Source organism: Gavia stellata, chromosome 1 (assembly GCF_030936135.1).
Source record: "Gavia stellata isolate bGavSte3 chromosome 1, bGavSte3.hap2, whole genome shotgun sequence".
Classification (NCBI taxonomy): Eukaryota; Metazoa; Chordata; class Aves; order Gaviiformes; family Gaviidae; genus Gavia; species Gavia stellata.
Genome location: NC_082594.1, coordinates 74,857,485 through 75,001,663, shown reverse-complemented (window position 1 = coordinate 75,001,663; position 144,179 = coordinate 74,857,485). Strand labels below are relative to the sequence as shown.

Genomic DNA, 144,179 nt, shown 5'->3' with positions numbered 1-144,179 from the left:
CAAAGGCTACCACAACATCAGGAGCTTTTAGCAGGTATGACAGACCCTCAGAAAACATTCAAGCAAGGTTTTGGGGGTTTTTTTTTGGGGGTGGGGGGTGTGGAGAGAAAAGAAAGGGGAAAAAAAAAAAAAGAGCCATGGACAGCAGATTAGCCAAATAGTACACAATTCCCTCAAGACTGTGTGACAAGCATATTCATTTTAGCAACCAGTCAGGCATGTGCATAAACCTGTTTTTTAACACCTCCCTACAGGTCTCATTAAAACACAAGGAGGCATTAACGACACGATATGTTATGTTCAGCATTCAATTCAATAAGCAAGAAACACAGCTCTGTAATCTAATGCTGTAACAGGTGTACTTAAAGAAGAAAAGCACTCCAAAGTTTTTAAACAAAGTTTAACAAGCTAAGGCAAGCATCCCAGTATTTAATCCAGGAGAAAGCTGTAACAAATAGCACCAGCGGTCACGAGCTTATCCTCCCACCTTCTTCTGCTCCTCTGAACAGGGCAACTTAACAACTGCCAGTGGAGCATCTGCAGCCGTCCTCACAGCTCAGGATCTCTTCCATTTCTTTAAATTCAAATAAAGCTTGTATTATAGCTCTACAAATGCAAGAGCTTTCATTAGGCCCTAGATCACACGTCCCAGACTGCTCTAATCCCCACATTCTTGGTATCCTGCACACTGAAATAAACTTTCAAATGCTGGAAGAGTTTGGATGCCATCTAGAGAAGGGTGACTTGGAAGTAAATAAATATGAACGAGCGAACAGCCCAGGGAAACAAGGAGGTGGTTAGTAATTACACAGATGTGGAAAGGCAGAGCCAGCAATGTGTGGGTCTGACATCTCTCCACAGAAGTCACATTACACTTCTAAAACATCTTTGCCAGATACCACCTTATAGCTGAAATAAGTATCAATAAAAATAGCATCTAAACACACTTTTTAGGGGTTCTGAACATCAGATGTGCAGTTGTAGCTAGAAGATAGTATAAAGAAAAGTAATTTTAAACTGACAATGTAATTGATCATTTAACGAGGATAAATATAAAAGAAATTACCTCTCCCCCTCTTTTTATTTTAATTAGCAGCATTAAGTTAAAATCAGCTGTGTGCTAAAAAGCGGAATTTCATCTAGTTATCTCGCTTTTCAGACATGCCATCAAGCCCTACAGCTCTCCAGCATCTCCCATTCCCACCTGACCCAGCCTCCGCCAGCACAAAACCTGCCAGGGCCCTGACATAACATTTTATACATCAGCTCTTCAAGATGCAAATAGCATTTGCTGGCTTCCATTACATAAATATCCCAAATAAAAGCTATTATTAACTTGTTGGTTTCCATTTTAAGTAAAGTATGTCAAAATTGCATTTATGCCTCCAGTTACATGACGCCTCAAGTGTTATAAGCACTTCAAATCTTCAGAAGAGAGAAATGCCACACGATTCCAGAGGAAGGGTTCCCCTCTCCAGAAATTCAAAAGCCCCTGAGTCCTCTTAGCTGTGGGAGTGGGGAAGAAATTAAGCTGGCACAATCAAACGGCAAATTTTGGCTAAGTCCATTTCTGTCTATAATGCAAGAAATCACCAACCAAAAAGCAACAACACCACTGATCTAGACAAAACAGCAAGTTTTTGGTTATAAAATGCATTGAGAGAATGATATCCACACTTCACAAAATATTAAGTTTTACATTTCAGTTGAATACAACATTCTTTGTTATTAAATTGCCCTGTATTTTCTGAAGAGTGGGCATAATGTTACACTATCAAACCTATTCAGGTAAGAGCCCCCAAAATGACATACTAAGTTCTAAAGGAGACTTCTAGGGACTAACAGAGAAAGACACACCACAGAAACAAAGGTTTATATAACATTTTCATCCATGGGTCATAAAAGAGACACTACAAAAATGGGTACACATTCTTAATCTGGATATATCCCAGGTCTCACCGAGCTAACCGAAAATGTACAGACACCATGCCGTGCTCCTCACCCTCTGGGGCATGATGGTCAGAAATTAATTTCAAAGATTGAAATAAGCTACCTAAATAGACTACAGGAAATGTCGTAGGCGTATCAATTTTGAACTCAAACTCAAGGCAGCTCATACAGGGTTTAACTTCACTTCTCACCAGCAGGTCTTACAATCCAACCATTTTCACTATGGCCTCAGACACCTGCTGTCACGCCAGCCACGAGTTCAGGTCACCAGTCAAGAGACCCCGCAGGCCAGCTGCAGCAAGCTCTTTGGGATAAACGCCCTACAGCACTCACCACGTGGTAGCTACTTCAGCGACCATACGCGTGCGTGCCTGCTTATGTGTACGTACATAAACCTGTACAGGTAAGAATGATGCTCAATTGTAGCCAAGGAGCCTTTGTAAATTCTCCTCTGTAAGCGAACCACCCATCTCTATGAAAATTGTGTGTATTTTAAAAATCAAACCAGAAAGCCCACAACAATCTCAGGTATCCCAATAAATCCCAGATGCAAACTTCCTGATTTTCTGCTACGGAGAGGAAGTCCACAGAACCGCAGAGAATGAACAAGCCGGGTTTATTCTAACACTACATTGATATGCCCTAGCCCAGACTTTTACATTCATAGCAGATTTTCATGGTCTTAACAAGATCCCAAATGAACACGCATCCTTGCCAATAAATGCCACTGCATATGTTCCTTCATCAGCTCTCTATCTAGCAAATCTTTGCGCTTACCTGCTACACGTACATAACACAAATAAAACAAACCCCCCCCCACAGTTGCTCTGACTGACCCAACTTGGAAATTTTTCCTGCTAGGGGAGGGAGGGAGGCCTGTTCTGTAAAAGGAACCTAGAAAGAGGAAACATCAAATGAAGGACAAGTAATAGAAATGGCTCTCATTATTTTGATGACTTTTATTGCATACAAAGCCCAACTTTTGCAGAAGAGAGCTTTCTTCTGCTCCTCTTTGGCATTAAAAACAGTGCATGTCAGGTCTAGTCTGGAAAGAGGTCAGAAGTTCAGTTTAAAAAAACCACAAAACTTTGGATCCTAAAAGCACTAACTTGCTTTCAATTTGAAAAGGCACTTTCTTAACTAAAGCATTTGCATTTTCTCCCTCAGTAAGGGCAGGTGAAGGCTTTTCTGATGGCCTGCTAAGGAACTCTGCTGGCAGGCTTGATAGTTATGCTAACATGCCTTCATCCAGGTCACCCTTTCCTCTCTAAACCCATGCGGCTCTCACATTTTCAGGTTAGCTCTAACCATCGCTAAGATACGGTCTCGCTTTGTAGAGATTAGCAGGTGTGCTCGAGATGCTCTACAGGACAGCCCGCAACAAGCACCAACATGACGTAAAAAGTTGGCTGCAGATAAAACATTCCGCACGCACCAAGACAAAATACACTTCTCTTAATCTTTCAGTTTTAGTGCAAAGGCTTCTACGTTAAGAGAGGCACGATAGCTTTCAAGTTTCTAGTGTATTTTTAATCACAGGATTTCTAATCACAACTGGATGCCGTCTCCAGCATTCCCTTCTCCTGAAGGTGGAAAAAAATACGGCTTTAAAGCACAACGCTAATTTAGTGATATTTTAATTAAAGTACATAGCCCCTCATTAAAACAATTTGTGAACAATAGCTGAACTCTTCAAATAACTATAAATGCTTTTCATAGAATAACTGTAGTTAAAAACCAGAAAAAAGCAGCATTTAGCCTTCCCATTAGGATGCATTTTAAGACACCCGGTACCCAACTCTCCCGTTAATCATCACAGAATTATTTGCAAGTGCTACTTTCGCTACATCCCCAGCCGCTAACCGTACCGGTCGGCGTACGTCCGCAAAACGAAGCCATGCCTTTGCAGAAAGACGAGCAACGTTAAAGCCAACACCGCGCGGGGGAGGAAGGTCTGATTTGGAGAAGCCGAGCCAGGACCTTCCCGCTCCCACCCCTACGAGCCCGGGGGCACTGGTGCACTATCGGCGCCCGCTGCCCGGGTTAAAACTTACCTTGGCGGCGGGCCGGGCCGGGCCGGGCCGGCGGGAGGGCTGCGCTAGCGCCTCGTTGTCAAACTCAGTTCTAGCAAGTTCCTCGACATACTGGCGGAGCGGTGCTCGGCAGCGGACAAGCGCCCGGCTGTCTGGCTGTCTGTCCGCCCGCCCGCCCAGCCGCCACGCCCAGCCGCGCTCCGCAGGGCCCCGCCGGCTCGGGGACCGGTGGGTCGCCGCCTCTCCGAGCTGCGGCGAACAAAAGGGCGCTCCGCCGGGGGCCGCCGCCGCCGCCCAGCCCCTGCCGCCCCCCGCGGGCACAGCCCGGCGAGCGCGGGGGCGGAGCAGCGGCCCGACTCCGGCGGGGCGGGGGAACCGCCGCAACTTTTCCCTCCGGACGCGGCCGGGGCCGCAGCGCCCACGCCGGGCGGGCGGCCCGCCGGGGCGCCTGGGGGACGCGGCCCGCCCGGCCCGGCCCGGCCCGGCTGCCACCCGCGGCCCGGCTCCGCGCCCCCCCCCAGCGCCCCACGTACCCGCAGGACCCGCCGCCTCCCCCCGCTTGCCGCTGCTTCCTCCTCCTCCTCCTCCTGCCCGGCCTTGGCGCCAAACGCCGCCGCCACCGCCTCCCGCCCGCCGCAGGCCCGGCGCCTCCCCCGCGCACAGGCCCGGCGCAGCGGCCCCGGCGGCCCGGCGCCCGCCCCCCGCCCCGCCTCCATGCGGGCAGCCCGGGCCGCGCTCACCTCCCGCCGCCGGCGCGGCACGGCCCGGCCCGGCCCGGGGCGCCGCCGCCTCCTCCTCCCCTGCTCGCCGGCGTGGACGGCCGCGGCCGTCAGGGCTGGCGCTCCCGCCGCGGCGGCGGCGGCTGCTGCTGCTCCTGCTGCTGGTGCCGTCCCGCGCCGGCGCGCATCGCCTCCGCCCGCCCGCCCGGGCCCGTGGCTGGCGACGGCTCCCGCCCTGCGTGCCGGCTACTCGGCGCGCCCGCAGCCAGGCCCCGGCCCCCCGCCCGCCCCACTCCTCCTCCTCCGGCGGCGGCGGCCGCACAAGAGCCCTATTGTATTATTGACACTGCTGGGCTCCAGGCCCCGCCTCTTCCCCTTCCCTTCCCTTCCCTCCCTGCCCGCGCCGCGCCGGGCCTTCCTGCCAGCTGCGCCGGCAGAGCCGGCCCGTCCGGGGCAGCGGGCGGCAAGAGGCCTGAGGGAAGGCGTCAGGGCGGAGGAGACCGAACCGTGCCCGCAACCGGGTGAGAGGCGGGAGGTGGCTTCTCCCTTCGACGTGCCCAGAGCAGGTAAAAAGCAAGTGGCGGCGCCCAGACCGCCTGCCCGAAGCCACTGGCTACCGAGACCCAACTTCGGGCTGGGCCCCTGGCAGCGGGGGCAGAGGTGGCTGGGCGCCTCGCCAGATCCTGCCTGCCTTCCAGCAGCTGCCGAGGGCGCCGTGCGCCCATTCCCCCCCTGTCCCGCACTACGTTGAGAACATTTTACGCAAGTGGCACAACTTGTAAAATGAGGAGCATAAAGTCTACCTTAGGGCAGCTTTTAGCCAGCTATCAGTGTTAAACACAGAATCACTAAGGTTGGAAAGGACCTGTAAGATCATCAAGTCCAACCATCAGCCCAACACCACCATGCACACTAAACCATGTCCCACAACGCCTCGTCCACACGTTCCTTGAACACCTCCAGTGATGGTGACTCCACCACCTCCCTGGGCAGCCCAGTCCAGTGTTTCACCACTCTCTCAGTAAAGAAATTTTACCTAATATCCAGTCTAAACCTCTCCTGGCGCAACTTGAGGCCATTTCCTCGTCCTGTCACTAGTCACTTGGGAGAAGAGACCAACACCCACCTCTCTGCAGCCCCCTTTCAGGTAATTGTAATCCTTCGGCGCGTGACAGCTCCCCATCGAAACAACATCCAATAGAAAGCACAGTAGGCAGCATCAGTTAGAATAAAGGAAACAATGGCAAAAATTTAGCAAACTTCCTCCATTATTAGGCCCCACACCCACACACATTTCCCATACTGCCACTACCAAGTATCACTTGCATCAAACACACTGCAAACCTCTTTTGCCTTCCTTACCAGAAGGACTGCTGCAAAAAGATTTATCTGGAGAACACCTTTCGGCTGCTGCAGCCCTGTTGTCCATGCACACAGTAACCGAGGCACAGAAAGGCTACAGAAACTCAGCAGAGAAGGAAATCGAACCTGGGGTCTCAAATCTGGGATACAGCAGGGTCTCAAATCTGGGATACAGCCCTTCTCTCTAGTCCAGGCACAGAGAAGAAACAGCAAGAACATAATAACGAGGAGTACAAACGAAAAGGAATGAAGAGATGAGCAGCAAGTATGTCAGGGATAGTTTGGCATACCTGAGCTGCACTTATACAGTGTTTCCAGACAGCAGCCAGAAGATGAGGGGAAACAAATGGTAAGAAAGAAGGCATGGTTTCAGGTCAAATGTTCCATCTAGCTCAACAGCCTCCCACCCACTCTACCAAGTCACGGGCCCCCCACATCGACTTCTTCCTGGCCCAAGTGGGCATCCACAGTAAGATACTTCCCCGAAGTACTCTGCAAGCCTCCAACTACTTCTTACTCAGATTTCCCAAGCAGGATGTGGCACGTCTGTGTAGTAACCCTCAACAGATCACTTCTCCAAGTACTTGTCCAAGTCAGTTTTCACTGAATCCACGTAGGCTTCTGACTGTAAATCACTGCTGGCAAGGACCTCCATTGATCTACTACTAGCTGCAAAAAAAAATACAATCTTTTTTCTTTTGAATAGCTAGTTAATATTCCTGTGTGTAATATGAAGTGTAGCTTTCTACAAATGCAGTTAGTTAGACCGCAACCAAACAGCGATGCTGACACATATGACTTCCTTCATGCACCAGTGATCACCTCATTTGCCTTCTGTTCATTAATATATACTTGCCAGGAAAACACTCTCAGCAGCTTCAGAAAACCACAACATCAAGTAAAATACCAAGACCGCTCCCCCCACCCCCCTCAACTTGTGGAATCCTCTATATCAAACCAGGTGGTCCAGGCAGCAGGGCAGGCAATACTGATTTTTAGACAAGAGATTTGAAGTCCAAAATGAAGAGAACTCAGAGCAATAAAACCAAGTCCATGCGCTATAGAAAAAGACTTGTTTTCTAATCATAAAAGGAATTTAAAGTTCGATTGAGTTAAACTAAACAGAAACCATTTTCAAGTACCAATATCTTCATTCAGATTTTAAAACAATTTCTATTTTTTGTGTATCCATGAAACCTGCTTAGTAGAGGTTTCTCACACACACACAGAGTGTTTAAAGTATCTGTCATTCTGAAGGCCAACAAAGAACGTATATTCCCATCAGCGAAGGAAACATTCCTATGAGACGTTTCCTGCCAGATTACTTTATATATGAATGACTTCATCAGGAGCAGATGCAGCCCACCCCGGGAAAGCTGTTGCGCAGCTATCTTCATTTGCCATGCCTGGGATCACACACACCCCCCTGCACTGGCTGTCACATGTCAGAAGCAGACAACATCCAAACCTCTAGTTCTACAGTAAATCCACAGCTGTACATGGTGGGCTCAGGGCCAAAAGATAGGTGACAGGGGAAAACCCATGGCAGAAAGTCCGTGGGGCTACTAATTTCAATAAATGCTTTTATGTGCAAATAAATTTTTCGTTATCTCATCCTGTGTAACTTCCAGCAAACTATTTACTGTTCGATAAGAATTTACACAGAATTGCATTTACGTTCACTATGCATTTATATAGCAACACCAAGTAAGATGAATAAATAGGAAGTACACAGTTGTTCTTTTTAAAGACATATGCAACACAGTTTCCACATTTTCTCGAGAAAGGATGAACTACGGATGCTCTTATGCACCTAGAGAATATAAGGAATTTACAAAGCCAGATGTTAACATGCTGATACAATACAGCACAAACATGAAGTCTTCCCAAGAGAGGAATGCTCTGGAAACCAGAAGTATGAGAGATATGGTCAGGATAAAATAACGTATACACGTATACCATACTCAAGTTGAACCAAGTCATTATTCAGCTGTGCAAAGGCTGCCCATAGTATATTAGGGTATTAAGAAAGTTACACTGAAGTAATGTTTAACATCTGAGAAGTAGGGTCACGCAGAGTTCAACATGGGACTGGAGCCACAAAAGGAGCATCTCTAATTGAAATACCTAGAAGTATTTCAGCAAATTTCAACAGAAAAGTATTTTTTCTACAAAATCTGCTCTCTCTGATCAGATGCCAGAGAAGTAAAAGACAGCAAACATGGCATAGTATCATGGAGGACTAGTGGGGGGAAGTAAGAACTGGAAAGCCCTGGTAGATTAATTCACACCCCTGACCTCCAAGACTTTGCATCATTTCCAGCCTGCACATAGAACCCTCCGTGGGCAGCGATTCTAGTTGATTCTGACAAGAAAAGAAACACACAGATACCAAAGCCAGGTATACCACCTTTCTTTGAAAGGTGTAGACGCTGCATAAAACTCACTTCTTCTGTAGATCAGGTACCATTGATGAAACCTTGATACAATGTCCTTGAAACCAGAGCAAGCATTGGCAGCTACTGGTGAGAGACAGAAAAACTTTTCACAATGAGCAAAATTATTGAAGTGTTACCATAAAGCACAAACACCCACCTGCAAATGAGCTAATTATCACCATGGAGTAACACTCATTCTTCTGCAGAAAAAAATGCAAAGCAGAATCTCATCCAAGGATGGCTAGCTGTCTTTAAACCCTCTCATGACTAAAAGTGTTTCTGATACTCGCTATTAGAAATAGAAGCAAAGAGCACTCAGAGCTTCAAAAGATTGTCTTTACCTCTAACACTGAATCCAATCCTTTAGCACCTGTTGGGGCAGCTATCAAAAGATGCCCTCAGGTCATAGCACAGCCCTTCCATTTAATCTCCAGGACCCTTTAAAAAAAGCCACCAAAGTGGTTTTTATGGAGGAACTTCAGAAATGGGGGGAAGGTCTCCCCTCATACAAAGATCAGCACATTCAGACAAAAAAAAAAAAAAGTACTTCCACAATCATGAAACATTACTCTCTTTAGAGCAAAATGTGCCAGCTTCACTTCCCAGGATCTGCCAAGTTCAAAGTTTTGTGCTTAGGGAGATCTTCGATTTATCCTTCTCCTTCTAAGAGAGTAACACAGAATGGAGGGGACTGCCAGCAGCTTTCAAACCTATCAGTATTATATCTCTGTACCTTAAATGCATGCAAGTAAGTACCTAACAAAAAAGAATCAAAGACTACATCTTATGCTTGTATTAGTGAGGAAACAAATTGTGTTATCTTGCCTAAAAGAGTTGGAAAGTTAGCTGCTTCTATGGTGCCATATGTGCACTTTGGGGGAAATCTCCCTATAGCAGTCAGCATCCATGTAAGCAGGGGGAAGAAAGGGTGCTGCTCCCTTCACAGTGCTCAGAAATCACAAGTTAACAGCCACTGCACCCTTCCCCCCCCCCCCCCAAGTTTGTTTCAATTTTTTTATTTTTGAGACACACAAGTTTAATGTCTCAAACAGAAAAAAAAAAATTTCAAGTTTTCTTCACTATGACAAGGTCAAAGATACCTAAAAATGAAAATGGAGATTCTCACATGACACTATGAACTGGGACTTTACCTACTTGTGATAAAATGAAGTTAGAAAAGCAGAGAGATATATACTAGTGTCATCCAGGCACCGAGTCCTCTGAGCTCCTAGTATTGCATTGACACCTAGCCTTAAATTTAGTCTCATCATTTGGGTAGAATTTGTAATAGCACATTGCTTTTAGCCTTTGCAGTTAAACACTGTTCAGGAGTCTCTTAACCTCACCATAATTTCCTATCCATCAACTTTACCTGATGCTTTTAAGGACAAACTTTCAATAGTGGTTTTAACAGAAGGCTATGAGGGAAATCCACATGTATTTGGGAGATCTCATTAGACCCTTGACAACACTGGCACTTTTAAAGCCTTGTGCAACTGGAAAGAGGATGACTCGTACTTGACAAATGCTGGTCATATTGCTTAATACATTCTGGGAAAGTACTCAGATGCTCTAGCCATGGAATTGTACATAGCTGGGGATTATCACTAGATGCATTAAAAAGTAAAGGAATGTGCAATTACGCATTTTTCTCTGTGTATTCAGAAAACTTCAGAGCTTTTTTAAAAGCTTCTCTCACTTCCCCCTCCTTTTCTTCTCTCTTACTCAGACCACATGCAGCAGGAAGGCTGCATGACCACAAACATTACAAGCAACAGTCTTATGGCAACCGGGCATTCTGAAGCGATGAAAGCAGTAAAAAGCATTCTTCTATCAAACTGGACACCAAGATATCAATGCCTGGCCCATTAACACACCCTGACTCCTAACTGTTCAGTGAAGTCTCCTGTACATCCTGCTTTCACCAGGTTTGCTGCTTGTGAAGTCTTCCCATACGTAGATGGTTGTGTTGAAAGACAGAGCTCAGACTAGATGGCTTTAAAGAAAAACTTCAGGCTGGCAATACAGCAAGTTATTATTTTTCAGAAATTGTTATCCTCAGCAAATTGCTATAGCTTGCACTGCAAGCTCTGCAATGTCCAGGGAATAGGGTGGACCACCACAGAGCTGCCTTCCAACATATACTGCAGCAAGAATGCAGTACTACAGCACACAACTTGATGAAGTGCTACAGCCTGCCTGCACCATCCCACTCAAATCTATGCATAGTAGAGACAATACTTGTGATCAGTGCTTATTCATTAATACTGTTGGACTAGAATTTAGATTGTTTAGATCAGGTTTAAACATGCCTTGGAAGAGCTGTTCCTGCAGACCTCCAAAGACCTATGTCACTCTTATGGATTCAGAAGGCTTACTCATTAATTAAGAAAAGAAGTGACACAAAGGTCCAAAGAAGTCAACAAGGAACTTGACAGCAAAAATCCTAGAGTTCAGGAACTACTCTGGCAGGCACCTGGGCTGCTTAACTAGGTCTTAAAAGATTCATTTCACAGCAGATTTTATTAAATCTTTAGGAAAAATGCCTGGGGAATGGACACCTTCTAGAAGATATTATCAGCAACACTAATTTAAATATGCACAGAAAGCTGAACACTGTATGAATAAAGCCTAAACACTTAAAACCCAGCATTTAAGAGAAGATGATATTCAGCTAGAGTTCTCACTCACGCTTAAGTCAGTAAAACTCGTTTTTGCCCCTAGTAGTCAGAACGACTGCAGCACGTATTTTGTAATAAAAAGTTTCAGGCTGCTTTTTGGAATTGAAAAAAAAAAAAATCTGTCCCAGTTATCTAAGTGCAGCCTGGTATGTGGCTTACTTTTAAATCCATGCATTTTATGCATGACTATTAGATAGGACAAAATAAAGTGGGTGACTTCCTAGCAACTGGGGCACAGATAGAAAGCTTCTGTATGTTAGTATTTGAGGATGTGATTGGTAAAAATTGTGAAAATACTTAAGGACAGCTTTGCTATGACTTAGATACTACGGAAAAAGACTACTAGGCAACTCAGATCCAATTGGGATACAAGATTTCTTTTTTAAAACTGTGTAATTTGTACAATAATAGCTAAGTGTAAACCAAAAGCTTTGACTCCTTAAAACTTCACAATTTAACTCAATATATTCAACAGAAAATTATATTGATACAGTACTTCATGTTCTTAGAAAGCATTTACACCCCATTAAAGTTACCCTAGACCATCTCTAGTTGGAAGATTCTCATTTCTGACCAGTTTAAAGCTGAGTTTGGAAATTTATTAAATGTTTACCTGTTTTCAGGAGTCCTTGGATATTAAATGGGATATACAAAGGAATCACTTTCCAAATGGACAATTCTACTAGTATAACCACCACAGTCTGTTTTTGCTGTGAGCGCATCACTAGCATGCATCTAGTACCCAAAGAGATAAGCACAGTCAAAAAGCACAAAACTCTTACAAGTTCAAAAACAAAATAAAAAGAAAAAACACATGCACACACAGATGAGGGAGAAGTGATTTAACAGTCTCCATCCAGGAATCTCTGTACTTGCATCTCTACCGTTTGATATAATACTGCTTTGTTCCATATTTTACTAGGAAAACTGCAGTGTAAAGGTAATCATATCCTCAGTGACTCCGGGAAAAAATCCTTGGTGTCAAAAATTCATCTTTTTTGGAGGATGGATGACTGCAGAGTTAATGCTTATTTTCAATTAGCTGTGAGTATCTGTTCAAAGTCCCTGTTTAAACATGGAATTCAGTTTTTATACGTAATATAATGTAATTGTGTTTTGCAGTATTTTATAATTTTAAAAAGTATTCCATAATCCAGAGTTTCTATTCTCAATATTTATTATGAATCACATTCACAGTGCAATACAAATTACATAAAAAGCTATACAACAAACATACAAAGACTACATGAAGCTCGTACCGTTCTGTAATGAATACAATACCCAACGCTTAGGCTAGCAGTGTTCTTAACACCTGTTAGCAAGAAATTGAAGTCAAAAGATAAATAATTGGATTGCAAAACTCCTTCATTTTTTTTTTTCTATTAAAACCCCTTTATGTTGGTAAGCAGGCTATCAATGTAAAAAAAAAAAAAAAGCAACACACTGCACCTCCCAGCACGTAGAGAAGTTTTTCCACTGTTTCAAGCCCAGATTAATTTTCAATTAATCATCCTGTCCTCCAGCAAAAGTAGTCACAAAAGTCAATTTAGCACTTTGTTTCCAGAGCAGGTTGATGATACAAAAATTAAGCTACAAACATACATATAATCACGTATCAGCATATAAATTTGGAAATATTATATGTAAAAGTTTAGAGACCGAGATGGTCCAATATATGCACTGCTTAGATAAATTACACAGTGATGGTTCTGAAGTACATGTCACAGTTTTAATGTACTGTCCATACCAGAAAAACACATTATTGTATGTGTCTAGAATAATTCCTGCAAACGTTCATCAATAATTTGCACTAGTACTTTAGAGATTGATCTAAGGTTTTTAGCTGTTTTCACAGCCTGTCCTCACACATTATATAAGGAAAAATCCTGGCTCGCTAAGTGCAAATAAGCGGTAATTTCCACTACCAGTCAGATTCTGGTGGCAGTTTGATTTTATTTCACTTTGTCAAATTAAAAAAAAAAATTCACAGAAGTCACATTTTACCTACCTTCAGTACACCAACAGTTTAGTGAATTCAGGAGATATTCTTCCTTATTTAATCTATCCATAACTTTTAATAAGAGGTCCTAAGGACGTATACTTGATACATAGTTTAAACTCAGGGCAAGCATTTGCCTAGTGCCAACAAAGTGACAGCTCAGAACATCTCTTGGGCATGACAGAATTATGAATTTCAGGAGAACAGATTCTTTCATGTGCTAATTCTAAAAAACAAGAGATGTGTTTTTAGCCACCCACTTTTGGAGCGCCAGAGCTGTGAAACTGGTGAATCGAGACTCATTTTCAGTTAAGATGCACAAGACCTTCCCTTTTGACAGATGACCATAATGAGGAAATTATTGCTTTAGCACCTCAACACAGCCCCAGTGTAGTCAATGGATTGTAAAGGCTACATAAACTGGCAAGCCACAATTTTAATTAAGAAATTTGGTTTTGTGCATCTGCACGCACAATCTGTTCAAGTATTACAGAGGGCTTGTAAACCTGGACATAAGCTTTAAGTTCATGTAGTTCAGTATGGGTGTAATATGCAAAAATAAATCCAGCATGTATTTAATATCCATATAGATTTGCATTCTAATAGGCACTATATAGCAATAAGCATCCTTACTGATCACTATTCAAATGCACCTCCCAAAATGCTAGTAGCACTTCTTCAGTCTGTTTTTATGGTTAATCCAAAATAAAGTCTACAGCAGTGTGTAGTACTTTACAGCCAAATTTTCATTACTACTACTGAGTGTAAAATCCTTCTCCTGAGGTCTAGCAAGGAAGAGCTTTTTTAATGCCATCAGAGCCCTTCTCTGACTCCTGGTTGCTGTATGTCCTTTCTAGCAAAGAAAAACGGTGCCAGGGACTCATTGCTCTGAGTCCAAGCGAACCTCCTGTATATACCATACATGACATGGGAATACCAGAGGCAGCTTTATTACCAGAGACCCCGAGTGGACCTTGGAGCATCTTCCGCAGAGCACTTGTGCTCAGAATTCACCTCAGAGCAGAAGACCCTGGTGAGTGCTCACTTACCAGAATGCTGTTACGACAACTCTCAGCGTAAATGCTGCTGCAAACAACTTTATTCAAGAAAAGAAGCTGAAGCAGAATAAGCCAGATGTACATTTTATAAGTCACACACTGCTTCTGAAAGCATGCTATAAAGAGAATTCATTTCAGACTAGGCTTTCAGAAAGTCAATGACTACAGCTTCCTCTCTGGCCCCCAATGAAGACAAATTTGCATATGGTTATGGTTTGAACAGCGAGTTTCACATAAATGCACTTTCTAAACAATGTGTCTTGAGTTAAAGGTAACAATTACTACTGCATCAAATCTGGATCAGCATTGCACTTTTCAAATATGTCTTACCATTAGATGTTGACAAGAAACATTCAAGTGTCAATAGAAATTTAGAAATCACTGTAAAAAGTTAGTAGAAAACCTCCATTGTTTCTGGAGTTGAAATATAAGTTTCAAACACAACACACGTGGGGAGCTATGCTATTTACTTCAGTTCAGGTAATATGGTATTAAAGCCACCAATAGCTTTATAAAAGGGATATATGAGAAATACAAAACCAAATGACAAAAATTCTCAGATACTACTGCAATATTCAAGCCAAGTGACATCCAAGTGCCGAGACAAACCGTACGTGAACACCTTCATGTTAAACTTCACATTCCCATCTGCATGTCAGCAAAGTTGTAGAAATTGTCTACATCTTGAGACGCTGATGCCTTGCTCTCCGATACAAAAACCTGTTTTAATAAACAAGGGAATAGTTACGCATCATTAATACAGAAGTTCAAGTAGTCTTTGCTCATTCGGAGCTAGTAATGGTTATTTTTATTTTTGCACTTCATGAAAGGCACAACTCTGTTGGTTTCCACTGTGTGTTAGAATAGCCCTAAAATTTTCTCAGCCCTGATGCACGCTTTGTTAGCATCACCTATTCCTAGCAGACATGCTAGTTGCAGCAACCCTAGCCTTCCACTGATGGGAATTAAAAGTTTTGGGCTCAGTTATTCAGGGGTCACAGCTTCAGCTAGTGTCCATTGAGATGTCTTTTGCTCGGTAAAGTCAAACTCTGTCCAGGAGAGGAGGGGAAAACAAACACACAAAAACCTTAGGCTACCATTAAGCTTTCCTTTAACAGAAAGGCAGAGTTTGTAAGAAAGACTCCCTTGCACTATATTCCCTTCAAAAAAACTTAGTTGCTTCTTCATCAGATTTTTTTTTAAAATAACTTCAATTACATTTGCATTTTGCAAAATTGATCAATGCCTGTGGAAGTTCAAGCTCTAGGACAATCACCTATGAAAGCTTTCAACAAATCAACTGCAAATGCCTTAGGCAATGCCCAAATAGTTCAGTGTAACAGACAAAGTGTTGTGGCTGTTCATCAATCTCAACATGCAAGTGATAGCCTCAATCAAAAACTTAAACTGAGTTCTTACTATCTTATATTTTTCTATACTTCAAGAGGAAACCCATCACTGTCTTAGCACATCAGTGTTGGCACAGCCAACTGAGCTATTCTGAAGCGCACTGGGACTGTAGGAATGGGTTATTCCAGATGATGATAGTCCTACAGTCACCACTTGTCTGTTTCAGCTCAGAATACCACATGAATGTTAACTATGACAGTTCCTTGAACTGGTTTACTTAAACTATGTTTTAAGATTAATATCCTGTTGTCCAGTAAATTATATGATCACAAAGCAAGTAGTTTCCTAGACTGTTGCTTGGATGCATGGTAGACTTCCATTTGAAGGGACTTGAGAACATCTACTAATTATTTGGCAGTTGTTTGGTGCAACAGCGATTGGTACCACAGTCACAACAGTTGAATACCTTCTTTCAGCATCCTTAGCTACCAGGATATTACCATTTACATTTTGCAGAGTATTTTATGAATAAGTGATGAGATAGAGGAACAAGACCAGAAAGAACGCCAAAAAAGTGCAGGTCACATCAGAAAGAATGTCAGAGGTAAAGAGTGTAGACGTACCTAGTCCACACAAATAGTAAGTCCACTTAAGTGCACTGCACAGAGCTCTCCTTGTAGCATGTTGTTTCTACCAAACAGCTCAAAAAACTCTGGTGGTGCTACTGCTGAAGAACTTTTCTACCCTTACCTGAGTATCTACAGTTGTTTATCAGATTTATTTCAGAAACAAAAACCTGGTGAAATCAACATTATTAACAGGTGAATTTAATACTTTTTAACTGTGGTTTTCAAATGCAGATATAGCCACCTGCTTAAAAGCAGATTAATCTCCTGCAAAGTCTTACAGGATACCTATCTTCTTAAGACCTTTTATCATTGTTTTTTGATCAAGGATACCTACAATTCTTTGAGCACTATAACAAATCTCAAACACAATAAGGGCAGCCAACAATGACGTGAAACAATTTTATAGAGCATTCCTGAACCTTCTGGTAGTAATAAATCTGAAGTTTGTTACTCCCTAAATTACTTCCAAATTATGTCCCAAGAAAGAAATACATTTTCTAAAAAAATATATACTCATGATACTCAATTATCTAGGGATCCATGCACAAATTCAGTGTTTATCAAAAGTTTTGGAGTTCCAGTTTATTTAGATAAAGATATACACTTCTCAGGAAGCCCAAAATTCTGCTGCTTAATTCAGTGCAGCAAGTATTTAGTAAGTGAGGAAGATTTTTACTATGGAACCAGGCTGTAAACAGAAGTTTTAAATCCAGATGTAGTAATTTCACATTTGGAACTGAACCCAAACACTACAGATCACCTTCAAGAACAATGCTTACTTCACAGCATGAAGTGCACAGTCTGCTGTTTCTGGAAGCATCTCAGATCAGGGCATTCATAATGTTATAACAACACACACCAGTCATTTTAGTGGGGAAAAAAATAAAATTTTATTTATTCTAATAATTACTATTACTTCAGTCTTTGAATAGAGAAAAAGATCTAGAAGAACCAGTGAATTACCTACCCAGTATCAGCTTTGTTGTATATGAAAAAAAACCAAAACACGCTAACCACACTAAAAAAAGCCACTGTAAGCTCCTGCTTAAAGAGGCCATTTTTATGGTAAAATTTGCAGTGATGACTTTTGGGTCAAAAGAAAGAATCAGTAATATCACAACACTGCCCAGACTGTAGTTCTAGTATTCTCCAGACTCAGAGAGCCAAATTAAGGCCCACTACACATCAGGCAAACACAAAAAAAGCAAACATTAGCTGCATTTGAGATGACATTAGAAGACAACTGTTTTCCAGAAACTGGGCAGTCTAGTTCCAAGTAACTCTTTTGAAAGGAACTGAAAGACAGCAAGGAGCTGTATGGACACTATGTCTCAGAGACATTCTAGTCGTCTTTGAACAACTGCTTTAAAGTGAAGGGTTTGTCACTTTCTCATTATCAGGAGTGCTCTAATTGTTTCCAAAACTTTCTCAAAACCATTACCATTCAGAGAAATGGGGACAGCAAGCAAAGAGGAGGTGTGGTGTAGAGAAGCTACAGCAAAACAAGCTGACAGAAGAAAAAAAATGCCTTTGAAGGAAGGCATTCTGCAATATCCTACAAAGCAAAAGTAAACCTTAAAAAAAGTTGAAATCCTGTATTATCATCTTTGTCAGGGTTTAATAGACTAGGACATCACAAAGACTTCAGTATAAGACTTCTGGAGTAGAGCTTTTCCCTACTATACTTATAGAACTTGTTTTTACTATTACGTGAAATAACAGTTTTAAGGGGAAATCTTCTATTCTTCAACAGATATGGGGGTTTAGTACTCTCTTTCCTAGGGCAATTTCTCTTGTCGCCGACAAGCAATACACCAGCTTACCTTAGTCCCACTAAAAACATCATTTATAGTGCTTTGACATCCTTCCACAGCACCGTCTCCACTGAACTCCAAAGCAACCACTGGACCTAGAAGATAGTGTAATCTAGAATCAATACTACTTTTTAAGCTTGGCAATGAAACTGTAGATTTCTCAACCCATAAGGGATTGTGAAGCTTGCAAGAAGCATTTTATGGTTTTTGCTTGAGCAGCCATAATGCAGATAAAGAATTAAAAACACTTAACCATAGCTTCAAAGTACAGTGTTATCTGAGAAGAAAGTATCTGCAATTCCATGCTCATTTTTGCAGAGACTCTGGCAGGATTCCAGCTTTACTTCTTGAAAGGCAGCAATGGCACAAAAAATGCTAAGGAGTGCAGGGCATCATGGAAGTGAGTCAGACTATACCACTCAAATAGTGAGCCATTTCACAGACATCTGGAGTAGGACTGAGTCATTCAGGCATTTTTGCCTCAGTCCCAAGATAGCAAACTGCCTGATTTTTAGACTTGTTCTCACTCACTATTTGCAGATCCCCCTTCTCTGGTTTCATTCTGAACATGTTATTTCTTCCCACACGGGTGCAAAATAGCCCTTAAACTAGACTGTCATCTGAGAAGTACAATAACTTTTGTCCTATTCTTGCAATGAGCATCACAGACCTCTTATGTTACTATGAAAAAAACTGCATGTTGCTACTAAGTTTGGGAGTGTGTATTGAGCTTTAGCATATAACAGATGGCAAGATGTCTGTAATTCTGCAGGAAGAGACAAAAACCAATTACAGTCAGATCAATAAAAAGGCTTTTGAAATACTCTGACAGTACACCAGTTATAAAAAGAAATTTAACACTTGCCTGCTTTATACACATCTATACTGATTTGCTTAAATATGTATACAGAAATACTGAACATCTAGGTGGTTGAGCAGTCACGGTGGTAATAGTCTAAAAGCATGAGCTTCTTTTGACCACCTCAGACAGATCTGCGTGGGCCACTGCTCCTGAGCTATGTGGTTGGACCACTAGAGGGGGGGGCAGAGCCACAAAATATATGTGGAATAGCTCATTTCTGATGCCTTCAGGAGTTTTGGCTTTTTAGGGCCTGATTGAGGCTCCCAAAACTCATTTAAAATGGCTTTACACTATGCTCTTGAAACACAAATTTCTCCTTCATTCCTCTTCTCCAGAACTCTCTAGAGACAGCTAGATTTCTATATCAAGAAGAGAAAGAAAACAGCACAAACTCACCTTTTTCAAGCAGTGGAATGAATTCTGATGCACACTGCTGGAAAACTCTGTGAGCATCCTCTGCCTTCATTAAGACTTCTTTAGTCTGTACCAGCTGAAAGCCTTTGGCAGTCATCTGTTAACAGAGAAAGAATTCCTGTTAAAAATGCTTCTAATGCAGAGAGTTCAGCTTGAGTATCCAGATTACACTGGAATAGACCCATTTTCCCCATACATGTTAAGCCACAGAGAAAAGGGACCCTTTTTGCTCTTTTCAAAGACCATTTGCTTTTTCTACCTTTCTGTTTATTTTCATTCCATTCATTCAGATTTTCTCCTCTGCCCTAGTGTACCTAGAGGAGTAAATGTGAACATTTTTGTTTTATGTTATGGCCCAGGGTTGTAGTTTTTTCCCCCACAATTCCTCACAAGCTGAAACTAACGGGAGTTAAAAGCATTCAGCATCTGGAGTCAAGCAGTTAGTTCTCTTTAGTCTGCAACAGTTCAGTCAAGCAGTAGCTCAAACTCTTATCTATTCACTTTGGAAAAAAAAAGATACAAACTTTTGAACACACATGCACACACACAGTTTTTTTTATTTCAAATCTAATATGGAACTAAAAGCATGTGGAGAAGGAGCAACTGTATCTGTACTTCCAAAGCATCCATTAATCTACAGAGCAGTAAGGTTTCCACATCATCTCACTAACTAGTCTTTTAGCATCTTCTTAATTCTAATTTCTAAAGAACTACTAACACAGGAGAACACATCTATTATACTGTTTACTGTAGGTATTCCTTCTGCAGAAAAAAAACAACCCATAAGTATTATTATCTCCCTTCACTCAAGTAGCTGTTAGTAACTCAGTTCCACAAAAATTCAACTGGGCAGTGGGGAAGCACGGGAACACTCTACAGCTTTCTTTCCCTGCAGTTAAAAACCCAAGGGAAGGAGCTCCATCAGTTGTTTTCTTGATCATACAGCACTGGCATCAGCAGCTTTTGCAGATACGTCTCTCAGAAGCTGTAGCTCATGGTTACTGGCTTTGCTCTGCTATCCCTGGCACTCCAGGGTGCTAAAAGCAGCCACCCACTCCCAGATTTTAGCCCCAGGAAAGCCCAAACTCAGCTGAGCTTGGGAGCTGCTCCCTCACAGGGCAGGAAAAAAAGATAAAGAGAGCACCAGCTATTTAAGTAATCAAAGACAGCTGACCAATCATGACAAACACTAACTGCCTCTTCCAGAAAAAAAATTCCAATACTGGGTGGCAGGGGGGATACAATTTAACATGTTTTTTTTTTTTTTTTTTTTAAGTCTCTGTTAGTACCGGAAAAACTTTCAGGACAGACTGTTTTGTTAGCTGTGACTTTCAGAGCAATAAGCTAACAAGTTAATTGGCTATATCCCTTTCACAAGCATTGCCAATCACTTACTCTACGTTTGGTCAAGTTCATCAAATCAACTACGCATTTTCTTCAGAACGTAGCTTTGGTGTGCCGTGGTGGAAAAGTACACTGGAAATATTAGAGGATAGATGTGCCAGTCACAGGATGTCAGCTGTAAAACAACTGTCTGATCAGATGACCTCCAGTCTCTTACCTCGCTTTAAGGTTTTAAACAGTGCAGTTGCTTGGTATGGTTAATAGACAAGCAGAGTCTCTGCATTGCCCCTCAGGGAGCATCGGAGGCTATCCAGAGGAAAGTCCAATTAGGAATTCAAAAAGCTGAACACAGATGAAGGTTACTTACCTCATCAATTAACTTCCTGGCATTTGCAGTTGTGTAGTCACCAGCAAAAAACACAGCCAAACACGATTCATCACTGGTTTTCTGTCTCCGCCCTCGAGTTACTGGTATTATGCTCCTCGCAGCATCGGTAGAAATTCTGACAGCTTTCAGCTCCTCAGAGCTGGGCAGAGGAACATAATCTTGGACTACAGCATTCTCAGGCAAAAGGCCCCAGTTATTTTCTCCTGACACAGGGGTAAAGTCATGGATGTTGCTCCATGTGTTATTGAAGATACTCAGTCCAGCATCTTTAAATTGTAAAGCAAGCTCAGGATAATAGTACTGGAAACATCCAAATTTCATACCTGTGGAGGACTCAATAATAGGCTGCGTGGCACAGCACAAGAATACCTCCAGCTTTCTGCAGTCCCGAGTGCGAAACTGTTGGCAGGCCACTACACATTTACAATCTTTGCACTCACGGAAAAAGACGCTGCCTTTTATTGGTCCTAAAAAGATTTGGCAGTTTACACAGTCATCAATAGTGATTGTAGCAGAATGGTCAAATATGTAGATACTACAGTTCTCACAGTCCTGAATGATGAATTGTTGCCCTGATACTTTTCCAGGCAGTCGACCCACAGTTTTGTCTTTAAGTCCAGAAAAAGTGTAATCTTTGGGGTCAACCTGAAGGAGGAAGAAAAAAAAGAACGTGGAAGTCTTCACATACAGAGAATATTACAATACTAAATGTCAATTGACTTGTATTAATTGAGGTAGAACTGAATTGTACAGGATAACCTGACAGAAAACTCTTCTAAGACAGATGAAAAATCAGAAAAAGCTCTTTTAGCTAAACTACTGGAATGCACAGTAGTGAGGTACAACAAAGAATTGAAACTACACTTCTGAGATGTTCCAGGTAAAAAACCATAACTCAGTTTGTCCTCTAATAAAGAAAGGAGGCAGGGGGAACTAGTTTTCTCTGTAGACTCTAAACAGTTTCAACAAGGATGATGGTCCTGGGTATTATTACAATAACTGTAATAAATTAATTTGCTAACATACTTAAAGATTCATAAAGCTAGAGATACCCAGTATTTCCTTTTCAAGTAGCTTTCGTGGTCATATTTTACCACACCTCAACATGTTGCAAGGAAACCTTGCTGCTTTCAATCAGTATCTTCTTTATTACATTTGCAAACTACAAAGAACTTGCTTATCTGCACCACAGCATTATCTTGTGCTAACAGTTACAAGATTTTTGTGCTAACGACAGCTACGTGATTGTTTTAGTTATGACCAACAAGGAAACACTGGCAGTGCTGATGTAGGGGGCACGTTTACAGACCTCTTCTCCACGCTGTAGCGTCGCCCCACTGGGGAGGGACACTTGAGATAGACTGTGGTTTTCCCTGGGACTCTCCGTTGGGGAACAGAGACTGAAGAGCCACAGGATAATATGCGATACAGGTGGACAGCATGAGTAATACAGCCAGAGCTGTCGTAACACCGAAGGAGTCTGAGCTGGGTCATTTCTAGATATATACGAGTCAAGACAATTACGCTTCCCGGAGCAAATTCTACTCTGCCCTCTTGTGAAAGCTTATTAAAATAGCACTCAGAAGTATACAAGTACCTGAACTAATCTAACACAAGACCACTTCACAAACCCTCTATTTGATTATCAGCCTGAGGGGCCCTAAAGCTTGCTGCACCATAATCAGTGTTAATGCATTATAACAGTTCCTGGATATCCCAATTTGTAAGAAACTCCTCCTCCTCCTCTCAGCATTTCAAACATTTGCATGAGATTTAGAGACCAGAAAAAGGCATAAAGCAGGATGGGCTAGTGCCAGACATTCGCTAAACCAACTCAGCCTGGGTAGCTTTTGTCCAGAACAGCTAATGGAAGCTAAAAGTCTCTACCAACCCATAAAATGTACTCCTTTATAGACAACATATTTGACCTCCGGACAGGAAAGGAGGTTTGCAGCTTATGAATATTCCAAATAAAAATGCAAGTTGAGACAATGAAGATGGCTTCCTAGAAATCTCCCCTCAATCATATTTAATACCACTCATACACATCCAGGAAAATTAGTTGGAAGAGTTACAAATAAAATTGGGAGGCTCAAATCATAAGGGACACAGCAAGGAGACTCAGCCACACAGTATGATTAGGATTAAAACCCTCTAAAGATCTTAAGTCTCATGTAATGTTGCACATTTGATCCATATATAAGATATTTATAGTCATATTCTCTCATAGTTGAGAATATAACTATCAAAATTGCTTTTGGGCACGTCCTTCTCAGGCATCTTGTAGAACATTTATGTATATACATGTTGGGTATTTTTTTAATAACCTTGGGAGACAGGCTTACTGCCTTCAAAACAGGGTACAGAGGAACAGTTACTTCTCCTAGGAAGGAGAAGTTCAAAGTTTCCAGAACTTACAGCTTGTTTGAAAGTTGGCACCTAAGCATGTCCTTCCAAATTGCTCTGCTCTAAAAAGCCTCTGAAGCAGCACTAGCTCATCCTACACGGCAGCCTTTACAGGGAGGCGTGAAACTTCAACTTCATCTTGCAATTCTATTTAGGCCTAGGTGAAAAACACTGGTTAGTCAGCTAACCCACAGCTTACAGACAGTTTCAAATGAGAGCGCTTGAGAAAGAGTAGTAGTTGAGTTTAATGATAAAAAAAGTCAGCTTATTACCGGATTCAGGAGCTCAATTTTATTTTCCTGATGTGAATTAAGAGTTCTGCACTGACACAACTCTTACTTCTCAGTTTGTTCACCACACTATGGAGCTTGCCAATTTCATTTAATTTTGCTTTGCAGTTTTCCTGTTAGAGACCAAGAGTATTTATTGACTAACACTGCTGTACAGACTGGAGGGACTGAAATAGATTTAACACCCTCCTCACTGGGGCAATAACCCAGTGTGGGGAGAGAAAGTAACCCAAGAGACTGTAGCAGATCTGAATGTTTCACTTCCCTTGGGTAAAAGAAACATGCCAGAGAAAGGAGTGTGAAGGCAGAACTATGATTTTGAGGATGCATCCAACAGCTGCTAATATGCTCATTGCAGAGTTTCATGCTTGCCAGCTCTGAAGTCTGCAGCTATCATCAACAGGTTAATATTAAATCACTGCATCCACCTTCCTTCCCCTGACAGTCAGCACTAACTGCTTCTTAAGCTCTGTCTCAGCAACATAGCAAAGAAGCAGGCTAGGAAAATCAAAAGCAACCGAAGAAGGTAACATCTGCAGCCTCATACAATCATAATCGGGGCTATGTAGATTTCTCTGCCTGTTCATCTCGTGCAACTTTTGCTGTAAAATCTTAAGTATGTGGCAGGCCAGAAAAAATCAACTGTTTGATAACTCATCTATTTATCCTTTGTATTTGGATAAAGCTTCAAAGAACTTTGTCCAAATCCACCCATCTCACCCAGACAATGCTTTACTCTCCATCCCTTAATACATTTTTAAACATCTTTTTTTCCCCAGGCTGGTGTAAGTCCAAATGATGACAGTATTTATAGAGGCAATTTTTAATGCTTTCAGCTGAATTTAAAGAGTTTTTGGAGTAGATACGAGTCGTGTATTAATAGATACAAGCACAGCTCAAGAGTTGAAACCTATTAGAAGTGCTATGCGCAGGTTCAGAAATTACTCCATAGAGTGACCTAAAATAACCAGATATAATGATGAAAAAGTAATCCCTGCTTACACAATGTTCTTCCCCCTCCACAGAGGTACACAAGTCTCATCTTTGGTTATCAGCGATGACATTGGTGATAAGTCTGTTACAAAGGACTGGAAGACAAATTGTAAGGAGCAGGGATTTTAAAGAACAAAGAAAGGAGAGAAATCAAGACAAAATTTTGTTGTGGTTGCTTTGAACTCTAGGAAGTTCTGCTGCAACAAGTGCAAGGTGTATTAAGCAGCCTTCCTTTGTGCAAACACTTGTCTTGCAAGAAGGTCAGAGGCCAGACATGAAGGCTGCAGATGACATACATCTCTTCAGCCACCATTATCCAGTTTACTGGCACCAAGACTAGGCAGCTCCCATTTGGAAGAAGACTTAGAAGTACTAGACCCTCACGGTTTTTAGCGGTAACTGCGTCTAGAATCACCAAGGATCCCAACAGCTTCTTGAACTCTTTCTGGCATGAGTTCATGTCTTAACAAGACTTTTTAATTTTTAACTGGGTCCATCAGGAAAGGAGTTTTAGACAGGAATGACATGCCACCACAAATATGAGAAAGTACTGCTGTTCTTAATGGATTACAGTTCTCCCCTAGTTACCTGGGTCTAGCCTGCTGAGCAAACAATAATGTGTAAACCACTTACACTAAGGTCTTCTCTCTTAAATACTATTCTCAAAAAAACCATTCCCTATCTCTCTAAATCACAACAGATGGTGGTTCAGCTATGGATTTATATACAGTCGATGACATGCAAGAGTTGGCTGCTGACCCAGTGACATTAAAAGCTGCAGCTATAGGGTAGGCACACAAACTTAAGAGGCTTTACATGCTATTTTTGTCAGTAGGGGAATTAACAGAAAGGAAATAAGCAAGAGAAGTGCATTCCCAGGCCTAGACACTTCTGCACATTCATACTTGCATGGGATTGGTGCCCTTAAGCACCGAGTTGCAACATCCTCTGGAGACTGTTTGTTGAAGTTACTTACCTCTGGCAGATTTCTAGATTCTTAGGCAACAAGAAAAGCTGGAAAGAGGAACACCATGTACAGGTTCCAGTCATCAGCACACAATTTTTCATCTTGTAGCATCTCCTGTGCACCTTGGCTTTAAATGTGGCCAATACAACAGTCTGAATGCACGTTTCATTCTATTCTTTGTAATCTTCCCCCTCTTCCAGAGAGCCCATAATAGCATAAAAGGGTCATTCTTCTACTTTTCTAAACAACAAACCGTTACCAAATACTGCAGGTAGAAGAGGAAGAAGAAAGCAAGCTACTATACGCCCATATCTGACTTAACTGGAAATACTGTTTATATGAACCTGCTGACTGTTTCTCAGTTGATAGACTATGTTTTGAGAAATACAGCAGTAGTTCTTCTGGTGCAGAGGGAAGCATAAGGGAGATGCACTGGATTTAAGGACAAAATATTTTACTGTCTAGTTAGAAAAAAGAAAAAATATGAAAGTGATTTTATTTATATTCCAAAATAAAATACAAAGTGGCTACCTAAACAAGATCTAGATAGTTCAAGACGTCCATGTCAACTCAGACCATTCTAGCAGAATCCTCAAATGTAAGGTAACTAACAAAAGACTATATATGATTTATATAGAAAGTTACACCTCTGAGGTTTTTTTAAACTGTTTGAATACAGCCATCACAGTCTGATATAGCAATGACAGCTGCATGTTTCCTATCAACTACAGCAGTTAAGTTGCAAGTCAACTGACATAAACCAAAACTTTACTTGTTCCTTCTAAAAGGAAAAATCATCTGGGAAGGAAAGTCCCTCTAAGCTTTAAATGCCATTGCGATCATAATTAATTTAATCCTGCTTCTTTAAACATGAGACAATACCAAAAAGACGATGCAGACTTTTGTGTTTCTTCTCCTGCAGAGAAGGTGACAGCACATGGGTATATCCACCATCACAAGACACAAACCCCCAGTTCCTGTCTGTATATACCCATATTCAGTTACTGCTGTAGTTATCACTCTGGTCACACGTGTAAACAACATTAGTCACACAGGAGGTAGTAAGGAAAGGAAAAGGGAGACCAGGAGCAGAAATACAATCTTACATTCCAGGTGGAAACCTAGCTGAAGCAGGCTGAGGAGGGCCAAGCGCTACCAAGTTCCTCTCCCACACTTAGTCAGAAGGGGACTCTCATGACAGCCCAATGACACCAACACATGACAAGCCCCCAGGATGCAGTGCAGCAATAACAGACTCTAATAAACTGTGCTCTACTTATTCTCCTGGACTAAGAATCCCAGAGCAGCAAGAAACTGAACACTCATCCTTTCCCCTTCTGTTTTCAAGATAAGCTGATCCTTTGATTCTTCTATTGCATCATAAGTAATCTTCACACAGTTCTCTGAACCCAAGGATCAGCAAGCACTACAGAGATCCCAGACTTATGACACAACCTAAATTCCATTAATTTTTGCATACCTTAAAAACATAGACTTCTGTCCTCACTTAAATGAGGTCACGCCGAAATCTGAAAAGGCCCCTCAGATTCATACACTTCCCTTAATTTCAGTTCAACTATCAGCATCTTATAATATTTTATATTTGGAGTTCTCTACTACACAGTCCACTTTCAGGACTATTCTACAAGAGTTACATGGTCACTAGGATATTGTTGTATTAGTCTTCGGCTAGGCCTGCACTAGCAGACAGTACCTATACTGATCATCTTTTGCCACCAGAACACAATTAAAATAGACTACACTAACGATGCTGTCCTTCAGAAGCAGAAGGAATAGTTTCACCGGAGGAACTCCTCAGGTTCAGAGCTTCTTCCAGCACAGCTGTCAGCTAGCAGTCACCTCTTTTCACATCCCTAATAAGACAAGCATGCACATGAGCATGCCTACATTTGTCTGCCTACAGTAAGAGTGTCAGTATGGCATCAGTTTGTAGGAAGACAGCTGGAATCTCTAAGCAGCAAGACTTACCCACCTGTAAGAATGTACAGAGGATAGCTTACAAGAACTGTAGACAATTGCCAAACCTGCTTGCAGAACTGAACTACATAACTAAAACTGCATCACTGAGTAGGAGAACCTAAAATTAGAAATACACCCCCAACCCAAGTGGTGCGTCGACACATTATTAAAAGCAACAGGAAATTAACATCAAAAGACCACTAGCGCATCTGTTGACAGAGCTGAGGTTTTCTGGGTTCAGAATACAAGTCAATGCACTTGAACAAAAAAGAGTCTTGATGCCACAAGTTTTCTGACTGACTTCCATCTAACTTTGTGTACAAACACAAATGGTGAGATGAATAAGTATAACATATGATGCATCAGAAATAAGAAAGCAATAGACAGCAGGATAATGTATCAGAGGCAATACTTAAAGCTACTACATTAACACTGACTTAGTATCACTTAATGCAAACTGGGATCAACAAGTTTCGCACACTAAGGGCTCAGTATTCCTTTACCTAAGACCTGGTGTCTCAGTACTGCTTTCCTGGTTTAATGTACTAAGCATACATCCAAAAGCCCAATGAAAGATAGGCTACAAAGAGCAAGAGAAATGGGCTTAAACAGTAAATTGCTGTTCTTGAGCTGTACAGTACAAAATTAAACAGCTAATTTGATGGCTTCCACAGTTCAGTAGCACAGCCCAACCTCACTGATTCTTCTGGTTTCTAAAAGTCTTTTATAGAAAAGGAGGAAGTTGTTGTACATGCAATATATTACATGCTTTTTTTTCCTCCACAGAGATAGATTGTTGGTGCTGTAATAACCTCATCTGTTAGCTTGAGCCTACTTCCAGCACGTTAACAATAGTCATCTCCTTAGCAACAAGGCTGGCTGTTCTCTGAATCAAGTGTTTCTACATCCTGACTTTCCTCCTGTTAGTTTTAGACCTTAGCACCATATAAGCAGATGGAATAAAACGTCTCATTTAAATTGAGCTGTAGCTGATGAATTTGCTCTAAGATTAAACCATATGATTTCAAGTGCTCATTTAGTAACGTACTTTTGCACAGAGCTAAGATTTGTTCTGCTACTCTAAAATACAGTTTCGGTATAGCCCTCTCCCTGTGAGAACAGTCTCCGCACAAGTAACAGGCTGCCATCCTGCCCTTCTCCCCCCAATGCTGCACTGCAAATATCCACCAGCAAGTCAAAGCAACAAACCCGACACAGATCAAACGCCTTTATCCTCAAGGAACCGATTCCTCTGGGCCATGTGCACGCTCTCTAGCTCATTTCCATCTGAGCTTGTCTTAATCTACTTGGAAGACTTAAGGGACACCCTAGGGCACCTGGCCAGGTTCAAAAAACAAACCAGCTAAGCATTCAAATAAGTTCACGCATTTTATTTTCCATTCTTGTAAAATATGGCCTAAAGGTTTGGGGATTGTGTTTGTTAAAACCACACCAATTAAGTTTATGGCCTGCCCCATTTTCTCCTTCCCCCACCCAAAGGCAGCTGGAGAGGAGGGGAGACCTAGCAGGGCTATGATGTCATGACGTATTTAGGAAGTGAAACTTGAAACGAGGGTGGGAAGAAACTTATTTAATCCAGCACTTAAGTGCTCTCCTGCTTGAGGCTTGGTGATTGCCTTCAACGGGTCAGGAAACGGCACTGGGAAGGATCTGTCTTCATCTGTCACTTCAGGGACCGATAGGCTAGCTCTAGTTCCTCTAGCTTTAAAACAAAACAACCACCCAAAACCACAACCTAAACAAAAAAGCCCAACAACCCAAACAGCCAAGCAGGAAGCATAAATACTACTGACAGTCAGGACACACGACACGCGTTTTATGCCCCCTCTGAAACACCAGGCCTGGGGACTTCAGCTCACCCGGGCACAAACAGCTCTCCAGCTACCCGCTGACTGCCATCGCGGTGGTCTGCTCAGCTGAAGCACGCACCCGCGGGACCCCGAGCTAGATGGGAAACCCCGGCGGCGGACAGACGCAAACCCTCCACCCGCCGTGGCCGCCGCAGCCCAGCCGAGGGCCACCGCCCGCCTGGAGGCGCGGGGCGAGCTGCCCACCGCCACGCTACCGCAGGGTGAAGCGGCAGCGGACACCGGCGGGGTACAGCCTGACCGGCGACCGATGCCCGCACCGGCGGCAGCCACAGGATCCAGCCTGCCGCCCTCTCCGCTTGCACCACTTGAGACTGCCTGGTAAAATCCTTAGGCTAGAGACTCTTTTATTTCTTAAATAAACGCTCTGAACTGCGCCGACCGAGCCGTAACAGCGGCACCGGGCGCGGCGAGCTCCCTGCCGAGGCGCCCCTCCGCCCCCGTGGCGAGCGGCCGCCGCCCGGCGCAGGGGCCCTACCACGGCTACAGCCCCGCGAAGCCCGGGCGGCAGAAGAGGGCGAGGCGCTGCCCGCCGAGACAGCCGATGCCCGCGCCCAGCCCCCGCGGCGGCTGCCCGCGGCCGGGGGGCAACGGCCGGGGCGGTACCTTGGCTCGCTGGTCCCAGCTGTACTGCGGCGCCTTCTCCTCGCCGGCCGCCGCGTCCTGGCCGGCTGCCGCTGCCCCCACCGCCGCCACCTCCTGCTGCTGCTGCTGCTGCTGGCCGCCCTGGGCCGGCTTCCTGCGGCGCGAGAAGAGGCAGCCCATGGCGCCGCCGCCGCCCGGCCGGCCCGCGGGGAGAAGCTGGGAGCGCGCGCCAGCGCAGCGCCTCGCCTCGCCGCCCCGCCCCGCCCCGCCCGCTTCCGGTTTCCCCCCGTCTCCCGTAGCGACCGCGACACTTCCTCCCTCCTCCCCCCCGCCCCGTCCCGCTCCAACCGTCACCGGGCGGCCCGGGGAGGCGCCTGCCGCCGGCGGGCGGGACGGGGCCGTGCCTGACAGGGGGAGGGGCCCCGCCGGAGGCGGGAGGCGGAGGCAGCACACCCCCAGAGGGGGCTGAGGGGAGCGGGGAGAAGCGGGAAAATGCGGTTTTTCAGTGACTGCCGTCGCCCCCCCGGCCCCCTCCGTGAGGGTGCCCCCACACCCGTCCCCCAGGAGCAGGCCCCGGGCTGCCGTGGTACCGGGCGCGACCCCTCCGCAGCGGGTCGGAGGACACGGGAACTGCTCGTGAACCAACAGCCCTACCGGGGTGAAAGGGCTGCCGCCTGTGGGAACCCCCGTCCCGCCTGAAGCCGTGTGCGGGTTCAGCTCTGGGAGTCGGAGGGAAAATGTCAGGTGCGGCGTCCAAACACAAACCGGCTAATCCTGCATCAAGTCATGTTCTTTCGATGCAACCTGCATTGCAGGCAAGCGCCTTGCCCTCTGGATGTATGACACCGCAGGTATTGTCGCCTTGCTCACGCTTCTGAGAGGACTGCACCAGAAGACCCAGCTTCCTTGGCTTCTTGCAGGTGTTTCAGAGCACAGAATCGTAGAAGCATAGAATCGTTTAGATTGGAAAAGACCTTTAAGATCACCGAGTCCAACCGTTAACCTAGCACTGCCAAGTCCACCACTAAACCATGTCCCTAAGCACCACATCTAAAAGCAACAGCAACAAGTGGCAGCATGAGAACCCACAGTGTCCTACTGCTTTGTGCCTTCCTTTGCAAATAGTCTGGCTTTCTGTGTGGGTTGTGGTTTGTTGTTTGTTTTTTTTTTTTTCTCCCAGAGAAAAAAAATCACAATTTTTATCAGACTGTCCAACCATTCAAAGACATTTTCCCCAAGATTTTAGAGATTTGACTCCTGGCAGTAGAGGGGAAAGACTTCAGAAATGTCTCTGATGCTTTGTTACCCAGTGGTGGGTTGACCTTGGCCAGCTGCCCACCCAGTTGCTCGCTCACTGCCCTTCCTCAACAGGACAGGGGAAGAAAAGATGGAAAAGCTTGTGCGTCGAGATAAAGACAGGGATATCATTTACCAATTACTGTCATGGGCAAAACAGACTCAACTTGGGGAAAATTAATTTAATTTTTTGCCAATTAAAAACAGAGTTGGATGGTGAGAAAAAAAGACTAAATGAAAACACCACCTTCCCCCCACCCTACCGCTTTCCCTGGATTCCTTCACCCCTCTGTTTCCAACTACTGTATCTCCCCACCACCATCCCCCAAGCAGTGCAGAGGAGTTGGGGAATGGGGGCTGCGGTCAGTCCATAAGAGTTCCTCTTTGCTGCTCCTTCCTCCACACACTTTGCTCCAGTGTGGGTCCTTCCATGGGCTGCAGTCCTTCAAGAACTACTCCAGCATGGGCTCCATGGGCCACAGTTCTTTCAAGGCATGTCCACCTGCTCCATCATGGGGTCCTCCATGGGCTGCAGTGTAGCTATCTGCTCCGGCATGGTCCCCTCCACAGGCTACAAGAAAATCCCTGCTCTAGTGCCTGTAGCACCTCCATCCCCTTTTTTCTTCTCTCACCTTGGTGTTCACACTGCTGTTTCTCTTTCCTCACTCCTCTCTCTTACACTGCTATGCAGCGTTCTTGCCCTTTCTTAATTATGTTTTCCCAGAGGTGCCACTGGTGTTGGTGGCACCTCACTACAAGAAGGACATTGAGGTGCTGGAGCGTGTCCAGAGAAGGGCGACGAAGCTGGTGAGGGGTCTGGAGCACAAGTCTTATGAGGAGCGGCTGAGGGAAGTGGGGTTGTTCAGTCTGGAGAAGAGGAGGCTGAGGGGAGACCTCATCGCTCTCTACAATTACCTGAAAGGGGGTTGCAGAGAGGTGGGTGTTGGTCTCTTCTCCCAAGTGACTAGCGACAGGACAAGAGGAAATGGCCTCAAGTTGTGCCAGGGGAGGTTATTAGGAAAAATTTCTTTACTGAGAGAGTGGTGAGACACTGCAATAAGCTGCCCAGGGAAGTGGTGGAGTCACCCTCACCGGAGGTGTTCAAGGAAGGTGTGGACGTGGCATTGTGGGACATGGTTTAGTGGGCATGGTGGTGTTAGTTGATGGTTGGACTTGATGATCTTACAGGTCTTTTCCAACCTTAGTGATTCTGTGATTCTGTCATTCTATGATTCTGGTGAGGGCTTAGCTGTGCCGTGCGGTGGATCCGTTGGAGATGTCTAGAAGTGGCTGTGTCCGGCACAGGGCAGCCCCTGGCCTCTCCTCACAGAGGCCACCCCTGCAGCCCCCTGCTGCCAGCACTTGGCCACCTGCACCCAATACATACCCACTTACAAAACTTCAGAGCCATTTTATGTAAAATAAAGGATGGCATTCTTGCTGTAGGAGCTGAAGAGGAAGGAGAGGAGAAGCCCCCGACAAGTAACAGAGAAGTGCTCTGCCAGTTGAGCAGGCTGAAAGGCTTGCCTGGCTCAGGGCCCTGGGGACAGCAGAAAGGAGTAAGAAAGATCAATTGGCCAGAAATGGTTGCTAAGGAAGGGGGTGACTGACACCCTTTTTGGTGTCAGCTGTACTGCGAAACCTTACGCCTGGGCAGGTGTGATGCCTGCTCTGAACTTTTAGTGCTACGGTTCAAGTCAACAGCTCAGCCGGCGCTACCAACAACAACAGCACAAAGTAGTTTTACATCTCAGGTACAAGGAGGATTTACACTATGAGCCACTAATCCGGGTTTCTTGGCCGCTGACTGGCTGGATCCTGGTCTTCCACCGAGTCCTCTGTGCACCAGCTCTTTCCACGGCATGTCCAGCTAGGCTAGTTGGAGACAATTTGCAACTGCAGAGAGTCTGATACTCCCTCATTTCTTCTAGATCACTTTCTTGAAGTCGAACAGTCCTCACTGACCACTGTGTAATTTATACAGATTAGCAAAGGTCTGCAGTCTTTTGGCAACCAGGCTCCTCTTTCTGTACACCCATTAAAAAAAAAAATCATTTTTGACAGAAGGAATAAAAACAACATTTGATACATTTTTGTTAAAAGCTAAAATACCATTTAATTAATCTATGCAAAACCTAGAACTACATTACCAGAACACTGTTACTTCACATTAATGGATTTTCTGTCATAACAGAGGACTTCATAGTCCATGTGTGTAAAGAGACTTATTGCCCTACTGAGATGCAGCTGGCTCTACGATGGAAATACCATCATCACCAATGTCAGTCATGCTTCACAAAGGTATTTAAATGCAAGGGAAGAAAGTAACTTTTACATTTCTAACGAGCAGATGCAAGGAAAATGCAAGTTTCTGAGTTGGGATTTTTCCATGCTTCCATGACCAATATACTTGTCTTGCAAAATTATCAGTCCCATAAAAATAAAGGATTTTTATATGGCTACGGCTGATCAGGACCAGCCGTAGGTTTTATCTCTCTGTCACAACACAGCCTCTCAAACTCCAGGGTGTTTCCCCAACACCGAAGCACCAGAATATTTATTCCAGACCAAATTAATATGACTTGTGATTTATAAGCACATGACTCCTTAAGAAATTGCAAATGCCTAGTTCAATTCTTCATTGTCTATTCATATGCCAGCCACACCCAACCCTCTTGGCTTCTGAGATTTGATACAATCATAGCCCTAAGTGTAGTAATACAAGATCAAAATAACATCATAGTCACTACCAAGCACTGCTATACTTACTTTAATTTCAACAAACTGCTGTAATTAGTGATTTCGCTCATGGGGATGTTGTGAAATACAACTAATTACAGTCTAATACAGAGATTTGTGATCCCCAGACAGTAGTTTCTAGGTAACTGAGAAATGAAATTGTAATTGAGATGAATAAAATGAAATTGAGAAATTTTCATTGTAAAGGTTATATTCTAAAGGATTTGGTGAAAGAGCCTTACCATACCCATACCTTCTGGGCACATGCAGCTTGCAAGGAGCCTTTCAGACCTCCGCTGTCCTTCCCAGGAGGGCAGTGATTTTGTTTCAGCAAGAGAGAAGTCCCTCTCAGGCAGATGGACAAAGCATGTGCATGGGTGGTGTCTCTTTATGGGCTGGCTTTTATCCTCACATAGCTTTGTACTGCCTGCTTACCCGCAGGTAAGAAGATCCTAACTCCCTTTCCTCCTTCTCTTGTTTGACACTCTTGTGCATCACCCCAAAGGCTCAGGGAGGGAGCTGTTCTTGGTAAACACCGGGACCTGGAAGTCTGCCCAGGTTGTGAACAGGTAGTGTAAGGAAGCCAGAGCTCACTGTGTGTACATCTGCACTTCTAACACTGGGCAGATTCAGGTTTGCTCTGTGCTGTTGGAAACCTGTCCAAACGCACAAAGCCAAACTTTCATAATCTTGTCCTTAATGACATTCATTGTATTCTGTGTGTGTGTCTCTTAAAGCTCTTGAAATCATATCTTTGTGACAAAATCTGAAGGGTGTCTTGTTTAAAGCAAGTTTTTAATCCTGTTGGAGAAGGCCTTGAAAATATCACCTCTAAGACATGAAAATCAAGAAGACAAAACAAAAAAACTTAAATACTACTACTTTCTAAAAGCTCATTTCATGTTTTCTATCAGGGAAGGTTATAAATCCTGTACTTGAGATCCTGGCAACTTATCTAGAATAGGTGTAAAGCTTTGAAAAAGTGTTCCTAGTTTAGATTAGATTCACCTATACTCATATGAAATTGTGAATTACAGATGAGACAAATTACACCTGACAGTGTCAAGTCCTTAGGTAGTATTCAACAGAAAGGAAGGGAAGGATACTTTACTGATGAGTTCACTCTCTGAGGCTATGTTCTGGTACACATTTAAGACAGAACTGTTACAGAAAGCATCCTGTGCCACCAGCTGCTTACTTAAATCCCCAACCACCCATGCAGTGGGACAGCATAAATGTTTGTACAGACGTACTAAACTGTGTTGGGGAACTGATGAATATGAAAAACAACAATTTCAATTAGACATCTGTGCATTTGAGTCTCATACAGACACTTTTTTTTGCAGAAGCGGATGACATATACTGAATAGTATTTTCACACAGCAGTCATCACATACTCTGAGATCACATTGGCCTTTCTTTGGTCTTTCTAGCAGATTCTCTACCGCCGGAGACCCTTGCCAAACTGAACACCAACAGAAGCTAGTCTGGACATTGAGACCAGGCAGAACAAATAATACGGCTAATTTTGTGACAAAATGTACTAGAATCTATTTTGCATTGCTATTGGTGATTTTGGACTATCATTCTCCTGTTTTTCAAGTGATATATGGCTTTCCAGCATCTCCTTGCATATAGAACTTAGCCCTGGTCACCAGTACCTTTGCTGAACCACACTACCGCTGGTCAACAAGGGAATGCGTTTTTTTGCAGCTGTCCCCAGCATACAGTCTGTTAACTGTGATACACAGCTTTAATGCTGGGGTTATTTAAATGGGAACAATGGACAGGTGTGCCTGTGTCCCAGGTTACTATGAACTTACATACTATGACAAGGAAAAGCACAAACAGCAAAACTGAATAGTTCACATTTGCTGACTTATTTGTTCAGAAATGACCTTCCACATATTCCCAATGTAAATTACCTTCCCTGTAAGAAATTACATCACGTCCACACATCTTTTTCTATAGCTGGTGTTTGGGACAAAGATGAGCAGAGTTCTATGCAGTACATGAGATGCAAACAGAGACCATACTATTTAAAATCATTCTTAAAAGGCACTACACAGAACTACAAGTAATTTCAGAAGTTTTTTTACTGAAGATCTAAAAAGTCAATAATTTTAAAAAGGCATAAATTAAATATTGTTGGCCAAATGAATGAAAGAATCATTTGAAAGTAGACCATAATATATTTTATCCTATATAGTTGAAGTATTATAGTATTATATATCCTAATATTAGCACAATGTATGATTCAAACCCCACATTAATTCTGAACTTTGCCGCAAGCCATCTCTGTGGCAGAAATTCTGTAGCTGAGAGGGTGACAATCTGCTTAAGGGCTGCTAATGTAGTGAGTGCACTTACTCAAACAGAGCACAATTAAGTTTTCAGCTATAAAGCATATTCTTGTCTACCAATTACAGGTTCATAGATCTTACACAAGAGTCTAGATCCCAGATCCTTTTTTACGATATGAAGAGAGCTGCCATAACCAGGGTATTGCCCAACATTCAGTTTGCCAGAAAAGCTTCTGCTCCACCTGAGCCTCTAGCTGAGGTAGACAGACTCTTCAGTTTAATGTTAAATGAAAATGAGATGTAATGGCAATAAAATTTACGGAGTGTATCTTTTGCAGTTTATGTTTAATAGGGCAGCAATTCAGATAACAAGCTACAGTGCTGATTCAGCAAGGCATGTATGCACATGTTAAAACCTACAGATTTCAGTGGGATTTAAGCAAGAGCAAAGACTTAGGCACATAGTTAAAATTAAGATGAGCTTTAACAGCTTGCTGCATCGTAGCCCAGCAGCCCTTACTTTCTTCCCTAAGCTTACAGGACTTTTTTTGTTCTACAGAGGCACTCTGGTTCCCTTTGTATCCTAGCTAAAATTGACAAGATCATTTGCCAGCATCTGCCTCCACTCAGGTCTCTTTATCCTTTATCCAGGTTTCTAGCACCTAACATTGGGGTGCTCGGTGTAGCACTGTTCCAAAGGTGGGTTCTTAGGAAGTTTCACGCTGTTACAGTCCTAATGTGGAAAAGAAAAGCCAAGAATGCAGTGAGTAAAGGTTGCTTGCTCTTATCACTTAATACCTTGTCATTTTTAGAGCCTAGATAACTTTTCGACTCTATAAAGATTGAGATTCTGTTTGGGTTTTTTTCTTGCTTAGTGTCTGATATAGTATCAGCCCTCTTTAACTGTTGTTCTGAGCTGCTGCTGTGGCACAGGAGAGGGATTGCTGAGGCTTGGGGTAGACACTGTCCTCCTAATTCTGGTGCAAGCAGACCATCAAAGACGTGTAGTTGGAGGTAGCAACATGTTAATTTCCTATTGCACAATTCATCAGAATTTGTCTATCTGAAGTCTTATTGTACATTGTTGCACAGTCTATTGATGCTTTTCCAATTTCACGCTCTTAACATTAATTTTGTGGGGTGGCTTTATCTATGGTGCCGACCTGCCATGCACATTGTCCTTGTGGGTGAGAAAAGTGGCTGCCTGATGCTCCCAGGGAGACTGCAAAAAGCTCAAAAAGTGGGATCTCCAACAAAAATGTAGGAGACATCACTTATCTGGACCTTGGTGGAATCCTGGCAAAATATACTTAAGGGCTGCAGCACTGCTGGACTCTGCCTACATTAAATTTAGGAAATTACACAGGAATCTGTAACCCTGAACAATCCCCACACAGGTCAAGATTTTTATCAAACTTCATCAGCATCGTAATGAGCCAGTGAATGAGATCTAAACTACACATTTAAATATTCAGTGTTAACTGTAAAAAAGTCCTGCTGTTAGAGTAAACAAACACAGGATTCCATTTGTTTTGCCTTTTCTTCCCTTTCTGTCTTTCAGCAGAATGTGTAATAAGCATTCTAGACACTGTTTTTGGAAATACTGCTATGATGCACTGTAAGACTCTGAGGAATAAATTAGTTAAACTGTTGACAACACAAAATAGCAAGGGATCTGCAGAGACAGTAGATGGAAAGAAAATACTGAAGTAATTATTAATTGGAAGAGTTTAAACTCTAAAGCTTGCTTGCATATTAGGAAGACTCGTTGCACTAAGACTAGTTGTCAAATAATGTAATCTGCACTAAAGGAGCAAAAGTGTTCAGTACAGAAATAAATAAATTAAAATGGTCAGACGGAGAGAAACTGGAGTGGAATTAAAGATATGTTCCCTTGCAAAATAGACCCGTTACTAGAGAGAGGTACAAATCAGACAAATCTGACATGTGGAAAGACCTTCCTCTCAGTCCAGATAAGTAGAAATACAGATTTTAATACTATAAGGTGAAATTCCAAAGGAATTCTGTGATCGTATACAGGGGTAAGTACACTCCATGTAACCTACATATAGTTGAGGCAGATTGATCTTGACTTCAAGGTCAAAAGAAGGGAAGCACAGCCTTGTCATGAGAACCTGGTGCAAAGCTGGTCGATGAGCAATGGAAAAATGGGAAATGTCTTTGAGTTAAGGCAAATGAAGTCTCTTCTCATTCAACCTGTGCTGTTTTGATGAATTTTAGTCCCTCCTTCCAGAAGCTCAAGAGTTATTCAAACTGTGGTAACCTCTCTGAAAATTTTTCAGTGAGGAAGGTATCAGGACAAGGCCAAATAAAAAAAAAAAATTGAAGTCCAATAAGATGGCTCATTTTGGGACTCATCCTTTACTCTGTTTCAGACCTATTCAGCAGGATCTATGTCCCCAACAAATCAGTCTATTAATTGTCTCTGATTTAATCAGATGAGGAAAAATCTGTCTCTGGTCTACTTCTGTAAGTGACTGCGTATCTTCAGTACAGGTGAACTATCGAAAAGTGCCTTTCTTTTGGTGATTGCAGTACTCACTGGGATCCACTGCTGCCAAAAAGACTAGGTCCAAGGGTAGGTTTCCTTAGCCCTAGCATAGGAGGTCTACTAGTTAGATCTGTAACTCTGAGTTTGTCACCCAAAGCAATCTCTTTGTACCCAGTGGAGAAAAACTTTGGGATGGCAACTGATTTCCCATAAGCACTTTTGGATGGTAGCTAACCTGACCTCTCTCAGCTGTCTGTTTTTCTTTGTTAACTATAAAGACAGCCAAGGGTGATGAACACAGACCTAGAGTTCAAAACTTCAGCTGTCTAGAGCTGAGCTTCCAAAGCTGGCTTAGGTAAATCACACTTTCAATGTGGAACTGTTTATCGCTGATTATTTCTAGCAGTTGTCTGTATGTTATAGATGCTACGCATAAATGAAACTACACTCCACGCCAGAAAGGGCTTACATTTGGAAAGCAGCTGGGCCACAACAGCTCTCACACACATTAAAGAGATGCCTGCTATAACAACTCAGCTTCAAACAACTGGCTAAATTATACTCACTTGTTCATTATGAAGGTGATGTATCTGTCTAGATAAATACGCTGACTAAATAACCCTGGTTCATACCCTGAAACAAATCCATTAAAAATCTTATTTAGGCATATGAAAAGAGGTTTCAATTTAAATACTTCTGTAAGATAAGGCAAACACAATGTTAATTTTCTGGATTAAACTGGTTTGTGGTCAGTTTTTTATATTGCCTATTTAAAATTATTTCCTTTTAAAATAATTTGCTTTGAAGTTCCTCTCTCTATTTTGCAGCTATTTACACACCAAAGGACTAAAGAGCAAATAATAGAAAACAACAAGCAAATAATTAGAGAACATCAAAAATACAGCCAGGTGCCAAGACTGTAAAAGAAGTGCACTAGAGAAAGGCCCCAAACACCAGAATGTGAGTGAAACTGAACTTAAGTGTAAATAAAACAAATTATGTCTTCCATAACGAGCAATTGCACTTTGTCAAAATGCCTATGCATCTCTCCCAGTTGCGGCAGATCATTGAAATACTTCCCACTGATGGGCTGTTGGGGACTGACTCATTGCACACTCAGCATGGCTCAGAGGCTGCAGAATATGATGGATGAGAAGGGAAACCATGGGAACAGGCCCCGTAATCTAAAGAACGTAACTTGTCTGTCTCAGGGTGTCCTGCAACCAGCTGGCTGTCCTGCTGAGAGGCTGCGCCAGCATCTCCCTGTGAGAACGTTGGTCTCCTCCTACCAGTCCTGTGGGAAAGCCTGGTTTCCTGATCACACAGTCATGTTCAGTGTTTTCTGTTGCCATGTTTGTTGCCATTTCCACCTCATCTTTGTGCCAGTAGCTTCTTTCTAGCAGCCCTGGTCCTACCTCTCCCTGCTGCCAAAGTCAATATCCCAGGCAGTGGGTCATTCCTAGACTCCTTCTCTTGCTGTGGGGACTCCAGACCCTCTAAGGGGATGTCAGCAATGACGGCTTCACTTCTTCAAGGAAATAGGACCCACAAAACCAAGGAAACATGAAATTATTCTTCTGCTGATGTTAAAAGAAAATGTTACTCCTCTTTGACTTTCTGAGTCACTGCAGAGAAGACATTGCTGATTTTACCTCCCAGCTCTCATTGCCATTCCTTCTTGCACTGGTGTTGCCCAGTTGCTTATTTGTCTACATGAAGACAATAGCAGGAAAGATTAATGACCATGTGTGATTAGTTGACAGTGGAGGCATCGCTGCAAGACTTTTGCTCTGCCGAGTGTTCAGAATTTCTGCTGAATTAAAAACTTTTCTCGATCTTATCCTGGCAGTGGGACAAAATTTGGGCCAGCATAAAGCTGGCAGTAAGGCGGAGTACAGCAGCATAGAACTAGCATGTATGTGATAGTTCCTCTGTAACCTTGGCTTTTCCCCAGCCATATCAGACTGCTACGAATTACTTTGATAGTGCCTTGGGCTTAATACCACTAGAGGTCATGCAATGTACTTATTATCTAAGCTGCTTTTGAAAAACACTCTAATACTCCACATCTAGTAGATGTATGTGTACTGACTGTATTTGCAGACACTGCTTTGGCCTCTAGATGTCCCTGCTTTGTATGCGTGTAATAACCATGCCACAATAAATCACCCCATCTATTCTATTGCCCAAACTTGGAATTTATCTCAAATAGCACACAAGTGGGGAAGGATGAGGAATGGGGAATATACAAATAATATTAGCATGAAAAGCCTTCTTCATAGAATGAAATGTCATATCCACTAAAATAAGGAATAAACAGAGATAGACAGTGCAGTATAACATCAAATTCTTCATTACAATAGCTTGTGGTGGCTTGTGTCTGACCTGACTACTGTGATAGTGATTCTGCTAACGTATCTGCCTTGGACTTTTCCTATCTTGGGGGTACAGCTTGAGATAAAATTGATTGCATCTTGAAGCAGCTGACAACTGCTCTCTGTCTTTTGATTTCAAGCCTTTTGGTGTCTTTCTCCTCTTCGCCTTTGACCAGCAGCCTAGCAGTCAACCAAATAACAAACACGCCTATCCATATTATCCACGTCCAGCTCCACCTCAAATAGGCATGCTTTTAGGGAGCTGTCAGACCTCACATTCTGTTACAACTTGGCCCAGCCCTACTGTCATAATTTTTCCAGTAGATGCAGATCTGTTGTGAGAGGGCTCAACTGTGGGAGCTAGCATGTTTTCCCTTAGAGCTTGCCATTGGTATTAGCCAGGGCCTGTCAGGAGCTAAAACTTGCCCAATGGCACAGCCCTCACCAGCCTGAGTTTGCTTATTCTTGGAAAAGAACAACCAGCTCCCACTACTGGCATCAGCTGATCTTATTCTGCACTTATACCTGGTCCTCATCTTTCAGCTAGGCAGCCCCTTCTGCCTCTCTGACTCAGGGTTCTCTCGAGTTGTGGGAAACTGGCTGCCTGCGTAGCCTTTTGAAAAACATGTCTCCAAATTTCCTACATGATTTGGCAGACGCTGTAAAATAAGATCAGTAATAGTCAATCAGTTGTTTAGTTTCCACAGTAATAAACATTTACAATTAAACTGTTGTCATCCTTTTGAAGTACCATTCTCTTAAGACTTTTGCAGTCTGGAAAACTCTGGAGATAAGTGTTGTTACTAAACTAGATATTGCATTCATAATCTCGTCATTGATAATCTAATCTCATTTTATCATACGTTGATAATCTCATCAATGTATTTAAGTACCTGAAGGGAGGGTCTAAAGTGGATGGAGCCAGGCTCTGCTCAGTGGTGCTCAGGACCAGAGGCAACAGGCACAAACTGAAAGACAGGAGGTTCTCTCTGACCATCAGGAAACACTTTTTTACTGTGAGGGTGACTGAGCACTGGCACAGGCTGCCCAGAGAGGTTGTGGAGTCTCCATCCTTGAAGAAATTCAAAAGCCATTTAGACATGGCCCTGGGCAACTGGCTTTAGGTCGCCCTGCTTTGAGCTGGGGAGTTGGACCAGATGACCTCCAGAGGTGCCTTCCAACGTCAGCCATCCTGTGATTACTGGCCAGTTAACTGACATTCTGTCACTCTCTCAGTAAGTTATTTATTATCTATGTAGGGGATTGCTTAGATTATACAAATTGACTGTATTAGTATATTGTTAATAATTCAGCCCTTTCAGCAGAAAAAGAGCCTATGGAAATATGGCAGGCAAGTTATACCTTCTTACCAAACCACTAGGCTTCTTTCAAAACTGCAGAGCACAGTGTCCAGCGTGACGGGAGCCATTTATCACTCAAGCCCGCTTCTCTGTGGATGTTTTAGGATCTAATATTTAGAGGAGAACTTGTTTTCCTGTAGAAGAAACTAGAAGTTTCCTGATTTTTTTCCAGAACAAGAGCAAAAATAAGTACCTTCAGACATAACTTCCCAAGATAGATCTAACTTTTTTCTTTCGTATGTCTAGCCATGCCTCTGGGCTGCCTAATTCAGATGAAGCCAAGATACTTAGCATAACTTTACTTACAAAGATTCACTTTCTAGCCTATGCAATGCCTACAGGCATAGCATATTGAGCATAAGCAAGATTTAATCAAACATAATTTTGACTTTCTGTTTCTCTATGAAGAACAGAACAGCGGGCTTTTCCAGGAGAGCTTTGTCAAAAGATTTGGTATAACTGTACAAATATAGAATAGAAATATTTTATAACAAATTTGAATGCCACGACACTGTACCCACATTTTTCCCAATCTTTTCTCCTTTGCGCTTGAGAACTGCGTTCGAGGAACTCTTCCGTAGGCACTGTTTCTGGTAGTGGCCAACTGACAGCTGACAATAACAGAGCATCCATGTGCATGCTTGCAGTTTCAAATGATGTTCAAATAACTCCTCATAGGGCTAGACAAGTTTAATTTAGTGCAGGAGGTCAAATTATAATTCATGTGCCTCAACCAAGGCTCACTTGCTCTTTTCCAGAACTTTTTCAGGCTCTTCTGGCACAAGTTGAACTGTGGCACTAGGATATTCACTTATTTAAATATTTATGGGGAATGTGGTGGGGAGTGATGAGAACAGTGATCACTTAGCTGCTTCTTCGAGCAATTATAACATTGAAAGTCATAACCATGATTTGCACCTGCAAAGGGTAATGAACTGCTGCCTTCTAAGGAGTAAGAGAAAGCCTGTTTTGTCCCTAGTAGAATGGCACTTCCTGATATCACATACAGCTAGAAGGGGAAAGCAATCTGTTTGGGTTTGAGGGAGATGGCAGAGCACCTGTCTGTAGATAAAATTTCCAGTCATATCCCTCTCAAACACTTTGAAAGGTTACTATGACGTAAAAGCTGTGAGATGTGGCTGCATAGTGAGTGACTTTTGCACCTTGCAAATAGCACAGAACAGCTTCTACTCTAAAAGTAGACTTTTGTCTACTGCAAAGGCTAATGTTGATTTCTGCATTTGCACTGATGGAAAATGGCAATTCTGACCTTTTCTCAGCTATATGACACCTCTGCAGAACTGGTACTAACAGAGAAATGTGTCACAATTGTTAGCAGAATCACAGAATCACATAATCACTAAGGTTGGAAAAGACCTGTAAGATCATCAAGTCCAACCATAAAAAAAAAAACAAAAAACAAACAAACAAAAAAACCACAAAAAAACCCCACCCACACACAAAAACCACCATGCAAAAAACCACCCACACCACACAGCACCATGCCCATCAAGCCACGTCCCCCAATGCCACATCCACACGCTCCTTGAATACCTCCAGGGAGGGTGACTCCACTACTTCCCTGGGCAGTCTATTCCACTGTGTTAGCACTCTCTCAGTAAAGAACTTTTTCCTAATATCCAGTCTGAATCTCCCCTGGCGCAACTTGAGGCCATTTCCTCTTGTCCTGTCGCTAGTCACTTGGGAGAAGAGACCAACACCCCCCTCTCTGCAACCTCCTTTCAGGTAATTGGAGAGAGCGATAAGGTCTCCCCTCAGCCTCCTCTTAAGACTTGTGCTCCAGACCCCTCACCAGCTTCGTCGCCCTTCTCTGGACACGGTCCAGCACCTCAGTGTCCTTCTTGTAGTGAGGGGCCCAAAACTGAACACAGGATTCGAGGTGCGGCCTCACCAGAGCCGAGTACAGGGGCATGATCACCTCCCTACTCCTGCTGGCCACACTATTTCTGATACAGGCCAGGATGCTGTTGGCCTTCTTGGCCACCTGGGCACACTGCTGGCTCATATTCAGCCGGCTGTCAATCAACACCCCCAGGTCCTTTTCTGCGGGGCAGCTTTCCAGCCACTTGTCCCCAAGCCTGTAGCATTGCATGGGGTTGTTGTGGCACTTTCGACAAACTGGAGATCTGAACAAATTTGTTTTTCAGTAAAAACATGGCATGTTCTTCAGAATTTAATTGCAGAACACTTAGTTGTCTTTAAACTCATGTCTGCAATAGGGCATGTTTTACAGGATCCTGGGTGTGGGGATATCTTACACGGACACAGGAGGGTAGCCCACAAGACAACCCCACTATCGCCAGAAGTTGGTGTAGGTTCAAAATGGGTTGCCATTTTAAAGTACTGTGATGGGAGGTTTTGCCTTAAAGGTGCAGAAAGGAGAAAGAAAGGGAGGCGGTAAGGAGAGTGGCTGACATTCTAGCTGCTCTGCAAGGTTGACCTGCCTGCTAATCAACTTGCTACTGCATTCTGGATTAATGTGCTAGAAAATTTGAGCGTGTAAGGGAAATTGCATAAACATTCCACATATTAAGATAAGGACTTGTTTGATTTTCCAGTTTGTCATGAGCACAAGCAACTGTGAGGCCTTTCTCTATCGTAACCAGTCCTATGATAGCACGTTAGATCAGTAAAAATCTCAGAACTGCAGCTTTCATCAGGACAAAGGGCCAGCCTGGACAGACTTGCGTAATACAGAAAAGGTCTCGATAGAGTGCAAGCTCTTCGGTGTTACTGACAAGGAGGGGACAGTGTTACTGCCAATAGCTCAGAGAGAGAGCAGGGCTTGAAAACAGGACCTCGCATTTGCCTCACATGATGCTATTCAACTCCAGGAATAAGAATAATCCTGAAGTGCGTATCAGTTCATGTGATAACAATGACTTTCATAACAAAGGAAACTGCAAAAATGCTGAATGGACTATTTGATTGTGCCTCTGGCAGGATGAACATTTTAGTAAGAGGAGACTGGTAGGCAAAAGGAATGGGGTGGGCTGATCCATATCTATCTCTATGGTGTTTTGGTCAGACTCACGTGAATCAACCTGTGAGTCAATCATGAACTAAGTGCAAATGCACGTATTTATTACCATTTAATGCCAAAATCCTCCTGCACCCTTCCAGATATGGCTGAACTCTGTTGAATGGCTAGATTTTGTCCTTTGCTCTATTCCACTACCATCTCATAGCTTTAGTTTTCAGCCTTTGATACCTCTGTTGTGATCCCACTTGGCCATTGCTTTCCATCTCCCGAAGCACACATCATTGTTTCTGTCTCTAGCGTGGCCTCTCGAACAGCAAACAGATCAAAGACCTCTGCCTGGGACCAGATGAAAAATAACAAGTGGGAAGAAAGCAGGAATAAAACAAAATGATAGTTTTGCTAAGCAGGCACGCTGACTTCTGCAACATACGTGGTGGCAGCCAGACAGAGGTAACATCCAGGTCCCATCTGTAGAGAACATGAAGGAGGTTTATTGCAGAACAGCTCGGGAAGGCAGGTGGAGGCCTGCCAGAAAAGTTTGGAGCACAAACTGTAACTGCAGGGCTATTACAGTGATGGAGCTACGCCTTGAGGTGGAATTACTGATGTTCCTAATGGACTGAAAACACCATAGCAATCTGCTAGCTACACCGCTGTAAGGAATTGATCTGTGTGAACACAGCTCTCTTACAAGGATGCAGCCTGCTTTACAGTGATATATAGACAAGCTAGACTTCACATAGAATCACTACGGTTGGAAAAGACCTGTAAGATCATCAAGTCCAACCATCAACCCAACACCACCATGCCCACTAAACCATGTCCCACAATGCCACGTCCACATGTTCCTTGAACACCTCCAGTGATGGTGACTCCATCGCCTCCCTGGGCAGCCTGGTCCAGTGTTTCACCACTCTCTCAGTAAAGAAGTTTTTCCTAATATCCAGCCTAAACCTCCCCTGGCGCAGCTTGATACCTTTTTTCTTATTTGGTATTGTATGCTCCAGATGATCCTGTTTAAATCGGTTAAACTAGTCATGCACCATGATACCAATCCATGAGTGTAAAGAAGCAGCAAACTTTGACCTGTAGGAACCAAATATACTGTGTATATCAAATTTCCTGGCAACAACATATTAGACAGAACACTGAGCTGAGGAGAACTTAATTACATTACTATTAAACTTTGACCTCCGGAACAGGGAGAAACAATCACATTCCTATCAGCAATTTGTGCATGGGATTTAGTTACATCCACATAGTCCAGGGTAAGGATGAGATGTGCTTGATTTTGTGCACAACAGTGGCGAATATATTTTTTTTAATTCAATAAAAATATTTTGGGACAGTACCTACTGATGTATTGACTTCAGTGGAGGTGTTCCTAGGATAAGGCGATACCTGTGCAGAGGCTACAGGGGCAAGGGCAGCAGTGAAAACACCCCTAAACATGAATGTGGAGGTTTAAAGCTTGTGTTGATGGTAGCACTGACACACCAAACTATGCATGAATACTTTCCTCCACATAGAACATAGTTTAGCCGAAAAAAAGGAAAGTGAAACTGGGCTATTACACCTAGCTATTAAAACAACTGCCTGAATATCTCTCATTGTTGCCTGGAGAGCAAGAGGCATAGCGCATAGTGACCTGTGCAAATGTTGAAGGATAAAACACAGGTTACTGGTGGAAGACTTTGCAGAAACTGACTGAAGACCCTGACTGCAGCTCAGCTGAGAGGTAGATGAAATTACAGTATACATGGAAATTGCCTTCTTAAAAAGAGCCACCATACACTTAGCGACAGACATTACCCAGCACTATGCAGCACATCATTAAAAAAAAAACCAAACAACAGAAGAGAGCCTGTTATTGCCATTCAGCTTTTTATTTTGCAACTTTATCAGCATTACACATACTTACAACTGTATTGCATACCTGTACTCTGCTGTGAGGCCTGTGGGTTGTTATACCCTAAAGATATACATTATATTGTATGTAGGTTGTATATCCTAAAGATACACAATAAAGATTTAGCGGTATAACGCTCTCATTATACCAGAAATGTTAAATTTGAATGTGAGATTTAACATAAGGCAGTCCTGAGGCAGTAATTTTTAATGGTTCACGTAGGTTTAAAAGCTAGGTTTTCAGGGCAAATTAATGTTTTTCATCTCTAAGAGGTTTACAAATGACGGCACTATCAATGTAAACTTTCAGCCCTGCACAATCAAATATTTAAAGGTAATTGCACATAATTATACTGGATTTTGAAGGTTGTTGAGGAGTTTGCATAACACCATATTTAAAAGGAGTGCATATACATAAAAACGTGGATTTACATAGCTGTCATCTTGAAATGTTTCTAAAAAGGAGTCTCCTAAACAAAAGTGTATGTGACAAGAGACAATCCCAGATCCACTAGCAGGAGGAGAGAAAGTTTGGAAGAGACACTCTTGTAACTAGAGCACCCCAATAAATACCCTCAGAAATTGCCAGGCAGCAACATTAAGAAAGAGAACAGCATGAAAGGAGATAGGATCTGCTGTATAACTAATTAAACGTGTGGCCAAAGATATTCTACTTTCTTTTTATGCAAAATAATGGCTAAAATACACATTAGAAGTTGTGATTGAAAATAACAATTGTAGGAGAAACGGCACGGGAGCAGAAATGTCAGCACTGCTCACACCACCGCTGGAAACTGGGAGGGAATTCCTCTGGTAGCCAAAGGCAAAGAACACTCCTGCTGAAGCTGATAAAAACAACAACAACAAAAAAATCACCAACCCGAGTTTTACAGCATTTCGTATTTCTTTAAAACGAAACATTTTCATTACTCGGAATTACCTGTTTTTTCTTTTTTTAAAAAGATTTGCAATTCATTAAAGAAAAAAGCTAAAGGAGAAAGTTCTGATTTTAGCTTGTTTGCGAAAAGCGGCTTTTCTTTCCCTCCCCCAACTCGAGACGATTTTAAAACAGTAGGCATATAGTTGGGTTTTTTCAGCAAAGAAATTGAAAATGAAAAATACTGACTAGCTCTATTGATTTCCTACAATTGTCTTGCTTCCTAGAAGCAAATCTCCAGTAGGATGTATTTGGATGGAAACCCCCAAGTTAGCAATTTGCATTTAGTAAGTTTTCCTGTATCTGAAAAAAAGAAAAGAAAAAACCCCACGTGGAAGAACGCTCGAGTGAGTATATTCTCACTCTTTTGGGAGAACTTTTATAAATTCATAGAGACCCAGAGCGACCAGTGCCCACGTTTTTTCCCTTCCAGGTCTGAGGGAAACCACCAGCTCCCGGCCAGCTCGGTCCCGGACAAGGGCAGAGCGGGCTCCAGGGTGATGGTTTTCAACAACGCACCGGTGTAACAGCTGCCCACCGGCTTGCTGTGCGGCGCGGGGAGAGCGGGACCGGGGCTGAGGCCGAGACAGACCCCGCAGCGCTGCCCGCGCCCCCAGGGCGGCACCGGGGGCTCCCGAAGCAAAACCGGCCCCGCGGCGGGGTGGGCCGGTGCTCACCCACCCCGGCGCCTCCCGCCGCTTCACCTCCCGCCGGGCGGGGCGGCCGGGCCGGGCACGGAGGACTCGGCGTCCTCACGGCAGACGAGCCTACGCTCCCCGGACGAGGCCGCCACCGGCGGGGCTGCGCCTTTAAGGGGCCGGGGGAGGCGGCGGCGGGCGGGTTCCTGCGCGCCGGGGCCGCTCCCTCCCGCCGGCCCTCGTTACCTCCCCTGCCGGCCGGCGGGCAGTGCCGGCGGGCCGCCGCCGCGGGTGTAGGACGGGGAGCCGCGGCAACTTGCCTGCAGCCATGGCTCTGCCCCTGCGCCGCCGGCTGCCGGTGCTCCCGCTTCTCCTGCTGGCAGCCGGCGGGCTGCGGGCGGCGGAGCGGAGCAGCAGCAGCGCCATGGAGGAGCTCGCCACCGAGAAGGAGGCGGAGGAGAGCCACCGGCAGGACAGCGTGAGCCTCCTCACCTTCATCCTGCTCCTCACCCTCACCATCCTCACCATCTGGCTTTTCAAGCACCGCCGCGTCCGCTTCCTCCACGAGACCGGCCTGGCCATGATCTACGGTGAGTCCCGCCGGGGCCCCGTCACCGCGTCTCGGCCAGCGCCTCCCGCCCGCGCCTCAGCCCCGCTCCCCACCTCCTCCCCGGGCAGGCGGCTCTCTGAGGGCCGGTGTCACCCCCGGCAGGTGCCGGGAGGGGCGGGGGGCGGCCCGGAGGCGGCGGCAGGCCCCGGTGCTCGGCCGCGCCCCGCCGTGTCGCCGCGCCCCCGCTGCCTGAGGAGAGGCGAGGTGCGGGCGTGCGGCGGCGGTGGCGCTGCGGCCTCGCGCCCCCCTCACGGCTGGCGGGCGGCAGCGCAGGGGTAGGCCGCACCCCGGGGGGAGAGGGAACCCCGCCGCGGCAAAGCCCGTCAGCGTCGGTGCTCCTGCATCCCCTCCCCTCGCCGCCGCCTTTCCTCGGGCCGGGGGCAGAAGGAGGGGGGAATACCGCCCGCTGCCTCCCGTGCGGCGGCAGAGCGGTTTCCTGCGCAAAGCTGCGCCCCGCCACCGTCCCCTGGCGTTGGAGTGGCTGTGCTGGCACGGCGCAGCCTTTTAGTAACCCTCCCCGCTGCAGAAAGCGAGCTTGCCGGGCGTACTTCTGGCAGTTCGGAGCACCGGGCCACGCGGGTCGTCGCAGAATGATTTTGGAAGGCGTTACCCACATGCCCTCACCGTGCTGCGGCACGCGCTGTGTGGAGAGGAGCGTGTTCCAACTTTCACCCTCTGGGGTTTGCCCACTGGCTATTGGTGTGCCGCTGTCACGGGTGGCCTGAGTTTGCTGGTTACCCACTGACTGCAGTGACACCAGACGCCCTAGACTGCGGCCACACCTCATCCTAAGCCCACCTGGTGGAATAAGGACTGCGCAGAGTTGAGTTTGTCCTCTCCAGCCCCCCCCTCTCCCCCAGGGGATATGAGCAAAAGGAAAGTAAATCTCTCCGTGGAAGCTGTGCTCTCCCCTGCGTTTGTGGGGCTGATGATTCGGGGGAGCTGGGCTCTGCACTGGCACTGTTAATGGCTGGTGCAGAGGACCGCAGGTAAGACTGAACTGGCAACGCGGAGTACTTGCTCTGCTGCGAACTCACACGATTGTATTTTGTGTGCAGTTTGCTACACAGAGCATAAACAGTTGCGATGAGGAGCAGCCATCCATTTAAAAAATGATTTGTCTGCCGGTGATTGGCTACTGTTGTGATGCCAGGGGCACTTGTTCTCCTTCGTGAGCTGAATCAGTTCCTGCTGAACAGTGTGAAACACCTGCCCAATGTTGGTTGGGATAAGCATATTGAGGGTAACCACAGATGAGAAATTTGGCACTCAAGGGGAGGGGGAAAGTGAACCATTTCTTCCCCAATGAGTACTACTGCTATTGAGAGCTACGTGATTGCTTGCAAAGCAGTGGAATTTTCCTCTGCTGATGCTTCTCTTAAACCATCCCAGTTTGCTCTTAGTCACCGATCTCTTTGCTGCATTGCTGTGTATGTCACATATGCTCGTTGTGGAAAACTGTCAAATTAACAATTGGGCATATAAGTAAGTTAGGCACTAGCATGATAATGCTTAGCAACTGAATAGTGCTCAGGCGATGGTAGATTAACTGTGTATGTGCTATAGAGACAGGGTAAGGTTGTATTGAAGATGTTGCTTAGATATTACCCTGGCGTTATCACCTTCAGAAAGTTAATTTATGTTTTAAGATCATTTTAGTGATTTAGGTGTTTTACTTTATGGTGGAAATCTTGCGTACGTGGGAGCGGTAGTGTATGCAATATAAGTACCAGGGCATCAAGGGCATTTGGGTATGCATTTTGGTGAGCTGTGGGGGAAGTAAGAAATTGTTCAGCTGGAGAACTTCTGCCTCTCATTAAGCTCAAACTAGTTTACTCTAACATCCAGCTCCTGATCTATGAAATGGATGCTAGATTCCCAATTTGATGTACAAGTGCTGAAATTGTGTATTAGGAAAGTCACTATGCTATTGCCCTTTCTGCACGGCAGGCAGCACTGCTGGAAGAATGATTGGCTCAAACCATTGCATGTTCTTGGTGTGCCCTTGTCGAAATAATTTTTGTTTTCGTAGATCCTTCCTCAATACATGCACTGTCTAGATGAGCCCCTTTAGTATACCAAAATACATGCTCTTCTCCCTCCCAAGCAAAATGACTCTTGCCATGTTGTGACAAACATCTGAGGAAATACATTTAGTGAGTTCAGTTCCTTTCTAACACTGTTTGCCTTCATGCCAGTAAAGCTCTGCTGGGGCCTGGCTTCACTTAAGCATTTTGTAGACTTCCTTTAGAACAAAGAAAAAAAACATAGCGAGTGTCATAGTAACTGTCTGTTACACTTCTGATAACCAGGCTTTATTCTTCAAGTAGGAGTTTCTCCTCTTCCTCCTTTGTCACTTAAAGAATAGCGGTTACACTGAGATACGGGTTTCTGTTTTGCTGATAACTTGGTATCTGAGAAATGCATGTTTTTTCAAACTATGTATGTATTTAAAATGCATATATTTGATCAGTCTGACTTATAAACAAAATTATGTGGCAGTATTTCAACCGAAGAGTTTGTAGTCCTAAAACCACAAGCATCTAAAATGAAACATTTCTGGGTGTCTAGGTGTTCTCACAAGGATGTATTTCGTAATGTTATTGGTGTAGGCTCCAAACTCTGCACACTAGGTAACTTTCACATGGTTTTATGGTCAAGTCTACAGCACTTGTACCATTTGTGTTCAATTTTTCTAACAGAAACATTTTGATTTTTCTATCACAGCAGTTTTCAGTGCTACTGAGTAAGTGGCTTTCATTTACAGGAGAAGTAAGCTAGCGCTTCAGTGCCAATTAATTTTTATTGTGGAGACAGTGACCTAGGCAAAACTGTCTTATTACACCTAAAAACCCTCCAAAACTGTTGGTTTCAAAGTGATGAGTCTTTGGATGATTGTGTTAGATCAAATACACATTTGACCTGAGCTAGTTAGAACTACAGGTCTTGATGGTTGCTTGCTCCTTTTGCTCTTTAAGAAGAGGTGATGGAGCTGGATTTCTTTTTCTTTCTTATCTAGCCATGATAATTTACAGTAATGTGCAATGAGACCTTTTTCCTTGAGCGCAGTGGGAATCAGGTGGCACGATACTGGCTTGAAATGGTGAGCAGAGAAGCTGCCTCCTGCCAGAGCGTTAACTAACATTTCTCACTTACCTTTTCTGAGAATCCAGATACGAGCACATCCTGTTCTACTTTCATGATGTCTCTGCTGTTGATTTGATCATGTTTCTGTTAGAGACAGCATGTGTTTTACCCAGCTAAAAAGACCTGTGGCCCAAGCTGGTGCTGCCAAAGTCTGCATTTCTTCCAGACTTTGAGTAGCAGGTTTTCTGCTGCCCATTGAATGAGAGGCATCTCTCAAGCCTGACGGTTTCAGTGTGGTGGTCTAGTTACCCAGTCCTCAACAGAACAAAGGCTACTGCTGTGTCCAGATTTGCTGCGTTTTATATAACTTTGTTGTGCTAGCTGCTTCGATTGAAGATTAAAAAGTCATTAAAATCGTTATGTAGTCTTTCCATATTTCTTATTTCCTGTGTTGTTACTGACTTTTCAAGAGACAGTTGCTGCTTGTCTGTCTGTATTTAATGCATCAGAATAATATCTTTTTCTGGAAATGTCTGTTAAGATATGAAATAACATGAAGTTTACATGAGTGTTTAATGACTTGCACATCACGGAAAAAAAAGTGGCACTGCATCTTAGAATCTTATTTTTAATTAAGCAGTATAGAAGTTACAGACCTCAGCTGCACATGCTAGATCTGACAGTTGTGTACGTGAAAGAGGAAGGGACTTAACTTTTTTTTTTAATGTCTTAAAATACATCCTACCTAAAGCTGCAGGTTCAGGTGCAATGCTGATGTGAAGTGATTATGCACCATGTCATTGCACTGTGATTATGCACAGGTCATTCCACAAGGTGCATTTGGCTTATAAAGTACTAAATATAATTGAATTCTGGTCTTGAAACCGTAACAAGGGTGTTGCTCTGGGGAAGTTAAATACTTGCATGGGGCAAATGTTCTGCAGCTGCTCCAGCAATAGTATTACTAATGCAAATCATCATGGAGCAATTAAAAAAACAAACACCAACAAAACCCCAAACAACCAACCCACAACAGAGCAGTTAAGGAACTGAGACTTTGCAGACACACCTATGCGGACTTTCGATAGTGATCGTGATGCTCAACTCTTTGTGCTGGTCTGACTCCCAGTGTTCTGAGCTGTGTTTTTTCTGAAGAGGTTTAACTCTGTGTTTGGCAGGTTTCTTCACGCTCTGCCGAGGAGCATCCCCATGTGGTAGGGAGCCACAGGACTGTCGCATCTTGAGAGCCCAGGGAAGAGTTTAAGGATGGGAAGTGACAGTGGCTCCCCAGCACTCTGCTCTTTAGGAAGCAGCTGTCTGGATATGTAGGCGTGTCCCAGCAGATCCAGTGGTATCATTCCCATTAGGCAATTCGTTTGTCCCTTTCATAAGTGATAATTTGGGTAACTGGCAACCCACACATCAGCACAGGTGTCAGTCCTACCAGGTACCTTCTCAACTGCAGGGTTGTTCTGGAACTGCCTGGGGGCCATTCTGCAGGTAAAAGTAAAAGCAAAACTGGACTCAAGTACAAAGAAATAAAAACAATATATGAAGAGGCATATAAAATATCTGTTACCTTTTGTGGATCAGAAATGAGAGGTAAATGTTCGGGATAAAAATAGCGGATTTGTTCTGAAATACTCTGTATCAGACAAAGTTTCTGTATCCACAAAGTAGCTACAGAAAAGGCCTATTTTTATCTTGTCTGGCTGCAGTGCTCTCTGTTACAGTTCTAGTCTCTACGCATGCTAGAGATGACCTAATGCATCTCCATGGCCGACAAAATAATGCAATGTTGGTGTTTAATAAGCCACTTTTACATAAGTGTTCTAATATTAGATTTAGGACCATAAGTCTGAGCACCCAGTTTTGAGAACATTATCCTTTCTCTGGCAACCTGCATGTTCCTCCTGGATATTCTTTTTAAATCACTTGGTTACAGGCTTTCAAAGTGAGTCTTGCTCAATTTTTTGTCTGCTCGGGAAATTTTGATTGTATTGCAAATCTTGTCTCTAAGCTTGCTTTGTGGCCTGTGGCTGGGTGGAACTTAAAACTCTATCTTGTGAGAGATTTTTGGAAGAAATGCTGTATCTGTTATTAGCCTACCTGTATTTCAGATTTGCTGTCCAGGTGGGGTAGTTGGATAGCTTATAAATTGCTACTATTTCTGAAATGTTTTTGGAGTACAATTCAGCTGTAGTCCTTGGAGTAGTGATTTGGGATGGGGGGTGGTTGCATTTTTTTTTTTTCCCAGGAGGGCAGCAGTTTTAATAGCAGTTAAGATAAATCATTTATTTCTATGTTTGTTAACTTCAGCTTCATGAGTTGTTCTATCAAAGCAGCACTAGATTACCCTTCTCATCACGGGCATGAGCCAAAGAAGGCAGAAATGACAACCCTGGATTTCCTCTATGTGAGGAAACCTTTGGTGACATAACTGGCTGTTAAAGCTGGTACTGCCCAACAGCACTACACAGTTGTAGGAACCAAGCAGAGGCTGAGGGGGAAGCTATTCTTTTGCATATACTGTAATGCTCATCTGAATTAGAAAGTTATCACAAACAGATGCCAGTTCTGTAATATTGCAGAGCTCACACGCGTGCCTGCCTTCTGCTCCTGTGTGCCTGCTCAATGACTGGTTGTGCTGGTAGGTGGGTAACCTGATGTCTGGTGCACAAGCTTGTTGTCAGTGAGGTGGTTATGGAGCACGTGACGGTTAGTGTTGCTCTTGTCTGGGCCCTGTAGGAGCCTGAGGCTTTCCTTAAAGTCCACTTAAGAAGATTTTGTTGCAACCATTTCCAATTTTTCTTTGCTACCTTGCAACAGAAATACGACTCCAAACAGGTCCTACAAGCAATCTCCCTAAAACAACACAAGGACTGAGGTCCTCTGTAGATGCAGGGCATCTGCAGCTGCTCGGGTAGCTTCTGCTCTTGGTTCAGGTGAGAAGACTGAAAAGGGGATGGTGAGGGAGTGTATAAAAGCTGTCAAATCCTACAAGATGTCCAAAGCTGCTTCTCAGGTGTTGGTGGTGTCCCCATCTCAGTGCTGCTCTGCTCAGTAATTTGGGCTCTGTATGCTTTGGGGACAAGGTGGATGGGACAGATCAGGACTGGGTTTTTAGATGTCTTCTTTCCCTGTGGTAAGTTAGGCCTTTGTTTTATGGATGATCCATAGAAGGGTAATAGGGAGCGTTTCCTTGGCTATGTTAACAAAAGTCTACGTAGCAACTGGCGCGTAACCTTATCTCTGTGTTTCACAATGTTGCGTTTACTTACACCTTAAGCAAAACAGAATGAACAATTCAGACATTGTTCTTTCTGATATTTAATTAAAAAAAAAAGTTGTGCTGGACTGAAGTGGACTGAAGTGATTCTAGCTGTGCCTTCTCTTGCAGTGTCTTTCACACACCTTTCTCATTTTCTGTGCTATAGAAAGACTAGAGCATCTTAACACTGAAGTCACCTTCACCCCAAGCAATTAGCCACATAGCAGGGTGCTTTCAGGAGTGCCTCTGGCTCATCTGTACAACCAGTCCTGGGCAGCATTTAGGTGCAGCAGTGCAACCTGTGAAACACCCTTCTAAACTACTGCGTGTTTTGGGCTTGCTAGCAGAGGTGGGAACTCTAAAGTCGTCTGCTGTGTGTGCTTCCAGCTCCTACCGTCAGCAAAGTTGGTACAACTGCGAACAGGCGTAAGCCTTTCCGCTGACTTGCTGGGGCCCAAACTCTCCCTTCTCAGGGAACTGGCCTTGCCTCCAAGCTGGGATGGTTTTCCGCAGCACACAGAGATAGCTCTGGAAGCAGTGATGGGAAGGCTCAATTCCCTGTGGCAGAAAAGTGTCATCTTTCAGCTAGTTATGCTCCCCCTTGTGTCCTCTGTCTCCACAAACCTCACTTTATGGGTGCATAGTAGCCCTTTTTCCCCATGCTTCCTTCTGAAAGTTGGCCTCCCCTTACCAACCTACTCTGTAGAGTAGTTTAAGACAACATCTTAGAGTTGGATGAAACCTTTCCTTTGCTTCTGGCAGGGAGATATTTCCACCCCCATCCCCTGATCTCTGAACAACCATTCTCTCCGTTTGGTAGAGGTGGCAGTATTCACCCACTACTGATCTAGAAAACAGACATCTGAAGCAGGAACCACAAAAAAAAAATGTTAAGCATCAAAGCTATGGTGTGTTATGAGTCCAGTCCTGCAGTCCAGAACTATGTATTTTGGCCTGTTAGGGGCCAGAAGTAAAAATGTTTTACAGTTCCTACCTAGCCCTTTAACAGGTGCTGTGTACTGTGGATGCTTCTCATGCTGACTGCTGTGAGTCTGGCACTGAGCTGCTGAACTGTCCCTGTGTATTCAGGAGACAGCCTCAGTATTTAACTCAAGGCTGTTGTTTCCACTCTGACAGCCAGAAATACCAGCTTGTAGACTTTTTTTTTTAACACGGTCCTTATGTGTGACTCAGGATTAGTGCTTTATCCCCATTTATATCTGAATATAGCTGTTCTACCCCTGCTTTAGGCTAAGTAGTGTCTATGTTGAAATTATGTGATACAAGCAATCATATTTTAGAAGGGTATTTATCTTGAAGGGGTTTTTACTAGTGTGGTAGAAAATACACAGTTGTTCTCAGCAGATAAGAATCTTTTCTGTGTCTATCAAAGATGGCTAATTTAGCTCAAACGCACTGCTTCTCCTCCCCCCCATTAAAAAGCACTTCAGCCTGCAATTAACTGAATGTGAAGGGAGAAAAGAGAAATGGTACAAACCTGCTCTTTTTTTGGTGCCCTGAAATCAGACAATTCACTTTACTTTAGAAGTGCCTAAAGGCCCTTGAAAGCTATGGTGGAAGAAGCTGAGTTGTTTTTGTCAGGGAGAAATAGTTGAAGGCTCCCCCTCAATTAGAATAGAGGAGATGAACTGTGCTCTTAGCCAGGGGAGGTGCGTGATTTCTGTGCTTTCTTCTGGCTTCAGTATTTCATGTTCAGCTTCAAAGGCTGGGTTTAAGCTCTGCATTTCTCCTGATACAGCTGTATGTGTGAGCCATGCATGGAAAAAGATCACAGTCCTACCCAGTAGGTTTGTCCTGGCAAAGCTCTTGTAGGTGCAGCACTGCTGCCAGGAGCTGTCTGTGGGCTTTCCTGTGCTGCTACCCCAGATGGCCCAGCAGTGGGGTAACCCTGCCACTGCTGGAGGGTCCTGCCTGTAAAGCTGTGCTGACAGGGCTTGCAGGTCTGCTGTAGTCTGGGCTATTACTCCATAGCTGCCATTTCTGCTGTTTGCAGGGTTTTCAAAATACCCCCACCCTGTTGAAATAGGTTTTAGATGCAGCTGGGGACCACTGAAATACCTGGTGTGAACTTTAAGTACATGTAATGAGTGCATTACTAGTTCCTCCTCTGTTACCTTGTAAGCCCCTTGGAGGGGACAGTCTGAACAGCAGGGCTGTGGGTCTGATGGACACCTTGGTGTGCTGGCTTTGTGGAAATGTTTAAATAAAGTGGTATGCTTATTCCGAATGCCATGCCTCTCCATAGTTGTCTTCATTTCTGACTTATGCTTAAAAAAATAATTAGTATTGACATTATTTTTTAAGTAGGTGCTCTTTGACTTGTTTTCTTCTTCTTTTGTTATGAATTTGGGGGACTTTTCTTAATTAAAAAAAAGGGTGGAAACAAAGGAGCACGGTATAAATGTATCATAAAATGTAATTAACTTGTCTTTGCATAAGATGACGGTCTTCAGTGTGCTGGCTGTGTGTGGATGTGCGGTGTATGCACCTGCAACTCTCACATCAGCAGCTAGCTGGAGAGAAAGCTGCTCGTGTGGCTTGGTGTCCCCTATGTGTGAAATTCTTCCTCTGAAGCAGGGCATGCTTGATGCCAACATACTGGAAGTATAGTCATTGCTACTGAGGCTCAGATGCTGTCCCACTAATTCAAGAATTGGATTAAATATGAAAACCACTGTTAACCTTTGCCATTGCTTTGAATGTGAGATACTAATAAAAGATGTTATAACTGATGATAGCTTGAAAATATCAGGCATCCCCCAAGGATATGACTAGCTTTTGATTTGTACTCTTTGAATCCATTAGAATGGATACTATCTGTTTCCACACTAATTTTGAGAAATTATTATTTTTTCTCCTGCTTCTTAGCACTTGATATCAAGTCCTTCAGTAGTGAAAGGGGACCTGTCATATACCTCTCTGCTGCTGTTTTACTGCTGCACAATCCTTCCTATTTGCTCTTTCCTTCATGTCAGTCTTCATTGTGCTTACTGATTGTGTAATGGCCTTTCTCCTGGGAATAGTTTCCTTAACCATGAGACAGCTTGACTGTTCTTCCTTAAATTGCTGCCTTAGTAAGTGAATTGTTAGTGTTTAGCCCCAGAATCCACTCTCTCCTGCAGCTAGAGAACTTGCTTTACAGCCTTTGCTGAACATACAAGTCACCTGCTATGGAGCTGGACACTTACCCATCCCAAACTCTGCTGAGGCTGGAGATCGTGTATGTACATTCCCTGTATAACCAGCACTGTTATTTACAGTCTTAGGATCTGGCTGGTTTTGTAGGTGAATTACAAACTCTGCTTTTATACGCTGTGAAGTTGTGCTGGTTTTTGCTGGGATAGAGTTTATTTTCTTCATAGTAGCTAGTATGGGGCTATGTTTTGGATTTGTGCTGAAAACAGTGTTGATAATACAGGGATGTTTTTGTTGTTGCTGAGCAGTGCTTACACAGAGTCAAGGTCTTTTCTGCTGCTCACACTACCCCACCCCACCAGCGAGTAGGCTGGGGGTGCACAAGAAGTTGGGAGGGGACACAGCCGGGACAGCTGACCCCAACTGACCAAAGGGATATTCCATACCATATGATGTCATGCTCAGCATAAAAATCTGGGGGAAGAAGAAGGAAGGGGGGGGTTGGAGTTATGGCGGTTATCTTCCCAAGTAACTGTTATGCGTGATGGAGCCCTGCTTTCCTGGAGATGGCTGAACACCTGCCTGCCGATGGGAAGTAGGGAATGAATTCCTTGTTTTGCTTTGCTTGTGTGCATGGCTTTTGCTTTCCTTATTAAACTGTCTTTATCTCAACCCATGAGTTTTCTCACTTTTACTCTTCTGATTCTCTCCCCTATCCTGCCGTGGGGGGAGTGAGCAAGCAACTGTGTGGTGCTTAGTTGCCAGCTGGGGTTAAACCAGGACAGAAGTATTTAAACAAAAATAAATTACATTTGGAGAAGTAGAGGCTTCATCTGGGCATGTTTGAAAGTGATCTGTGTTGGCTCTTTCATATAATGGCAATCATCAAAGACCTGGCTAGCTTCTATCTAATTGATACCATATTTGCTTGTCTGTGTATGAGCAATGAAGTTGATGATAACCTAAAGTGGTTGACAGATAGAGAATACAATTCATGCTTTATTTGTGTTTGCTAGTAGATACCGTATTTAAACTTCTTATTCTTGGCCTGAATACCAACTTATTCCAGCTGGCTTTTAGCTTTGCTACGTAATTGACTCTTTCTAAGTAGCCTTTAGAAGTTGGACTCAATAGAGGAGTTTGAACTGGCACATGTAGGGATCTCCTTGGCTAGTCAGGAGGGATATGCCACCTGAGATGGAAGGGGCATTCACAGGATATGTGAAGCAGTGCGAGGAGTTGGCATCGCTGGCTACGCTGCAGTTCTGCAAAGGCTGGAAAATACAGGAATAAGCATGGAGGAAGAAAACTCATGTAAAGGCTTATTGCTGTTGTGGAAGTGCCACCTGATCGTTCCTCCTGGGTTATCTTTGATATTCTAGTTGAATATTATGTAATGCTGTATATTAAGAGCAGAGGAGGGTGACTCTACGTGACCTTCCACAGACATGTCTGGCAAGGTTGGCTGTAGCATCCTTTCCTGGCTCACAGAATTGAAGTGGGCACTTCTGCTTGTTTAGCTTGTCTTGAAGCTTTATACTTTGGCAGTCATGATTGCTGCACAGCATAAAAGGTACGGTTTTGTCATGCTGATCTGCAATACTAGTGTCTTGCAGGAAGCATATTCCCACCAGACACTGTTTACACTGAATAGTTCTTTGAAGGAGGTGAGTATTTTGAGGACATGATGGTGTGAGTGAAGTAACCTTAACTCTGGAATAGGCTTTCATACGGGCAACTGAGTGCCAGTACAATGTTTCGGCCTAACCATTCATGCTTTTCATCTCTGCATGACAATATATCTAACTAGGCAAATATTCTGTTTATTAAGTTGATTTTTATCTCTAGAAACTTTTAACCTTTTTTCAACTGTGTTCACATGTGTTAGAGCAATGTGTTTATCTGCTCAGCCCCAGACATGTTCTTCAGACTTCAGGAGCTTAAATGGAAAGGTTGTGCTTCTGTATCAGGTTTAAATTTTCTCTGAAGTTCTGACTTGCCCAGTTCTCAGGGAGTTTGCTGCTCTCAAATCTCGCTCTCTGAGAGAAGGAGCCTCCTCAGAACACAGAGATTTCTTGAGCTTCCAAAAAATCCAATGGGTGACCATCCTCCCAATGTTGTTTTTTTTTTTTAGAGGTTGGTGGACATAAAACTAATCTTTTCCTCAGCACTGCATGACTGAAGAGCTAGTGAGTGATTTCATACTGGTGACCTGCTTGTTAAGCTGCAGTAACTAAATATAATTGCAGCATACTCAGTTTTTATGTGTGCGTGCATGAAACAGAAATGTCAACAGAGATATCTTGGTGATACCTAGTCCTCTGATTATGTCTCCCTTCTCCATATATTAGCCTCAGAGAACTGTAAAAAGAGTTTATTGCTCTTTCTGGCAAATGCTTGAGTATTTATTTCAACATTTTCAGGTTTTGACCCTAACGGTTTTGGGATCTCTTCCAAAATGTAAAGCACAGGACAGTTACATTTCTTGTTCTTTGTACTTCAGATACAAATACCTAATCTTCTCATTGCATCAGGCACTTATGATGTCAGATACATAAGTGTTTTGTCAACCCTAATTAGAGATAGAGGAAACTTTGCATTATATGTTGTGTGTACATATGACAGAGCCCCTCTCATAAAGATTGGAAGGTCGGGGCAGGAGGTGTAAGCACAATCTACATGTTTATGAATACTTTTTTCTTAGCCTGTTGAAGCTAAGGCCCCCCCATCGGGGCCTTGATCTTTTAGGTACTGCTTAAACTTATAGTTACGGTCTTAAAACCAAAACCAGAAAAACAAAACCGAAAACCACCTCTGAAGCATTTAGTTTGCTGCACTCACTGGCCAAAGTCATAGGTTCTTTGTTACCAGACCACAAGCTGTTTTTCTGCATTAGGTGCTACCTCTACCACAGCTCCAAGAGAAACTAGGGACTCCCAAAAATTTGGAGGATGATGTCTATATGAATTTTGGTAGCCTTCTTTCCCTCTTCTTTCTTCATATGCGAAGTACTGAGAGAGATACAGGTAAATCTTGCCCTCCGATGGTTCCTGTGGGTTTGACTATTCTTTTCTGGTCTGGTCTTTTAGCTCTCCTGAAAGAAGTACTACACTTAATCTGCCTGCTTTTTTGTGGGAATCACCTAAAACTCCTTCCTTGTCACTTCTCCCCAAGGCGCATCCAATAGCTTATCTTAATGCTGGCAACCTGGATTCCTCTCTGTATATCAGACCTACTTTTTTTCCTAATCTAAACTAAAAGTCTTTGCTCAGTTCCCTGCCTTTTGGGAATGTGTGGTAATTGGCTTAAGCTCAGAATGGCTGAAATAACTTCTTGGTGTTTGGGTTTTGTTTTTTTTTCTTCCTCCTGCTATTGCAGTCTTGTCCATCTCTCAGGCTGGTTCCACAAGCACTGCTGAAATTATCTAGATCTTGTCTTCACCTGCGAGCTGTTTAAGCTGTGCAGGTTCTTTCTAGGTAACATCTATGTAAGATATTAATTTCTATCTCTCTCTACACAGCTGCAGTCCAGGCTTTCATTGCAACATTGCCTCCTTCGATGTTCTGCTTCTCAAGGCGCGTTCAGATTCAAGTTCAGATTAAACTTTTGCTGTTTGTGTTATAAGTAACTTTTTTTTCCTTGACCCTGTCTTGCTTTGTTGCTGTGTTCTCAGCAGTCCCCCTAGTTCTGTGGGTATTGTTTTAGATTTTTTTTTTAATTAATGCTATATGAATCAGTGCTTCTGCAAAGTGAAAGGCAATGATACCATTGTCTCTACGAATAATTAATTATAACAAGAATTAAACTAACATTATTTAACTTGCTAATAGGCTGTGTCAAAAGCAAGACCTACTTTTCAGTCCTTGGACTTCCAGAGAAGGCTTAAAGTTTCACTTGCGGGCAAAGTACAGATTGCTCAGCTATAAGAAGAAAACTTGGGTCACTGATGACTGTTTATGACCAGGGTTATGTTATAGAATTTTCTTGGAATTGCAAGTGAGGAAATTAACTCAATTTGTAACACTAGTTTATAATGAATTTGTAAAAAATAGTCTTTTAGTGAATCTAATCTTCTGAGATCTTCAGAACCCTTAATTGCAGAAAAGGGCAATGCTTAAGAACAAAAGTTGGCAGCTTTTGCAATGATGGCAAAGTACCAGAATCTAAATGATGCAATATCTGCATGGTGTTTTCTGGACCACTTGATCCTTGAACTGGTCACATTTCTGACCCACGTGTGTGCACCCACATAAAACATGCATGCTTCTGAGTTGAATTACTTGCTTTCCAGAATAGCCTGTTCTTGTGTAATACTCTCTGTATGAACACGGAGACAATTTTCTGATGCTTCACTTGATTGGAAACAGTATTTCTTTCCATTTGATTTAGTATAGAAAATACACGATTTTACGTGTGGAGGTGGTATTTTTTTCTGATGACACCAGAAAAACTTGTCAACTAAAGAAATTTAGGTGCTCTCTTCCTATTGTCCTGAAACATAAGCTGAGTGTGTATTGTATGGAGAACATAAAACATCTATGAATCATACATTGAAATAAATATATGATCAATGGCAATCTGTTGCACCTTAAGTAATCATTAGGTATACTCCTAAATTTGACAATTCTTACTATAGATGATTTACTTGTTACACTGTGTTTGCCTTACTGGTTGAGAAACTTGAAACAGCAGCTTGTTGTCAAATGTGGATTTATGGGAAGTTCCTGAGCAGACAGGGGTTTTACATCGTTCAGAGGTGGTGGGCTGATGTGACCAGGAGGGTGTTCTGGGGCTGGCAAAAAGGATTGGGAAGATCTTACTGATTCCTGTTAGCACCTGTTTGCCAGAGGTCCATTCCAAAATGCTGGGCTTCAAAGTTAAGGAACATTAAATTGAAAACAAAATCCTATTTTTAAAATGTCTGAAAAAACCTCACTTTTGTACTGTAACTTAAACTAATCAAGTTCCATGGACTTGGGGTTACTACTGGGATGTCACATCTGTAGGACATGTTCTGCTAGACAAGTGGCTGTATTGACCAGGAAAATTTATCTATGACTTACGGTTTGATGTGCTTGAGGATTGAGCAGTTTCGTTCTAAGCTTCAGGGAGCAGGAGATCAGCCGGTACTGAAGAAGTCACCTACCCTGTCTGGAAGAAGTTGCAGAACAAATTGCCGGGGCAACAGGTACCCCAAGGAGAAATGCTTGGCTGAACTTTATCTGCAGAGGGAGATTTAACCAAGGAGAAAGCATCAGATTCAGTTAGGCTTATTGATATGGGCTGAGAGACTGACTATCGGAAGACAGAAGAATCCTGCGGGGATATAGTTTTTTCTAGGAGTGACAAATAAATGGCTGGAAAAAACAAAGCTTTTCTGCAAGGAAGAAAAATATTCTGATTACTGGTCTAGGCTTTTCATTGCTGTATTCCTGTGCTATTTGGCAGATCTTTCTGTGTAGGCTGTGGGTCACAGTCCAGTAACCTCAAGTCTTTGAGGTCATAAATAGGAAATCCTGAAAAAGAACACTTTCCCTCAAGAACTTAACTGGGGAGGGAGTTTCTGGCTGCGGCCGGGATTAGGCTGTTGAGCTATGTGGTATACATTCTCAGAAGTCAATGCGAGTTCCACCATCTCTGAACCACCACAACTATATTGCTCAGCCTGTAAAATGTTTTTAGTCACCTGTTTACACTGCTGCATTTTTCTTGATACTCCTACTTGCTTGGCACACCTAGCACACCTGAAGAGATCGTGTGATAGCAGGGAGCAGGGGAATGGTTGGGCCACTGCTGCTCATCCGCCTAAAGTTAGGATCCAATTCTCCTCGCTATGCTTCACTGTTTATGTGGGATGAAAAAAAAAGCGTGTGTATGTATTTACAGCTCCATGAAATGCCATATTAGCATCCAAGCATGGTAAAGCCTTCATTTTTGCCTCCTAAGAATGGAAAATAGTACTGGATCTGAAGTACGCAACAGGAAATGTTTGTTCAAGGCTGCTTGGGAAACTCGCTGCTGAATTCGGATCATGAGTTGTGATTCTGTCCTTACTTAGTGATTTCCGCTAGCGTCGTCTTTTCTGTTCAGGGAAAAGCAGAACCCTCCACTCTTTGTAATGATCGTACAGTGTGACGATTAAACACAACCCACCTTTGCATACCCTAACTGTGCCTGTAATTTGCCCATGATTTTTGCTTTACAGCAGCCGTGCAAAGCAGGCAGGCAGCTGTGTCCCTTACAGAAGTGCGAGCATAGATAGAGAGCGTGCGGGTGCTGGAGTGCCTCTTCCCTACTGCTGAGTCTTAAACTGGCACAGAGGTGTGTGAGTGACTTCTTGTGCTTTTTTTCTAGCCAACAGTTATAAGGAGAGCTGATTTTTTTTTTTTTTTTTTTGGATGGGTGTCTGAGTATTGGTGAAATAGTTAACAGGGGGGTTTCCTGGGCTTTTTATGGGGTTTTTGGTGTTTGCCATGAGTATCTTGGTATTGGGCACTTGTGTGCATTATTTGTCTCATAAGAGCCGCCCAGCCCTTTATTTGTATTTGATTCAATGCAAGATTTTTAGTTACCGTTGTGACAGGAGAATTGTGGCACACCTTGTTAACTTTCAGTTGAATTTAATGATAAATCTTCCACTTAAACTGCTGGAAAAGATGATCTTTTGCTCAGAGAGTAACCAAAGCTGAACCCAGGGCTCAAAGCAAATCTTTTAGTAGTGCCCAGTCATTATGATGGTTTCTGAATATGTAGATTTTATACATCTAATGATACTATCTGCCAAACTTTTTTGTTGTTAGGTTTCTGGTCTAAAACTTGGCTGATTGCAGTATGATGAGCGTTTTCCCAATGATCTGTAGTTCAGTCTGTCAGCATTTAGCATGAGTAACTAGGCACGCCTTTTGTCTATGTTTTGCTATTATAACAATCCAGAACGCAACACTTCATTCTGCACCCATCTGTATCTCATAACCTGAAACGTTATGGTAGCAATGATAATGCTGTACTCACCCTCAAAGTTCTGCTGTTCCTTCTGAAATCTTGGAATCATAGAATAGTTTGGGTTATAAGGGACCTTAGAGACCATCTGGTACCAACCCCCCTGCCATGGGCAGGGACATGTTACAGTTATTTATGCCAGAAGAAAATGATAAGCTAAATAGTCTACTTGCTTCCTTATGATAATTAGTTCTGGTCTCAAAACTGATCCTGTACACCTGGGTCTAATAGTTAGGTAGCACTTTACTGTAAGGAGCAGTTATCCAATTTGATCTTCTATTTATTGTTGCTTAACCGGCTAATATTTCATAACAAGTCCTCTTGCTTAAATTGATACCGCTTGTTAAAAGCTTTGCAGAAAAATAAATGCAATGAATGTGTATTTACTGGGTTGCATTATCCATTGTGTAATCTATTTTTAGAATTTGGGAGGCAATTTTTTATTCACATTGGGTTATAGCAAAAGCACTGTGCACCTGGTTTGCCTGCTACTGAGGGAAGGATCACTGAAGTGGTAATTCTCTTGAGGTCCTTGGCATGAATAGGCATTGCAGCAGTAATTTTTCTTTTCTCAAGAACTACTTTAATTGCTACAGCTTCAGAATGTATCATTGTCAGGAGCTGACATGAACATACTTTCTGTACGGAAGCAGCAGAGAGCTCCATAGTGCCTGCACTAGCATTCCAGCATATCCGTAACCTCGTTTTATTTTTGTTGTTCCTTCTTTCTGCGAGTTATTGATCCCTAGACAAAGGAGTGGGGAAAGGTAGTCTTTCTATGTATTTGGGAGGGAGGGTGCTACGAAACAACTTTATTTATACAGAAGCACTTTGCAGCTTTTGAAATACAGCATCTGAACTATGTAGTGCTTCATAAACCCTTTTGGACTCAATTTCCACCATTTTCCTGTTTTGTTTTGAAGAGTGTGTACATTTTCTAGCTGACCATTGTACAGATCAGCAAGTCTTCAGTGCATGCTCTGAAAGCTTGGATTTTCTTTGGATGGGTTTTCATTATGGTCCTATTGCCGTTCTTTACAATCTAAAGAAAGCCTGCATTCATAAGGATTACTGCATCTGTGAAGGATGAAGAATAAGTAGGAGTGATGAACTCCAGTGGTCATGAATGGAAGGATTGTCCTGGGCATTTGTTCAGTTGTCAGTATATTGTGAAGTATTTGGGCTGGCAAAAAATGTTAGTTTTGGGTAACATATTCGTTTTCTTAAAAGCACAGTAGACTACTCGGAGAGAGTGTATTCCAAGACAGCATGTGATGTACTAGCGTACCTCTTAAGAGTGATTGATTTATTTATTTCTCACTGCAAGCTTGTAACTTTGGATTTTAATTCTACTTTCCATCGCTAGCTGTGCTTGTCTTATCAGACAAGTGTTATCAAAAAAGTACTTGTAATTCCGAGTAGGATGCTGCGCTGTGTTATGCCAGGAGCACTGAAGAAGGAAGACCTTGCTGTACTGGCTGAGGACGAGACTTGATTCTGGAGTCTGAAATGTTCCCTGTGTTTGCAAATATAAATAGTACTGTGACCAAGAGTTGTGTGCCTTCAGATTCCACTTTGCCCCTGTTGTGGTGGGTGGTGGTAAATAGGAGTTTTTTCCATGGTATTCTGATAAAGCACTTCAGTGGTTCTACCCTCAGTGATACTAGTCTCTTCTAAATACAGTGTTATATCAGGAGTAAATGGTCACTGGGCAGTTGCTGTACTCTTACGTAGCATGCAGCACTTTGCAGTGCTCCAGTACCAGAGCAATGAAATAACATCTCATGTTACCAGTTCGCTCTTGCTAGAACAATCTGGTTCAACTACAACCAACATTTAAATAGATAAAACATTAGCAAGCTAGTACAATGTCATTTAAAATAAAGAATTAGAATGAAATTCTATGGCAAAGTGTTTTGCAGGGTATGGGTATCTAGCATGCCTGTGCAGATCAGAATGGACATGTCTCTTCTGACTGACTGAGGCTTCTGATTCCATTGGTACTAGCTGGTTTATCAACTGCACAAACCAAATATAACACCTGTTATAAGTGTTATATTTTTTTATACAATATTGTGAGTGTTATGTATTGCACACAGTATTAATATTCTGGTCTGAAGAAGGTTTTCTTGCCTTTGAGTTTTCACTACGAGCAAACCTGGGGACTTTCATACAGCCACTGAAGTGGCAAATGTTAATGGTGCTTTTTGAAGATATATATATAGTTAAAGAGAGAACCTTTCCTGAACAGTGTTTTGCTAGCGATGGTTCATTACTAATGACAAGTCTTGCATAAAGAGCCTCTGAATAGCAAACTAAGAGCTTGAAAATAGTAGCTGTTTGAGATATATATTTAGAGGGAGAGAAGCAAGGGGGAAGAGATTTTCCCTTGATGAAGACATGCACCTAGATGGCTTATATAGGACTATATTCTGAATATTGTTTTCTTCAGATTTTCAATGAAATAATTTTGCATGCAGTTGCCATCTTTAGGATCTTTGCTGGTAGTAGTCTTGAGCATACAGTGATGCGCTTTTTTTGCAGATCTCTGCTAATGTATGTGTGTTTCCTGGTTTGATGGGAATTGGTGTGACTGCATTCCCTGCTATCAGGACATCTGTGATTATTGCTGATAGAAGTTGTTAATTGAATATTTGCATTTCTGTAGGCATCAGTTGCCCAGCTGTTATCTGTCAGGCTGGATTTGCATTGCTATAGTCATGTCACAAATTTTTGTTTTCCTTCATGTTCCTATTTGATAATTTTGATAGGTCACGCTGAAGGAATGGGCCTGTATAGTACCTCTGTACGAATCAGCTTCCACACTACTTCTGGCACAGAAAATCGAATAACGATGTCCAATATTACTATATCCCATGGTCATGTGGACTCCTAGGATATCTCACCAGGTCTTTTAGAAACTGCAAAAGCAATGACTGTCACACTCCGAAAGTGTACTAGACCAACCTGTGCTTTGCTTGTGTCCACTCTAAGAAAAATGCATCATCATCTCTGTGTCAGTGTACCTCACCCATGCTTCAGTTTTAGCTGTGCTAGCCCAACTTGTGCTTTACCTTGGGCTCAAGGATACTGTGTTTCTAGCAGCCATGAAGGTCAATTCCTAAATGTTATTGGAGACAGAGGGTGTCCAAAACAGCAAATGACCTTGTACAGTTGACTTGAAAGGTCTCCTTTACTCACAGTGTTGTCTATTCTCAGCTTCTAGAAGAGTGCTTGTATGTCGTGTATGGAGCTGTTAACTTTACAAAGACATAGTACATGCTTTCTTCCTTCCTCCTATTCTTTGGGAATATGATTGCTACTCTCTGGGGGTTCACACAACTGTTACATCCTCCAATGTGTTTGCAGGGGAGTGCTATTACTCCATCTTGCAGGTAAGGAGTTGTGGCAAGGAACAAGATCATAAGCATTCACTGAATCTCTTTTAGTTGTCCCTTTTTGATGCCTGCAGTTGGGATTTTCTTCTCTTCATGCTCCCAGATATGCTCTTATGTATCACCAAAGCTTAGAAAGCCCGCTACTCTTGCAAACTAGACCTCTATCTGTTCAAGAATGCCAAGTCATGCCCCCTTGTGAAAAGTGGTTGTTTGCATCACCCAGAAGCTCTTACAGACTCAAGCCTGGAGTCCAGCTCTGCAGGCAGCATAGCTTCGCTTTAAGGCTTTGTCCCTCTTGGAAGAGACCCACCTTGCTGATATCCTTTCCAAATTTTAACAAACAGGACATGATCCTAGTGCACAGCAGCCTCCTGTGAGTTGTAACAAGTCCAATCTTAGAGTAAATCCAAGATGTGTGTTGGAATGAGGCTGGATTTCATGTTTGAGCTGTCTAAGCCAGTGCAATGTTCTCACATTCTGCCTGCTGATTTCTGGGAGTGGAAAGCAATTTTCTAAAGCAAACAAATTAAGTTTACTGTGCTGCATGTGCAGAGTGGGACACCTCAGTTTGCTTTAGAAAATTATCTGCACAAAGACATGCTATTGGTGTTAAGATAAATAACGGTAGCAACAATGGGGGAAAGAGACAAGTCAGGAGATGCAGTTTTGGTTATAGCTTCTTTGCACTTTGCTTCTTGGTGAACGCTTTTTCTTTGCTTCTACAGCCCGTCATTACCCAGCCTTCTTCCTCCCTCTGACCTATGTCATGGTGCCCTCCCTGCCCCAGCGACTGTGGGTTTTCTGGTGTCCCATGAGTTTGTGCTGTAGTTTTGATCAAGGTAAATGTGGAAGCCTAGGTAGATAGATATCCAGAACGGTTTCTAATCTTTCATAACCAATGGCAGAACTGTGATGGAAGTCTCTTTGGAAAGACTTATAAGCTAATTTGAATTTTTCTTTCTAGTGTAGTAAGTGATTGTCTTAACAGCTACGATACAGAGTCTTTTCTCACTATTGTCACTTTTCTTTTTCCCCCAGAAGTCTTGACTTTCGTTTTTGAATCCCCTTTTAAAAAACTTTTGTGGAGGTCTTTAGTTCATCTTTTACAGCAAATTTATTTTACAGCACAGGCATTAATGAGGATAGGACTTAAGCCTAGCAAAATAACTCATACAAATTCTATTTCACAGAACTTGCCTTGCTTTTGTGAGACATTTCCTCAGAAACTGTAACTGTGAAATGTCATTGTTCTGACAGAAATATTTTCTACTCCTTGTCTGCAAAAAATCAAGTTACTTTCATGCAAACATGCCTTTTGCAAAATCTGCAGCAACATTAGGCGTGGATACCACAGACACCACTCAGTCTGTCAGTGTTGGATTGCACACTCTGTCAGTGTTGGATTGCAAAGTCTTGAGTCTTGTTGACATCTCTGCAATTTGTCTGGCCTTAATATTTAATAAGCCTGATACTCTGCAATCTCTGGAGTGAGAACAGTTCTTTTAAAAAACACCTTGTGCCTTTGCTGGAGTTCTCACCAGGCTCTTTAAATTCAGAGGTGTTCTTGTAACACTATGTCTGGAGGGTAAAGCAATAATCATCAATTTTATAGCTCCATACTCTTGTCTTAAACTTTTAAGCAGTTTGCAGAAAGAGTACTTTATATAGCACAGCAGGACCTTGGTTTTGCTCCTGATCAGTGGGACCTACTGCAAGTCTCAGGTTGCCTTTTCAGGATGGTGAGCATTAAGATGCAGGTGACTTGGCAGAGCCTGCTTGTTCAGACAGTGCTACAGCCTGCATCTTCTGCTTGTCCACTTGATGCCGAGTGGCTCACTGGGACCTAGACTCTTCCAGAGGGAGCTGGTCATTGAATGAGCAGGACAGGCATGAGAGGTGCAACCCACATCTGTCAGTGAAATGGCAACAGTTGAAGCTGCAGATAAAGGTCTACTGATGCACTAGAAAAGAGCAGCTGGCACTGCTCCATGAAGACAAACTTTATATTTGTTTCCTGCCAAAAGCCATGGGGAATCTCAGGGAAATACAGTCTGAGTAAACTGGTTTAGGCAGCATCTGTGAACATAAGGGCTCTTTAATTTCCAAACTTCTGATCTGAGCTCTGGTTTTGTCTTTGGATACATTGGAGTCAATTTTCAGGATTGTTAACTCTCTGCAGGTTCCCACCAGTTGGACTTATTTGTGGTAGCAGACAGCATTCATCCTCTGCACCTTGTATACCAGATTTGCTAGCCTGAGTTGGAGGCTGCTCTAGAAATAGCTGCCTTTACCTGTTTTCGGGCACTGTAAGAAAAGAATCTGACTTCTTTCTTTCTGTAAACCCTTAGCCAGTAGAAAGTAATGCACAAATTATTAGAAGTAATTGTCATTACATTGGCATATTTCACAAAGGAAATCTATGCTAAACATGATAACACTTTGAATTATTTTTGTGTAAGAAGCTGCGTAGCTGAAATTGTAAAGCACTGCTGTAAGTTATGTGGTTTGGGAGTTTTCTAGAACTCTTCCAAAAAACCTTTCAGTTTTTAAACCACTGGAAGTGGCTTTTTTAGGTCTCAAAAGCGGTTTTAGCAAGTAACTTTCAGCTGACACCTAAAAGAAGAAAAAAGGTAATTTTTCTTTTTTTTTTTTCACCTGAAGGCTTGAGTCAAATTTTGATCATTTCTTTTTCTCTTCAGTTATGTATGCAAGTTAGAAATGCTTTGTAAGAACATCTCATTTTTGTCCTAATATGTCTTTAGTTCATGAACTTGAGCTTGAACTTTAGATTAGACTGAAGTGGGTGCTTATACTTCAACATTGTAATTTGTTTTTGCAGTTGATTACTGTTCTTTTTTCCCCACCCATCTTGGTGAACAATCTGAAAGATAAATGTGTGGGAGTTCTTGCAAACTGCTAATGGCTTTTAAAAGGCAGATCGTTAAATCAGAACTCTCTTCAAGTGCATGAGGGACTTTCAGTGTCCTCAAAAAATGAACTTCATTTGTAACACTTCTGTGGCTTTTTTAACACGAATTACACAAAAGAGGTCCAGTGTCTGCCTATGGGGGTGTAAATGAACTCAACTCTAATACTTTGAGACATATTAAAACACAGCTTCTGGGATGTAGGAAGTATCACGTTGGGCTGAAAATGCTCTGTTGGGCTGGAAGCCTCAAGCAGTGGGATGAAAGAAAAAGTTATTTACCTTCTGACTTGGAGCTTGGAGCAGTAATGGGAGGAACAGGCGCAAGCATAGGCTCTGACCGTTTTCTCTTCTTAGCTTGTAAGCTTGGCTGCTTGGGAGGGAAAGAGATGACAGCTGTGTTTTCCTGCTGGCTCTGGGCAAGAGCCACTCACTTACCCTCGTGGCTTCCCTAAATGTCAGGGTATACAGAATGGTGGTACCAAAACCAAACTCAATGGAGGCAAAATAGAAGCTTGCAATGAGTTGCCCTAGATAGTTTACCTCCACTGAAGTAAATCTGCAGTCTTTATGTACTAGCTACCAATCCATCTTGTGTGCTGTGAGGGTATTAATAAAGTGCACATACACTGCCATTTAAACTTGCAGATTCATACGGTAACAAATCTTGGAGAAAGTACTTCTTAAAGTTTCAAGAGGTGTTTTTCCACGTGTCTAGATAATCATCCATCTCTTAACCACATTGTCCAAAAGCAGTAGGACTAGCATGTAATTTTTAAAAATAAGAAGCTTGTTGTAAAGACTTGCATGATCTCTGAGGGTAGGTCTATCTTGATGAACAGTGTTGACAGATGTAGATTGTCTCACCACTTAAGTGCAGGGCGGTGTAACCTGTTATCTACCCAAACCAATGTTTTGGGTTTCTTTGTGATAGTTTGAACTATTTATCTGATACCAGAGCCCTAACAGCCACATCACTATTAAATTGAGGTAGTCTTTTGTGGTTTGGGATGGCAGTTGTAAGCTAGACAAAATGCATTCTATTATACTGCATGTTGTTGTCACTGGCACTTACATTATTCTGTCAAGCATTTTCTTCGTCTAAGAAAAGAGTATGTTTGGAGAAGTGAAGTGAAGCCAGAATTAGCTGATGCTGTATTTCACTTGAAAAATCTAAATGGAAAAGTAAAAAGAAAAGGCCGTGAAGGTTACATCTGAGCAGTAATGTGGGTGATTACTTAAACTCGTGTATGCAAAAATGGTAAAGGACGTGCATGGTGAGCAACAGTGCTCAGTTTCATGGCTTGCTTACTCTCTGTGCTACCTCGCGTGTGTGGGTGTGAGTCTGTCCCCTGTCCTCTAGTTTTGTGGGAAGTGGGAGTTGTTCATGCTTCTGATGGCAAATGTGTAAGTTCCCAGGTTTTTATATATACCATGTGCAGTTAATTCTTTAAAAAGCATGTTGACTTAAGCAATTTTCTAACTGAACTAGTTAGACATAGTTAACACCTTGTATTGGTAAAAATCATGTAATGAGAAACAGCTTAAGGGAGTTTGGATGATATTTTTGGTGATGCTTATCTGAAGCAGCATTGAAAGTGCAATGGTGTGAAGCGAGTGAAATAGAAAGATCCTTCTTTTGGCTTGGTATCTTCCTGAAAGGGTGTCCATCCACCTTGGGATGCAAGAATTGCTTTATCGTGATTATTTTTCATATGTCCAAACCCAAGATTTTAGTGTGGGGCTGGGAGTGGTTGTGTTGAAACAGTGTGTGTGGGGAAAACCTGCTGGTTCAATCTGAGATTCTCTTATGTTTGTTCTTGAGGTTATACTTGCTTGAGAGAATATGCAGGGGAGAGGAATGAATGGCCAAAAGACAACTTAAATAGCTTTATGCACTTAAAATGGCTAGGGTTAAGAGCAAAATCATGGGGTGCGCAGTGGTTCTGCTGATGTGAGATCAGCCTTTGGAAGGATGTTATACTCCTTACCTTTGCTGTCCTGCCAAGGTGTCTTGCACCAAGCCCCTGTGGTGTCAGTGGGTCAGATTTTTCCACGCAGCAGAGATTGGCTGTTCTTTAATAAATCTGATCTTACTAGCACTCAACTGGCACCTTTGGACTAGGAGGGGACATGAAATCGTAGATTCCCAACCATATATGTGCCGCTAGTGAGGCATGCTGGGGTTAGAGTTGAGGTGGGATGCAGAGGAGACCCGAAGTGGATATGATTGCTCTGGTACCATGCTGGTACCACTGATGCTAAAAAGGCTGGAAGGGATATCAAAAAAAGTCAGGCCAGAGCAACACCTGAGATCTGTCAGGAGCAGGCAAGGAGGCATCAGTCTGTAATGGGAGCAGAGCAAGAAGTTAGCGGCTGGGAACAATAGGGTGAGTTTGGCTGGAGTAAGGTGAAGTTTGTAACAGTTTAGGAGGGAAGAAGGGTGGTAACAGGCTGTGTAGGAGATTGGGAATTGCAGCTGTGGGACCTCTGGACAATGTGCTGCTTGTGAGCAGACTAAGCTTTTGGCTGACTTTTCTTGTGGCAGCTCAAAGTGCAATCTTTCTTCTTCCTCTCAAGCTCACGGGAATCACTCAGGAAGAGAAGTGTCATAAAACTGCTCATGCACTGCAGGCTGCAGCAGCAGTCGTTTGCCTGGCTTCTGTAGTTAGTACTAAAACAACTGCTTAAATTTTACACTATATATGAAAGCAGAAAAGGCAGTCTTGGGCAAATAATAGTTGATTCTTTGATCCTCTGTTCACTTGTTCATAAAGTCCTATAAGAGTATTTTCTGGCTTTTTTTGGTTCCTAGCATGTAAAGTGGGATGGATGCCAGAGTAGCTGGGTCAGCAGGTTAAACAGTTGTAGAGTGGGCTTGAGAATTGTGGTGTGTTTGTGGGAATGCCACGGCCACCGAAGTGCCCATGCTCAGAGCAGTAACCCAGAAAGGCGAAACAGAGGGAACACGTGGCTTCTCAGGTCTGCTTTGGGAGATGTCTGTAAGCGGCAGGTTGCCCCTGCGAGATGGGATAGCTCTTCTGTTGGGACTGTGTGCATTTGGATGTTGCAATAACAAGTCTTCTATGGTCAGACATAATGATCTCAAAAAGCCAGAGTTGTCATCTTGCCGCTATTTCTGTCTTTTGGGTCTGTGCATTGCCCTGTAAGCCACAAACTGTCTTGTTTACAAGTGCTGGTTGGTCTTGTGCCCACAGCTACAGAGCGTGGGGCTTGCTCAGCAAAAAACCTTTTCTTGAAAATTCAGTTAACTCAAAACCTTTGTCTGTTCTACAGGTCGGAGATTATGCTGTTAGTAAATGGATGGGGCTTAGGGCAGCAAGACCTTTGGAAAGAGAGAAGTACTGGGAAGTTCTTGAGACAACTGAAAACCTTCCTGATGCAGATTTTGGTTCATTCACCTTGCTCAAACTTGTTCCTGTTCTTTTCTTCCTAAGACTTTGCTTGCACCCCTGTTCCAGTTAAAAGCTCCCAGAAATTGTTTTTAGGGTGAAGGCCTCCACACACATCTACCACTTTAAATATCCTTCAAATGAGCAAAGGCCTGAGGCTGGGATGCAGAATTCCTCATAGCAAGAAAAACAGGCTTATCTATAGTTAATAACTCTCCTTGTAGCTATTGTGGGGTCTTTGAACCCAAAGCCATGCCGAGATGGGTGTATTTCCTGCCCCTTTCCCCCTTCACCCTCTCCTTATGTAAAACCTTCAAAATTAAATGGCAGTGTCAGCAAAGAGATTGCTGCCGCTTAATGAGTTTCAATCGGGTTGCAGATTGAAGCCTGACTCCTTGCAATGACAAATTAATAACTCCTTTTGCTGAAGCTTTACAGCACGTTTTGGGGGAGGGGAATAATTATTGTCTGGCCAGGGCTCTGAGGCCTCCTGTTTGAGATATGCAGAGTGTTTCTAGCATGCATATGCAAATGGAGAGAAAAGCAGTAACAAAACACAACGACTAAATAGGAAGTTTTCTGTTATCTGCCATAAAGCTGCTGCTGATCGTGCTGTTTGTTCTTCTCGGGTGCCTGCCAGTGTGGTCACCAGTGTGCCTGGGGGAAAGAATCTCTGTTTGGGGTTTTTCCTCATCTGCCGTAGAAGTCCGCTTTGAAAGAAATGCTTCAGCTCTGCTCCTGCCGCAGGGGACTGGGACCAGTTGAAGTTGGCGCCCTGTTAAGGACTCACTTCTGTATGGGGCAAAGAAAGGGAATGGCAGGGTGGCAGAAGTTAGTGTCTTTGCGATTGCCCATTGCAGGTCACACCTCCAGGGGAACATGTGTGGCGTTAGTATGGCTTTCACTGCTTTGGATTTTATAGCTAAGGAGGAATACTTACGCTTCTGAAAGTACAAAGAATCTTTTTAAATGTTATGTGTAAAATATTTAACAGCAAATGCTTTGTTAAATCTGTGTTGCATGAAACAATGGTTGTGCAGTAAATGAACTTGAAAACACATGAACAAGGAGGGTTGAGATTAGTTGCAGAGTCTGACCTTCCTTGTAATCTCTGACAAATACCTGTGCCTTTTAACTGTGGTGTCTTATTTCTAGGTTGAGAGTGTCTTTTAAATTGACTTCTGTGGCTTGTCTGAGCTCTTCCACTGAGTCACTGCTAAAGTTGGGAATTGGGTCAGGAACCTTGACTCACAGTCCTATGTATGCTTGGACCAGAGGCCACATGTTCTTACCACAGGACAGCAGTTTCTTCCAGGGCTGAGCCTTCAGTTTAGTTTGTTCAATAGATGATGTGGGGTTGTGGTTTGTTGTGGGCTTTTGGTTTTGTGTTTATTTTTTTTAACGCTCTCTTTTCTGGATTTTTAGATTCTAGGGGAGAATACAGGGAACCATTTTTCTTACTGGTTGTCATTTTGCCACATTTTTATGATTGTTTCTGTGGTTGCCATATTATTTGGAACAAACTAATTTTTCTGGAGTTAACTCTCCTGTGCAAATGTGAAGCTATATGTGAAACTTAACAATTCTTCAGAAATTAGCTACTGAAATTCCAAAGCAGTCTTCTGTTTAAGTCTCTTCATAGCTGCATTTTTAAATTACTTTTTTCTACCTTTAACCTGTTCTTTGATCCCATCATCAGTAAGAGTGTGCATTACAGAATAAAGCATATCTGCCTGCTTCTGTAGTTCCTAAAAAAATTTTTTTTTTACTGTTTCACAATACATATGACTATGTAGGTCACACTAACATGACATGACCTGAAAAAGAATTGGTTCCCCTAGGAAAAAACAAAGCAACAGTTAGTCAGAAGGCATTTTTGACCATCACAGACACTCCTGGGGGTTTTTTGGAACCCAAGGCTTGCAAGAAGGCAAGGCTGTGCATGGTACATGTGTCCAGCAATGCAGAGCCAGCAAGTTAATTTGATGTTTGGTTCTCTAGTGTCCCAATAACTTTTTTGAGTAATTTGTTTATTGAAATTCAAAACTATGCTTAGGTTGGCTTATTTAAAAAGTGAATGTAATACTTATTACAAAGATGCCCTTGATAACATACTGCTACGTGTGCCTACAATGAAGAATTACCAGCTTGTCTACTGTCTTTTAACTTCCTTATCTAAAATAGCCCTAAGGCAATGAGAGAGCATGACCTTGAATCTGTTATTCAGCATTTCAGGCTTTGGATATCCCCAAAATTTCCTTCAGACTTCAAGAATTGGCATCACATGTCTCCATTCCCTGTTGAAAAATGCTTGCAGTGTGGTGTTTTTTTTGTTTTTTTTTTTTTTGGTTTTTTTTTTTTTTTTACTGAAATGTGGTGAGGACTTGCCTTGTGTTTATGCTGCTGAACATAAACTGCCAAAGATGAGGATTAATTTCTAAACAGGCTTCTCATTTTTCAAGTCTCATATCTGCTGCAGTGATGTGACAAGCTGATGAATGCCATGCTGGCAGCATTGCATCATTAAGAACGTAGCTAATAGATTAGTGATGCTGAGTGCAAGACCCTAACAGAGGTCTGGAGCTCTGTAGTCACTTGCTTAACATTTCTTCAAGGGGTCGTATAGTGGTGTTCCTCTGCAGTCCTGTACGGGATAGCCCAGTGAATGGCAAGGAAATGGTATAGGGAGTGGGTTGCTAGTGCTTCTGGAGGTGGTACGTAATGTTTGACCTGATTGTTTTTAAATGTGCAACATTACCAGCTCAGTTGGTTCAAAGGCTGACCCCGTATTAGGAAAAATACTTTTCTCTGTTGGTGTTTCAGGCTATCTAAAGTAAAGCTTTCCAACTGTGATATCTTGATGCACAGAAACATCCTATAGTAAAACAAGCTGTGTGATAAATATTATTAGTCTTTTGCCTTGAAAATACAGGGCTTTCTTTCATCCTTCTTGCCAAGTTTTTCTTCATCTTCTGTTTCTTTGTCTTCAAGCTGGTAGAAAGTTTAGTTTGGGAGTATGGAAGAAAAAAATCTAGACTTTCAAATGTAAGAAATCCTTTTTAGATATTCCTTATGTGTTTTTTCAAAAGCAAACAGGTGTTTTACTCACCATCACCTTGTGCCACAAGGATGTTGGTGTCCAGGCACCCAAAATACACTGTTCTGCTTCTGCATGGGCTGCACCAAGGTGGGACAGGCCGTGTGCTGCCCAGCTTGACAAACCAGTCAATGATTTGCTGTAGTCTTTCTATCAAAATTTCCTACTTTTACATTTAAAAAAAGGAAAGGCTACTAGCAAGTGCTTTCTCTGCTGTATCACAGAATCTGCTTTTCTGTATTTATGTGGCATTAACTGTAGTTGAACACCTCCTGATCATCACCTCTGCCTGCCTTCCATAGGGTGAGTTGTGGCCCAGGGCAGGGGGCAAGTCAGGGCGGATTGAGGAAGTAAAAGCATCCCTTTCCTGGTCTGCTGGATCACTCTGGCCTTTATCATCAGACTATAATATTGCCATTTCTTCTCCTCTGACTCAGTTTTAGAGTCAACAGTGCTGTCTGTCATTTAAACAAAACAAAAAAACAAGTCCAAAGCAACAGAAATCCCCAAGACTGACCCAAGAAGCAACAAAGTTGCTGTCGAAGAAACCTTTGCAGCATAAAGCACTTGTTTGAGGGGTCTAAATGTTCATGGGAAAGAGTATGAATTGCAGAATAATCTAGGCTGAGAAGGACCTCTGGAGGTAGTCTTGCCCAGCCCTCTGCTCAGAGCAGGCCCCCATACCTTGGTTCGCTCGGGGCCATATTCACGTTGAGTTTTGGCTGTATGCAAGGATGGAGATCACACAGCCTTTCTGGACAGCCTATTCTGGTGCTTAGCCACTTCATTGTTTAAAAAACAAAACCAAACCTTACTTAATTTTTTCCCCTGCATTGCAACAGGTTTGTTGCCTTTAGTCTTAATCACTGTGCACTTTTCAGAAGAGTCTGTCCCTCTCTTCTGTCTTCCCAGTAGATAGCTGCAAACAGCAATAAGATCTCTGCTGAGTCTCCTTCAGGTTGAAATGTGGTTAATACAAACTGCACTGCATAGGGAAGGACCCTCAGTATTCAGTGCCTGCCTCTTTATCAGGACTGTATGAAAGACACTGTTTCTAAACAGGTTTGAGTTCACCAGTTTGATCCAGTCCACTGATTCACAGTTAGAATTCACAGACTGAACTGTGTGTCGTGGACTGTAAATACCTCCAGTTCCTGCAGACTGCTGCCTGCTGAAGCTCTCGGAAACCTCAGGGCTGGTTTTTCGGCAGAGAACTGTGCTGGAAACCAGCCAGAGCTCAGCTCTGACCAGGGACAGGTGCTCGCAGTTGCTCGTGCGTATCTGAATTCATATTCTCGCTTCAGTTAGTTCTCTGCTCAAACAAAACCAAAAGTAAAAATGCCATTTTAAATGGTGTATTGTGTAGATTGGTGTTAACTATGTCTGAAGTCTAATGTTTTTTATTATCAGTAGTGATTTGTTTTAAAAGGGAAAAAATACTCCCAGCTTTTTAATGCTTCATTTCCAGTAAGATGTTCTTTGTGCACCAGCTGCGTGATCGGCATTGTACACACCAGATACTGCCATAAATGCTTTCTCTGTTAAAAGTGAGAATGCAAGTCATGCATACAGGGCATTAAGTATTAATTTTTGAGATTATCCTTCCTGAGAGTCTTTGAGCAGTGATGTAAACTTGCCCTTGCAACAGTTACCACAAACCCAAACTTTGAAAGTAAGACTCTTCTCAAATTTTGAAGTGTTTGTAGCTCATTTCTAGCTTTCTTCTTTTGTGACAGTCTTGCAGTAAAAGACAGTGCTGGATTAGTGGTCCTAGAGGTTTCTTTTTTGAAGAGCTAAAATGTTCTTAAGCAGTCAGATAAATATTTGCTCTGTTGATCCAGGTTCTCCATAAACTCTTAACCAGTGAGACATTGCGGTGCGGAAGTAACACGGAGTTTGTGCACTGATTCTTCTGTATCTGTTGCTAGCCTCTAGCATCCATCCCCCTCCCTTTGCTTCTAAATAACCAACAGAGCTATACTGAATTTATGCTTGTGTTAATAGCCTAGAAGTAAGTCTAGAGTATCTCACTAGGTTTGTCCTTTGAGCCATTCCAGGTCTGTCTTTCTCTTCTGTTTTTGTTCTGCAGCTGCAACTCTGACATTCCGCTAATGGTTGAAATCAAGTATCCAGAGAGAATTTATAGAGGATGCCCTGGCCTTCTGTATAACACCTAGTGGCAGGCAGCTTAGAAGGGCATCCTTTCTGAAGCTGTAGATCAGGCTGTTTGGTCTGCCTGAAAAGCACTTGGGTTTTTAGGGTTTTTTTGGGACCTTGGGGGCTGACTAAATATATAAGCTTTGTTAATGTTGCTTTATCAGGTGAGATATAGATATCATCTAACAAGTCCAGTAACTTTTCAGTGTGTAAAAGACTTGATGTTCGTTGGAAAACTGAAAATACTTCCTTACAGTTTTCCATAAAGACTTGAAATTTTTTTGGAAGAGCATTAATGCTTCAGGATTTCTGCAGCTCATGTCTGTCAAACATATCCAGCTGACGCATTTCACTTCAATGTTCAAAACCTGTTTTGGGACTGTATGATAAATATAGCAGTATGCCTGTACCTTTGTCAGACTGGGGAACTTCCCCTCCTTTAACTCATCTTTTGAACTACCAAGTGCCTGGTACTTTTTGCTAATGAAGCTGTCCATGGTATTTGTGTGGCTTCCTTGGCCCCTTCTATTTTCACACCTATTTCCTTTCATGACTGAGCCCCATGTAGCTTTAGCTAGTCGACTACACCACACCTTGACTAGCTGTCGCTGCTTCTGCTGGCCTCCTGCCTTGACATTGGCCACCCTGCTCCCAGCTGTATCCTGCTGCAAGACAGCAGCCTGGCAGCAGGGATCGGATGTTCCTAAACAGTGTGGTGCTCTGTGCAGAGGTCATCCAGGTTGGTATTTTAGCAATAGAAGGTGTATGAAAACAGGGTATTTCCCTGTACCTGTGTTAGCTGGGATGTGGGACACTGAGGGTTAAAGGATGTTTCACTTCAATTGTGGATATAATTGGCATATCTTCAAAACTTATTTTAAAATAACTGGTGTATTTTATTATGGGAAGAAAACATATGGGTGGGTTATATCCAGTTGTATAATGTGATCACATCCTGCTCTCCAGTGCATCTTGCTAATGCAATAGCAAAGGGGGTTTCCCATCTGCTTTTGCAATGAATTCGCCGAAGGATGATCTCTGAGCCTAAGAAGCTGTTATGTCTATTGGTGTCCCTCTCTCTGTTCTCATCTTAGTAGTGTAGAGCTGTCTTTGTGCCACTGCTATGCCTAAGCTCATCTGTACAGTTTTCATTCTGGCTTCTGATTTACTACAGGATTTCTGGCTGATGCTGGTTACTTCAGTTTTTAATACAGTCTTCCTGATGTATTCTGTGAGCCTAGCTCTGCCTAGGTGTGAGGGGGGATGAGAGCAGCAGAAAGCTTTGGCCGCTTGTCTGGCTGGGTTGGTGAAGGTGTCCCTAGTTGTAACTGGCAGTGCAAGTGGCTTGGAGGTGACTGGCCCTAACCTCTCACTTTGTGCAGACATGTGTTTCTGCTACATCCGTCATGTGTAGCTGTAAAATGCTCTGGGGTTGTTTGGAGTATGCTTGTATAAACCGCTGTATTTAAATTGTCAGCATTTGAAATGTCAGTAAGTAGATTTATCTTGCTGAGTGCATTTCTTCCCCTGTGTTCTTTTTGAGTATGTACTTCTCTTTTCTAAATAAAATACATTTTAATCTTCCAGTTACTTTTTAATGATCTTGTTGCCATTATGTTATCTTGATCCTAGAGAAAGAGGGCTCGCTAGTGTCACACTACTACCTGCTGTACCGTCTCTTGCATTAAAACTATTTTTCCACTCTGAACTTGAAGAGAATGAGGTGTGTTCTTTTGGTTGGCTTTTCTGGGGTACAGTTTAGTTACTCTTTACACTATGCCATAAAGATAAGTCTGTTTGGGGTTTTTGTGGTGTGTGGTATGATTCTTTTCTTTGTTATACCTCATTTATTCTGTGGTTATTACCTGTCAACTTCATTTACCATCTGGGGAAACAGATCTATGGATGCAGAGTGAGGGTAACAGGGAGCAAAACCAGCATTGACTACTGACTTGTGAATAATCTATCTTCATCTTGCAGCTGTCTGGAAAAAGGATTAAATCACAGATCATCCTAAGGCGACAGGGGAGCCTTTAGTAAGTGGGTATCAATTTGTTTACTTACCAGACCAAAACCACTTTGACTGTTCTTATACATTCTCTCTGCAGAACTGGCATCTTGTTCTTTTCTTAGTACACTGTAAAAGGACCAGTGCTCAGTTAAAACATTGTGTTTCTCCAGCCTCTTGGCATGGCCCTTCCATTAGGTTGCAAATTATTTTTTGACATTGTGTTTGATGCATCCCTTATTGATAGTGTTTTGTGATTGGATTTTATCTAGACTGGCTGAGTAATTCTTCTAGCATTTCGGAATCTCAGGTCTCTTATGATTGCTCATTTTTACCTTACTTTATTTTTGTTTTTGTGAAATGTGGAAAATGCTTGCAAAAGACATGTGGCTGGCTACTTTGTGCATCCAAATTTTAGTTGCAAAGTTTGCAGAGTATGCAGGAGATAGTGCAACAAGCATTGTTTGTGTGCTTAGAATTCCCAGGCAAAAAAAAGCTGCATCCTTGCTGCAGCTGTAAAATATTATGGCAAACATTACTGTTTCAGCTCAGTTATAGTCATATGTTTTCAGCAGTCTTTATTTGCTGGCAATGGTGTATCTACTCAGTTCTGTCCTTAGGAAGGTGAAATACATTTGATGTGCCCTAGCGATTAGCCTCTCATGCAACTCAGGTGTGAATGAGGGTGAGGAAGACAAAACATGAAACAGAGGATTTTATTTGTTACTTCAGGCAGACACCAGATTTTAGAAATTCATTGGTAGTTTTGATGTGCTCAGGGCCTCTCTTCGTCTGCAGGAAACTGATAGTAACGATTCACTGCAAAATGTTTATGAAGCACGTACAGCTCATGCCTTATACCTTGGATGTTATTTGAAACTAGAAAGTTAGGTACTGGAGTAGCAAATCAGTCTCATGCATTTTTCTCTCTTCCAGGACTCATAGTTGGGGTGATCTTGAGATATGGGACTCCCTCTACCAGCGGCCATGACAAGCCATTCAGCTGCTCACAGGAGGACAGGCCGTTTACAACCCTGCTGGTCAACGTCAGCGGGAAGTTCTTTGAGTATACGCTAAAAGGGGAAATAAGTCCTGGGAAGATCCACAACGTGGAGCAAAATGACATGTTGCGGAAGGTGAGTGTAGACCATTTCTTGTGCTTGGCTCAGTGTTGCTCCTTTATCTGTGCTTCCTTCCCTTCCTCCTCCCCACACCATCCCATTTAAATGTTGGGTAGTATCAAGTGTCTGTATTCCTGATAGTAACAGCACTTCAATGCTTAATTCAAAAGCACTTTCTGTATTATACTGCTGCCGGTGAACTGTGATCTGTTGCCTGTATGTAGTGCTTTCTCAAAGCCCTTCATTGTTGTTTGAAGACTTAATGTATGTTTCTAATATCTGTAGAATTCATGAAGACCAGCTGAACAAAAAAAGCCTGATGCTGCCTTGTATAATACAATATAAGGAAAATTATCTTTTCTTAGTGAATGGTGATTGTTTCTTTAGTGTTTTTTTTCTTTTCCTAGGGTTTTTAAATCTTTTTATTGTCAGGAAATAGTTACTGCTTGCATCCCTACAATCAACCAAATGAGACAGTCTGGTATTGGAAGTGAAATTCATCTATTAAGTGTTACTCAGATCTGCTATTTAACTTCTTATTCTATTCAGTGTCAGGAATTAACCACCTTTTGTGTGTGTCAAAGCTAGACTTTGAAGTATAGGATTGAGACTTCAGGCTTGTAACCTAAAAATATTTCTTTCCGCTAACTATGAAGAGAGCTTAGCTGGCTGTTTATATGTACCTGCCTGCTATAGAGACCTAGAGTTAACTAACATGAATCCTATTCTGGGAGTGCACACTTGTGTTTGTCTTCTAACCTGTGCTTAGATGGGCGTGAAGAGAGCCTAGTTAGTGTCACATCTGTGCAGGTCTTCTGTTCGGATTTTAAATGTTGAGATTTGTTCCTTAGTCTAGTGTAGTCTTTTATGGATATCTGGAGCTTCCACTGAAATATGTGGAAGTGATAGATGATCACAGTTCCTGAAAACCAGTCTTGTATCTGACCTGATTGGCTTACAACAGCTGCACAGGGGCTAGACTTGTCAAAAAAAAAAAAAAAAAGCTTAAATAGCATCTCATCTGCAAACATATGACTATCACTTACCACAATAAGAGATATCTTCCCTAGCATAATTTCTATTAGATTTTTTAATTTAAAAATGGGACTGTGTTTGGGACTGGTGTAAGACTGTCATTGGTGATTCTGATTTGGTTTTTCTAGATGCTGCTTACCATGAAGAGCTGCTGCTTTTTGCTGCTGCATATGTGTAGTGCTGGCCAGTATTTTGGATGGTCAACTTTGCCAGTTGTTTGCTATTTTAACAACCAAAAATAGTAGCTGTCAGAAAATGAAAGAGGAAAAAGACCTAACAATTTGTGTATGTCTGTTTCTAATTGAAATTTCATATTTTATTTTTTAGGTAACATTTGACCCAGAAGTCTTTTTCAACATTCTGTTGCCTCCTATTATTTTTCATGCTGGTTATAGCCTGAAGAAAGTAAGTGTAGTAATTTTCTGAGGAGAATAGCCTTTTTTAATGTGAGACTGCTGATTTGTTCAGGAGTGCAGTCTCCATTTCAAGCATTTTTTTTATGGCAGTAAGAAGAATCTCATGTCCTCCATAGATGGTTAGGTCATATTGTTTTAAGACAAAAAACATGTACTTCTTACTGTAAACACATTAAACTCTATTTAACCTTGCTGATTTGTTCTCTTTTGAACATTGCCAGAGGTTAACATCAATTTCATTTAAAGTAAAAGATGTCCTGCTACAAATTGTTTTGGTCATTCTCAAATAACCAAAATGCAGTAAATTATGCTGAGAAGTGGACACAAACCAGAATCCCAGTGGGGATGTGCCAGTCGCTGAATGGCAGAAGGGCCCAGATTCAGCTCTTGCTTGAAGACACCATGAATTGGTGCTGGTTTTTAGTGTTGCAGCTAACTCTTACATCTCTTATGAAAACATCTGTGTGGAAATCTTCCTGTCAATAGGCTCCATGTAGGATTTAATACATCATTCAGATTTGGTTTATTCAATTTACTGAAGTTGGACAGAATTTATATTGGAGTAATGGAAGCATTTCTCTGAAATGGAGGGGTGTTTCTGTGTATTAATGCAAGTATAGTAGTGCGATGTATGTTTTTGAACAGGTGATATAACTTGTTTTAAATAAGTATTTAAACCTTTTTTTCCTATGCAGAGACACTTTTTCAGGAATTTGGGGTCCATTTTGGCTTATGCCTTTTTAGGAACAGCAGTGTCTTGTTTTATTATTGGGTAAGTGAACTCTGTGATACCAGTTTCCTTCTATGCTAAAGTTTAAGTTGATAAAGTGTATGTTGAGCCTTCTAGATTGCCTCAATTTTGTAATTTTTTTGAGGACTTTATCTGTGTATCCTCCAGACAAAATGCAAATGTAACTTTTGCTGAGATTTATCCCACTTCTAAACAATACTGTCCCTTGAAATGATTCTGTCAAGTTTGAATCACTTGACAAGTCCACAGTACTAAAGAGCAGTGTTGAGTTTTTGATGTAACGGTCCAGTCCAAAACAAAACCTTGTTAGACTCTTACTGGAATTGACTTTAGCTTGAATTGTGGGCACTACTTGTAACAAATTTTAGCTATCAAACTTTTAGAGACGTCCCTTTCAGTACCCACATGTGTGCACGTGCTCTCTCTTTCTCTGTGTGTGTGTATATATATATATAAAATTTTATGTGTATATGTACACACACATTTAGTTTAAGATAGCTGGTAACATTAGTTTACTTGCATACAACCTCTTATGCTGCTAATATTACTGTCTGGTGTATGGATATTCTGAAATACAGAAATCCTGAATTGTATAGGTGACCTTGGTTTGTCTCTCAGAGAATTTCACTAGAGAAACACTTTGAAGGCTATTCTTAGCTCAGAGCTTTTGGCCTATGTACTGTGTTGGGAGAAGCCATACTGAGGGGAATTTTTAGCAGGAAAATGTTCCCTTTGGTGGAAAAAGGAAACAACCTGTAGATTCTGTGTACTAGTTGTGCAAACAGATTTCATGCTTTGCTTACCAGTTTTAAATGATATATTCTGGATCGTATATCACTTGATTCAGTTCACAGGGAAAAGAGGGAAATAAATTTTGACATCTTAGTATTAAATTGTGGCAGTGTCCCACAGAGCTGTAGCATAACCAAGCCTGCCTGAAATACTGTTCCTTGTGCTTTTCCTTTGCCTGTCTGAAATGCACCAACTTGTTTGACTTGGACTGTTTTATCCTCTTTCTCTTCAGGAATCTCATGTATGGGGTTGTGAAACTAATGAAGTTGGTGGGTCAGCTCTCTGATAAATTCTATTATACAGACTGCCTCCTCTTTGGAGCGATAATATCTGCCACTGATCCAGGTAGCTTGCTGAATATTTTTTAATAACCTTCCGAAATAATCTTATTGCTATGATTGTTGGCTGCATAGCGTGAAGATATTAACAGCACTTTTATTTTCAGTCATGTTATGCTAGCATCTCTGATCATCTTCTCTGAAATGCATGCAAATTGAGTGTTGTGAAAGCTGTTCTCTGTTGGTTTGATGCTGGACTGGTATGATGTGATGGTATGTTTGGGGAAAAATGTAACTTTCCTGTTCAAATGCTCTAAATATTTTTTTTTCCCTAGTAGGTTTTTTCTTTAGTGTGCATCAAGACTGCAAATAGATGAAATTATTACTTTGTCTGGAGAGCAGGACTTCCTTCTTTAGCTACATTGCTTGTGACATTGGATAATTTAAGAGCAATATTTGAGGCTTTTAGGCTCTTAAGGTGTGGGAATTTTTTTTCCTCCTTCAAGGGGACTTCATGTTTTACAAGTTTAAGCAGAAGAATGCTTTTCTGGCAAAGTAATTTGAGCTTTTGCCAAAATAATCTAGTCATCCTTCAAAGTCCAGCAGGCTCACATTGGTGTCCCTGCTTGACAGGTCAGTCTGGAGAGCTGGTGTGTGTCAGGGGTCAGGGTAGGGAGTGGCGAAGTATGAAGCTTGACATTTACAACAGCATATTTGAGGTGCTCAGTGATTTGTGAGAAAATGGGAAGTAGCTCCTGTGATTGAGCTGAGCTCTGAACAGCTGGTGGTTGCACACAATTTATGCAAAAAATCACCATGTGATTTTGAAGCTCATACGTGGAAACATCTTCAAGATCATGGTCTTTCATCTCAGACTGAAGTTTCTTGAAAGGATAGTTATAAATATTTAGCAGTCTTGCCCTTTTCAGATTTTGTGCAAATGTGCTGTCCTGTAGCATAGTGTATGCTTTGGGGAACACTTAGGAGTATTAACACTATTTTACAATGGCTGAAATAATAAAGCTATACCAACAACCCATACAGCCTTTAAAAGTAGCAAGAGCTGCACAATGTTTTGGTGATTATCTTATATGGAACATGTTCTACAAAAAATATCAGGGCTTTGGTAGAAGTGCTTTGTCTGCCCCATGCCCCTTGATCATGGGGGCTTTCCTATAAACACTGTGCAGATGGGAGGACAACAGAGCCACCCCCTAATGGAGCTGCCCTAAAACTGATGGTGGAATTGCTTACTTGGAGATAAACATGACTAGTCTGTTTCCCAGTTAATTTTGATCCTGTACTTAAATTCCTGGGTTTTATTGCTTTAAGCAAACTGGAAAGTCTGCTCCATCAGCTTGCACAGTTGTTACTGAAATCAGCCAGTGTCATTTTTCTTTTCTTTCTATAGTTACCGTGCTAGCAATATTTAATGAGCTGCATGCTGATGTCGATCTCTATGCCCTTTTGTTTGGGGAGAGCGTGTTGAATGACGCTGTTGCCATTGTATTATCTTCGTAAGTAACTACCTGAATTTCTACTCTGAAATTACTTAATTGCTTTTGGTATTTGTCTAAAATAAATGCTTCTTCTGAGAAATGATATTCTGAATTTAAATGGATTTTCTTGGACAGAATTAATAAACATTCCAAACATTTGCCAAGATCCCTCATGCATACATATAGCAGAATGGTAAATTTGCCTTCAGTATGTGATTGTCTCTCTGTTGCTCAGGTGTTGCTGTTATGGAATAAATTTTCTCTGATGCTGCTTCTAACTTCTCGTTGTGTTACTCTCTTTCTAGATCTATAGTTGCCTACCAGCCAACAGGTGAAAATACCCATGCTTTTGATGCAGCAGCATTTTTCAAGTCTGTTGGTGTTTTCCTGGGAATATTCAGTGGTTCTTTCATGATGGGAGCAGTGACGGGGGTTGTGACAGCTCTGATATCCTTTTTCACGGTTAGCTTTTCCAGACTAGACGCTACATTCAAGTACTAACAGGGCTTACCTGCTTCCAGCTATAGTGATGTTGACAGTAGCTTGTTTTAGTCTTAGGATGAAGATGTGATCAGTATTCATGTAACCATTGTCTACAGAAAGGCATATAGGTACCCATAGAAATCACCTTTTTCCAATATAACTGTGGCCACACTAGAAATTTTAGTGATGTTGCTGTATGCTGCAAGCCAAGGGGAGGCCCTGAATGGGCATGTCCTAATGTTTAGTTTCTTTTTAGGAAATTAAAAAAAACAAAATTTGTTTATAATTATTAGGCTTGAAAGACATCTCATATCATAACTGGTGTTTGATTCTATTATCAGCAAAATCATTAATAGCTATTTCTGACCATGCAGGTTTCTTTCTGAAAGTCCTGCATTTAACCTTTCTGCTGGAAATCTGATGTCATCTGTCTTGAGTAAGACTGTATCTCTACCAGAGTTAACACCATAACATGATGTGCTTTGCATGACCTGTCCTGCTCTCTTGAAGCTTACTGCCTCTATTTGATTATAGCTCTGAGGTGCTCAGTGAGCCATCTGCGTGGGTTTTGTTTTAGGCTCAGGTAGTAGACCTTATTAAGCCTGACCTGCTCCAGAAATTGTGATGCTTCTTCAGGAAAAAACAAATTCTTTGCTTTTTAAACTAGCTAGTGTATTTGTACACATCCCAGTTTTCAGAAACCTAGGCAGATCAAAGCAAACTGATCTAAAAGGGCTATAATGTGATATTTTATACAATAATCAAGAAGTTGTGATTCTTCGTCTTAATAATGTCTCAACCTTGTCTTATTATATACACACTGTGCAGATTTGTTTGACATATGTCTGCATAATATAACCCTTCAGGTATAAGGGGAAGATGTGCTGTGATGCTTTAATGTTTGATCTTCCAGTTCCACTGTTCTGCAATCAATGTGGCCCAAAACCATGATTCTTTATCTGGCTTTTAGGCTACCGGCTGTCCATAGCTCTAGCTGATCAAATACTGTTGCTGTGTTTTCTGACTTGCTGGTTGACTAGTAATTATAGTTGAAATGCATTCAGATCATTGTGTAAAATCATGCTTCTGAAACAGCAGTTGATTCTTGCTGTTTCTAATGTTTGCGTTCAGCAGGGTCCATGAGGCTGGGAGTGGGGAGGCTGTTCACAAGACAGCCTCTGTGGGTTGGTGTTTTTCTTTAAAAGTAAACAACAAAACAAACAATCCTTAAATTGTTGCTCAGTTATACAATTTTAACTATTTTGTTTTTGAAAAATACTTAATGTCATGCAATACTGTGGAAACAAACTATAAATTTGCATTTTACTCTTCGTAGCTGATTAGAACCCATAACTTAAGTCATGAATGAAGTGACTAGATTATTATTCCCATAGCTGTGAGGTACCTATAACTACCTCTCTGAGTGAGGGGATTCATGCATTGTCCTCTGAAAACAGACAGAATACTTAGTTTCAAAATGTGATGCAGATCACAGAATCACAGAATCATTAAGGTTGGAAAAGACCTGCAAGATCATCAAGTCCAACCATCAACCCAACACCACCATGCCCACTAAACCATGTCCCACAATGCCTCGTCTACAAGTTTCTTGAACACCTCCAGGGAGGGTGACTCCACCGCTTCCCTGAGAAACCTGTTCTAATGTTTCACCACTCTCTCAGTCAAGAAGTTTTTCCTAATATCCAGCCTGAACTTCCGTTGGTGTAACTTGAGGCTGATTCCTCTTGTCCTGTCACTAGTCACTTGGGAGAAGAGACCAACACCCACCTCTCTGCAACCCCCTTCAAGGTAGTTGTAGAGAGCGATGAGGTCTCCCCTCAGCCTCCTCTTCTCCAGACTGAACAACCCCAATTCCCTCAGCCGCTGCTCATAAGACTTGTGCTCCAGACCCTTCGCCAGCTTTGTGGCCCTTCTCTGGACACGCTCCAGCACCTCAATGTCCTTCTTGTAGGGAGGGGCCCAAAACTGAACACAGGATTCGAGGTGCGGCCTCACCAGCGCCGAGTACAGGGGCACGATCACCTCCCTGCTCCTGCTGGCCACACTATGTCTGATACAGGCCAGGATGCTGTTGGCCTTCTTGGCTACCTGGGCACACTGCTGGCTCATATTCAGCCAGCTGTCAATCAACACTCCCAGGTGCTTTTCTGCAGGGCAGCTTTCCAGCCACTCGTCCCCAAGCCTGTAGCGTTGCATGGGGTTGTTGTGACCCAAGTGCAGGACCCGGCACTTGGCCTTGTTGAACTTCATACAGTTGGCCTCGGCCCATCGATCCAGCCTGTCCAGATCCCTCTGCAGAGCATTCCTTCCCTCGAGCAGATCAACACTCCCGCCCAGCTTGGTGTCATCTGCAAACTTGCTGAAGGAGCACTTGATCCCCTCATCCAGATCATCGATAAATATCTTAAACAAGACCAGCCCCAAAACTGAGCCCTGGGGGACACTGCTTGTGACCAGCCACCAGCTGGATTTGACTCCATTCACCACAACTCTCTGGGCTCGGCCGTGCAGCCAGTTTTTTACCCAGCGAAGAGTGCACCTGTCTAAGCCACGAGTCCCCAGCTTCTCCAGCAGAATGCTGTGGGGAACAGTGTTGAACACTTTACTGAAGTCCAGGTAGACAACATCCACAGCCTTCCCCTCATCCACTATGTGGGTCACCTGGTCATAGAAGGAGATCAGGTTGGTCAAGCAGGACCTGCCTTTCATGAACCCGTGCTGGCTGGGCCTGATCCCTTGGTTGTCCTGCACGTGCCCTGTGAGCGCCCTCAAGATGAACCTCTCCATAATCTTCCCCGGCACCGAGGTCAGGCTGAGAGGCCTGTAGTTCCCCGGATCCTCCTTCTGGCCCTTCTTGTAGATGGGTGTCACGTTGGCAAGCCTCCAGTCGTCCGGGTCCTCCCCTGTTAACCAGGACTGTTGATAAATGATGGTGAGTGGCTTGGCAAGCTCCTCCGCCAGCTCCCTCAGTACCCTTGGGTGGATGCCATCAGGCCCCATAGACTTGTGTGTGTTAATTCAACTTAAATTATTATGTCTGTTTTCTTAACTTTAATGTTTAAGTAAAGACAACTAACTTTCTTTACTCCTTAGGCATGGCCTTCTGCTTCACTTCATTTCAACCAGGCAGATTCTGCCATTTAGGAAGAAAATACAAAGTGGTACAATACCTTAACTATTACAAAAATAACCACAGACAGTGAGGCCAAGACAGCTTGCTGAAAGCCAGAACAAGTCCACATATATTATGTGGTAATAATTATCTGAGTAAAAAACTGGCTGGATGGCCGAGCCCAGAGAGTTGTGGTGAATGGAGTTAAATCCAACTGGTGGCCGGTCACAAGTGGAGTCCCCCAGGGCTCAGTTTTGGGGCCGGTCTTGTTCAATATATTTATCGATGATCTGGATGAGGGGATCGAGTGCTCCCTCAGCAAGTTTGCAGATGACACCAAGTTGGGCGGGAGTGTTGATCTGCTTGAGGGTCGGAAGGCTCTGTGGAGGGATCTGGACAGGCTGGATCGATGGGCCGAGGCCAATTGTATGCGGTTCAACAAGGCCAAGCGCCGGGTCCTGCACTTGGGTCACAACAACCCCATGCAACACTACAGGCTTGGGGACGAGTGGCTGGAAAGCTGCCCTGCAGAAAAGGACCTGGGGGTGTTGATTGACAGCCGGCTGAATGTGAGCTAGCAGTGTGCCCAGGTAGCCAAGAAGGCCAACAGCGTCCTGGCCTGTATCAGAAATAGTGTGGCCAGCAGGAGTAGGGAGGTGATCGTGCCCCTGTACTCGGCTCTGGTGAGGCCATACCTCGAATCCTGTGTTCAGTTTTGGGCCCCTCACTACAAGAAGGACATTGAGGTGCTGGAGCATGTCCAGAGAAGGGCGACGAAGCTGGTGAGGGGTCTGGAGCACAAGTCTTATGAGGAGTGGCTGAGGGAATTGGGGTTGTTCAGTCTGGAGAAGAGGAGGCTGAGGGGAGACCTCATCGCTCTCTACAATTACCTTGAAGGGGGTTGCAGAGAGGTGGGTGTTGGTCTCTTCTCCCAAGTGACTAGTGACAGGACAAGAGAAAATAGCCTCAAGTTGTGCTGGGGGAGGTTTAGGCTGGATATTAGGAAAAACTTCTTGACTGAGAGAGTGGTGAAGCATTGGAACAGGCTGCCCAGGGAGGTGGTGGAGTCACCCTCCCTGGAGGTGTTCAAGGAACTTGTGGACGTGGCATTGTGGGACATGGTTTAATGGGCATGGTGGTGCTGGGTTGATGGTTGGACTTGATGATCTTACAGGTCTTTTCCCACCATAGTGATTCTGTGAACAGTTCAATTTGGTCTATTATATGAAACAATAATATAATTTTTTTCCTTACCTTTCTCCCACCCTCCTCTTCTTCCAGAATGATGAGCAGAGGTTATAGTTTCAGATTTAATGAAATGTTTTGGTATGACTACTTACAATAACAAGAAGGGGAATCAAGAGTTTGATTTACAAAGTTGTCAGAAAAGACTGGAAATGAGGAATCTGTTCTGACAAGGGCTCTTGTCTAACTTCAGGGGAACAAGGTTCAACCTCTTACTCTCCCAGGGACTAACTGTGGCTATCCAGTTCCCCAAGCATCCATGAATGCCTCTTGAGCCAGGCACTGGGATAAACTTGCAGTGGAATTATCAGAGTGCTTTGTTGTTGCTCTGGTGGATGTTGCTACTGAAGAAGTACAATGTTACAAAATGGGTCTGTTTAGGAGGGGAAAAAATAATCTAGCTCAGTGTAATAGTACATGCTCAAAAGTTACAGAGGGATGGTTTATATGGAGGAGTGACTGTGTGGAGAATAACAGCTGTTGATAAAAATGCTGAGTTCTATATTTGGTGTAATGTCAACTGTCATGGATATATATTTTTTTTTTTTATGATGGTTTGGGCTTTTGTTTAGAGTGCAGCCTTCTGACAAAGTAGGGTTGCAGTTGGCAGTGTGGCTGGACTATGTGTTTCAGAGCTCTTGCCCTCCTCCAATTTAGCAGAGAATGCCAACAAGAAGTATGTGCGGGTGGGGGGCGGGTGGCTGGCCTCAGGATTGCTTCATCCTAACCAGGCTCCCATTGAAACACTACCAGCTCTTTGCCTCTGGTGTTAATTCCTTGTGGCTTGTTGCGAATGCCATATTCTGTGATAAAGCCCACAGGAGCCTGTTTCCGCTGAGTCTTTTGGGCTACCTGACTGCTGCTTGCAGGAGGCAGTCAAGAGTGCTGTGAGCCCCAGACCTCCCAGGACCTGTGAATTTCCTTGTGCAAGGTGGTGCTGTTCATTGCTTTCAACATCTATATCCCATATGGAGCCATGATTCCCCATGCAGCAGTGCTGCCGTTAGCTTTAGATTGTGTAGGGCTGCAGAGCCCAGGATGCAGCTGTCTTACGCATGGAGACCAGTGCTGGATGATGGTGCAGCCTTGATGTGTCCATTGAGGTATCCATTGCCTTCATATAAGCAGGGGAGAGCACTACCACCTTACTGTTTCAGGTGTCCTTGCTGTGCCCTTGCTGTCCTCCCACTTGGATTTCAGAGAAGATTGTGCTAGTTGTTAGCTTTCAGAAAGACCAGGGATCTCTTCACCACCCCTCTTAGCACATGGTTTCTTTCTGTGTCTTCTAGTAGAGTTGTGCATGGCTGTCTGCACCTCAGGTACAGTGAAGTGTTCAGTGTTTACCTGTGGCCAGAGTAGTGATGAGGAAAAAAACCCCAAAATTCTATAAATATGTGAATAGCTTTTTTGAAGAATGTGAAAAGCTATATTGAACACTACTGAAATCTGTTCCACTTCTTCAGTAGCTGTATGAACTGTTAATTCAGTGTGTGTTTGACGTTCCTCAAGTTTTGCTCTCCTCTGGAAGATGAACTTGTTTTTTCTTCCCATTGAAAGACTGAGCTGCTCTGAGTTGGCTTTTACTCTAAAACACATCAACACAAGGAGAGGAAATATATTTTGTTGTAGGTAGGATTTGTTTCGCCTCAAAAGTACAGAAATAGCCACACTTGCTGAAAAAGACTTGTCAACAAATCTGAGCAGAAAAATTCTGATAAATCTACTTCATCTTATGGTTGCTGTAGTCAAGAATAGCCCTGTGAATTAAATGCTTCTGAATGTATTTCATGCTTTATTTAAAGATGGGGGGGATCTTTATGGCGGGGTGTGTGTGTGTGTGACAAAACCCAAAACAACAACCAAAAACCCCACAAACAAAACAAACCACAACAAAAAAAATCCCCAAGACACAGAATCTAAAAGAAACTCCAAGTATATATCCTTTCCCTCCTGGCACTTTTCAGGGAAACGTGGCATAGAGTAAGATATTACCTCAAAGAGGTGGAGCCACAGTCATGCCATGGATATGTAGAAAAAATACCCAAAACTGACTGTTGCAAGGGGAGACCTTGATTCTGAAGTTTGTCTTGATGTGGTGGAGTTAATGTTTTTCAGCACTAAGTGTTTTGTTTTCCAACTAGAGTTGGTTGTTAGTGCATAAACGTGTTTTTCATAAATACTGGGTACAGAGAAGCCAAAGGATTTATTTTTTGATCCCTTAACAAATGACTTAACGTGACAAAGTTTACCAAGTTGCACTGCTTCCCCCTGCTGGAAACGGCTCTCTTCTTCTTGATGTCCTGGAGCACTTTCTTGCTTGCAGAAGCTTGTGGATTTACTGGTGAGTTGTTGGGATTCAGGCATATGGTGAAAGAAGTCCTTGTCTGTCTTAGCATCAATTTTTCCCCTTTCTCATTGGAACTTTCTGATGAGAAACAAGATGTTGGTGCTTTAAGCTTTTCTATGTTCTGTACAGTGCCATCAAAGGTGAAGCTCACTGTGTGGCTTTTAAAGCACTGGTTTGGTTCACATGCCCAACTACCCCCCGATTCCAACCTGAAATCTAACTCAGCTGAAAATAAGGTTCATAAAATCTCAAGGTTAATTTAATAGAACTTGAAGGGTAAATGTGTTGAGCTTACACAGTAAACGGCCTGATTTTTACATGTGATTCTGTTCACAGGTGTGGTGGCTGTCCTCTTCTGTGGAATTACCCAGGCGCATTATACATACAATAATTTGTCGGTTGAATCAAGAAGTCGCACTAAGCAGGCAAGACTGTCTTTCACCTTTTGTACATTGTATTGCTGTAGTATTCTGTGTATGATTTGTTTTTGAAAAGCAGCTTTATTGCTTGGCCATTAACACATGACTGTTTTCTCCCTAGCTCTTTGAGGTATTGCACTTCCTGGCAGAGAACTTCATATTTTCTTATATGGGTTTGGCACTGTTTACTTTCCAGAAACACATATTCAGCCCAGTTTTCATCATTGGAGCTTTTGTATCCTTTTTCACTTTGTGTGAGGTTTCTCTGTCTTATGTGCCTGAAAACTTGTGGTGTCTGTTGGTTCTACCAAATAGAGGATGGAGGTTGACCTTAGTTTGCTTCATGTCTTGCATGCATAAGAATTTTGAGAACAATCTTTGGCTACCCCTTACATCAAATCCCAAAGGCCTCTGTGCCACATAGATGTTGGCTCTGCACCTGAGCAAGTGTTAGAAGTCACATAATTTCAACAGCTAAATAAATGAATATGCTTTAATGTGTGACTTAGCTATTGGCAGCCAGCAGTGCTTGCGTTGCTTTTGTATTTAAACTGTAGGGGCCTAGAAAGGCTTAATTTTTTCTCTTCACTTCCAATGGTCCCTTGAAGAAAACAAACAAACTTCAAGTAAATACAGAGGATCGTGGATGAACAGAATATCTTTGAGCAATGCCTCAAAGGCAGAGGTCAAGTTCTTGGGTGATGGGAGGAGGAAGGAACTGGGCTGTGGTGCAGACCATGACATGAAGGTTACATACTGCTGAAAGGTGCTGGTGTTGGAGGTGGGTGTCCAGTTACCATTGTTGCTGGCTGATGGTACCTGGCTCTCGAATTCCCCAGAACTGAACACTTTTGTAGTAGTCACACTCGTGTAAGCTGGGAATCAGCTAGATTCCTCTCTGCACCCCACTCCTGTTGAAATAGCTTATGTACCTATTTCTTCACTATATTCCTGGCTGCTTGAAAATGCAGAGCAATTAAAACTGTGCATGAAGCAATGGGAACTCATCTTCCAGCCTTGATTATTCTTTGCCTGCTGCAGGCTATTGGCAATGAGATAAAACCCAGTGAAAGGACATATAAAGATGGCTTAATCCAGAATGTACTTCTTTTTTCTTCTTCTTTCAACTATTTTCTCTCATCTGTGTACTGCTTCCAGGAATTTATCACATTTGTCTTTATTTTCCTTTGGCCATTTACTTTTTTTTTTCTGAAACAGTAATAAATTTTCTCCTGTGTCTCCTCAGGTCTGTTCTTCTGACCTAAAAAAAAGCTCCAGAGCCCTGCAGCCATCAGATAAAGACATGAACAGAATAATTGCATCTGGTATACTAAGCATTGTAATTTTTCATCTTTCCTGTGGCCTTCTGTCCCGTCTCAGGTTACACTATCTGTCTTGGGTTTCTTGTCAGTATTTATTTTGTTCCTTTCTCTTCCTACCCGCCGACCTTTTATTACATTTTTCACGTCTTTTTCTACCACTGCACTTAACCTCTGTTGCCTCTTGAGTGTTTTCCTACCTTTATGAGGAAGGTAGCTAGTACTAGCACCTCAACAGCTACTGTCCCCTTAGAGTTAACACCTTGTGGGAGTGAAATGTAGAAGCATAATTAGCTGTTGAAAGAGAAAGTTTGGACTGCAAAGGCACAGCTAAAGCCTCAGCGTTATTGACAAAATCCTAGCCATTATTCCTACGTACATTGGTCACGATGGCTTCTGATGTCTGATTTCTGCAGTCTTCAAAAGGACTATAAAAGTTGTTTGGAATAATTATATGAAGTTTTTTGAACAAAGTAATAATAAAAATCCTATTTTCTTAGAGACATAATTTCCTGCAGATGGTATTGCTTTACTTTAGCTATGGCAACAACCCTGTGGTATCTAGAGCTCTTACACGGTTTTATTTCTTTTCCATAAGAGAGCTGTTTCATTCTTCTAATGTTGTTATCCCAGCAGCAAATGATCAGTGTGTTTTGGGCTTCTGGTTGTGTTGGTGTTTTACAGTATTTCAGTACATCACTCTAGTTTGTCCCAAAGTGTTTCTTAGACAGTGGAGGGTGTATTCAGCTTTCTTCTTCACTGGAACCACTGGATGTTTTACACCATGGTAAGGGAGGGAAGGAGCTTACCACCTACTGTCATGAATTTCTGCAATACTCTCTTACTACTCTTTTTGAACTTAATTCTAGTGCTGACAAGCGGTTTTTGGATTTATCATCTTAGTAACTCTGTACTCTTACGTGCTTGCCAGCCAGTATGAGATTTTTGCCTCTGCAGGAGCCGTAATGAGGTGGCCACTTGCTGGTCTTACGTTGGTTTTCCTTCTGTACATGGGACTGCATTTCTGTTGGTCCAAAACACATAATCGAATGGTGGTGGTGATAGTTGTTTGAAGTGTGAATTTTTTAAAGTAAAGTCTTCATTTGTGCAACTGGTAATTTTAATACTAGGTGTAATTTCACTGTGCGTTAAAAAACTTGGTTCTATTAGTTAAAATTTGCATTTTGTGCTATGAGTTCTGTATGCACATAACTGGTGAAAGTCTGTTTTATATAGACAGAGATAACAAGAACACTTGATATCATGATGTAAACCTCTCACTAAAACAGAAGCTTCATGTTAGAGCCAGGTACCCAAGAGTATATACCTCAGGAAAGTGAAATCCTTAACCCTCAGCTGTGAACAGATTGCAATCTTTTTGGGCAGAGCTGCACACATATACCCTCTCTCCTTCTTGTTGAATCTGGGCAGAAGGCATAAGATCAGCTGGAACTTTCAGCACATGATGATGTTTTCAGGTAAAAGCAAAAATGTTTGGTAAAGCGAAAAATCTTATTTTTAACTCAATCTTATTTTTTTATCTCATAAGCAATTTATAGTACTACCTTCTGCTTTTATAATCCACATCCATGCATCCTGAATAGAAGACTTAAGGTTGTTGCAGTGTGCCATCATTATCTTTCAACATTTACAGAAAGTGTGTCATGTCTGGGAAGAGTGACATCTTGAAATGCCAGCTGCTGGTGGCAAGCAGTCACCTTATGTTGGGAGTAGAGTATTTTCATTTGAAGCACATCTGAAGGGAATGGGGGAATTGAGATGCATCTCTACCAGAAGGTTATTTCTAGCTGAGATGATGTACACGTTGTGCAGAAACAGGTATCTGCTGAGAAAATCGAGGCGTATTTATGGCTGCCCTCTCCCACTTAGTTGGAGAAAGTGAGGTATTTGACTTAAACTCCCTTACGATTTCTGTCACACAGATAACTGTTTAAATTTGTCATTTAAAGTAAATCATGGAGTGTGTGTCTGCATGTCTAAACATGTGCATCCTCAAGAAGTGCCAGGGATGCCTCTGTACACAAGAGGGTCTAAAGAAGAGGGAGCCAGGCTATTTCCAGTGGTGCCTAGTGACAGGACCAGCGGCAATGGGCACAAACTGAATCACAGGAGGTTGCTTCCGAACATCAGGAAACATTTTTTTACTGTGTCCAAGCACTGGCACAGGTTGCCCAGAGAGGTTGTGGCATCTCCATCCTTGGAGATATTCAAAAGCCATCTGGACGTGGTCCTAGGCAACCTACTCCAGGTGACCCTGCTTGAGCAGGGGAGTTGGACCAGATGACCTCTAGAGATCCCTTCCAATCTTAACGACTCTGTGATTCCCCTAAAGAAGTCTGCAGGTGACCAAATGCATGGCTTGTCCTTACTAGTGGAGTTTCATAATCAGGAGGGAGGGGGGTTGGAATATAGTCTGCCTGTGAACATGTTGTTAACATCAATATTTTTCCAGTTGATAACAATTTCATATCAAGAACTCATACTTCAGTTATGGAATCAACTGGAAAAGTGTGCGTTTTCATTCGGATTGAGGGAGCTGCTTGATTTCCGTAATACGTTTTGCTGTTGTCCACAACTTATTTGGTTTTGCATTTTTTTCCTGTTAGTTTCTGGAAATACTTACACCTTTTCTTAGCACTTGTTGATTCTGTAAGTTACAGAAAACTACCAGGCCAAATTATGTTCTAAGTAATTCCGGGGCATAATTTGTCAGGGAAATGGAAGGAATTAAAACTAGCCAGAGTGCAGTGCTTTCTGCCTGTCACTTTGTGTCTGCATGGCAGGGAGGGAGCAAGGAAAGATGCTGTGTATAAATAGGCATGGTTGCACTTCTGAGGTTCTGCTATTTCCTTCTTTCACATAGGTCTCAGGGGAGCCATGGCATTTGCTCTGGCTATACGAGATACTGCTACCTACTCACATCAAATGATGTTCTCAACAACTCTCCTCATAGTCTTTTTCACTGTGTGGATTGTCGGTGGAGGAACAACTCCCATGCTGTCATGGCTGAACATCAGGTCAGTATGCAACTGTATGCTAGGGAAACATCACTTTTCAAGTGACAACTGTGCTAATCGGGCATAGTCCTACAGAACTTGTTTGATGCTTGCTAGAGGTGTTCTAGGTATTTAGAACATTGTTTTATAGAGGAAGGTGCTAGTGCAGGCTGTTGAAGAAAATGTACTGATGCTGCTGGGATTCAGCCTAAAGCTCTCTGATGCTCTACAAGTAGGTATCTAGGTCCATGTCAGCCCAGTAGGGCTGAATACTGTTGCCTGATACAGCAGTCCCTATATTAAAAAGAAAGTATTAATCTATCGGGTCCCATATAAACTCCTCTTCCTATTATACTAAGACATTTCCCTGCCTTTTGGCTCTTGGTAATGGCCCTGTTACGTTTTTTAAGTTAAATAGAGTCTTTAGTGGGTGGTGCAAAACTGAAGGCACTTTAAACATCTATCCAAACAAACCTGATGTTATCTGAACGACTGGGATAAATGGGACCCTGCTAGTCTTCTGGGTGTGTTTCCTCCTGCTTTGAGGAGACCTGTGAAAATGGTAAGTAGCATGATTACAGGCGTTTGTCTGTAAATCCTGGCCAATACCTAGTACTTTTGGACTGCAAGTATATTAATATTTGAGGATACTTATCAACAAAAGTGCTAGAGAATCATGCATCAATCATTGTTAAAGACCGCATATGTTACCATTCTGTGAAAGTTTTGGCAGTTGGGGGGCAAAGGTAAATAAAGTGGAATTAAAACAATACACGCTGTACAAACCCTTCAGTGCATTTTTCATATGTAAATTATTTGTGCTTTTTGGCACTCGAAGGCTTACTTTATCTTGCTTTTTAATTGTGCTAACCAGGATTTGTATCCCATTGTCTTGTGATAAGATAGGAAAAAACAATCTTGGGTAAAACCAGTTTCGGTCTTTGGAAGAACTGATCATTCTTAGGGACTGGTGCTGCTTTTGGAGAACTTAAGTGAACCACTTGTGGCCATAGGTAGCAGGTGCTTTCTAGGTTGGCAAAAAAAAAGATGGATAGGACTCCCAGAAATGCTTGTGAACTTTTCTCATTGAAGGTAGCATGCCTCTAGCCAGAGACAGGCATGTGATTTACAGTATCTCAGCTCTGACTAACAGCAAACATTGGGAAATCATGGTTTCCTTTTTTTTGGTGCCAAATGAATCCATTTCTGTCCTTTAAAACTGTCTTTAAATGCAATTTCCAAATGTTTTAAATGCAAGTTCCAAATGTTTGGTTAGCCATGTAGTCAGGCTCTCCAAAGGTCATGTCACTAGCACTAGCAACAGGTAATGCAACACCTGGTGTGAAGTCAACAACAAAAACGATGCCAGTGCAGTTGTGTTATTAATGATCGTGAGATTCCACATCTTAATAATATTTCTAAGCTCAGCCTGACTGGTTTCTGTTCCCACGTGAGAGCTGTGTAACGACTTTAAAAATGTGTTTCCATTTGGCACCTCTGACAACAGAAGGAGATTTCTGTCTGGTGGTATATAAGGAACAACGGTACTAATACACCTCCACAAGCAGGGCAGGCACGGTGTCTGTATAACCGGCAGTGTGCATAGACTGTCCAAGGCATGGGGTACAAGGGAAGAGGGGATGAGTTCTGGCCAGCAGTACATAGGTAAGAACACTGCCTGCAGTCTGCTTGCAGTGGCTGAGCCAAGTCTGGCAAGACCTGCTTACAGCCTCTGCAATGGCCGATGTGAGGATATCCCTGGTCTGATCTCCACTTGAGTGGATTCCAAAGGATCTTCCAAAGCATGGCTGCAGCCAGGTCTCTAATCGCTCTCAGCGTAGGTGCTGGCATCTTCTGCCCTGCTGCCTGCACCTCTTCTGTTGAGGGAGTATAGCTGGGTATTTCCTTCAAACCTTGTCATCCAGCAAGGGACAGGATGTGCTGCTGAACAACTAAGTGAAGAGGAATTGCGTTCAGTCTGCCTATATCAGAATGCAGCTTCTGAGTACAGTCAACCATTACCACTGCCACAGGGCTCTTTCAGTCGTCGGCAGTAGGACAGGACTGAATTCTAGCATGTGGCCCAGCTCCTGGCCAACTGGAAACTAGTTCTGAGGTAGCAGCTTCTCCCTCCCTCCATGGAGCCTAGGAAGCAGTTTGTGGAAGCATCCAAGAATATGCACTTACTGCTTTATCAGGACTAATCTGGTTCATTAATGAGACTCCATGAGCCTGGCTGATGAATTGCTCTTGAAGGGAGAAAGGGCTAACACTGTATCCATTCCAGGCTTGCCCTTCAGGTAGGCTGTGCTAGCAAAAATCATTAATGTGGCCAACAAGGCAGAACAGCTGGGAAGGCTATGATACCATTCCTAGAGGAGTAGCTGCCAAAAGGCAGTTGGCTGAACCACAGTTTTGAGTGTGTAGTTGTAGTTTTTTGGGACATCTACCCACCCTTGCTAGTAAGCAGTAATTTTAACTGTCATTTGTTTGGTATGGTTGACAGCAAATAAACGGTTAGCTTCCCTGTTAAGGAAAGGATATAATGTAAACAAGGGAACTCTACATAGTAAGCATTTTAGAGAACTGCATGGGTCTGCCTACAGCTGCCTTGATAGGCACGGCTCTATTAATGATGGAGGCTGCACTTTTTGAGACCACATGAAATCAGATTTGTGCCAGGAGGTGGCAGCTGTGTGCAGCTGATCGAGAATTAGAAACTTGGTGCTGGTAAAGTACCCTCTGTGATCGAGCTTTCCATCAGAAAGGGCTCCAAGTCCTGTATGACCTTACAGATTTAAGAAAGGGACAAATTAGTTTCCAGCTGAATTTTACAAATATGCTGCTTTTCTCTTTTCCATCCCTTTCTACCCAATTGAAGAGGTAGGTAGGAGGAGATGAAGATGAGATGCTGTCCCAGTGCCTTGTTCAGCAGTACAGTGTGTAGTGCTGATGCAGTCCTGAGGCTGTGCAGTAGGTAACCTGTCCCTGGGGTGGTCTGGGATGCTTTCTGAGCCTTGGCCATTAGGTTAGATTGCAGGAGGCTGGAAATAAGTAGTGCTCCCATACAGGATTATTTAGCAGAAAAGAGGTTAAAAGATAAAAAGTGGTTTGCTTCCTAGATAAAGTGAAGGGATGTAGGAAACTAATGCTATTTGCGTGTTGGACTTTAAATGTCAGGATTTGTGTGGACTCTTAAAAGTCCAACTCTGGTGTGAAGTTCATGCCAGTTGTATCCTGGTTGACTTTGGCTTTCGTGGAAGGAAAGATGGAAAGCCAGTCAGCCATTACAAAGTCCTCATGAAGTAGTTGGTCTTGCTGCAGTGTGGAGGTGAGGAGAAGACAAGGGCCTGCTTTAATGAAGAGTCGACCAAGCTGACTGACCCTTTAGGCTGGTTTAGCTTGCCTGGTTATTGTGTGGCCAAGTGGCGTTACTTTAATCCTGTGGGTACTGGTCTGCCCAACAGTGGGGTTTCTGGCTGGCACCTTCAGTAGTTCCTGTGGGCTGCAATGGGCTGAGTTTCTTCTGTAGGAACTGCAGATGCATGTCTGTTGTACTGGGCAAGTCAGAGGAGCTGCTACAGACGTCAACACCAAAGGGTCTGATTTAAGGTTGTGCCTGCATGATTTAAGTAGAACAGTACCAGAGAGCTGACTCCAGCCAAGACTTTCAGCCTGGCTTGATACCACTATGTTCACTGGGAGGCAGTTGTGTGCACGCACAGGGCAATGCCTATATAAGGATCCAGAATTGCTTTGCTGTGGCGCAGAGGCACATGCCTCTGGCTGTACCATTAATTGCACAGCAATTGGGATGCATGCTTTGTTCTTTACTTCTGGTGGTCCTTTCTCTCCCATGATGTGAAATGCATTAAAAGTAGGTGAGAAATGGAGAGGCTGTGACATGAAAACTAAGTTTTGGTAAAGTAAAAAGTAGTATAAGAAGGAAAATGAGCAAAAATGCCCTCTGCCTCCCCTTGCTCTGTTCTGAATGTCTCAGTAATCAGAAGAGCAGGTATCTTTCCAGATAGGGTATGTTATTAGTGTACCTGGGTCCACCGATCAGGCTTAAATGTACAGCTAAGCAAAGGACCTATGGTTTGTAGCAGAGACTTAACTTTAGTTTACTGCTTAACTGGTTGGGAAAGTGAGGTCATGACAGCAAAATCAGAGTAAAAAATAATGGGATCTTTAGATGCTTCTGGTTTCTGCCACTTGGTGCTAAGCAAGTTAAAAATTAACACCAGACACTGGAGTTAAAACCATGATGTCAAGTGTTTGAATTTCTTGGCTGTCTATCAGTGAGACGTATCCAAGCGTGTGAGTGGTAAACAGTTATACTTTTCTAATAGATTTTTCTTAGAAACTAAAGCATGACTTGAATATTAAAATTATAGTCTCATCCTTTGAGACTAAAACAAAGAAACAATTTCCTGCCTGAATTTTTAACAGTTTCAGCAAACTTGAGAGGCCTGTAAATCAAAACCACTGGCAAAGTTCCTCTTTTCAGAAAAGTAGCTGACTTATCCTTTCCTTTATCTGTCACAGGAAAAAAGGGAACTCCTAGTATTTGTATTGTAAAATAATGTTTTTTCCATTTTTCATTAGAGGTTATTGACCTGGTTCTTTTTATGTTGAATGAAGCAACATGTAGATTAATACCTTCTCCTCCTTCATAAACTGCTTCAAATGAGGAAGTTTATGTTTATTTTAATGAAGTAATTTCAGTTAACAACCTCTTTCTAAATCTTGATGTGAGCATTATATATTTCAATTTAAAAGATTTTAGGTATCGTTCTACCAGAAGAGTTAAAGGTTGCACAGACAATGTCAACTTAGATATGTAGTGCCTTATGCCTGACTTTATAAATACAATCTTTTTAAGAGCTTTTTATCTAGTGGGTTTTTATTCTCTTTAAGTGAACAAACTGAAAAAGAAATCTGGAAACACTAACTCACATAGGTAGGTAGCTCACAGAACAGCTATCTGGGATGGTGGTAAAACTGAGAGCTTGGTGGAAGTCTCAGATTATACTCTATTATCTTATCCAGGGTGGTCCAATGATAAAATGTGCATTTCTTAAATACCATGCCTTATTGTGCTGTGATGCCAGGAGGCAAGTGTTGATGCTGGGATCCAGCCTTGTGTTACGTCCGGGACTGGGGTGGGGGATGCCTGATAGGAGGTCACGTCCTTCAGTTTTGCACCCTGTTTCCATTATTCTACAGCTTAGGTCCTTCACTTGAGTTTTGGCCTTTCCTAAGCCTGCCTTCTAGCTACTCTCTGCTGCCCTTAAAGGGCAGATGCACAGACACAGTTTCTGTCCCTTGCCCTCTGTTGTGGGCTTTCTCCTTTTTCTGCACTGTTTTCTTCAGTTGTCTTTCCCTATCTAGTTTTTTCCCATCTTCCTTCTTTCTCAATCTCTAGTTTCTCATCATCAATCTTGAATCTCTCTTAATGGAGGTGCAATACAGCCTCTGAATCTCCAGCCTCACTCCTCTGGGTTTTTCCCTTGGTAGGAAACAGTTTGCTTCCTCTTTTGGATGTTTGAAAGTAAGCATGTGAGATGCTTCCTTACCTCTGTTCTTGTGCTCTGAAACATAGCAATTCACACCAGAGAGAAGTGTGGGGAAGGCCCAGACCTTATAGGAGCTGGGTTGAGATACATCTAAAGCACATGGGTGATATGTATTTAACTGCCAGGCTCTGGCAAACCTCAGCAGGCAGTTTCAGGAGTCAATATCTTGGTTAGGTCAAGTAAAGGATACCCAAAGGTACCCTAAAACCAACTTGAAACAACTTTTCCTAATTCCAGGGTTTTTTAGTGATTAGGTTTTTTTTTTAAACATGGCAGTAGGAATTGTCGTCTTTCTCAGCCATCTCCTGAGAAACAGTTGAACTCTTCCAAAATAGCTAAATTTTTCCAAAAATGCTGCACTCATTATAGACATCTGGGAAAACTTCAGTATACTAACTTGGCAAAGATACAGTAAAAAGAAAGAAGTCATAGAAGGGAAGTTATTGAGCAGTTTTTAATTTTAGTTTTTGCTACATATGCAGAGCCATCTCAGCATTGGCCTTTCAGAGCAGAGTGCTCCGACCTGGAGTGTGTCGGTATGGGAGAAGAGCTATTGAACCAGGAATCCAAAACAAATCTATCCAAAGTCTGGTATTTGCCTCGGCCTTCAACAATTACATGAGTGCATGCTCTTTGTACCGCAAGCTATGGCCTTAAATATTTGGTTCGTGAAGATGTGATCCTGCAATCAGGATGTGTACACCTGTTCTTTGTAAATTGAGGCCTCAGTGGATTTCTGATAATCTGGGCTTTTATTTCACATAAGCAGTATATAGTTCATGTAGCATGCCTTCATGGAAAAACAGGGAGGAAAAAAAAAAAAAACAAACCACAAGCTGCTAAGGAATTTACATGGAAAGTACTAGAAACCAAACATGCTTTCACTTATGTTTTTGGTTTTTTTAAGTACAATTGAAAAAGGCAAAGCAAGGAGAAAAAGCACACTCTGCTATGACTGGAGACTAATTATGTTAAAGATTGTTAGTCAATTGTTAGTTAAACCAACTGAGTTATTTAGTATGCATTGTTTTGGACTGCTCTGAAACTAGGCAGTATTGATGGCCTCTCTCACATCTGCATAGCTTCCTGTGCTTACTTTCTCTAATGACTTTTTCTCTTTTAGACCATTTGCAGGTCTGAAGTGGTAGGAATTGTCTTAGATCAGCTCTGTCTCTGTGTAGCAGCTCTCTTGAGAGCTATTGAATCTAATTTTCTGTGGGAGGTAGCCTGTGATGAACACAGGTGTTTTGCCAGCCTGAAGCTGAACAATTGAATAATATTACTGGACATATCAATCATAAAGTGCTGCTGTTGTTAATTTTTATGATTTTTGTCACTTTGTCATTGTTCTGCCATTCTTATTCTTGTATGCTTTGTCTTTTTTTTTAATTGGGTAGGGGTTTTTTTGTTGGTTTATTTTGGTTTGCTAGGGAGCTCTGTAAAGCTACTGTCTCATGAGCATTTTGTTACTCACATTCCATTCTTGTACTGTACCAGAGTTGGTGACCGTGTTCCATCGGTGGAAGAGATGAGTGAAAGCCGCTGGCTGTATTTCAGGTGACACTGTGCTTTCCTTGATACCAAATTAACCTGGTGCTTGGCTTTCTTCATCTTTATAACACTAAGCGTGTGCTCTTTTTCTATACTATATGGCATGCTGCTGCCGCTTCTCCTTTTCTAAAGAGTGCTGTAGATGTTGCTCAATTCAGAGTCTATTCTCTTCTTCTGAGCTGGGAGGGTGTGGGTCACACACCATGTCTTTAGTTTAAAAAAAAAACCAAACCAAAACCACAAAACACCATATCCTGTCACTCTTGTGTATGGGTAATTAATGAAGCAAAACTAGTGTCTCTGGCATGGGAAGACTTGAAAGCTTAGAAATATGGCTGTGATCATATGATCCTTAATCACAGGTATTATTAAACGTTCTTTGGGGTTATTTCATACAACTGTTCAGGTTGGAAGGGACTTCATAGATGATTTAGCCCAGCCTCTTTGGGGATGTATTTTAAAAACTGAGGGTTATCACATTGCTTTATAGGAAGATGCTAATAAGAGTGGGTATAAACCAGAATCCTAGTCTTCTCCAATTGATGGTTTCTAGAACTGATACATGAATAGAGAGAAGAAAGAAAAAAATAATCTGTAACTGGCAGGTATAGGAGAGTATGCATGTATGTGTGTGTATATATAAATATATACAGAATATTTATATAAAGAAAACTCTTTGGAGTGGGGCAATGGTAAGTTTTTAATGTATCCTGTCAACTTTAAGGTTCCCAGCCAACTACTGGATTTGCCAGAGATGCAGCATGCTAGCTTGTTCAGAGAATTTGAGAACTATTATCTACTAGAATTATTCTTGGCTGTTGCCACAGTAATTACATATGCTAGAGTGTGATAAAGCCTGGTATTTTGGTAACTTGTCATCTATGTGTTGCAGGGCCTTGGAAAGGTTTTTGAAGTATCAGAAGAAATGGTCCCACCCATTTCAAAATGACATAGTGGAAAACTTGGAGTTCTATCTGCTTCTTCTACCATTCCTTTCCATACATTTAGTTTCCACTTTGTGTTCCACTTTTTGTGTATCAACCATTTTCTACCACACTTTAAATTACTGAATTATACATAGGCTTAGTGTTTGAGGGATCAAATCTGAGTAACTGCTTTCCTGTGTGTGACGCTGGAGTTGTAGCTGTGGAATACGGACCAAGAAGGTCAGGAGTCAGTTAAGAGCAGAAACGTGGTGCTTTGGTATCGGGCATTAGGAGCTCAATGGTAGTGCCTTTGCTATTACAGAGCTCTTAAAGCATGAAACGCCTTTTATGCTTTTTAAAAAAAAAAAAAAGTATTTTAATTAGGGAGGAGTTAAGAAATATACTTAAATTGGATTAATTTTTACTGTAGCATACTCTCATTTACAGATTCCAGTAAACTTCCCAAGGCAGAACTAAAGATGGCTGAACTGTATATACTAGTAACTGTGTCTGTACTGAAGTATTAAGGTATCTATTGAATACTGAATTGATGCCAATGGGGAAAATAGATGGATTTTTCACCAGTTTTGGGATATATATGCATTTTGACAGCTGAAAGACTGCTCATGTTCTTCATCTGACATCTGCTTTTTAAGAATGACTTAGTTGAATTGCTACTGTACACCCTCAGGGAATCCACACAAGACTGCTGCAACGGGCTTTCAAAAAGGGTGGAGGGAAAAATGAAGATGCTTGCTGGCATCTGCACTGCCCTGGCCTTGGCTGTCCTGCAGCCAACGTGCCCCTCAGTCATCACGCAGTCTGTGCCTCTTCAGGAAAACGCTGGTTTCAACTAGAGCTTGCTCACCTGTGTTTCTGCTAGGGGGTTTGAGCAAAACACTACAAACATTAGCAAGGCTACCCTTGCTGTGGCCCTGATCTCTGAGATATCAATCCAGTAACAATTTTTCTTAATTTAAAAACTGGTTAAATAAATGATAAGTGATACTGGCCTTTACAGCACATTTAAATTACGGGAAGCTTTTTAAATGTACTTAAGGATGTGAGATAGATGTTTTTTTTTCTTTTCTCTTAACCACTAGAAAAAAAGTTATGTTGAAGACATACTTGCATCAGCTTTACTTGCACTTTTAATTATGGAAGTAGTTAAGTAAGGATGAAGTAACTAAATGTTTTCTGTGCTCATCTTCACTGTAAAGGACATTAGGAGACACTTGACTGGTTTTTGGTATTGCTTTGTTTTGGGTGATAAAGATGACATTTTCTTACATATGTGGGGGCAGGGCCTGCAAAAACGTGATGCTTGTCATGAGACTAGGGTGTATGTACCTTGAAACTTAAACAGGCAGACTTGCTACAAAAAAATAAAGCTTCCTATACAATTCATGCTAAAGTGGAGGATAAGAGACACAGTAGGCTGGTTGAAAGGTACAAAAAGTAGATATGGGAATTCAAAATAGTAATGTATTTTGTGTTTATCTGTGAACTGAGGAACGCACTTTGAAATATGAACTTAAAAAAAAAGTGATTTATAGAAAAGAATTAATTATAAATACTAAAAAAATAAATTCACCTGAAGAATAACTTTGAAAAACTATTTAAAATGGACAAGCGTGTGTCAATGTACTACTTCAATATTGAAATAAACGTTTGTAGTAAGAATTTTTTTCAAAAAGTTGAACAATTTTAATATAGAAAAGCTCTCTTCCTCTTCAGCAAAACAGTGAACCCAAACACCTGACCTGTGATGTACTACGACTTTTCGTTGAACAGTATGGTCATCCTGCTTTGGTCTTCCACTAAGCCCCCTTCCCCTGCCTAAGGGGAGTTAAAATCCCCAAAACAAATGCACAACATTGTAAGTCAGATAAAAGCTGAGACATTCTGAATTGTTTGGTTTTCTGATGTACTGTGAAGTGAATGGGTAGCCCAGTGAGTTAAAACTATTTAGAGAATGCAAACTATGTTCATCTTCTGGAACCAGCTTCTTGAACCTCCCCAGTGTGCAGCTGGTGTTTGGAAAGCCACAAATGTTTTTCTTTTATGTGTATTTATAAAGGAATGTGCAATCTTATATATATTGCCATACTGAGCGGGTTTCCTGACATTGCTTATCAGCTTTCTGCATGAGGCTTCATTAGGTAACTCATTTGTCTGCAGAAAACCTTTCTTATCATGTCTTCACTGCTTAGTGATAGCCTAAGCAGTAACATCTAAGCCCTTGTAACCTTTCAGAGCTCTTGTGTGTGGCATTTTATTTTAGCATGTGTTACAATCCAGTATCCAATCTGTCCAGTGTTCCCTTAAACTGGCGAAGCTTTTTAGTCTTGAGGCTGGTCAGTGCCAATGAATTCCCAATCCAAATGTGCCTCAGGATTAAGATGATGGATGTGGAAGAAAGAAGTGATGAGGAAAGAAAAGAGACTCAGGAAAAAAATCTAAGCAGAGGACTAGGTCAGCACTAGCTCTATATGAGGCTGCTGCAGGCTGTCTTAAGAGTGGCCTTGTGGATTTTCCCTGAACTATGTAAGTCATGTGAGGCCTTGGATTGGCTGTCAGTCCATAAGGATGACCTAAAACTTTAGTTCAATGCCTACTTTTCTTCTTCTGTTCTATTAGAAAGTGTTGCCCTGGAAGTTGATTGAAGGTGTTCCCTTTTAGTTTAATCCATGCCATCTTCAGTGCCTGAAGGTAAATCATGTCTGGATCACTGCTTGCCTTATGGAAGCACATGTCCCTAGGACACACAAATGATATGGTCTTACCAGCAAGGTTCTGTTGGTTTCTGGTGATCCTCAGGGATGATGCATAAACACCATGGCTAGAAAGACCTGAGACATAGTTTAGGTAACAAAGAAACTGCACTAAACCAGCTCAGTCCCTTCCAAGAGAGGGGAAATGAAGAAGTTAGCCATTTCAGACAATATGTTTGTGTTATTGCATCCATTATCTGACACTTATTATGCAACACGGTAGGACTGAAACACAACACTTTTGAGACTGACAATCTTACTTAACACTTGAGGTTGGAGGTCTAGGTTCTACAAGACAGCATAGAAATTAAGGCATGAATAGGATTTAAAACTAGACAAGTCTAATCTTAACAAATAGCTACCCCCAAAACAGACCAGAAGAACCTGAACATCATTACAAGGATCAAATACCCATCTTGGATAGGAGCACTATGTGAAAGGATGGTTCAGTATTAAGATGCTCACTAACTATGCAAAAGGGAGTAGACAAGTTTCTTATTAACATATTATTCTGTAATCATCCACCTTCTCATTATACAGACCCTCTCTCACTCAGGTGGGAGGCTGGACTAGACAGACCTCTTGTTAATCCACTGTGGCTGTGTTGCATTAGGTGAATGAAACGCAGCAAATTAAAATTATGAGTCTTTATAAAAAGTATTTTTGTTTGTTCACACAGTGCATTAAAACTTGGGTGATGTGTGTGGCTTTTTTTTTTTTAATCGTATATTTCGGCCATTCTCAGGCCTATCTGGCAGCTAGGTTATTTGCTGTGTCAAATATTTAGGCTGGGCTTATCCTTAATCTCTGATTTCTTGCTGCCGGACATGAGGAATGTTCTCCACTGGAGAGGATGCCACCCACAGTTCACCTTTTAAGCCAAAAATAGTATTTACCAGTGTCCTAAAAGAACTGGCAACAAAGGTAAGCAGATAAAGTTGATGCCGAGATGGAGTTAAAGCTGTTATCTACAGGTAGTTGCTGCTTGAGTGAAAAAGTATCTTGTTTATAGCTATGTAACTGCAGGGGAATAATGGACAGCTCTTCCTCAAACTATTCTTATAACCTCTGAATGCAACTTTGCTGGGTGCCTAAAGTGCTTTTTAAAATGCATTCTGCCAAACTTGCAGCATTTGCAACCCTCAGTAACACCACTTGCTTTGTTTTCCTAATGTTTCTGTAGGGTTGGGGTTGACCCAGATCAGGATCCTCCACCTACTAATGACAGCTTTCAAGTCTTACAAGGAGTAAGTAATTACATAACTTCTCTATTAGGCTGATCTTATTTTATAACTAAGACGATAAAGAAGTGCAGAAACTATGTGCATGGATAAAACCTTCCTCTCCTAGCTGGCAAGTCAGTAGTGCATCTTACTGTATAATATTCAAACTGAAAAGTATTCTGTGGTGTTGGGTGTAATGCTGCAGCGTTCAAATCTTTGTGTATGCATGTGTCTATATATATATAAGGCATCAAAAACCTTCCCAAATCTACTAATATTCTCTATTTAACCATGCGCTTTCCTCTTCCCCCATCCACCCAACATACTTGCTTTTAACATGCAACAGCATAAACAGTCCTCCCCAAGACTGACCCAGAGATAATCCTCTTGGCTTCTGTTCAATAATTGATACCAAATTTTGGCCCTTGGAGTTAATTAAGTTCGCTAATCCAATCTCAGCTCCTGTATACCGTACCACAAGCCAGCTGGATCTTGCCTGCACTACCTAACACCTGTATGAGGCAAAAGGAGCACTGGAAAATTGTCGTTTACATACAGCAAACTGTTGCTGTGAATCTTTAGTACAACTTTCTATGCATCAGTAACAACCCAAGAGTTGACTTTTTTCCCTGAAAAAGGCTATTTGCAAACAAAGCTATCGAAAGATTGGTGTTCATAGCAGAAATTTCGGTTTTCCTCATCTGTAAGTTGAATGAATTCACAGGAGGAGTGAAAGGTCTGGAAAAAGAAGAAACAACCCAACATTTCCTGAGGCTTAACTGGGAGCTTCCTCTGTCCAATCCTTAGTTTACACTCTCCCAGAGTACTGTTTGACACTAATTGTTCAGTAGCACAACTGGTTGCTTATGTGGGAACCTGCTAGAGGAAGTTGAATGGCAGGAAAGATGGATGACTTTGGACCCAGAGGATGCATAGGGTGCGAGTGTGTGAACTCTGCTTTGTAACCCTCCGGCTGTATGATGCTGGTGTTCAGGCTGGTCACAGATAACGTGCATGGGATACTTGCTGTATTTGGGATCAGCTTTCTTACCAGTGGTTTCTCCTGCCTTTTTTCTTTTTTTTTGTCACAGGTTGTACAGATAAGAGTTACTTGCTCAGGAAGCATCTCTTTCATTGCAGAAACTGCATTAGGTATCTCTGTTCTTTGTAGAAGCCTGTGTCCAGCACTCAAAATAGATTTTGAAATGGTGGGTCTGGGTACCAAAAAGGGTGTACTTTGTTTTGTAGCTATCTGGAAGGAACCAGAAGGCCAGGCCTCAAAACACCTTCTACAATGAAGGCCACAGATATTGCATAAAACCAAGATTAGGAAGTGGTATTGTGGTAAGATGTCTTTTGGCCAGTTCAGACTGAGCTTGTCAGTATTTGAGGAATTGCTTTAACAAGAAACAGAGCATGGGTATTCTGTTCTCATTCAGTGTCTGGGTGGAAATAACTTGTTTGCTTTTTTCCCATGTAAACATAAAGCGCTTACCCTTTGTTTCCCTCTTCAGCTGTGCATTGCATTTCTAATGGACTCCATTAGTCAGTTCCCTTTGGATTCCTCTTACACCAAGCCAAGATTAGCAGCATGTCACAGTTAAAGAAAATACATTATTTGGGAGTGAAAATGTACTAAGCTTTAACTCTTGATGGATCACAGACTTTTTTGCAGATCAGAAGTACACAGGGCAATCCCGTCTTGTTCTTTTCTAGTAGCTTGGAAGATGATTCATACAAGGCATTCTCACTTCATCTCTTTTCCTGTGTTTAACTTTGTCCCCCAGCCAAAAAAAAAACCCAGCCAAAAACAGTAACAAAAGTAAAAACAAATGCAGCTGCAGACCAGCTGGTATGATGACTTGCAGCACAAGTAAAGGGATTATATTTAACACTGTTAGCAGTGTTAGGTATATCTGAGCTTGATATAGCATTTAGGAAATTTGCATGACCTTCCTCAATTGTGATTTTATATGGAATCACTGTTAAGCATGTTCTGTAAGTGTGGTATTTTTCATCAGGTTTGTAAGAGTTTATCAGGTATGGTAAATTTTCTTGTTCTTCCAAGGAAGCAATAGGCTTAAGGAAAGAACATTGAATAGACCTAGAGTTAAGGAAGCAAACCAAGTAATGAGTAGGGATCAGTCTGGACTATTCCAGTTCATTTATTTGGGGAGAAGGATGGAGACAGGACATCAGTGAGGTTTATTTGTCAGTTTTGAACTTATTTCTGTATCCATTACAGCATTAATTGTGCGATAACCTTTTAGACTCAAGGGAACTTGGTGGTAGAGGGCTCATTAAGGTAACTTGAGGGTAATGAAGAGGGCCTACTTCTTCTCTGCAGTCATTTCTGGTATTTCTGGGGAAAGTAACCTTCTCAGCACAAGCACGTCTCTAAATAGCTTTCTTCTACAGTCCAAGTACAGTATTGAAGTAATTTGGCTTTTTTGGACAGGACATTATAACATGAATGACTGGAATGTATGATTTGGTTTTTTTCTGCCTGAAATAATTGAATATGTTTTTATCTTATTTTTAGGATGGCCCAGATTCTGAAAGAAGGAACAGGACAAAGCAGGAAAGTGCTTGGCTCTTCAGGCTATGGTATAGCTTTGACCATAAGTATCCTTTTGAAAACACAGCTTAACTTCAAGGCATGAAATGTTCACTTTTTTCCTTTCCATGTACCCATACGTAGCCTTAAGCACTTGAGAGAGTCAAAAATGAGGAAGATGAAGAATTAGACAGGTTCAAGGCACAGAACTGAAGCTTGAACTTGCTGACTCAGAAGACAGACCTTTCCATTCTCTAATGCATGATATGTCACACTTGCCCTTGCACAGAGGGCAGAAACCAGTCAGTTCTAGGAGCTGAAGTTCCTTCCTAAACAATGAGACAGCTAATTAACTATTTGAGATCCTCCGGTTTATTCCACTAATCCGTTCTCATTTTCATTGATGCTCATGGCACAAACTAGTTTTCCAGTTTATTGTACATGTCTAAGGCCCCACTCATTGCTCTGAAGAGCCATCTGCTTTTGTGATGAAGCCCTCTTTGGAAACCCATTGCTAATAGGGCAAGTTCTGGAACTAAAAATCTACATGTGATCCAGCTTATTCCCTTCAGTATATCAGAAATTCCTATAAGTGTTTAAGTAAAGAGTGTCCTTGTGTATATAGTACAGTACAACCTTTCTGCAGCTATTATTATACTGTTTAGATAGCCTTGTTTAACCTTTTGAGCAATTTTTGTGTAACTGTCCTGTCTTTCATGCTTTTGTTTTTTAATCTACTTAGCATATTCTTAATCAGTATATCATACAGGTGCCCCTCCTTAACAGCTTACACTCACTTAGTGGAAAATGGCAAAGATAATCTTGTGCCCATGGCAAGTCACTTACACCCAGAAATTCAAAGAAGTTTCAGTTCTTGATTCTCAGTAATTTCTGGGGCAGTTAAATACACATAAATACCTGTGACAGGGCTTTAATCTTTTTGCAGCTTGCATCTGAGAAGTGAGTCTTTTCACTGGGGTCTTGGTCGTTGGTTGATGAGGGGTTGCTGGCCTGGCTGGAGCATTCTTTCCATGCCTTGTGCATCAAGATTTCCCACTCAGGGAAACCCAGATACAGTGTTGAAAGCATTCAGATCCTAATAGCACTTTCCTGTTCAGGATAAAATCTGTCTGTGACTGATGCTTTCAGATGCAGTAGTATTGGGCCAAAGCCCAGAAGGGCGCGTTATGTGCTAGTTGAAATTACTAACATTTATGAATATTTTAAGTTAACCCTTTGAGTTGTAGTGGCTGGTGTCAAAGTGTATTGAGGTAAATTTTTGTTATTTAAAGAAAAAAGACTTCTGTGGTAAGAGCACAGAAGGATCTGACTGTGCAGACTCTTTTTTTTTTTTGTCTTTTAAGAAGGAAGCAGAGCTATCCTCTTCCCCTGCTTTTACAAAAGGGATGTGCCTGAAAAAAGGAGTATTTGGCAATGCTGACTTCCCCTTGGCTGATGCTAGCACAAGTGCAGTCCCCAGCAGCTGCAGCAAGGGCGAGGGGAGTGCTAAGTGAAAATTACAGCTTAATTAGCTATTTCACAGAAACTTAAAGGATGCTGGTAGTGCGCTTGCTTTTTCAGTGGTGACTACCAATCTTTAGGGAAGGTTTTTGTGAAGTTTCTGCCAAACTGACATCCAGAGGCAGAACTGTATTACTGTGTCTTAGAGGTAAAATTCTGCTCCTTCTGTTGCAACTAGGCATTCAGATAAATGTTGGCTGGGTGGGGTTAAGTTGCCCGGAAGGTATGATCTTTAGAATTGCCACCTCTATACCCATGACTAAATGTCAAAATATTTTTTGCTGATGCATTCACTTGGTTTTTGGGTAGAAAGGCAGATTGTCTCAAAATTCACTCTTTGGAAGGGAACTTAACTTGAAAAAGATGCGAGTAAGATGCACTTGGCAGTGTGCTCCAATGCTGGCTATTGCCTGCAGAGCTCTGTGTGGATGGATAACCAGGAACTTCATTCCTGTGGAACGCTGAGTTCATTTATGTCATGGGCTGTCCCCTGAGTTCACCCACAATTGTTAAACATGAAGAAAACGGCAACTTTCAAGTACCAGATGTCTTTTACTGGGTTTATTACCACTGTGTGCCTGTCTGCCACAGGGCAACACAGAGGCTGGTAGGTCAGTGTAAGGGGGAAGAGTTTATTTCTTTCCAGGACTGGGTGTAGCCACACTGTTACTGGGGGAGGGAAGGAGGAGATATAACTCTGCAGTGGCATAATCACACCATTAATATGCTCAAGTAAACATGCTATGCCAGGGTCTGCTAAAGGGGAGGGATACATCTCTGCGAAAACAGCCCCTCTTTTTTTTTTTTTTTTAATCCTCTCTTTCCCCCCAAGCACCTGATCTATTGAGACCATTAGGGAAACCATGTTATATTTCACAAATGGACTTGATTCTTTCTGTGCATAGAAACCTAAGAAAGTAACTAGAATACCTGCAATATATATTCACATTTAAAATAATCAGACTGACTTAAAAAACAACAACAAAAAACCCAACAAAAAACCCCCTTCTGGTCCTGATTTCAGACCATGTTTTGAAGTCTTAGCACTTTCCTCTGAGCTCTGTTCTTGTGCCAGTCAAGGTCAGCATGCTGCTTTTGTAGCAGGGACATCTTTTTTTTTTTTTTTTTTTTTTGACTCCTGAGCATTTCCTTAGGCATATCATCAGTTTGGAGTACTAGCATGAACAAATATGTATTTACCTGGGGGCAGACCTATGAGGAGATGTGTAAAGACACCTTCCTTTCCCACCCCCATGCCCCCTCAATGTAATCTATGTAGCATTGCCTGGGCAGATGCTTTCCTTCCATGCTGTGTTACGTGGTTCTTGCCATACGGTCTTCCCTTCACCTTTCTGAGGCTTTGTATGGTATATATATGTGCACTGCAGATATGTCTTTGAGCCTTACCAGAGTAAGATCTCTGGTTGCATCTCTGGCTCAGTGGCCAGCTAGCAGTGGACCAGTTCAGGTGGCTGCTTGCTTGGAGGATGTTGGATGGACAGTATTTCTTTATTTCTCCGTGTTGAGCCACATAGGTGTGTCATCTCGTTACCTCTAGCTTGCAATCTTGACACCATGCTCCTATCTGCAGAGCAGAAACACCCTTGGACCTATTAACATTAAAGCACTTATACCTCTGCTTGCTCCTTTTGGCTCCAGAGAGCCCAAAAACTAGAAACGCTGCAACTGCTTGAAAATTTAAGAAAAGAGGTAGGTAGTTCCCCTTGCAGTAAATGTGCGGGTAAAGAAACTGCCCTTAAAAGGATCAAGGGAAAAATGTTGGGGGGAGATGCTTTTCATTTATTTGTTTACAAATGCAGATTTTTTCAATGGATGTTTTATCCACAATTATTGAGCAGCACATAGATCAAAGGCAGAACCACATTTATGTGCAATTGTCTTTTTATTTTCAATAGCGGTTTTCGAGCACTGATGTATTTTCCTTAACTACTTAAGTTATTTAAAGCCAATTCTCACTCACAGTGGCCCTCCATTAACCACAACTCTACCCAGCTGGTGTGGCCTCGTAGCCCGCTGTCTGACAAGTCCCCAGGTTTATAATGTAAGTAGAACGACTCAATACTTGTGTTTTGTTTTTCAGTTATTTAACTTCAGCAAAACATTTTTTTTCTTTTTAGGCAAAAGGTTGGTATGATATACATACTGCAAGAAAGTGCTGGTTTGTCCTAGGCAGGAAAGATTTAAGGTACTCTCCCCTGAGGCAACAGCTTCTGTTAGTAGAAATCAGAGATGATCTTCTTGTTCAAATATTACATTAAAAAAATAACATTTAAGGATATTAGAAGATTACAGGCCTAGTCAATAAACCAGTTCAGTGAATCACTGCAAAATATTCAGTCCCCTCTCAACACTTTTGGCCAAGATTCTTTTCCTGTTACTGCTAAGGTTGTGTTGAGGTCTCATTCAGAGAAGACACTGACACATTTACCCATGCTGGAAAGAAATCTGGTAGAGCTTCACTTCATTGTTTCCACTGTGAAATTTGAGATCACGTTTCAGAAACTGTTAATCAGTTACTTATCTCAGTCTAGCAGGTCACTATACTGTCTTTACAGCCATGTCTTGCAATAACTAATGCTTCATTCTCCTATTACTCTTGCAGGATCCCGATACATGTCATTCCTATCTGTACATTGCTTCTGAAATCTACAACTTTTTATGAGCTGCTTGTAAATAAAACCATAGTACTATGTGGGATCACTCAAATTTGGAGGTTCTCTGGAATGGTAATTGTAACATCTCTGCTATGTTCAAGTAGTCTTGGACCAGATTTCTCTTAATCTTTTCCTAGAAAGTTATGAATTCCACTTGCAACTTTGAAATCCTTCCCTGCATTTCCTTCTGGTATCATTAGCATCCATCTTTTACCTGATAGTAAAATTTCAAAGAAATTTGAAAGGTCTGCTGCCTATTTGGAGCTATTAGTAGTGCAAGAAATAGGCCTTGTTCCCATCTTTGCAATGCCACTGGAGGTCTTGAAACCGGTCTAGGCTGGAAGGCATTCATCAGACCAGTTAGCCTACTTGTGTGTTGCCCATGTGTCTGTCTATGTATGATCTTATAAGATTTGTTATCCAGTAATGGAGGATCTAACCAGAATGAACATGCAAGCTTTGGCTTTCATTTTCTTAAAAGTTGGGCTCTTTTTTCTCTTTACTCCTCATTCTTAGCTACTACTGTATGTGGAAACTTATTTAATTGGATTGGTTCTGTCACACACACTCTCTCCCTCTTGGGATGTTAACTTCTTCATTAAAAATGCTTATAAGGCTGCCTACTTTGTTAAGGTGTATAATGTGGAACTTTCACGTTGTATTCTCTCTTTTTATCTCTATTTCGGTGCATTGCTGCACTAATCTTAGAAAAGCATATAATTTTGAGATTTTATTTCTAGTTTCTTTTCCAGATTTCCAAACTCTGCAGTTGATTTATTGCTTTTTGTTTCTTTGCATGGCTGGCTTTGCTACAGCACTTGACTGTACCATTTTATTACTGGCTAAAAAGCTGTGGAATCTTTTTGCACTCCTATTAAGTGCAGGTAAAGCAACTGAGAAAGCCATGTCTTTGGGGGGGACAGAAACTGCTTGGAATAGTTGTGCTTTAGTGAGGTATTTCCAGAAAAATGGAATGGTACATTTGAGAGAGTTAAAGACTGAAGACTTTGAATTAAACAAGCAAAAAAGTCTGTAAATACTCAGCAGAATGTAACATAGCTGGAAAATGTGTTTCAAAAAGAAGTAGTAAATCCTAGATCTCACTCAAGTGTATGTCTGAGCAGTTATGACATCTACAAAGAGAAGAAAGCATACAAGTACATGGCTATACTGACTGTATAGTTGTGTATTTTTTCAGCTTTTTTTGTTGTTTTTTTTCTCTCCATCTTTATTACAACCTTACTTAGAATTCATTTTCACTTCCATGAATGGGAGTGCATCTTTTTAATTAGGTGCCGAAGCAGGGTTTTAAAGTCTGAAAGTCACATAATCTTACTACATAGTCCACCTACAACCTATTCCTAAGTATGAGATTGTGTCCTCTAAGCTTGAATTTGCATGTGTACATGTAAGGTTCTGAGTCAGCACGCAGGGGTGAGGTACAGTGGATTTTTTCCAGCGCTGTCCTTACTATTCCTTGCTGATGTTCTCCCACTGCTTTAAGACTGTGCCACTGGGCTCACCATTAAGTGTTTCCCACCCAAACAGAAGCCAAGCTGGAACTTAAAAGCATGAAAGGTTGCTGTAGTTAGTGTTTAAAATGATATTTTCTAAAATTCACTCCTATTTTTCTTTCCTGGTGTTATCTTTAGTGCATGACCATTTGGCAGGGCTTTCCTATTTATCCCAAATTAATGTAGGTCATTTTTTTCTTCCTTTTTGACATGTCTTTTGAAACTTTAGTAACTCTGTTTCATCAACCAGTTATCCCATTTAGGAGAAACATCTGTGTTATCACCTGCTCTTCCTGATGAAGCACTCCTGGGGTTTTTTTGCTTGTTTGTTCAGGGGTGTGTTTTGTGTCCTACACACTCTCCCACTCTTTTTTTAATTTTTTTGAAATTTTAGTTCTTGCACCATACACTGTGACAACTTGGTATGAAAGTAATGGGAATTTAATTATTTCTCTAAGTATGCAAACCTAGTAAAGAAACTTCACTTGCAGTCTATGTAAGTCTTGGAGGTAACTTTCAAAATTTGTAAGAAAACTATTCAGCCATGTCTCCCCCCTCCTCTTTTGTAGTGGTTCTAGCTTCATAGCAAAAATTGTTTAGTTTCCTTGCTGAATTTGAACTCAGCTGAGAAATAGGGAAACTATAAGTGGAGCATCAGACTTAAGTTGTAATATATTTTGCATGCATACTACTTGATGCTTTTGTTTTGGAGCCACAAAATAAGAAACTTCTGATGCAAGTTTTGTCATCCGTGATGCCTGTGTTGTATTCAGCACCAGCAGTGTACGCGATGGCTACCAGTGCTTTGTATGTGCGGCATACTTTGCATGTGCTGCTTTTTTCACTGCCTTAGGAGTCAATAAAGACTGGCTTTGTAAGCAGTAACTCTAAATAAGCTTTAGCTGTTTTAACACCTCCAGCATGCATTCTTAGGAGCATGAGCAGATTTTACTACAAATGGGACAGAATGCTGTGAGGTCCCTCAGGGTTATGGTCAGCACATCAGAGCAAAATTGAGTCTTTTGTAGGGTTTTGGATTTAGGTACTTAGCCATTCTAGTTTGTCAGTTTAAGTAGTGAAGTTCAGACCTATGTTTCTTGAGTGAATTGAAGCTATTCCTACAGAACTGTAGGGGATTACAGAGGCCAATTTAGGGTTATTTTTGGAAGAATTTCAAGTCTCTAGGGATCTACTTGGATACATTCCCTGTCTTTCTTGAAGGAATTGTTCATGCTGCATGAAGCACAGTACGTTTATTCACCCATCCTCTTTGCTTGCAAACATAGCAAATCCGTATACTACATGGGATTGTTCATGGATGTTCTCTGGGGAAATATATGAAATAAATTGCCTGCTGCTTGCAGTGCTATTCAGAAGTGAAATAAATAAGTGGAACTTGGCTCATACAAGGCAATGTTTGTTCACTATGTTGTGAGAAAGTTCAATGTTTTCTCTGGAACGGATCATCTTTATGTACATGTAAGTGTAGCCTGGGACAAACCAGCAAAGACTGAGTTAGGACTTGCCATGTAGTATAAAGCCTGTGGCCCTCTCCTTTCAGTATCATACTTCCAGGAGCTTTTCAGCCTTTTGGGGAAGCTCAAGTGTAGTGTGCGTTCTTACCAGTTTCTTATCTGATAGGTGGCTGCAAGTATTCACTGTTAAACAGCATTGCGGAGACAGGAGATGCTTTGGGAGCTTGGTGCAGCCACTTCACACATAGCCCTGGTACGCTGTTAGCCCTGCCTTCCCCTCCTTGGTGCTTCAAGGGCACTTCAAGGACAAGCACCATGAAAGGCAACTTGTGATAGAGCTTCTCAGCTTCTTTGACTTCTTAAAACATAACTAGTCAGAAACTGTCTGCTTCTTATTTAGTTTTCTGCTTTTCATCTTTAGTTGACTGTCTCTTCTTCAAAAACAGAATACGCAGATTTTCTTAAACAGCTAATTATTTTGTGTACCTTTTTTAAGCGTCTTGGTCTTGTCCCTCAGACTTTCACTGTTTTGCAATGGAAAGCTTGTAAAGGCTGTTTCTGCCTACTATAGCTGAACCCTTTAATTTCTGCCTTTTTTCTTTTTAAGATATTGACAGTAGTTCAGTGTTCTCTTTGCAATCAAAGAAAGCATGTGTCCTAAACTGTATTTGCTCTTTGAGAACAGCGCTTTCTATCACAGTAACCCTGTCTCTAATAAGCTATGATAAATTTGGATGCCACAAAGGTTCTGGAAAAATTAACATTAATTCTAAGTAGGGCTTGTCTTGCACCTGACACTGAACAGGACCATTTCTTTCATTGGTTTTGGTAAACTCCTGACACCTCTTCCAGTCCTCGTTAGTTAAATATTTTGTATCATCTAGAGGCTTCTGCTGCTTTCTTTTGGGTGATTACCATTCTGAGGTAATGACAGGAAGCTTTCCCAGGAGGTTTTATTTAGCCAGGCACTGCTTTTTTCATCGCAGACATGTTAATCAGCATTTTCAATCTCAAGTGCCCTGAACTCCTGTTCTGCAATACAGGTAGGGCTTTCTGGTCAGGCTGATCACAGGCATCCTATCTCACATAGCCTGTGCCCTCCTTCCTTTGGCAAAGTGGAAGAAAATTATGTATTTTGAGAATGTAGCCTGATCAGTCTCCAGCCTACCGAGAAGAACAATACACACACTTACATTTCAACTCTTGCAAAGCAGTATGGAGCTATTCACAGAATCACGGAATCATTAAGGTTGGAAAAAACCTGTAAGATCATCAAGTCCAACCATCAACTATAACACCACCATGCCCACTAAACCATGTCCCACAATGGCTCGTCCACACATTCCTTGAACACCTCCAGTGAGGGTGACTCCACCACTTCCCTGGGCAGCCTGTTCCAATGCTTCACCACTCTCTCAGTCAAGAAGTTTTTCCTAATATCCAGCCTGAACCTCCCCTGGCACAACTTGAGGCCATTTCCTCTAGTCCTGTCACTAGTCACTTGGGAGAAGAGACCAACACCCACCTCTCTGCAACGCCCTTTCAGGTAATTGTAGAGAGCGATAAGGTCTCCCTCAGCCTCCTCTTCTCCAGACTGAACAACCCCACTTCCCTCAGCCGTTCCTCATAAGACTTGTGCTCCAGACCCCTCACCAGCTTCGTCGCCCTTCTCTGGACACGCTCCAGCACCTCAATGTCCTTCTTGTAGTGAGGGGCCCAAAACTGAACACAGGATTCGAGGTGCGGCCTCACCAGTGCCGAGTAGAGGGGCACGATCACCTCCCTACTCCTGGTGGCCACACTGTTTCTGATACAAGCCAGGATGCTGTTGGCCTTCTTGGCCACCTGGGCACACTGCTGGCTCATACTCAGCTGGCTGTCAACCAGCACCCCCAGGTCCTTTTCTGCGGGGCAGCTTTCCAGCCACTCGTCCCTGAGCCTGTAGTGTTGCATGGGGTTGTTGTGACCCAAGTGCAGGACCCGGCACTTGGCCTTGTTGAACCTCATCCAATTGGCCTGGGCACATCGATCCAGCCTGTCCAGATCCCTCTGTAGAGCATTCCTACCCTCAAGCAGATCAACACCCCCACCCAACTTGATGTCGTCTGCAAACTTACTGAGGGAGCACTCATTCCCCTCCTGTAGAGCATCGATAAAGACATTAAACAAGACCAGTCCCAAAACTGAGCCCTGGGGGACTCCGCTTGTGACCGGCCGCCAACTGGATTTTGCTCCATTCACCACAACTCTCTGGGCTCCGCCGTCTAGCCAGTTTTTTACCCATCGAAGAGTGCAATAGGGAAATAATTGTTTTCACATAGGGAAATTGTATTTCACATAGGGAAATAATTGTTTTCAGTCGCAAGAAAGCAAGCTTATAGTACTGATAGAATTTTCTTCAAATATGAGGAAGCACCATTTTCTGACCAGTTCAGCTGTTTTGCCTTTTACCAAGGCCATGTTAAACAGGAGTGAAACACGGTACAATTGCTTGCTGTTGTAACAAAACACTTAAGCATAATACACTGCAGCAATTTCTAGCCTCTGACCATATATTTCATCCCATCTCTGCCAAAATAAATTCACAGGGTTTCGTGAGCCACTTTCTTAAATGAATTTGAAAAGAAAACATACCAGAACTAGTTACAAAACTATGAAACAAGCACTTTCTTGTATTACTTTTTTGTACTTTTATGGCTCGGGAGCATTCCTAAGAACTAGGTCAAGTAATTCTCTGTTTAGTATTAGGTAAGAGTAAGCAGATAGTTTAAAAGAGTGTGGTTAGCTTTCAATCTATAACGAGAATTTGTTGAGGAAACCTTGAATATAAAGAATTTGGGCCTAATGAGTTCTTACCGGTTTGCACAAGTTTTTTACTAATGACCTTGTCTAATTAGCAACAGATGCATCTTTGACTGTATCTGGAGGGACTTAACTGTGCTTGGTCTCCAGTCTTTTTTGTGTACTGCCTTCTAAATTGTCATGCAAAAAACAGTGTATACTGCTCATCTCTCCTGTACTTCTGGTAAACTTCCAGTGCTATTAAATCCCTCGTTACCTGTTTCATAATCTAGTTCTTGGATTCAGCTCCCCCTTGTCTTTCCACAATAGCAGTAGTTATACAGGGAGCAGTAAGCTGATTTGCAAGCACTGGGTTCAAGGTTATTTTTAACATTTCTTAAGGTGAACTTTACCGCTTACTGCTTCTGTATTGACACATAGGTAAACTCTTCTGTTCAGTTACCTTCTTGGCAATGACCGGATGTTGTGCACTGTACAAAGATTTTTCTTCTTTTTTTCCCAGAATCAAGAGCAGCTTAGAGAAGAGGATTCTGACTTTATTCTGAATGACGGTGACCTTACTGTGACATATGGTGATACAACAATAACTGCAAACGGTTCTTCTGGCCTCCATACAGCTACCACTAGCCTTGACGGCAAGAGAACAAAAAGTAGTTCAGAGGAAGCACTGGAACATGATTTGGGAGCAGCAGATCATGAAGTTACAAGCAGGGGTACCCGGCTAGTATTTCCTCTGGAAGACAATGCATGATTACTGACTCAGTAAAAATAACTCTAGCTCTGGATGGATCAAGGAAGACTGCAGGCCACTGTGTCACTTGAGGTGGGGATGTTTATTTAAACAACTTAACATGCATAAGTGGTTTTATTAGGGTCTGAAGATGTCATCTATTTTTTACTCAAGATGCTGATGGTGGGGTTTTCTAAATGTCTGAAAACAGATGAATGAGAACTGGTCATTCTCCTCTTTTCAACCACATATTGAATCCAAGTATAATTAGCATGCTGCAATTGTCTTGTTCAGCTGCAGCAGCTCTCTCTGGAGAGGTACACGAAAACATTGTCACAGAACAGAGCTTGTCTTGGCTTAGCTTGGGAATGTGGAAGAAGAAATATAAACATGATAATTATTATGAGATAAAAAAGGATGTGTGTGCATCTGAATGTGGAGAGATCCATTGTTAACTTCTCTTGTGAGGTTGAGGAAACTATAGATAAAGTTAAAATGGGACAGTATACATTAGGACTACAGGTGCATGAATGCAAGACTCCAGGGAATCTGTTACTGCAAGCTGTACTTAACGTATTTCAGGGGAAAAAAGGGAAAAGAAGATTTCTTTACTGGCTATGTGTTTAAATAGGAAGGCAGTGAGAGCTACTTGTCCCTAAAGCTTTGGGCAACTTGACTATTACTATTAGCGTAATTTCTAGTGCCTCAAAAGAAAAACATCTAGCTTCCTGTGGTCTAAGATGTCCCTGACCTGACACAAGCCCAGAGCCAGGCTCTCTCGGGTAGAAGTCACGAGGTAGAACTTTCCGTCCCCTAAAGTTCTTAAAATCAGATGAAGATAGTTAGAAACATATCTTGGGCTGGCGAAAACAGCAGATAAGGGGCGGGGGGTGAAAAGAGAGAGAGAGGCAGTATTGAACTTGCATGGAACCATGAGGTTTCCTATTGCTCAGAAGAATCCATGGACTCTGCTTACAGTTCTTGTGTGCGATAAACAGCAAACATCTAATTAACCGGACAAACAAATACTACTGGCTTTACCATTTGTAACTATCCTAAAAGAAAGGTGTTTACTCTTGTTCTTTTTTGTAGTGTATATGTGAAACTTCATTGGGGCATTGCACAACAACATACAAGCTACAGAAGTGATGAACTGTAGTATCACCTTAAATGTGACAAGGGAAAAATCTTTGCCTAGTATTTAGCCCACTTACACGTAGGCTAGCTTTAACTTATTGGTAAATGCTTTTTAATTTCCAAATGAGGAGATATCATTGTCTTTGCCCATAGCTGAAAACTTATGCTTCGAAGAGCAGTTCAGCTATTTAAAGCATGCTAAAATGTGATTTCATTCTCATGTCTCAAAAGGTTTATTTTTTAGAGAGTTCTGTGGCCCACTAATGTGATGTAATATCAGTTTGTCTAAAAAGTGTGTTTTTCTTGCTGCCATTTTAGTTGTTCCTCTCATGAAATTGTGTGTGAGTAAATACCCACTCTGTTTTTCCTTAACTATTAAACTTAATGGGCTAACTTCGGTACAAGAACTTATTGCTGCAGAGAAACATTGCAGTCATAGTGTGTAGTCTGCTTTCTTTCAAATGCATTCTCTAATGCGAGACCTACCTCCTTGTCTGTCCCTCCAAGGTAAATTTGTAAAGGACATTGATCTTTAATAACTGTCTGACATTAATAAGAAAAGAGACACGAGGAAACCAGAAGCTTTTTTGTGGAAAAACTGAAAGAGCAATACAGTCTGAGCTCTGTTCTTAAATGGTGAAGAGTAACAAACCCTGACGAAGATCTCTGAGCAGAACAACTCCTTTTCAGTTCTCCTCTGCTCTCAGGGAAGACTAAGCAGGTAATAATGATCCATGCTATTTATACTGTTCAAGTGTTCTGGCAGTAGAAAAAGTAGTTTCCTCCTAAATTACAAACACAATTGCATTCTTTTTGGACAAGTCTTTGGGACCCATGCTGTCAGTGCTGAGTGAAGACTTGGGACTGCTACAACAATTGGAGTTACTAGCTGAGTCACATGAACCAAATTTTGGTTTGAGACAGTGAAACTTACCCAAAATAAATGGGCTTAATACAGTGAGGCAAATCTTTACAGGCAACTTAAAGCTGAACCTTACCAACTCACTTTGGCTGCAAAACAGAGCCTTATGCAGAGAGAGAACTGTTCTTTTTAAGAAAGATCAGGTACAGATTCTGGAAGTAGAAATTCTGGTTCATTAGTTCCCTCAGGAAGACTGAATCTTTTGAAAGCCTCAATAAACCATCCCAGTGCAGATGCTTCTCTGTCTGTGTTTTTAATTCCCATAGCAAAACCACACAATTGAATGAAGTTCACCAGTAAGCCCAAAATGTGGTTGTGAAAGAGCAGCCAAAATAGATGGATCACTGGTGAGAGGTGAGGAATATAATAGTCTAACTTCACATTCAGAAATTACTTATAACACTTACCCAACATGGTGAGGAGAGGCCCATATACACAAGCTTAATTTTTATTCATATATTACAACAGTGAATTTTATTTCTTGATTTTTATCCATTTTTCATTTTAAGTTTTATTCCAAAATTGGACTTCACTGCCAACAAAAGGTAAGCTAAAGCATCTAGCCTCCTCTTACTACTGATACCAATCCTTGTACCGAATTCCCCAGGGACTCCTTTACTGAAAAAGTGGGAAAAACAAAACAAAACCCTCCTTGTCCTAAAACACCGCATATTTCACCAACTGTCTAATAGATCCCTTTTTCTTGTGTATATCCTTTTGAAAGAGTAGTTTAATACTTTCAGTTCCTTTCCAGTAAGATCCTGAGCTGGCACGCATTTGACCGACCCATACCAGCAGATGTGTATTTTCTTACAGACTTGAATAGAAAACACAGCTTAAGATTGCAATGAACAGCGATCAATACATATCACTGTCCTCTTCAAATTGAAAAGGAAAATCTGTATGATGGTCTTCACTAAAAAAGGTATTGCTATACTAGTACAGGATATTGCAGCTTACATGGCTGCCCTTGTACTTGGGTCTGAGTGATTTCTTCTTGTAGTTCTTGGCTTGCTGCATTGTCAATTTACCGCTGAAAATCTTCACCTGAAGTTGCCAAGGAATCAGCTAACTTCAGTCCCTGGGGAAGGGCAAAACTAAGTCCCTAATTTTTTTTCAGTGCTTCATAGAAGCTAATACTGACAGTAAGGCAAGACTGTTCTGCTGTTGCTTGAATTCCCATGCAAACAAATCTTTCTGATTTACTTGTGTTAAAGGCTGCAGCAATCCCCAAGCAGTACGCTAACAGACTACAGGCAGTTTATCAGCTAGAGTAGCTACAAGCAGATCCTGTGACTGCGAAGAGCAGTACCGCAGCAGCCTCTCTACAAACATGGGCGTAACACTGGATTTTTCAGGGTTCTTTTTGTGAGAGGTGTTCAAAGCACTGCTTACATTGGCTGCAGCAGTAGCTCTGATACTCTGATCTCACGCTATCAGAAAGGAAGAATGCTATGACAAGTGTGTTTATGCTCTATGTTACATGCCTGCTATGCAGAGGAAGGGTACAGTGTAAGCTACTTTTTCTGATAAATATTGAACAAGGGTGAAGTATCGAATACTTGGTACTTGACCAAGTCTAGCCCTATTCCAAGGATGCAAATTTTTTGGCCTCTGAAAGGACCAAAAATTTACTGTTTTTTTACACTGAAGGAATTGCCTTTGGGGAAAGGACTGCAGAAATTTTAACTGGAGGGGAAAAAAACATAAGCTTTTTCGGCTGAACTTCCAAAGAGCTGATCTGAAGCAAGTACATAGCAAAGGTTAAAATGATGTCTACTACTAATATGACAGCTTCTATGATTTTCTCCTGGAGGGAGGGAAGACCTCATAGTAAGAAGTCTATCAACCTTAATAGATAACATAAGCAGCTTACAATAACTAGGAGGCCAGATCCTGTAATTTTAATCTTTATAATCGGTGAGACAATTTGTAGATTGGCATGGAAAGCATGGTCCTTCTTTTATAAGTTCAATTTCACTTGAATTGCAGTCTCTCTTCAGACAACATTGGTCAGAGGAGCTTCTCTGAGTCTAATTTGGAACAGTAAAACCCTGGAAACTAATATGCTTCACATGCTTTTCAAAGAAAGGTTCAGTGTTTCTTTTAACTCTGTTTGAAGTAGCTCACAGGAATAACATGCTTGACCTCAGCCTTGGCAGAGATGGTCTCTGCCTCTGCACAAGTGTGGGAATGGAATTTGAGTAACCAGACGCCTTAATTTCATGCGCTTTTCTTTAAGATGCGGGTGAGGGGAGGGCCTTTTTCTGGGCGAAACCAGAGAACTTACAGATGCATCAGCAGGGAGTATTCCTCTCCGAAATACTGAACTCATGACCCGCTGCAACTCAGAAGCAAGGGAGGATAAACCATGACTGGGAGGCAGAGACCATCAGCAGGAAAGCAGGCTCTACATAGTCAGTTTGGGGTATATACTATCTCGGTCATAATCAGAGTCACAGAAAGTAGGATGGAGCTGCTTAGTGGCATGAACACATTCCTGAGAGAAAAACATGTAGAATAACAATTTCAAATGTTCCTGTATTGAAAAACCTGCTTTGTAAGAAGTGGCTCATGCAAACCTTATTTGCAGTGCAGTAGGAGGGTCTCGCTTCCCAAGTTTGGGGAGGAGAGTTCAATATTGCGCAGTGAGAAACCACGGATACTTCTTGGCCTGGGATTTTTGGGAGTGCCCTTCTGAAAAATAACTTCCAGTAGAAATAAGCCTGCAAAGTGAAAGAGAAGGAAAGTGTGGAGGAAATAGTGAATTACAAAGCCAGGAAATAGCTTAAACAGGCAGCTCTACTGTGGGAACAGCACTGTAAACAATTGCTACTCTTAATCTTGCAGTCCTAAATGCTGAGAAATTTTGTGGACTTCTGCATACCTTATCCTAAAATAAAGGCAATGCAATAATAATCCCAATCGATTAAAAAATCAAAGGCTTTCACAGGGAAGCACTGACTTGCTTCTACTCCAGAGCACGACAAGTAACTTCAAACCTTTTTTAAAAAAAGTAATCTCACATCATTACTATGTTTTCTTGAATCTAAAAAGCCTTTAGTAATTTTGAAAGTAGTTCTAGGGTAACATTAGTCTGGTAAATATGGAGGTGCCTTACAACACATGCATACAAACAGGCTATAAATATTTGGCCAATCATATTTGAATCTGTGTTGCAGACTCAAATGAAATTCCATGTCTTAATTTGATACCTGCAATTTATACAAGCTTTTGCTATGGAAATTAAGGAGTTGTGATAAAGTACTAGAACCAATTCAGATTTTCAGGTAATAAAATTATCTATCTGGTTTGGATGCTTTATCCAATACACCTTTTTCCTATGCTACTTTCTTGATCATAATCTATTTTTGCACCAACCTACATGGACTTCCAGACTTCTAAAACGCCTTTGGCTTTGAAGCTTTATCTATGGACTGAAACGTGACTGGGAAAGACAGCTCATAATAATTTATATCAGGATAAAGGTCTTCATAGGTTGCCTGCGCTGTCTACATCAGGGAACTTGGTCGTGTAGAAAGGTGTGTGCAGGGAGGCAGAGGAGCCCTGGCTTTTTGAATACCTGGTTATGCTGGTATGGATAAAGCCAGTGCCCCTCCCAGGTTCATATGTTGTAGTACAGAGTCAGAAAGGGTTTACATTGGTGCATGCAAATAAGCACCAATCTTCATTCTGGGGAAATTAAAAATCCCTGGGTTAGTTCTAGCTTTTGTTAACATAATGCTTTTTCTCCTGATTTTCTGATGCCTCTAGTTTCCTGCATTTTTTTTAACCTTTTGGAGCTTGAAAGCATCCCATATAAACATATTTGATACTCATTTTTAAAAAAAAAAGGGGGGGGCAGAATAGTCAGACTTCACTTTTGTGCCTGAGCATAATGTCAAAGCTATGCTACATTGCTAGCTTATGCAAATTCGGTTAATTAGATAGTAAAAATTTTGAAATACTGCACTTAAAAGTCACTTCCCCACTTTTATTTGGAAAAAAACAGATTTGCATTCCCTCAGAGAAAGTGACTGCTCAAAAGGGTTTTGCTGCAGTGTTAAAATACTTAACTTTAGGCTATGAGAAATAGATTGGATTTATTTTTTAACTAGTGAAATCTGTGAAGTTGTTATTACAGAGGTAGGGAGAAGTAGGTCGTGCAGTTCCATGTTATAACATATTAATGAATTTTATTTCCAGATCTTAGTTTAATCGAGGAGGTTATCATCCGCTGTCTGATTCTGAATTTGAGTCCTAAATTGCCTGGCTGAATGCCTTGATGTTGACATAGATTAATACTAGAAAGCAGAATACCAGAAGATATTCTTCCGGGTTATAACAGCTGGTTAGTAATAGTTGTTGGGAAATAACAGCTTCTAGCACAAGGGGTCACTTGAGGTAAGTTTGTCTGACTTTAGTTTGCAATATCAGAAGTAAAGGGATATGACCCATAGCTGGTTTCAGTGGAGCAGGGAGAATGTAAGCTGTCTAAGGATGTCCCAGATTCGCTTCCTTCCTTTAAGGGAGACAGGCTGCTGTGCCTTTCCTTTGCAGTTATAAGATGTGCATTACTGGTTTTCTGTGTGTTAGTTCTGGCCTGTTCATAAAACAGAAAATCAGAAGCAGCATTTTACCTGGTTTTCATCAGTCTACCATTCTCAGAACTCTTAATCTCTTGTCATTTAAGATACGAACACATCAGTAAGGTTGCAGGAGGTCTTTTAAAGTTACTTCTAACATAAAAATGCACTAGGTATCCAAAGCATATCATGCTGTCCTGACTAAGACTGCTATGGCAGGTGTTCTGTCCAAAACTTTTGGTAACTTCTGTTCCCTTGTTATCAAAGCACCTAAAGCCTGTGTGGCATGACAGGTTCAAGCTGGGGGTGGGCCAAGTGCTGTGTTGGGGAGGGGCCATAATGCGTATTAAGTCCTCCCTAGAGATAGTGTTTATCTCTTGTGTGCAAGAAATAGGGTGCCACTGCACCGCGTGTCTTTAACAACGCCGAAGTAATTACTGTAAGCAGACGTTTGTAGAACTGGAATATAATACTGTATCCCCTGATACATCCTATTCATAGTGTTGATAGCTACAGCAGCAACCATCTTTCTAATGTTTGCAGTTTAAGTTGTGAGGATTTAAGGAGGACAGCAATTCTCTGCTGTGTCAGGGTTTGGTTTTTTGGTCTTCAGCAACGAGTGCGCGCAGGTGCTCTGAGCCTAGTTTGGGAGCTCAGTATCGTAATGAGGTTAAATGGCAAGGGATTATCGTTTAACTACAACAGTGGGTGGAGAAGAGAGAAAAAGCAAAATGTTGTGAAAGCTCTCCGTGCTGTGGGTAATAGCAGTAGTGGAGGCGGGGGAATAGAAACACCTGCTGGGCTTTCTGCCACTGCCTGATTTGTGTACATACTTAGCTAAACATTCAATTGCGTGGACAAGATATTGCAGTAATTTCAGCTTTGTTTGAGCATGCTGATTAAGGTCTCATCCACACATTCCTTTCTAAAGAAAGAAATGCTAGTGATGCTTGGAGATCCCAGTCTGTCAGCAAGTTTCAGGTTAGGTATGAGCATGGCGATATGGTCCTAGGTCAGCAAAGTACTTCATATTTCCATTTCTTCTTAGTACTACCGTACTTCACATAGACCTTGGAGTCACTGGGAAATAGGAGGCACACGGTGTTGTTAGCTTTTGTAGAGTTCAGTGCTTTACGTGGAGTTATACTGTTAGCTGTCCTAGAACAAATAATTGTATCTGTCATCTGCAGTCAAGTCAGAAATATATCACCTCTTCTTATTTGGTTAATAATAGTGCAAAACTTACTGTTGCGTGACATATACATATAAACTCCGTATTTCAGCTCAAAAGTTAAAAGGGTTGGTATTGGCAGGTCTTTCTTCAAGACAAAGCTAGCAACTCAAGCCTCTTCTCACAGTACAGAAGTGATTTGGAGTTTCCTTCCTTAAAACACAATTAATTATTCCTACCTGGGAGCATCCAACAGTTGCTCTGATATCCTTTTTATTTTAGGAAGGGCTGCAAGCTACAACTAAAAGTAAACATTATTATCTGCAGCAATAAAATGTAGATTTATGTCAATATGGCTGTGATAAAGAGGAGTTATAACTTCTAACTCTGTTCTTAGAGTGAATTATCGTGCAGACTTCATTTATAAGAAGATATTTGGAAAGTCTTAGCAAAAAGTCTTAGCTCATGCTGTCTTAGTTGCTGTAGGAAGAGGAATCTATCAGGATTAGTATGTGACCATTTATTCTTGGTTCTGTTTCTTATCTTTTCACCAGTTTTTCACAATGGAGAGAAGTTGCTAGCAATGTCATCCAGAGGTTTGTGCTGCTGGATCTGGAGAAGGTAGTGAGTAGGAAAATGAAAAATACGTGGGATACTCAGTTACCCAGGATTATGGAACCCATGGTTGGCTGTAAAATGTGGGGTAGCGCTTAGTGAAGAGCACCTCCAACTGTACAAGTGCAAAGGCCTATAAAATAGCTGTTTCCTCATAAGAAAGAGCTTGGAATCATTCTGGTTAGTGTTCAGAAGACAGTACGAATGATATAAAAGGCAAACAATGTTGGGATCTGAAGTCAAAAGCAAAAACCTGTTGCTCTATAAATCCCCCGTGCGTCCCTGCTATCAGCATCCCATGTAGCTTTGGTCATCTTTGAAAGGACATAAAAAACCATGAAAAGGCAGGGGGTAGGGCAAAAAGGTAACCAGAAGTACCGTGCAAATTTCATGTGATGACTAAAGACTTGGGTTGTTTCAGTTGGGTAGAAGAGATGGCAAAGGAAGATTTGCTATTTGTAAAATTAAATATGGTATGGCAAAGGAGAACAGGGGATGGTGATTCACCTGTTACTAAAACAAATGAGGGTACCTGCTGACATGAAGCAGCAAATCAAAACCAAAGACAATGTTGTTACCCTAAGCAAGTAGTGAAACTTGCTGTCACAGGCTGCACGTTCAAAAGCATATCAACAGGTTCAAAAGTCAGCGTTTCCAAGAAGACCAGTCACACCGATAGGCATTCAACACGATCCAAACCTGGCCTCTGCCTTAGGCACTCCCCAAACAACGGAGGAGTTGGGGAAGGACTAAGGACATATTCCGTTGTGTTGCTTTCCCTAAGCGTGGCCTGCTAGCCTGGGTCAGGTACCACTGCTGTGAGGTTTCTCCCTCATACACACACAGTGAGCTAGTCCGAGTTTTGTAATGGAAGAGGTGAATGCTGGAAACAGACGCCTTGTGTTAACCACTCTGCTCTACCTGCACGGACCCCAGGCTGGGGAGTTGGGGGTCCAAGTGCAGAAGCTGCTCATTAGTACTGTCCAAAGCAGCGATGCACAGGTGCCTTTGCCTGTCTTCAGAGAGGACAAGAGGTGGAGCCTAGGCAGAATGGTAATTCCAGTGTAAGATATCAGTGGACAGTCTTATTTATCTTGCATTATCTTATCATGCATTTTACAGTAAAACCACACTAGTTGCCTACAAATTGAGGGATTTGTTACTGTAGTGACCAGTTAGCATCGGGATTATTTTTCAGCTTAACAAAAACAGGAATTTACACCTCACACCTTGCACTTTTTCCATAAGAACACTGAAGAAATGGGTGCTTCTTGGTAGCTTATGAAATCGCTGGCAAGGCTTCTGCTCACGGTGTGACCTTCTTTGAGCAGGGACGGTCTTCCTCTTCCCAGTGATGCAATCTGAGGGCTTTGCTGTACTTTGCATGCAGTGCAAAAAAGTAACTTCTTTATTTTTTGATGGCAGTGTGATCTACAGACTCAGCAAATCTGAGCATGAAATATTACAGTTCCAGTCGAAGGAAGTGAAAAACCCATCTTATGCTATTCTTGTTGTCTCATTTCCTTATGAATAGCTGGAAGCAGTGTCTCCAGTCATTAAGAGTTGCTCTATTTTGACTGTACTTGTCCCTTCTGGTCATAGAATCACAGAATCACTAAGATTGGAAAAAACCTGTAAGATCAAGTCCAACCATCAACCCAACACCACCATGCCCACTAAACCATGTCCTGCAATGCCATGTCTACATGTTTTTGAACACCTCCAGTGATGGTGACTCCACCACTTCCCTGGGCAGTTTATTCTAGTGTCTCACCACTCTCTCAGTAAAGAAATTTTTCCTAATATCCAGTCTGAACCTCCCCTGGCGCAGCTTGAGGCCATTTCCTCTTGTCCTATCACTTGTCACTTGGGAGAAGAGGCCAACACCCACAATTGGTCAACAGTGAGGTTTTAAAGAGACTGGAACTTATTTTAGGAAGATGTAGTTCTTGATCCTTTCCAGACAGAAAGTTTGGCTGAAGTGGATGGGTGCCCTACATTTGGGAGTGTGACTTTACTAGTTCACTATCATACCCTATATGCAAAGCGTATGCTTGCTGACAAGGCAGCGCAGGTACCACTGTCTGCTTTCAGTGAGAGCAAACTGCCCCCTGCACTGAAGTTCCTTCTGCGATCAAGAAGCTCTGCAGTCAGTCTGCAACTGAGAAGTGTATCGGCATTTACAGTAATAAGTAGGTTTTAGCAACTGTGGGAAGACATGAAAGCTTGTAATCAGGTAAGTTATGAAGTTCAGAACTGTTATTCAATGAGAAAGGGACTCTTCTTCAACATTACCAAGGGTTATCTTGGAAAACTGAGATCTAAGAAGATTACAGCTGTATCCTGCTTACAACTACAGAGCCCCTTAGTTCGGGAGACCCAAGAATTGATGCTTTTAATGCTACTTGTTTTCTTTTTTTTGTTCAATCTAAATAAACCATTCTTCTTTTGCTTTTGCAATATGTTTTCCTCAAATATGTGGAAACTTCCTTCTAAAAATAAGCTTTTTAAGGGTACTCGGTAAATTTTCAGTATGCTAACATCAGCTGAATGTTTGAACTGAATCAAAGGGAGGAGTGGAAATAATGATAGATGGTGATCAGCATTAAATTGTGCTTGAAAAGCTACAGACATTCTGTACGCTGTCTTTCTTTAACCCTGCCATTCTGTGTATTAAATATAATCAATAAAGGATGTTTCAGTGTTTATCAATCTAACATAGCTTCTGTTCCAAGATTAACACACCTATGATATGAGTGAGTTCAATATTCTCAAAGAAACTGACTTTTCTTAATCCATTTACTTCCTATTTTCCCTAACCAAGAGTGAGTGCACGAAGTAAAAGCTATTCCTGCTAAACTAATCCACACTCCAAGACAAAGTGATCTCTGCAAAGCACTTCAAGTAACATAAGCCATGTGTGTTTTTGAAGTTAGATTTTTTTTTAAGAAAAAAAAGTGACAGCTTACATTCAGTTCAAATGCTTGAAAATGTGACTTTTCCTAAATACACTACGTGTTCTGAGCCATCTGATCAATGAAATAGAATTATCAAATCCATCTCTACTAAAAATCTTAAACAAAACCAAGTCTGCTCTCTTGTTATGCGACAAGAAATAAATATTTAAACACTAAATGATTACATACAATCTGAAAAATGGAGGCATAACCTGAGGTAAGAGTACAGCTATCTTGAATACACACTTTATTCTAGAAAGGATGAGTAATTAAACACATGCCCCAGCTGTAGACAGAAACTTGGTTTATGGTGTGAAATTTTCAATGCCAACTGCAGTACTGAAATGCACCCATCTTTCTGAAGACCCTCCAACCCTCCAACCTTGTCTCTCCGGCAGTGCTTTTAGTCTTTATACTAGAAAGAGGAGAGAGCTCTTCTCCATCCTTAGTCACACCCCACCTCTCACTGTACGCCAGTCATCCTGTACAGAAAATTGTTTCTGTCCCATTATAGCGGTGAGTTTGTCTTACGTGGTGATGGTGGGTTTTAAAACAGCAAAGGAGGCAAAGCTTCCCTGGTGCGCTCTGCTGTGGCAGAGGCAGCCTCCTCCTCCCAGGACATGGGACCAGCCAGCTGCTGCCGGGCTGGATGCGGCTGCGGAGCTCCAGCCGCCTGCTCCCGCCCGGGTCCCCTGCTACCCCGACCTTGAGAAACCAAGTGCCGGCTGGGTTATCCAGAGAATGGGATTTTAACTTCATGTATCTGTGGGTCAGGCTTTTCGGCCAAGAGTAGGAATTTGTGTTTAGACCCCACAGAAACAGGAGCAGCATTGCGCGGTTTAAGGCAGTGGAAGGGAGGAGAGCCCAGGGGTGCATAAGTGCAGTTTTGTCTAATAGACCACAGGAAAAAGTCTCCTCAGGCACGAGTATCGTGCATGTTGGTAAAACCCTACTGCAAAAATAAACAGGACAACACAGGATTTACCCTGACTATTGGTATTTAGAAAGGGAGAAGGGAATACCATCAAACTTCTCCTGTAGTTCTCCCTTCATTCGGAAGGAATTAACTGTTACAATGTTATGGGCAAACGTAAACAAAACTACCCTCAGGTTACTAAAGCTATCAATAGCTGCATGCTTCAACAAAGATGCTATAGCTGTGTGGGCCAGAGGCAGCAGTAAGAAAAAAAAGAAGCGTCTAAAAAGGAAGGTGGTCCATCCTGGGCCTTTATCCAAGAAAATTTGCGAAGATGGATGTACATTTTTTTCTTGTAGAAGTTCACAATTTATTTGGAGAGTAATACTACACGTGTATGAAAGCACTTGGTTACAATAATCAACCGCATTTTACCTTTTGGCAGTTATTCCAAAACCTGACTGCCCAAAGGATGTAAACTTTGCTCTGTGTTAATTGCACTTATGCCATTACAGGTATTCAAATTACTGCTCACAGTTAGATGCTTGTAGTACTACAGCTGGTTTAGTTTAAGGAGTAACTATCACCTTCCCTAGATAGTTTTTACCTTTACTGGTTTAAAACCACTCAATATGGAATGAACATTTCATGGGTAGAGCAGTGATGAAGGCCTGCAGACATTCAGAAGTAAGTCTCGGGAATTATTCTTTAGGGTCTTATACTGCCTCTACATTTCCCAGATCAAAGCATCATTAGAAGATGAAAAAATTGTATTAATTAAATGTCTACCTCAAAATTTAGCTAGCTGCTCTCTAACAGATCACAAGAGACTTCTCTCCCACTTACCCTTGGACGTTCCTCTCCCATGCAATAGTAAAGATTTTTAAAACAAACTTTATTAAAGGCACAGCTTAACTCTTCAGAGGGGTGGGATTTTTGCTATGAGGATGGGGCATCACCCACCTGCTCTGTAGCCAGTAAAGGGGTTTCACTCTCTGCCTCGACCTGCTGAGGAGTGGTCCAGGGGCAGCCCTGGGGAGCTCAATGTCTTGGAGCTGGAATTCCTCCTGGCAGGAATCCATGGAGCTGTAGGTACAGGCATGACCGGACATACTTCCACAGCTCCAAGCAACTTGAAACTCAGCTTATAAATAAGCTTGGTTTAGTCAATTTTAAAACCGCTTCCTAGCTGTTTCCTTCAAGGTTAGCATTCCCAGTTTACAAGCAACACGTTAACCTGCAGTGGAGAGATAAAAGCAGCAGGATGGCCATTTTCCAGCGCAGAAGTATCAAGGCAGCTACACATAACCTCTACCGCTTGGCAAGAGTTTAACTCCTTTCCCATTAAGGAACGAAGGTTTAAGAAATACTGGGTAGTTACCTCCAGTCTGAATGTAACTGCTTTAATTGTAAGTTCTTAGAAGAACCAACTAACACAAATATTTTACTAAGAATTTACTGAGTATCAATAGGAAGATATGGTTTCCAGTTTATGGAATTAAATGTGCAAAATGAAATTCTTGCTCAAGTGACTCCTCATTTGCTGCAGACTGTAACCAGCACTCACTCACTTGATTGGAAAGAAGCAGCTCGAGGCTGGGTCCTACTTTCTATCAATTTCCATGTCTTAGAACAACCAACAATAAAACATAAAACCCTTTGCTAACAGCCAAGACCAAGTTTCAGGTACGCAAAAGCACCTCTTCATGCAAGAAATTGAAGTTATATAAATAGCTAAAATATTTATCTGGTGATCTGATCTGGTGGTGTTAAGGCAGAACTGGGAGTAGTACTGGGGCTTGAGTCAGGTGGAGTGTGGAAGTTGCTCAATATGAAAGGATGAACAAACCAAAGCACTTTATCAAAGCAAGAATTGTTAAATTGAGGCCTGAATTGGAAACTAATAGGCTTGAAAGCTGATTAGGGGCTTTGTTGTTATTGTGTAAAAAAGAATCATATCATTACATGCTTGTGGTAAGACCAAGTTAGCACAAAGAAATGGCAGCAGGCTGTTCTCTGCAGCCAGTAAGAGAAGTAACAGGCTTAAAGTGAATCAATGATTCAAACAGATGGTAAAGAGTGTTTTTCAACAGTGGCCGTACTGACATATTGGAGTAAATGACTGCTGGAGAATAGGAAGTCTCCATCCTTCATGATTTTAAGAACAACCTGGGGCAGGTGACAAATGTCCCATCCTATAGTTTTTAAAGCCATTTGAGATAAAGTTAGGTATCGCTAATTGTTCTTAAACTGGTTTTAGAAAAAAAAAGAGGTCGTGGGGGGTGTGTGTGTGTGTGTGTGTGAGACAATTCACCCAAGTCATCCCTTCTCAAACAGCAGCTGAAATGATTGTGAAAAGCTAAGGAAAGATTTCCAAAACTTCCATCAGAGAGGCCTCAGCTCTACTTAGGCTGGTGTCCTGCAGCCCTTTCCCATTATTTTAACAAGTGCACTTACACCTTTGCTTCACTTCAAATGCTACCCAGAGCACACCTGAAACTAGTACTGTTTCATGCACGTGCATAAATAAACAAGGGGGCTAATCATTTCACAGATCTACGGCAAAACATTAAAGGCAGCTCATCCACAGCTAGGGTAGTGCTAGAGCTGTATGGCCCCTCACCCTACACTTGCCTACACAGCTGGGGTTTTTACCTATTGCAAGTGAACAAACACACAGCTTTTGCTTACACAAACACGTACCAACTTTCCTCTCTCCTCAGCTCCTGTCTTCTCAAAAAAAGGGGCAAAAAATACTGAGTTAATGGTGTGGGGTTTGTTCTCTTCTTGATTTATTGTACAGCTCTAATACATTTTATTCAAATCCTGGCAAAGACAAAATTACCAGATTTCCTCCTAGGAAATGTTATGAGACATTAATCTATTGCAGAGTACTCCAGAACAAACTATTTTACAACATTTCTGTGAAGGTCAGGATTGCCTCCTTTTCACAGAGCACTAACAAAATGTACAAAGCATCTTTAAACTGGGGCTTGGGTCTTTTTGTACATTAAAGCTGATTTTTCAGAAGACTTCAGCACTCTGTACAGAACTTTCCACAGATCACAGGGCTCCTGGACCACACAGCTTCATATCTTGCCATAACATGGTTGTCTACCATATCAGTTCCTTTCTATTTCTAAATTAATGGAGTTGCCTTTTAAAACGAGTTGTCTTTTTTCCCTTCCTTCCTGCTCCAGAGCCATGCTATTCTCATGGTTAAAAAAAAAAACCTTCTTCCAACTTCCAGGCTGAAGTGATTCATTGCTCATGCACAAAAATCTGTTCCTATGCCAGTATTGTCCATGTCTTGATTACCTCTCTCCCACACTGCTGCTCACACTGCTGTGCACCGCTGTCCTCTTTCAACTTTGACTTTGAGGGTAAATAAACCACACAGCTCTGTCTTCTCCAAGACAGACGGCTGTTATTTCACTTGATATTTCTCTGTATCTATTAAAAATCTGAATTCAACCCCTTGGGACTTGGGTGACTAGGAGAAAGAACATGTTAATGCCACCGTACGTTTGCCCTTTTCACAACTAGACCATTCAGGGGTTCAGAGTCCCCCCGGGACCCACCAGTGCTCCCCAACCAGGCACACCCACACACTGACTGCCGCTACAGCAGTTCTGCAGAGCCAACTCCAGCATACCAAATGTGTCACTCAGCATCTGGCAGCCTGATACGGACTTGGCCTCTTCAGAAAACCTAACTTATTTGTCTAACATCTCACAGATAGTCTGGCGCCAGGGACTGAGTCCAGTTCCTCTGAGAGCTTTTGAATACCTCAACCATGAGACACTGCCCCCATCCTTTCTCCTCCTTCAGTCTCCTACCAAATTCCTGCATGCTTTCTAACTTCTGCCACGGACCAGGCAATGGTTATGGTGCCAGATGCGTTGCACGATCCGTTCCTGCCCCAGATGGGTCTAACCTTGTGCATGGGCCAAGTGCTGTAGAGGAGAAAACCCACCCACCTGTGATAGATGACTGTCAAGGAGCACAAGAGGGGAGGCAGCAGATTTCCTTCAGTGCTTGACTTTGCAGCACAGACATTGAACATCTCTGTAACAGTGTGCGCACACAAGAGGTTTTCTTGCATTTTTTAAAAAGCTCCTGCTGAAAACAATAGATGTCAGTGATACACACGTGAGTCACTGCTGGAACCGGTACTTTTAAATCCAGTGTGCAAACATCTGTCCCTTGAACCGAGGACATGGACGAGGACCTCCTCCAGACCCCTCTGTTCTGGCCGCTGGTGGTAATGCCCACTGCAGAAGGGACCACAAAGGCACTCCCAAATGCGCTTCAGGCAAAGGCAGCTGGATGAGACAGCTCTCATACCATCCCTTGTACTCACAAGCTGAGCCTGACAGTATCAGGAAGCAGGAGAAGAGTCTATTTTTACAAGCTTAAGCTTTACAACTTCAGTTTTGCAGGAGAGCACTTCTTCTCATGCCTCCCACCCGATGCCACTAGGAAGGCGGTGAGGCAGTTAATAAATTCCTCATGCAGAGGGGAAGAGAGGAGTCTGTTTTGCAGAATTGTGTTTGTATGGGCTGAGAAAGGGATAGCGTTAGGCAAGTCACCGTTGCCCTGTGGACCAGCACTCCACCAGAGGGACTGCTCCACCGGCAGTTGTCTGCACAGCCATTTGAACAGAGAAGCGGGAAGACCTGACTTTGAAGAGCTACCAGTTTTCCCCCTACCATTCAGATCCAGCCCCACCCTGCTCTCCCTCCCCCTGAGCTCTCCCCTCCACTTCCTTCAAAGAATGCTCTTGGGACAATTCCCAGTGCCCCACTACAGCCCAACTCTAGGTCCCTACTTCTCCCTACTTCTCCCAGCTTGCTGTCTCCATGTCCCTTCCTTCCCTCCCGCATGCTCCTAGCTGCCTTTTCCAATTAAACTGGTCACAGCTTCCAGCTGCCCCTCCTCATCAAATCCCAGTCCCTCATCCCTCTCACACCCAAGCCTTTTGCCCAACAAATCCCACTCTTTACAACTCAAAGGCAAGTCCTTTCCCCTGCCCCCTTGTGTTTACCCCATCCATCATCAATATCTTCTCCCTCTCACCTATAGTCCTTTCCATTATGAAGCACTGGAAAGCTGAACGCTGGATTTGGGAGTCTTCCTTAGGACTACCAGCAAGAGGGAAAGAAGGGCTAGAGGAGAAGGCATTGCTGGGAGCGCAGGAATAGCAGACTCCTCCCTGCTCAGCCCCAGCGCTGCAGCCCCAGCCGTAGTTACTTGGCTTCGATTCCCACTGCTGTATGTCTTGTACCACCCTGAGCTTTTCTATGGGAAAGAAAGAAGTTTGAGCAAGCTCACTGAAGATTTTATG

The 144,179-nt window shown here is 42.3% G+C and overlaps 2 protein-coding genes across 4 annotated transcripts; one reads left to right on the top strand and one right to left on the bottom strand.

Moving 5' to 3' along the window:
* Positions 1-14,385: 14,385 nt before the first annotated feature.
* On the bottom strand, positions 14,386-30,331 carry RP2 (RP2 activator of ARL3 GTPase). The gene is made up of 6 exons (XM_059820227.1): positions 30,263-30,331; positions 30,173-30,211; positions 21,021-21,686; positions 19,292-19,406; positions 18,043-18,128; positions 14,386-14,960 (listed from the first exon to the last, which is right to left on the bottom strand). The coding sequence occupies exons 1-6, from the start codon at positions 30,329-30,331 to the stop codon at positions 14,877-14,879; spliced, it is 1,059 nt and encodes a 352-aa protein (XP_059676210.1). The 3' UTR covers positions 14,386-14,876.
* Positions 30,332-49,552: 19,221 nt separating this feature from the next.
* On the top strand, positions 49,553-126,610 carry SLC9A7 (solute carrier family 9 member A7). 3 transcript variants are annotated; one of them, XM_059835995.1, is made up of 17 exons: positions 49,553-49,814; positions 84,283-84,482; positions 85,830-85,907; positions 86,614-86,690; positions 87,694-87,806; positions 89,151-89,256; positions 89,544-89,685; positions 96,335-96,440; positions 96,783-96,871; positions 96,987-97,100; positions 99,551-99,662; positions 101,069-101,222; positions 108,278-108,337; positions 113,215-113,278; positions 115,797-115,879; positions 119,289-119,394; positions 126,301-126,610. In XM_059835995.1, the coding sequence occupies exons 1-17, from the start codon at positions 49,553-49,555 to the stop codon at positions 126,547-126,549; spliced, it is 2,115 nt and encodes a 704-aa protein (XP_059691978.1). In that variant the 3' UTR covers positions 126,550-126,610. The 3 variants fall into 3 exon arrangements, with proteins under 3 accessions (XP_059691978.1, XP_059691988.1, XP_059691998.1); XM_059836005.1 differs by lacking the exon at positions 108,278-108,337 and having other exon boundaries at positions 49,649-49,814; positions 113,215-113,266; XM_059836015.1 differs by lacking the exon at positions 108,278-108,337 and having other exon boundaries at positions 49,649-49,814.
* The last annotated feature ends 17,569 nt before the right edge of the window (positions 126,611-144,179 follow it).

Bases quoted from the DNA above. Each gene is read 5' to 3' on its own strand.
- SLC9A7 (XM_059835995.1), top strand. From the start codon at position 49,553: ATGGCTCTGCCCCTGCGCCGCCGGCTGCCGGTGCTCCCGCTTCTCCTG. The intron at 101,223-108,277 runs GTCAGTATGCAA...GTACTGTACCAG, and splicing joins CTGTCATGGCTGAACATCAG to AGTTGGTGACCGTGTTCCAT. The intron at 108,338-113,214 runs GTGACACTGTGC...ATGTTTCTGTAG, and splicing joins AGCCGCTGGCTGTATTTCAG to GGTTGGGGTTGACCCAGATC.
- RP2 (XM_059820227.1), bottom strand. From the start codon at position 30,331: ATGGGCTGCCTCTTCTCGCGCCGCAGGAAGCCGGCCCAGGGCGGCCAG. The intron at 19,407-21,020 runs GTAAGTAACCTT...CTCTGTTAACAG, and splicing joins CCAGGAAGTTAATTGATGAG to ATGACTGCCAAAGGCTTTCA. The intron at 18,129-19,291 runs GTGAGTTTGTGC...ACTATCTTCTAG, and splicing joins CATTCCACTGCTTGAAAAAG to GTCCAGTGGTTGCTTTGGAG.